At 43.8% G+C, this 144,179-nt stretch overlaps 1 long non-coding RNA gene across 1 annotated transcript; it reads left to right on the top strand.

Moving 5' to 3' along the window:
* Window positions 1-38,183: 38,183 nt before the first annotated feature.
* Window positions 38,184-129,557, top strand: LOC128323618 (uncharacterized). The gene is made up of 5 exons (XR_008306391.1): window positions 38,184-38,260; window positions 80,887-80,941; window positions 124,675-124,742; window positions 128,736-128,859; window positions 129,447-129,557. It is a non-coding gene; the product is annotated as an uncharacterized LOC128323618 (long non-coding RNA).
* Window positions 129,558-144,179: the final 14,622 nt, after the last annotated feature.

Genomic DNA, 144,179 nt, shown 5'->3' with positions numbered 1-144,179 from the left:
AACTGGCAACCTTCTGCTTGTTAGTCAAGCATTTCCCTGCTGCACCACTTAAGGTGGGCCCTCTTTATTGTAGATATGTTGAAATTGTTATGTGTAAACTTGGACTGATCTTAAATGTTTTGTATATTGTAATTGCTTTTCATATTGAAATTTTCTATATTTCTTGCATATGTTTGTATAAAGTTTTGTATATTGTAATTCTTTTTTTAAAATCTACAAGACTGGACTCTGGTGCTGAAGATAAACTTGGGAAAAGGTTGTGAGAATTAAAAGTGAATGTAAAATTTTAAAAGGATATTAAATTTTGGTAAACATTCATAGGATTACACTCCGCTGCTTAAGATAAGCTATGCAGGAGGTTGGTTGTCAGAATTAAATGTTTAGAATTCAAAAACATGTATCCTATTAAACATTGCTATTCGCTTAATACTAGCTTCAGTATTGCCCTCAGCTGCTGAGGAAGAGGTGTGGAGTTGAAAGACCAAAAGAAAGTGGGGGTGCATGGAGACTAATTTGTGAGCAAGTCACATGCAAACACACACTTCAGTATGCAGGTGCACACTGCAACAGGTCACACACAAACCTCCACTACAACACATCACACACACAAATATATTACAGCATGTAAATGCATATTGCAGCACATCAAACATATATATTACATGCAAGTATGTGCCACAGCACACAAGTTCATGACATAGCATGCAGCAGCACAGCATATGAAAATGTGCACTGTAGCAGAGCACATTCACATTCAGATATGAGCCACAGCACACAACACAACACATATGGTAACAAAAAAGAAAATGCACTGTTTGTTTAGTAGTGCTGGAAAACTTCGCCAAGTTCAGGCTCAGAGAAGAACTTTGGAAGTTCAAAAATCCCGGTTCAAACAAGAGGTGAGCTCTTCACCTCCCCCAAATTCTTCTCTATTCAGAGAAGTTTGCTCAGTCTCTCTTTCTCTTTCCCTTTGCTGACCAGATGCTGGAGCAGTGATTGGAGAAGTGGCAGTGGTGGCAACAGACTGAGGACGTTTCCACCCTACTCTTCTATGCTAAAGTAGCATGCCGGAATCAGCAGGGGTTCTGAGAGTTTTTTTCCTTCCTCTTCCCCCGCCTTTGCCATCCTGGCATGCTGCTCCTTAACAAATCAGGAATAAAGGGAAATTCACAAAGACTCTTGGGACTTGTAGTTTTTCAGTGACTGCATAACAGTAGTTTCCACCTCCTACAAGTTATCTGTTGCTGCATCTCATTTTACTTCAGGTAATATGCTCTTTGTGAGAAATGAAGCCCAATTATTGTTTCTGTTTAGTTCACCAGAAGGAGAGGAGAGGTGGTCTTGTGGTAGCAAGCATGACTTGTCCTCTTAGCTAAACAGGGTCTGCTCTGGTTGCATATGAATGGGAGACTTGATGTGTGAGCACTGTAAGGTATTCCCCTCAGGGGATGGAGCCACTCTGGAAAAAGCAGAAGTTTTCAAGTCTCCTCCCTGGCTTCTCCAAGATAGGTCTGAGAGAGATTCGTGCTTGCAATCTTGGAGAAGCTGCTGCCAGTCTGTGAACACAGTACTGAGCTAGATAGACTAAGTATATGGCAGCTGTCGTAAATCTGTCAGGCTAGCCAGATGAAGCGCAACGGGGACAGAAGCAGCACAGCAAAATTCAACGGGAATAAATTCTCCAAACCAGGTCCAGTCCGAGTCAGTTCAAAAATCCCACAGAGTCCAAAGCGAAATCCACAGGCAAGCTCAAAACAGTCCAGGGTCCAAACACGGTCACGACAATACAGGAAGACAGCCGATTAGCACACGAGAAACTGTTGTTGCTATCAGCAGGGAAGGCATGTTACAGTCGTCTTAAATAGGCTGAGCCTCCCCAATGCTGTTAATTAAGAGTTGTGGAGTCAGCACCTTTGCCTGTTGTTACACGCATGTGTCTTCTTAGCTCTTGCTGTCTCTTGCATCGGCGCCTCTCCACAGCTGAGACTGGTCGCGCCTCCTCCACAAGAGCTGTCTCACCCGGCTCTAACTCATCTTTGACTCCCTGTGCTTCAGACTCACTCTCCTTTGCCTCCTCTGGTCCTTGCCCACCCTCCTCTGCTGTCAGCTCTGTCTCTATCTCCAACTCCTCCTTGGAGTCTTCCAGCATGCCCATGACAACAGCTTCCTATGTTCCTATGAACTTAGGGCAGTCAATCCCTTTTCAAACACCTCCTTTTCCTTGTAACCTTGGGGACAGAAAACTACCATTAAAAAAACAACAACAACCAATTATATCGGTTGAGAAAAAGATTTTTTTTCTTTCAAAAAAATTTTTCTTTCAAAAATTACTCTTAAAATTGTTTTTGCATGAGATAGGAAAATTGTTTTTGCATGAGATAGGAAATCCTAGAAGAATGGATTTTGTTGATTTTGATAAAAATAAGCTCTCAAGGAATTAATTGGTCTGGTATTAATTATTTCAAAATCATGTGATGAGGGGGTAAGAATGGATGAACTGTTGATATTTGTTAGCACTGAGGTTGGAAAGAATAAGTGAATCTAACGAACCCCCCAAACCCCAGTCATTTATAATAGAATAATAAAACTGCAAGGTACTTGGAATTTATTTATTCCAGTCTTACTTTAAGATAGAATCCTCTCAGGTAGGATTAAGGAACACCCTAGAGCTACATTTGGATTTTGAAGATTATTCTTTCCCTTGATTTGGGTTGATATTAGTTCCCTATTGGAATTAGTAACTGAGCAAAGTGGCACCTTTTAATCTGATTTCTTTATGAGGCTGTTCTCATGTGCACCCCAACCCAGGATAGGGAAGGCCAACCTTGGTTAGGCTGTGTGTGAGACTTACTGGAATCAGGCCTGATCCCTGTGGGGCACTGCGCCCTAGCCCCACTTTGAAACCTGGCTCTTAGCCGAGGTTAAGGGCTCAAGCAAGCCCTTAACCTGGGCTTCAGGATTGTGTGTTCACTGGGGCTATGTTCTAGAGTGCCTGTCTCCTGGGGGAATCCCCCAATGCCACACAGTACAGATCATCTGGGAGCTCAGTCTGTGCTTCTAACAAGGTCAAGTCCTCATCTGGTGGGAAGGTGAGTTCAACAAGCCTTTCCCCCTGTCCACCCACTGCCCCACCTGCTCATGTGAACAACCTCTCTGATATTTAGCAGGGGGAGAGCAACTGTTCCTATTCAACTCAACATAGAAGGCATCCACACAATCAAAAATGGTGTTCTACCTGCGTTGGATAGTTGTGAGTGCTCCCAATTTTTGGCCACATAGAAGCAATGTAAGCGGAAAACCTGGGTAGAAGTGATTGTGCGGAAGCAAGGTAGGAGGAAAAGCTACCCTGGTTTCCTTCTATCTTGCTTCTACACAACTGAAAATTGGGAGCAGCCACAACTCCCAAATCTGGTTAGAACACAGTTTTTGATTGTGTGAATGACCTCAAAGTGTCTCTTCTAGTGGTTTTACTGGTGTTTTCCTTGCATTTCTTTTTAGATTATGATCTGGTTTGAGAGAGGGAAACATTTTATCTTGTATTTTTCCTTTTGCTATGTAAGCCATTTTGAACTTTTTGTTATAATGCAGCATATAAATAGTAGGCAGCAACCAGACTAGGTTAGTCACATCTATGTCCTATTGAAATTAATGGGACTTACATAGTCTCAATTGCTCATTTATTTTAGGGGTGGTTAGCCATGATTGACTAGTCTGGATGTTATTCATTATAAGTAACTGCCTTGATATGAGTTTTAAGAAAGTCAATATAGAAATTGAACTATAAATAAATAATCAATCAGCCAATCAATCAAAATTGGTTTCCATTTTAAGGAAACGACCATGCATCTAAAATTCATACACAACAGTGTTAGTTACCCATTCCTAGGTGGGAGGGTCTTTGAAAGGAGAGGATATAAATACTTGAAGGGTTATAGACAAGTATATCATTCTACCTGAAGCAACTACACAGAGTCATAGTACAGGTTAATGATCCAGATTGGAGTAAACCTTGTGTCCAAGGATGTCAGCAGAATAAGAAGTATTGGAATAAGAGCAGAATAAGAAGCATTCCGATCTACACTCGGAACACCTCAGAAACAACAGTACCCCATGGGTTAGCAACCCATGGGGGTGGTTGGCACCCTCTGTGCACTACACCACCACTCACTCTGGGCCACCTCAGCACCCCACAAGTGGCTTTAAGGTTTTTCTCCATACGGAAGAATGGAGGTTTCAGCAGCCCCATAACTGCACTTGGTGGGTGCTGGGGTGGCCCAGAGCGAAGGAGCCAACCACCCCGATGGGTTGCTAACCCATGGGGTACTGGGTTTTGTTGTTTCTGAGGTGTTCTGAGTGTAGATTCTCTGGTAGCATGTGAGATTTTCAATGACAAACCATGAATCCACTCTCATTTGCTAACCTTAAAAACACATAAACTTCAAAAACCACTTAAAAAATCAGCCCTTTGCCCAATTCCTTTCAAATAATTCTGGTAGCTTCCTTGCCCCCCCTTGGGCACTATGACCCACCACACTCTGCTCTAGGCCACCCCTTTCCCCACAACGTGAAGCTATACATTTGCTGCAATCCTCATTATTCCCTATGATGAATTCAAAAATACTTTTAAAATTCACCAATAATCAGAGGAGTATCTGATTGCCTTGGGGTTTTGTGGGTGCTAGGCACCCCTGGGTGCTAGGTACCCCTGGGTGCCTCCCACCCACCCCATTTTTGTGCCCCTAAGTACTCCACAATAAGGTATAATGGGCTCGATCAGGTCCCATTATGCCCTATGAGAAAAAGAATTAAAAATATTTCAAATAATCATAAAAAATTGTAGGAGTGTCTGATTGCTTCGGGGTTAGGGTGGTTGTTGGCACCCATGGGTGCTCCACAATAGGAAATAATATGCTGGTTTGCATCCCATTATATCCTATGAGAGAAAAATAAAAATGAATTTCAAAAATTCATAAAAAATCGTACGAGTGTCCAATTGCTTTGGGATTTGGGTGGTAGGTACCCATGGTTTCCAGCTACCACCACACCCACTTCTGGAGGTTCAAACCAATTCAAACAAGTTCAAATCGAACCACCCCCAGTTTGGTTTGAATTTGAACCTGCAGCTCAAACCTGATGGCTGGTTTGGTTCGAATTCAAAGTATCAAACCACCCCAGTTTGAATTCGACCCGGTTTGAATTCAAACTGGTTTGCACATCCCTAGCTCTGGGGAATTTTTTGATGCAGTGTACCCATATATATGTAAGTGTATAGTAATACTTCCAAATTGCTCTTTTATTAAATGTGAAATATGTTAGATATTAGAGGTGTTATGCGTTAATTTTTAAAAGGGATTTAAAGCAGTGGCCCTAAGCTAATTTTATTGTTTTAACAACGATTATAACAAGACACAGCTCTCATGCATCTCATAGGCTTTTTGAAGCCCACTAGTTGCCTAGTTATTCAATATTAGCATATTGCTAAGTACTTTGTTGCACAGTCAAAACATCATTTTCATTGGATTGGAAGTTTATGATAGACATTAATTTTGTCACTTCAGTCCAGAAGTGGGACTTTTGGGCCCCAAAGTTGTGCTATCAAGTCGGCATTGTTGTCATTCATATTGTGTCAGATTCTGAGCAGAAGTGCACCTAGGTAATTTTGGAGCCTGGACCTAAAGCCTTAGGAGCCCCACTCCCCCCCCCCATTAAGCATCACCATGCTCCACTGGGCAATCACACTACCCGGGACAGACTAACGAGGACTGGGGGGGCAGGTGCTGTGGAGGCCCTGGACTTGGGCCCCAAAGTCCAGGGCTAAAAGCACCTCTGATTCTGAGAGGAAATTAGACTATTGTGGAATTTTTTTTACAGATCCTGAAGTGTTGAGAGACAGCCTTCTCAATCTTCTTTGGGAAACTCTAGCTTCCTATAGACACAAAGGAAGCCGAGCATTGACATGTATTTGGTGTCAAGAGGGAAAACTCAGCCTCTCTTTTATTCAAACAGCCATCTCATGGCAGTACTGAACCAATGCAAAAGCTGCCAAGCAAAAGGTGATGGGTGCACCATGCACTTTCCTTGAGCTCTGTATATTTTTTATGAAGCCAGAGTTTCCAACACAGCAGAAGAAATTTTAAAATTAGAATCCCCTGAGAAACAGGAAAAGCACCCCAGAATGCATTCAAGTTCTATAGGAGCATAGGAAGATTACTGAGTCAGACCACTGGTGCATCTAATTCAGTATTATCTACACTGACTGTCAGTGGCTATCCAAGGTTCCAGGCAGGAGCCTTTCTCAGTCATACCTGCATATGCCAGGGATTGACCCTGGGAACTTCTCCATGCAAAGCAGATGTTCTACCACTGAGCCATGGCCCATCACCAAATCAATTATGAAGATTTGGCATAATTGCACCCTTTTGTTCTGCACTTTCTCTGAATAGCTGCCACCATAGCCACACTGTCCCCAAGTATGGTATCTGGAGTTCCTCCTTTCCTCTTTCAATTTTCCCTCTTTGGGACTTTGCAGCAGGCAAAACCCTATAAAAGGCCATGTTCCCTAGAAATGTGTGTATGTTTCCTGGGAGATGTCTTTGTGGAAGTCTTTTGTCATGGGAGTCTGCTGGCAAGAGCTTCTTGCTACTGCTCCAGCTCTTACCGAGCAGAGCACCCTGTTTTATAGTTGCTTCCCTCATAAAGGTAAAGTTGTGCTATCAAGTCGGCGTTGATTCCTGGCAACCACAGAGCCATGTGGTTTTATTTGGTAGAATACAGGAGTTGCCACCTTCCACACAATATGAGATGATGCCTTTCAGCATCTTCCTATATCGCTGCTGCCCAATATAGGTGTTTAAGAACATAAGAACAGCCCTGCTGGATCAGGCCCAAGGCCCCTCTAGTCCAGCATCCTGTTTCGTACAGTGGCCCACCAGATGCCGGTGGAAGCCAAAGGCAGGAAGCCACAGTTTCCCATTGTCTGGGAAGCATACCAGCAGGGATTCAAACCAGCAACCTCTTGCTTCCTAGGCAAGTTACTTCCCCACTGTGCCACATATAAATCTTCGGTAGATTTAACCAAAGGTTTATTCAACAACTCCATTTTCTCCTTCTCCTTTCCCCCCCTTTTCCTTTCTGATTCCTCCCCCATGCTCTCTACAGGATCCCCCCTGGGGAAAATGTCCAAAAAATTATATTAAAAAGATCACTGGATAGAATACAACATCCCGACCTTTTCCTTAACTGAATCACTGGGCTATTTTGTCTGTAATTTGGAACACTGGACTTCAGCAGCCAGAATTGCACATGTTGAAATTACTATCCTTGAACATTCCTTGCATGGACCTGTTGTGGGGAGGCCTGCTCTAGAACACATGAGACAATCTTGGAACCCAGAGTCTTTGACACATGGATCAGCAGATCTAGGACTAATATTAAAGCTGGTCTTGATTATCTCTCTTTTCTCTTTCTCCCTCCTTCCTCCACATTCCAGTGCCAACAATCCTCTAACCTATTACAGCATTCACTCCACCATAAGATTGGAACCATCCCCCCACCGCCCACAAAGTGAAATTCAAAAGAATTTCTCCAAGGTAAAGCATAAATTTGAAGAGCACTTTCAGAGTTCCTCCCAAGGGGAAACATAAGATTATTTTCTCCAGAAGTTTCTCCACAACACATGCTGCCTTTGCTGCAAATCAACATCTCTGACATTAGAGTCTCCTCTTTCTGGATGTTCTTTTAAAGAAAAATCATATCTGTCAAATCAGGCTTTTATTTGATAGTTTTAAAGTTTTACACTTTAGAGTATTTATCTATCTTTTAAATTGCTTTAATTTTGTTAATGTTTTAATTATTGTTGTGTTTTCAATTGTAAATTGTCCAGATATTTGTATAGGGGTGGTATGGAAATGTGCAAAATAAATAAATAGGCTTCATCTGGTCCCAGTGATGGCAGTACAAACTCAAATTTGACTGCCAGACAGGAAGTGGGGATGGGATGATACCAAAGCAAGAGCAGAGAGGGGAAACAAATGGCAGTGAACAGGAGTGGTATAGGTGAACATATAATTTATATTATCCACATAGATTTTGTGGATAAAATCTCTCGTATTTGGGCCGACTTGGATGTAGACCCCACAATTACTGCAGTATTGGAATCATAGGTGTCCAGCAACTCCTCTTATGTGTTCAGGCTGGACCATATAAGTTTGACTTGTGAGGATGTGGGCAAGCTGCTTGGAGCAGTGTGGCCTTCCACCTGTTCTCCTGAACCTTGCTTGACATGGCTTATACTATCTGGCAGGGAGGTTGTTTTAGAAGGCCTAGTAGAGATCATAAATGCTTCTCTGAGGGAGGGCAGGATGCCTCCTTACCTTAAGGAGGCAATTATTAGACCTCTTTGGAAGAAACCTGGATCCCTCCGAGTTAAGCAATGATAGGCCTGTCTCCAACCTTCTATGGCTGGGCAAGATAATTGAGAGGGGGATGGCCTCCCAACTCCAGGCAGTCTTGGATGATACTGACTATCTAGACCCATTTCAGACTGGCTTTTGGGTGGGCTATGGGGTGCAGACTGCCCTGGTTAGCCCAATGGATGATCTCCAATTGGGAATTGACAGAGGAAATGTGACCCTGTTGGTCCTTTCTGACCTCTCATTGGCTTTCAATACTATCAACCATAGTATCTTTCTGGAGCGTCTGAGGGGGTTGGAGGTGGGAGGCACTTCTTTGTAGTGGTTCTTCTCCTCAGGGACATAGCTATAATTGAGCAAAAGGGTTCAAAGAACATGGGCCCCCAGCTCCTGAGGGCCCTCCAGCTCCATCCCTCCCTATTTTCTCCATTGTCTCTCTCAATCTGAGGGGCCTCCAGAGAGAGGGATAAACACAGGCCCCCTCTTCCCTAGCTACGCCCCTGCTTCTCCTACCTCTAGGGCAGATTCCAGATGGTGTCCCTCAGGGACTGTTGTTCTTCAAAATCTGAACTTTGGTATGGTGTCCCTCAGAGCTCCATATTGTCTCCGATGTTGTTTAACATCTACATGAAACCGCTGGTAAAGATCATCAGGAGATTTGGTGCAAGGTGTTATCAATGCGCTGATGACACCCAAATCTTTTTCCTCATGTCAATATCATTAGGAGAAGGCATAACCTCCCTAAAAGCCTGCCTGGAGACGGTGATGGGCTGGATGAGGGATAACAAACTGAGACTGAATCCAGATAAAACAGAGGTACTTATTGTGCAGGGACAGAACTCAGGAGATGATTTTGATCTGCCTGTTCTGGATGGGGTCACACTTCCCCAGAAGGAACAGGTATGCAGACTGGGGGTGCTTCTGGACACAAACCTCTCCCTGATGTCCTAGGTTGAGGCAATGGCCAGAGGTGCTGATATGCCAGCTGTGTCTGCTTCTTGAGATAAATGATCTCCGGACAGTATTACATCTGCTGGTCACTTCCAGACTTGACTACTGCAATGCGCTCTATGTGGGGCTGCCTTTGTACATCGTCCAAAAACTGCAATTGGTCCATAATGCAGCAGCCAGGTTGGTATTGGTCAGGTTGGTAGGTGAGACTATATCACTCCTATCTTAAAATAGCTACACTAACTGCTGATAAATTTCTGGGCAAAATACAAGGTCTTGGTTATAACCTATAAAGCCTTAAACAGCTTGGGCCTTGGGTATTTAAGAGAAAGTCTTCTTCACTCTGAAGCACACCGCCCATTAAGATTATCAGGAGAAATCCGTCGGCAGTTGCCACTGGCTCAACTGGTGGCTACCCGGGGAAGGGCTTTGGAACATGCTCCTTGCTGAAATAAGAGGCTCCCCATCTCTTACATCTTTTAGAAAGGCAGTAAAGACACATTTGTTGACCCAGGCTTTTAATTAGATCCTGTTTTAATAGTTTGATGATTTTAAATAATTTTAACATTGTTCTAAATTTGAAATTGTTGTAATGTTTTAACCTTTTTAATTGTTTTTATTTTGTTGTAAACTGCCCAGAGACTTGAGTTTTGTAAACAAAAATCAAAATCAAAATAACAAAATAACCAAACATTAATTAAAGGGTTGAGGGGGGCAACAACAAGATATTCCCCAACCCAGAAACACTCCTTTCACCTTGAAAATCAAAATAGGTGAACTTTTGCCTTTGTATATTTTCCATAGTATAGAACACTACATTAAAGATTTCCAAAATGTCCATAGATTATGAAATTGTGGTTTGAAGGAATAATGCTTATTGGTTAGAAGAAAACATTGTCACACACAGCCTGGTTTATTCTCAGGCAATAGCAAGAAATTTGCAACTTAGACTCTCACGGTTATCTGAAGTAAAGTGACAGTAGAAATCCAAGAGCTATGTCCTGAATCTCTCTGATGTTGTCAATAACAATGGGTAGGCTACAGAAGGTGAAACAATTGTTTGTTTATTGAATTTATATACTGCCTAATATCGAGATCTCTAGGCAGTTTACAGAATTAAAACATAATATAAAACATTTACAATATATAACAAGATAGAAAACACATTAAAATTTAAAAAATTTATGCTGGGTCAGGAAGATGAAAATTTAAATCATTAAAAGAGTGAGTTGGTGTTATTATCCAGAGAGGTAGGAAGGAGCAAACTGAAGTTCAAAGGAGAAGATGAATCAAAGCAAGCTCTTTCAATATTCACCCCAAGAACAAATGACCGAGCTTTGACCCTGGTTTTTTAAAATGGCTATATATTTAATACACAATTCAAGCATATTAATATTTCTGTTGTAGTACTATCTTCCTTTGGACAACTCTGTCGTTTCTTCTTGGCTACCTCCTATACCTTGAACTCTCAGGACATTTTCCTGACGCCATCTATCTCTTTATTGAAATATCTTCTCAAAACCCACTTCTTCCATAGGGTCTTCTAGAAGTTCATCAGGGTGAGACTATGTCGTCTTTATGAGGGTTATATTAACATTGAAGATACAACAGAAACAAATAACAGCACTACCATATAATTCTAGGTTATCTTAGCTTGAAATATTTTATCCCAGAAATGAGAAGAGATCATTGGAGTAGTGAATCCTGGAAACATATACAAAACAAGAAACTAAGTTCAGGCATACCACTCTGTTCATGTGATTTGGCTTTCTGTTGAATTTTTCTCTGTTTACTTTGGATTCCTCTATGCAGTCATCAAAACTTTGCTAAGTAGAAGAGAGGGGAAATTAAGCTGCAGGTAGCAACAAAATGAGCCATCAAAATCATTTGCAGAAATCTGTGAAATACTAGACTTTCATTTTCAAGCTAGTGAACAAGATAATTGTGTAACAAATACAGTGCTTTCCTTTCAAAACTGAAATACTTCATATGGATCCATTAATGATACTTAATTTTTTTATTCTGTGTCCTGTCCACTTTCCTGCTGAGTCTGCCAACACTTTGGGTCTTACATGCATTACAATAAAACAAACATTCATATTTCCAATGTGAAGTTGCTCTTTAAGCAATGCATTATATTTCCAAAGGAAATACTAATACTAATGCTTGCTTTGAGAAGCAAGAGAGAAGGGTGGATGGCCAACTGAAATTATGGGTCTGGCTCAAAGCATGCTTCCACAATAACTGTAATAAGCAAGTTATAGACAAAGAGTTGTTAGTTAATTAAGAGTCAGCATCAGAATAGACTGTGCAATCTGGGCCTGTATGCGTTGGATTCTGCATGTGTCTGCTCTAATGACATATTCCTGTTCTTCTCTGGGGCAGATATACTGCAGTTCATTTTGTTGGGTTTTCTTTGCCTTCTTATTTGCTGCCAATTATAGGTAATAACCAACTTTGCTGGTTATTACTAATACTACTACAAATATTTATATGCCACTCTTTAACCAAAGCTCACCTATACCTATAAAGTCCTCAATGGCTTGGGTCCAGGGTAGTTAAGAGAGTGCCTTCTCTGTCATGAAACCAGCCACCTATTAAGATAATCTGGGGAGGTCAAGTTACAGTTGCCACCAGCTCATTTGGAGATGAATCAAGACCTTGCACAGATCTTGGGGCGCTTCTCACGATCAGCAAAAATCAGGCTAGCAGAGGCTAGCCCGATCTTTGGTGACCGTAAGAACCACCAGGCTTGCTGCCGAGCCCGGTGGTTCTTGAGCAGGGACCCGCTCAAGAACCCCTGCTAAAAAGCAGGTTTGCGGAGTGGGCGCTCCTGAAAACCTGCTTTTTGCAATCCTGAATAGCCACGCCGTGCCTTCGCGCTGTGCCTACTCACGAGTAGACCCCACCCTGGGGTCTCCCCAGTATGTCCTACGCGCTTGCACAGGGCATACTGGGGCTTGTGGGGCCACGCGGCCCCCATCCCCGCCGGTTCTGTCATGGAGCCGGCCATCTTGTGGGTGGCCGATCCGGCCGCCCAGGGCTCCCTGCCTGCTCGTGAGCGGGGAGAGCAGGCTTAGCCCGCTCTTCCCACTCACCAGGAAAACCCAGGTCTCACTGACTGTGAGACCTGGTCCGTTGTCTGTTGCTTGACTTCTGCTCCCCCCACACTCCAACCCCAACCCCAAGATCACTAGAGATGGTTTGTCAGTATAATCCTATAAGTCACCATCACAAGAGCTGTCCTTCCATAGTATTTTCTGTTTAACTGGGGCAGTCTCACAAATGTGAGAAATAAAAATAAACTATATAAGATTGCAATCCTATGCATATGTCCTAGGGAGTAAGTTCCAATGAAATTAGTTTCCTTCTTGGAAAAAAAAAAACATGCATAGGATTTGGCATCTATATCTATGTCTCAGGTCTCCCATTCCCCCAGGCACCCTTCCAAACCATAATGTTAAATAATCCTGTAACCCAAGAGGCCAATAGTGATAAGTCTTTTTGCCATAAGTAGTTTTCTTGAATGGAGATAAAGTGATAAAATGTTGGATTTAATTCCTGGCACATATTTTTGTATGAATAAAATATAACCCACTGCTACATTCCTTTTGATATTGCCTATAGGACGCATAATGTCAAATCTTTAATCAGAATGAAAGACTGGTCACTGATATCCAAAAGGCATATGGTATTAAAAATTCAACTTCTGCTACAGGAGAAGAGTGCAATGGGCAATTTACAGTTTGAACACGATGGTATACATTAAACACATCTTTAGGAAAGGCATTGTCCTGATAATTGGAAAGGCAGTTTAAGTGAGGCTAAAGCTCCATTTGATCTCTAATAACATTTTAGAAAGGTAAAATAAAATAAAAACCACTTAGGAAACATGTACAGTACATTTTTTACAACATGCAACACCATTGGCCATTAGGACTCACTGCCAAACATTAGGGATGTGCACAGAACCGGGCAGGGGAAATTCGAAGAGGGTGGGGGTCCTGACTTTAAGGGCAGGAAAGGGTGCACTTATCCCTCCCTCTCTTTTCCCCCCACTGGTGCTCCATTTTGAAAGGGGTGGCAGCATACTGCACTGTCACCCTATCTCCTCTTTGCCCAGAAGCACCCAGCACACATGCGCTCACTGGCCACATGAACATCCCTACCAAACGTGTATGGTTGGTGTCCAATAAAGAACTGAGGTTGTTCATATAATAGAGAAGGAGCAACTCAAATTCCTTGGAGCCACCTGAGGACCCCACTTTCAGGCCAAAGTTTGTGAAGTAAAATTTTGCTTGCCAGATTTGGTGGTCTGTAAACAGTGAGGAATGCAGTGGGGGAATGGACGGTCAGGAAAGAAGCAACTGTGTTTGCTACACATTTTACATCTCTTTTCATGTAAAATTTATTCCAGGGATCAGCCTCATGAATTTCCTATTCTTCCAGTTGTATAATCTGTTTGTGTGTCTGTAAGCTTATATAGTAAGCTTCCCTGTCCCCAAACTATATCAGTGACAGTTACTGATGGGAAAACTAACTAAATGATTGCTGCAGCTTAAGTGGTGAGTTCTAAAAGGTTCTACACCTAGGAACAGGGGCAAGAATTCACCACCGAAATTGTGAACATAACATTTAGACCCATGGGTATGCGCACACAGAGCAGTGTAAAGGTTTGGAAAAACAACCACCCCGCTCACTCACAAAAGGGCTTCTTTTTTTACATTCCAAAACCACTGGGCTTGCTCTGAATTTGTATTTCATTAATAGGAATATAAAGGGATATATGATGGAAAATCCTTGAGAGTATAAGGAGCTGTCAGCCCCCAGGGATATATGACAGAGAATGGGGCAAGTGGAAATGAGGGTGGATATGGATCACACAAACAATAGGTGTGGTTTTCAATTGAACTGGTCTGGCTTTCAGAAAGTGTTGCAGCAGACTTGCCAGTCCTGTGAATACTGATGCCAAGTATAGAAGTCATTGTGGATTAGCCTTTAGCACTTCACATCTGTATCTTTTTGGAGTGGTTGCAGCAATATCATGCCAGATCTAATCCACACATGGTGTCCAAAGTCACATAGCCCATTTAAGCTGTGGTGTTGAGCTCTTGGAAGTTGGCAGAGGTTGAATGTAGATTATGAAGGTCCCTAAGTGAAAAGGGGAGAAATGATCAAAGTTCTAAATACTTTTTAATGGGGGGGGGGATGCCTGCTAAATTCATATGTGAATTTCTAATTATGCTAAGCCTATGTGACTGTAATCCTTCATTTGATATCAGCATATCCTCTTTCCTAGCTCCCATTTCTAAAACGTGTGGTGATTTTGAACTTACCTTCCACTCTCTATTTTGGAACCCTCTAAGTGGTTTACATCGGCTTTCCAGTGGTTTCCTATCCAGGCTCTGATCAGATCCATACCCACTTAACTTCAATAAAGTAACAGGAACATCTCCCCAAAAGAGTCTGAGACATTTCAGCACCTGAAACAGAACATCTGAAAATTGTCCTGCCCCAAGAGAAAAAATATCTAACAATATTTTTAAAATATCTAACAACTAATCTGCTGCCTTTTAATCAGCTGTCAACATCTGTCTCATGCCATTCAAAGGTGGTAGAGTAACCTTAGGCTTACCCAGACTATTTCCAGAGAATATAAATTTATTTTACCATCATGTTTTCACCTAGGGACTAGTTCCTGAAGTTTACATACTGATTCATTTCTGTTGATTAAGTGCTGTTAAGTTGGTGTTGACTTTTAGCGACCACATAGATAGATTCTCTCCAGGATGATCTGTCTTCAGCTTGGCCTTTAAGGTCGACTCAGTGGTGCATTCATTGCTGTTGTGATAGAGTCAATCCACTTTGCTGCTGGTCATCCTTTTCTTCTCTTTCCTTCAACTTTCCCCAGCATTATGGACTTCTCAAGGGAGCTGGGTTTTCGCATTATGTGTCCGAAGTATGATAGTCTGAGTCTGGTCATTTGTGCCTCGAGTGAAAATTCTGGATTGATTTGTTCTATGATCCATTTGTCTTCCAGGCTGTCCATGGTATCCTCAAAAGTCTTCTTCAGCACCAAAGTTCCAAAGCATCACTACTTTTTCTATCTTGCTTCTTCAAAGTTCAGCTTTCGCATCCATTGAGTGTCACGAAAACCATTGTCCAAATGATTCTAATCAATGATTCTAATCATTGTAGGCCTTTCCAAGGCCTTCATTGCAACCCAGCAAGTGCTTGTCTGTGGCATATTTCTTGACTGCTGGATCCTTTACTGTTGACTGTCGATCCTAAAAGGCAGAAGCCATCCACCACTTCACTGTCTTCATTATCAGTTTTGAGGCTGGTTGCTGTACCCACTGTCATTAGTTTAGTCTTCTTTACCTTTAGTCATAGTCCCATTTTTTCACTGTGCTCCTTGACTTTCATTACTAGAGTTTGCAGATCATCTGCATTCTCAGCTATCAGTGTGGTGTCATCAGCGTAGCATCAGTAACTGATGTTTCTTCCTCCAGCTTTAAAACCACGCTCATCTTCTTCCAAACCAGCTTCTCTCAGTATATGTTCAGCATATAAGTTGAGTAAATAAGAAGAAAGTATACAGCCTTGTCTTACTCCTTTGCCAATCTGGAACGAATCTATTTCACCATGTTCTGTCTGGACTGTGGCTTCTTGTCCTGTGTATAGGTTTCTTATGAGAGCAATTAGATGTTCTTGGATGCCCTTTTTCCTAAGGATATTCCACAACTTCACATGGTCAACACAAGTGAAGGCTTTTCTTTAGTCAATAAAGCAAACATTGTCATTTAAAAAAATATTTCTATACAATTCATTTCTATATCATTTCTATACAATTTCTATACAATATCATTTCTATTCAATTTAGTTAATCAGTCATTCCAAACAGTGCAAGCTTGACCAGTGGACAGGGCCATCATTTTCACAACTTTGAAGTTTCAGTGTGGTTTCAGTATGAAAGTTCTTCCCCTGTATTATCTGGCTAGTTTTTCTCAACTATTCTTTAATACGTGTAATGAGAGAATGTGAAATGAACAAGAGCAAGATCTCTGGGCTTATTCTGTTCGGCCTTTTTTGGATTTTGAGAAGTGGCCGTGCTGGAGCCACAGCTTGCTGAGGCAGAAATATTGAGATAGTGCTTAAATTCTGCCTCTGGGGAGAGATCATTAGTCTCAAGATGAAAAAAAGACGGAGAAAGTCAGGTAATGCCACATAGTCAGTAATTAGTACAGCAGATTGCAATCCCTATCTTTTTTTATGGTATGCAATTAATTTTCTTCATTATATGGAAGGTGGAGCTATGGGAAATTGGCTTGACTTCATTACTCACTAAAGGGTTGAACACTGAACTGAACAACAGAAAATTTGAGTGCTTGTCAGTTCACAAATAATGAGGATATGGTACCCGCTGTTTGCTTTACTTTGCAACATGAAGGTCTGTCAAGGATTTTACTTTGCATTTCCAATGGGAATTCCTGCCATATGATGCAGAATGTGATTAACCAACTTGAAATAGTTTGGTAAACAAAAGTGGAGTTAAAGAATGAAAAAATGTGTATAGATAACACTTGCAGTCCTCAAGGCCCTTTCAGAAAAGAGCCCACGCACACACACATTCACGTGCAAATGCAGTCATGGGGGACTGGAGTTGCAGGGACCGGTAGTTTCCTTGCTGTTATCTCCAAATGCATGCAGTCCCATTGGTTGTGCAACCTGAGGTTGTGCTCTGGAGACTCCAATTTGAACCCTCAGTTTGTAGTGAGTTTTGCTGCTCGGGTCCATGGAGACTTTGTTCCGTCTGAATGCAGCACTGGAGGCTGCATTTGGCCAGAATGGAATTGAGGAAGGAAGCTCCTCCCTCTCTCCCTCCCTGACTGGCTGTGTGGGCTGTCCTTCAACCAAGAAGGAAATCCACACAGCCAGTTCCCTCTCTTCCCTGCAGTCTCATTGACTGCAGAGAGGACGCTCTCCCTGTCACCTGAATGCGGACAGGAGAGAGTGGGGGGTGGGGAGTGGAACTGTGGCTCCATTGGACCCATGGTTCTGCGTGACATATGAATGAGGCCATAGTGTGACCCACCCAAAGTTAAGCACTCTTGGAAATCTTACTGATTTCTAGGGCTGGCCCGTACATACAGGAAATCAATGTGTCTGCCTAGGGCGTTAAGTTTTGAGGAGCACTGCCACATCAAGTGAGAACCCTGCTTGCACAGCATGGCTCCTGACTGTCAGGTTCTGTTCTCACCCATGCAATGTGCTTCCTGCCCACCACTGGGCTCTACTCTCACCTGATAGCTGACACGGCACTGCGCATTGTCGGCAAAGCACCCTCCAAGTCCTGCCCGTGGTAAAATGCAGAGAAAGGAATAGGAAAGCATCGTAATCAATCCACTTCACCACATAGGTAGTGAGAAGCCCCCTAGCTTGTCATCCAGTATGGCACACTAATGCATTGCAGTCTTGGCTTACTGTGTCTCTGCACTTCCATCCTGCATTGCCATCAGAAATTCACTAAGCATAGGGTAGGGAGGGATGGGCTGAACCACTGGGCTGCAAGTGGGAGCTGGAGCTCCACACAGTGCTGGCCTGTCTAGTGTGGGGGGATGCTCTGCATACCTGCTTCACTTGCTCATTTGAATGGAAGAGAAGTGTCTAGATCGTAAACACATTTTTATGTGTGTGCACTCTAAGAACTTTTAAAGGCTGCAATTCTATGTACGTTTACTGGGAGCAAGCCTCATTCAACACAGTGTGGCTTACTTCTGAATATACCTGTATAGGAATGCATGGTTAGTGTTTGAGATCATTTTTCTCTGTTTTGAACAGAGGCGATGGTGGTGCTGGGGAGGCAGGGGGAGGTGCCTTTAAAAGGCATTACCGTTCATACCGCAGGCACCTGAAAGCCACCAGAAACAGCGGCACCCGCCCCGACATACTGTAAGGCTGCTGCCCCACTTATAGCACTCATCTGACTTCTGTGCATGTGTGGCCGCCGTTTGCATGGTTAGCATGGTGTTGTTAACCATGCAAATGGCTGCAGCACATGCACAGAAGCCCGGTGAGTGCTGCAGGTAAGGCAGCTGTCACACAGGATTCCAGGTGGACTGTTGCTGTTTCCAGCAGCTTTCAGGTGCCTGTGGTTTGAGTGGTAATGTCTTTTAAAGGTACCTCTCCCTGCTCCCCCACAGGACTGCCGTCACTGGCTGCCTCTGATATGGAATGGTGTGTGTGGGGGATGGACATAATTTGCCTAGGGTACCAAAAACCCTTGAGCCGGACCTGCTGGTTTCCATGGCAACAAGATATTTTCTCACTGAAATCAGTGGGACTTGAATCGTGCCTGCACCGTGAAGCTGCTTATCTTTCCTTCCCTCCAAGAGATGATAGTTAACGGTTTTATGGCTGCATGCAACTTCTCTGCCAGCAATCTGTTACAAGGTTTGCTCTGAAGTGTGGTGGTTACCAGCCTTCGGTGACTATGCTTTGGCTTAATGTAGGGAATTTAACTCAAATGAGTGCAAGTCTGCATACAGTGAATATATAATCTAAGGTATTGGGAAAGCTGACCTTGAATAAGATACACCAGTGTTAGGATGCTCAGAAGAGCACAGTGTGTACAGACATGTTCCTTAAAAGTGAAGTGACATTTTATTGAATATTTACAGCAAAGGCCATGGTTAGTACCTCAGCAAGGTTGCTGGTAATGGCCTTCCTCTAAGGGGTTCATGCTCTGAGAATGGCACTGGATGTTAATGGCACTCAGGTTAACGCTGAGGGATAAAGGATAGAGTTGTGGGCACTAGGAAATGGGGCAAAAAAAAAGAGAGACCTTTGGTTCCTTGGGGCTAATACATTAGAGTTGGAAGCATCCATCACCATCCAATCTGTGGATGGAGAAATACATAGACTAAAGGTGTTGACGATGGCCGAACTGTGCTCTCTTAGACCTTTCTCTTAAAACAAAAGGTTGAACAAGGGAGGTTCTGTAGGTGGAATGAAGACATAGATTTTCAGCATAATTCACTTGTCTATGGAAGGAAAGTACTATTTCCTTTGGTTCCTTGGCTTATTTGCTCATTAAGAAAGGGAAACTGCATTCCAATCTTGGTTCTTGAACACTTTGTCTATTCTGGCATTTTCTGTGTTTGCTCAGAGACAATGACTAGCAGAACAGTATTTCCTAGTCTCTTGCAATTGCGTTACTGACCTGCGGGAATCAGAAAAACCTTGCCAGAATGATCCATTTCCTTTCCTTAAATCAGAGGAACGGTAGAAGCTTCCTCATCAGTAGAAACAGTAATACAATCATTACAGTCAGCCAAGATCTAATCTGGGGTGTACTTGGGACAGGTGGGCATGGCAACATAATGGGAATTATAGTTCTGTGAGGGTGTGCATTTAAAAATTTCTAATAGAAAATTCTTTGCATCTCAACAAATTCTATCCTTTGGGAGAAGCCCTGACAGATAACACAATACAGAACTGCTCTAAAACTCTACTGATCTCGGTGGGCTTTGGAACATGTTATTTTAATTAAATGCTTACATTTTACAAAGCTGAGCAATATTAACAATGTTAGCTGACTCTAGGTTCCAGAAAAAAAGAAAGACAGTGCTGGGGCCACTGGTGGTGAGGTGGTGGGGAGTGGGGGGAGGGGGAGAAATTGTCAGATCTGTATCTTCCAAAAAGGGTTGGAACTGAATTCATCTGTTGGGAGTCAGACCTATGTACCACCTGTGCACACTATGGCTACAAAATCTAGCACAGAACTAAGTGCCCTTCAGCTCACTAATTTCAATGTATTTTAAATGCACTAGCTGCGATATGGACTGGCATAGGTGGAATGGGATTTTTAGGCCATCTAGTCCCCCCACCCCTTGATGCAGGAAATCCAGAACTTCTGCCTGAAGACTGTCAACAAGGGAAAGACCACCAGGTCTTTCCTGACCACCAGGGCTGGAGTCACCTAGGGCTGTGGGAGGCCCCACGTTCCTTTGACATTTCTTTGACCCACATCCTGTGTCTCAGTTTGAAGCCTACTCTTTAAATAAGAGGTGTAGGCCCAAGAGCATAGGAATAGAGCATAGTGGACAGGGATAGCAAACAGGACATTGGAGATTTGTGAGAAGTGTGCGGGGGAGCCTGGAACAAGCCCCGGTGATCACAAGCAGCCCGGTGAAGAAGAGAAGGTAAGTACAAATCCCTTCCTCATATAATTACTCTCCCTCATATTCATCAGAAAGGCTGTTTGGACAATTAAATAGCTGACCATTGCAGCTGAGACCTATCCTTCTAATACTATCTCTAAATACTGTAAACAGCCTACAAAACCAGTATGAAGCTAGAAAGTCAGCAGGGGAGGGGCACTTCCCAGTGTATTGCACAGAGTGCCACATGTATGACTATTTGCTTCATGGGCAGAAGTCATGGGTGTGTGCTCGGTGCAAGGAGCTCCTGGCTCTCAGCGAACATGTTTGTTCCCTTGAGACCAAGGTGGCGGATCTGGAGAAGCTCAGAGAGACAGAGAGGCATGTGGATGACACCTTCAGGGACGTGGTAGAGGCATCCCACTCCAGGGCACATAGCTCCTCTGCTGTCAGGGAGAATGAAGGTCTCTGGGAAGGAGGACATCGGTCTGAGGAAGAGGGAAATGCTCCTTTAGAAGGGACCCCTTCCGTGGAAGATGAGCCCATATACCCTCGCACAGGGGATACTCCTCTGGAGCCTGGGGGACTCCTTGTAGTGTGTGATTCGATCATTAGCGGTATAGAGAGATTTGTGACCTGCGTGTTGACCACACAGTGACTTGCCTGCCGTAGTCAGGGAGGTCCTGGAAGGCAAATTTAGGCTGATCGGTAGTGTATTTAAGTCCAGGACCACTAAGGTAGCATTCTCAGAAATGCTACCTGTTCCAAGCACAGGTACAATGTGACAGGCAGAGCTGAGGGGTTTCAATGCATGGATGCCAGGAGAAGGGGCTTAGATTTGTTAGGTACTGGGATACATTTTGGGGCAAGCAAGGCATGTGCAAAAGGGATGGGCTGCACTTGAACCAAGATGGAACCAGACTGCTGGCACTTAAAATTAAAAAGGTTGCAGAGTAGTGTTTAAAATGACACCTGGGGAATAGCCAAGAGGAGCTGGGCAGTATCCGGTTCAGCAAATGCCATCTTTTAAAGTGCGACGGTGCAAAGGATTCATATAAAACAGAAGGGGACAGAGCAGAACCACATAAAAAACACACAGAAGTCTGTACCAGCTGGTCAAAAGAAAGATATCATACACCAGGTGAGAGATTCAGCATATAGATGCTTATATGCCAATGCCAGAAGCCTCTGAGCCAAGATGGGTGAGCTGGAGTGCTTGGTTGCTAACACAGAAATAGATATAGTGGACATAACAGAAACATGATACAACAGTGAGAACCAGTGGGACACTGTTATCCCTGGATATATACTCTATAGAAAGGACAGGGAGGGGCGCCTTGGAGGGGTAGTAGCACTGTATGTTAAAGAAGGGATAGAATCTAACAAAGTAGAAAACCAAGGTGGACTGGAGTCCTCCACAGAAACCCTGTAGGTGACAATGCAAGGCCTGAAAGGAAATGTGCTACTGAGGACATGCTATTGCCCTCCTGATCAAAATGCTGACAGTGACTGGGTGTTGCAGCAGGAAATTAGGGAGGTGTTAAGGAGAGGCAGGGTTGTAATAATGGCTGACTTCATTACCCAAACATACAATGGGTAAATTAACAGTCAGGTAATGACAGAGAGGTCAAATTTCTAGATAAGCTGAGTGACTGTTCCTTAGAACAGTTGGTCTTTGAACCAACCAGAGTGAAAGAGACCTTGAATCCAGAGTGGCACCCAGGACCTGGTGCATGATGTCAGGGTCATCGACCCTTTAGGGAACAGTGACCACAGTGCCATCAAATTCAGCATAAATACAGGGAGAGAATCACCAAGGAAGTTTAACACAGACATTTTGAATTTCAGAAGAGGAAACCTCTCCAAAATGATGAATATGGTGAACAGAAAACTAAAAGGGAAATTCAGGAGAGTCACTTCGCTCCAGAATGCATGGAGTTTACTCGAAACCACAATATTAGAAACCCAGTTAGATTGCATACACAATAGGAGAAAAGGTACCTACCACTAAGTACAGGAGGATGCCAGCACAGATAGCAGGTAACGTCAAGGACGCCATAAAAGGGAAGAAGACTTCCTTCTGAAATTGGAAGGCCTGCCCAACTAAGGAGAACAGAAAGGAACACTGGCCAAAGAAATGAAAGGTGACAATAAGGGAGGCAAAAAGAGAGTTTGAAGAACATTTAGCCAAAAGCATCAAGGAGAATAACAAAAACTTCTCTAAATACATCAGAAGCATGAAACCTGCCAGGGAGGCGGTTGGACCATTAGACAACAAAAGAGTGAATGGGATTATTAAGGAGGATATGGAGGTTGCAGAGAAGCTAAATGAGTTCTTTGTGTCCGTCTTCACGGCAGAGGATACTGAGCATTTACCTGTTCCTGAACCAGGCTTTTCAGGGATGGAGGCTAAAGAACTGAGTCAGATAGAAGTGACAAGAGTTGATGTTCTAAACTGTCTGGAAAAATAAAAACTAGCAAATTGCCAGGGCCGGATGGCATCCATCCAAGACTCCTCAAAGAACTCAAATGTGAAATTGCAGATCTCCTTGCTAAAATATTAAACTTATCCCTGCAATCAGGCTCTGTACCGGAGGACTGGAAAGTAGCAAATGTAACACAGATTTTCAAAAAGGGATCCAGGGGTGATCCGGGAAATTACAGGCCAGTTAGCTTAACGCCTGTTCCATGCAAATTGATGGAAAACATCCTCAAGGATAAAATTGTAAAGCACATAAAAGAACAGGCCCTGCTGGGAGAGAATGCCGCTTCTCGCCTCCGTGTGAGGCGGGGGGCGGGGTTGTGCGCCCGGCGCGAAGAAGCAGGCACGGAAGCGCCATCTTGGCCCCCTCCATGTGACGAGGGACTGTCCAATCAGGAGGGGGCCGGGGAAACAGTGCAGCCCGGCAGCCATCACAGAAGCAGTCTCTCCTCTGCCGGGCACCCACCCACCGTCCCGGTACTCAGTGAGGGATAGCCGGTCGCCTACGGGGGCCAAGTAGGAATTTTTTGGGTCGTGCCAGATTGGCCGGGGCACGGCCTTTTTTCGCCTACTTCTCACTGAGGCTTAGGAGCTGGGCCACAGGTAGCCATCGTTACCTATGGTCCCCGGGTGGCAGGTAGGCATTGAGAATTGGTTGGTCACTTTGCAGGAGAGTGCGGGTGTTGGGTAGGTAGATTCAGGGATCGGTGTTTGGCTGGAGGGCCAGTTGGGTGAGGGGGGGTCAAGGAACAGCCTTTCAGGGCTTTGACGGCCCGTAAGGTTGGGAATGGCCCCCACTCGGGGGGTGGGCGCGACTCACCGGCTCAGAGCTTTGACGGCTTGGGTTGGGGGTGTGGCGGACCACCCCCCCCTCGGCGGGGTAGACCCCCGCGGTGAGAGGAGGCCAGGACTTGGAGCCTGGCCAAATCAGGACCCGGCCCTTCGCCCTGGTGTGGGGTGCTCTTCATTAGGAAGGGCCACCACACGAGAGTAGTACCCGCACTCTAGTGTATTGGGACCTCGTTGCAAGTGTCGTTACCTATGTACAATAATAAAAGTGGCCCTTATTTACTCCAACTAATGGTGTCCTGTCTTCATTGGGCGTCTGGGGGTGCAATCAGCAGGGCTTCTGCAAAGGTAAATCTTGCCTCACAAACCTTTGAGAGTGTCAACAAGTGTGTGGATCAAGGTGATCCAGTTGACATAGTATACCTGGACTTCCAAAAAGCTTTCGACAAAGTTTCTCATCAAACACTCCTGAGAAAACTTAGCAGTCATGGGATAAGGGGACAAGTACCTGTGTGGATTGCTAATTGGTTGAAAGACAGGAAACAGAGGGTAGGAATAAATGGAGAGTTTTCACAATGGAGGGAAGTAAGAAGTGGGGTCCCCCAGGGATCTGTATTGGGACCAGTGCTTTTTAATTTTTTCATAAATGAAATAGAAGTAAGGGTAAGCAGTGAGGTGTCCAGATTTGCAGATGATACCAAACTCTTTTGGGTAGTGAAATCCAAAAGAGAGAGGTGGGTCTCATGATCGGTAAGACCTGCAATAACAGGGTTAGCGGGGGGAGCGGGCTTAGCCCACTCTCCCCCAGACCATCATCCAGTCTGCCCTGGGCAGCTGGATCAGCCGCCTACACAACTGCCGTTCCATTACGGAGCTGGTGGGGGCTTGGGAGTTTGGGGGCAGTGTGGCCCCCAGAAGTTCCAGCATGCTCTGCTCGAGTGCACAGAACATGCTGGAGAGACCCCCGAGCTGTGAGGGCTAAGGGGAGGGCTTCACAAGCAGATACCCACTTGTAAACCACCGGGCTCATCTGTGAGCCCAGTGGCTTACACAACTAGCAAAAATCGAGCTAGGCAATCCTAGCCCGATTTTTGCTGCTCGTGAGAATAGCCTCAGATTGTGAGGAGCTCCAAAAGGATCTCTACAAACTGCCTGAGCAGGCGGCAAAGTAGCAAATGGGGTTAAATTTTGGCAAGTGTAAAGTGATGCACATTTAAATGAAAAAACCCCAACTTCAAGTATACACTGATGGGATCTGAGCTGTCGGTGACTGACCAGGAGAAGGATTTTGGGGTCGTGGTGGACAGCTCTTTAAAAGTGTCGACTCAATGTGCAGCAGCTGTGAAAAAGGCAAATTCCATGTTAGGGATCATTAGGAAGGGGATTGAAAATAAAACTGCTAATATTATAATGCCCTTATACAAAACTATGGTGTGGCCATACCTGGAGTATTGCATATAATTCTGGTCACCACATCTAAAAAAGGACATTGTAGAACTGGAAAAGGTGCAGAAGAGGGCAACCAAAATGATCAGGGGCCTTGAGCACCTTTCTTATGAGGCAAGGCTACAACACCTGGGGTTAGTTAGTTTAGAAAAAAATTGACTGTGGGTAGACATGATAGAGGTCTCTAAAATCATACATGATGTGGAGAAAGTGGATAGAGAGAAATTCTTCTCCCTCTCACATAACACTAGAACCAGGGGTCATCCCATGAAATTCATTGCCAGGAAATCTAGGACCAACAATGGGCCCCTGATGGCACAGTGGTAAAACTGCCGCCCTGTAACCAGAAGGTTACAAGTTCGATCCTGACCAGGGGGCTCAAGGTTGACTCAGCCTTCCATCCTTCCGAGGTCGGTAAAATGAGTACCCAGAATGTTGGGGGCAATATGCTAAATCATTGTAAACCGCTTAGAGAGCTCTGGCTATAGAGCAGTATATAAATGTAAGTGCTATTGCTATTGCTAACAAATGGAAGTACGTTTTCGTACAACACATAATCAAATTATGGAATTCACTGCCACAAGATGTGGTGACAGCCAACATCCTGGAAGGCTTTAAGAGGGGCTTGGATAACTTCATGGAGGAGAAGTCTATCATTGGCTACTAGCTGGAGGGCTATTGGCCACCTCCAACCTCAAGGCAGGATGCCTCTGAATACCAGTTGTAGGGGAGTAACAGCAGGAGGGAGGGCATGCCCTCAAATCCTGCCTGTGGCTTCCAGCGACATCTGGTGAGCCACTGTGTGAAACAGGATGCTGGACTAGATGGGCCGTGGGCCTGAGCCAGCAGGGCTGTTCTTTTGTTCTTATTATTAAGAAGTTGCTCCAAATATTCAGCTGAAATCTGTCTTTTGTAACTTAAGCCCATAGTAACCACATTCACACCTAACACAGAAACGTGGGTCCAGTGGACACAATGATATGCTCCCCACCACGTTATCTGTTTGAATTGGGACGTCATAGAGAACAATCTCTCTGATGTCATCGAGACTGCAGAGAGGAGGGGGAACTGGCTTTGTGGGCTTCCTTCTTGCATGGAGGAAAGCCCTCACAGCCAATCATGGCCAGAGTTGAGGGAAGAGCTTCCTCCCTCAACTCCAGTTGAAGGGGATGCAGCCTGCGGCTCCAAATTTAGATGCAATACAGGCTGCATCTAACCTTGGGTTGCAGCAAAACTTACTGCAACCCGAGGGTTCAGATTGGAGTTTAAAAAACAGAACCTTGGGTCGGTTGCCATGCAGAACCCAAGTTGCATGCATTCACACATAATAGTAGGGGGACAACCCCTGGCCCCTTCAACTCCAGTTCCACATTATGTGTGAATGCAACCCTGATCTTGTCCTCTGGGGCAGTAAAGAGTAAGTCTTTGCTCTCTTTGGTATAACAGCCCTTTAGGTATTTGAAAAACATTATCATGTCCTACCCTCCAGCCTTCTCCAGGAGATTTTACACACGGGGCTTATACCCTGAATCTCCTTCAGGAGAGTGTGTGTGCATTCACAAACCAGCCAACCTTACCCCAAACTCCCATCAAGATCCTTGGACCCACACCACACACAAATTGGGCTTTGTGATGCAAATTCTAACTTATCTCAATGTATGTCTGTGTTTTTAAAATGCTGTTTTTAAGCTACTTTTCCTGAAAACGCTGGAGCAAACAGGGAGAGGTGCTGATGTAAAATCATTAGCATGATAAGAGCATGCTCTCTTCATAAATGCAGATCAATCTCTGCAAGGAACTCTCCCCCCCACCCCCGCAGCCATCTTGCATTGGCTGGGAAGGAAAACACTGTCGTCTGCCATGTGTACTTGTTTCTAGAGTAAACCAAGAGCAGAGGGGAGGGACTGCTTACCTCAGTACCACAAGTGTACTTGGCGTTGGCTTCAATCCACATTTAACCAGAAGCCTGAAGCCAAGTGCAAATAACTCACAGGTGAAACAAACTCAGTTCCTTCAAGCTTTTCTTATATAGTGTGTTTTCCAAACCTCTGACCATCTTTGCTTTCCTTATTTGAATCTGTTCCAATATGTCTATATCCATCTTCGAGTGTGGTTTCCAGAGCTGGGCTTGTTACTCCAGAGAATATTCTGTTCAGAATACAGTGTAAGTACTTGGTAAGTATTGCTACCTGTAATGCTCTATTAAAGCAGCAAGAAACCGTGATAACGTCTTTTTGCAGCTGCATTACATTACTAACCCATGTTCAGCTTGTAATCAACTACAATCCTGAAATACCTTTCACATGTGCTACTGCCAAGCAAGGTATTCCCCATTCTACACCTGTAGTTTTTGTTTCTGGTTTTTGTTTTGTTTTGCCTAGTTAGAAAACTTGGCATTTTTCTCTTCTGAATTTCATTTTGTTGGTTTCAATAACACTTCTGTTTTATCAAGGTCATTTTGGATTTTATTCCTGTTCTTTGAGGTGTTAGCTATCTTTCTCAGTACTGACATCTGCAAATTTTGTGAAGATTTCTCCTACCCCATCTAAACCATTGATAAAACTGTTGAAGAGTACCACGCCTGGGAGACAACTCTATGATGCTCTATCCAAAACCTCCCTGCAGTTTGATGAATGGCCTTTTATAAGTGTGCTTTGGGTACAGTTTTACAATCAGTTGCCAATCCACCTGAAGGAATTATCATCTAGCCTAAAACATTAATTTAGGCTGCAATCCTCTAAGTAACCTGACCAAAACCACATGTGGGGCTGCAGCGGGGTGGGGTGGTGGGAGGGTATAAGATTAGCCTGGCTGGATTTGTTCTCTTCTGAAGATGTCAGAAATTGTTGCAGGGCCACTGGGGCTTGGACTTCTTGTCATCCTGCTTCCATTCTGCCGGTGGCCTAAATTCTTGTATGTACAGAAGCATAGGGGTAGCTCCTACATCTGCAGCAGTCTGGTGTATGAATAAAATTTTAGATGTCAACACTAGTGGAAGTTTTAATGCTCTAAATACATTTAATAGCAAGCTGTCTCGTGCCATTATGTTTCACAGTTTTCCTGTGTTTGGCTTTATGAAAAGGAATATAGAGAAATCTATACTCCAAACTCCAATGCATACTAGAAATATCCAGAGGCGCTCTTACCCCTGGACTTATGGGCCAAAGTCCAGGGCCTCAAAAGCCCCTGGGGGCTCCCAAATCCTCTTTAGTTTGTCCCAGGTGGTGTGGTTGCCCAGCTGAGCATGATGATGCTTAATTTGCAGGCGGGGGAGCCTCCAATTGCCTTTAGGTACAGGCTCCAAAATTACCTTGATGCACTTCTGGAAATATATTTCTCACACTGCTGGATATTCTATCCTCTGTTAATAAAGAGCATTAGACTGGCTGCTAACTTCAAAATTAGTTAAGATGAGCTGACCATTAAATAAAGCTCATCATTATGTGGAGAGAAAATGTCAGTGTGATTTTTCAAAGGTGTTCTTGTGTTTTTGTTTGCTTTCACAAGTGAAAGACATTATGGAAACTAATGATCATACCACAGTGACAGTGTTTGGCTCTGTGTATCAAGAAAATAATTATGAAGAGGGTCCTTATATCAAAAGTACATTAAGCTAAATTGGGCAAAAGTTGAAAGCTTCAAGAGATGAAGAAACAGAGGCACCAAGTTGGTTTTCTCCTGCTGGTTTCTAGGGACTCCTGGTTTCTTCACTTCACTTCAAATTAGACATGATATGGGAGCTCTATGCAGCTCCCACCTTATTTTTCATTCTCAAAAAGCAGTGCGGGACCCTGATTTGAACTGGAGCTATGGCACAGAGGAGGGGAGTTTATTGCAGTGCCTTTGAATATGAAATGCAATAAACTAAAATAATCTTCCTGAAACTGCAATTTTGAGTGGGGCTGCAGTGCAAGGGGAAAGTGTGGATCCCCTCAATGCCACAGCTATGAAAGCATTAAAAAAAAAAAGAGAGCATAGTCTACTCCATGTTAAACAATCTTAACTCCCATTGATTTCAGATGGAGAGAGTTAAAGACATACTTAAATCTTCCATTAAGATCAATGAGACTTAACATTACCATGGTGGAAGAAAGGTTGAAAAGTATAATCTTTATATATATTTCTCTAAGACATACCTGTGGCTAATCCCATGTGTGGCAGCTCTCATGAGAGTTCAGAGAGCTGCCGGATAGCCATGGGTGGGAGGGAAGAAAATGGTTGCAGTGGCTGTGTCAGCGTCTGGCTGCCTGTCTGGCCAGCGGGGGGGGGGGGGGCAGTGCCAAAAACAGCAACAGCGGTGGCAACAGGTGGAAGGAGGAGGTGGGGACAGACAGGCAACAGGGATGGATGGGTGATGGGTGGAAGAAGGAGGCAGCAATGGTTGGGCAGGGGAAAGGAGGAGGTGGCAACGGTTGGGCAGGGAAAAGGAGGAGGTGGCAACAGGAAGGTGGGGGAAAGAAGGAGGCAGCAACGGGTGGGCGGGAGAAGGAGGAGGCAACAACAGGCTGGCGGGCAAAGAAGGAGCCAGTGGGTGGGGGGGGGGAAAGGAGGCAGCAATGTGTGGGCAGGTGACACAATGGTGGCAGCAGGGAGGCCCGTGGTGACAGGCAACAAACCAGAGGCACAGATGCTCGATACCCAGCCCAGATAGTACATAAATAAAATTGTTAAAATGTGATTAACTTAGGAACATAGGAAACTGCCATATACTGAGTCAGACCATTGGTCCATTACACTCAATATTGTCTACACAGACGGGCAGCGTCTTCTCCAAGGTTTCAGGCAGGAATCTCTCTCAGCCCTATCTTGGAGATGCCAGGTAAGATTCCCAAAGCAGCTCTATCCCCCAAGGGGGAATATCTTACAGTGCTCACACTTCTAGTTTCCCTTTCATATGCAACCAGGGTGGACCTAAGGGGACAAGTCATACCTGCTACCACAAGACTAGCTCTCTTCCCACTAGCTGAATTTTTAGTCCAGGCACATTTTCTCATACAATCAAGGGCAAAATATCAGCATGTGTCTCTAGTATGCTATCAGTAATTAAAATTATGTTTGGAATGAACATTGTTTTGAAGTATTTTGGCTTTTTTGAAATAATAATCTTGAAATGATGAGATTGTTTTTAATGATCCAGGAAACAGGCTGATCTCTCTGGCCTACAGGAGGTTTGAATTGAAAAGCTGCCAAAGTGTCACCAATATTTATATTATGTTGAGTAGCAGATCACTTTGCAAACTGTGCCCATGTTGCTTGTAACTAGTAGCCTTGATTAGCCAGCAAAATGTACTACATGACTGTAGAATTGCTCAGTAAAGGTTGCTCAACGGCAGCCAAGCTAAGCAAGTTCTGTGTAAAAGTCTGATATCTAACTTTTTTCAAGCTCACTGTTAGTAAAAACCAAAAGAAAAATGTCATCATTCTTGTGTCATTGCAATGGCAGCTGTTTTTATTTGTGATACAGATGAACCTCTGTATTCGCGAGGGTTCCATTCTCTGCTATTAGCGCAGATAATGAAACTGCAAATACAGAGTCATTAAGGTTATGGCATTGCGAGTGTTAGGTTCCCGGTGCCTGAAAAACACACACCCAAATATGCCAAAATAAAGGACCCTACAAAGTTCCACAGGCCTTCAGCAATCCAGCGATGCCCGCCCCCCACACAAGGCCCAAAGTCCTAATTTTCAGTGAAAAATCACAGGGGGAAATGCCATATTTCATCAAAATGAGCCACAAAATGTCTCCTTGACACAAAAGGGCAGCCTGAAATAACCTCTAAGGTCATTTCCAGCCATCCCTGATCCATGGATATGTGAAATTAACCCCTTATTTGCTGTTGTTTACCTGCATATACTGAGGTTGGGTGTTAACCCCTGACCACAGATATGCAAATCCACATATGTTGCATCCACGGATATGGAGGTTCTCCTGTATTGTGGCGTGGCAAGGCCAAGGGGTGAAAGGTTTGATTTGCAGTGTGATTCTGCAGGTGGGAGTAACAAATATCTCTATTTGCTATTGCACTATTTTCACCTCAGTCTATACATTTTATTTCACCATACGTTACTGGTAGAGAATTGTAGTACAACTGTGATTTTTAAAAATCCTACATTAGGGCACCTTTTCCATAGCCTGCCCACCCACCTGCCAGAATATTCGGAAGGGAAATGGTGTAGAGGTAAGGGTCCATAACCTTTCCTTATGTGCTGCCACCTTGATTCAGATTGGGATACTGTTTCCCCGAAAGTAAGACCTACCCCGAAAGTAAGACCTAGCAGTAATTTCTGATGTACTGCTAATATGCCCTTGTGCATTTTGGGGGGCTAAAATTAATATAAGACACTGTCTTATTTTCGGGGAAACACGGTATGCTGGCTATTTCTTAAAAAGAACAAGTTTGGGAAAGATGATTTCATGTTGCATATCTTGTCTAGTTTGACAGTGGGTTGACATTTGCATTGGGCTGTCTACCCAAAACTCAGGATTGCTTCCGGATCAGCCACAGTTCATATGTGAAGTGCTGTCCCAATTTGCATCACTTAGTTATAATGAACCTCCTTTGCCATTCTGTTGCCTGTTCACCCAGTTTGGAGACATCCTTTTGGAGCTCTTGCAGTCCACTTTCACCATCTTGAATAATTTGATGTCATTCACAGATTTAGTCACTTCACTCCTCACCCCCAACTCCAGATCATTTATTAACAATTTAAACAGCCCAAGATCGTTGGGGCCCCATTCCTTCCTTCCTTCCATAATAACAACTGCCCATGTACTCATACTTCCTGTTTCCTGTTGTGTAATCTGTTACCAGTTCCAAAGAGGATCCTCTCTCTTTTCTCATGAGTGCTAAGTTACCTAGGAGTCACTGGTAAGATCAAGGCTTTTTGAAATTCCAAGTATATGATGCTTGGAATTTCACGAGCTTTCACGAAATTCCAAGTATATGATGCTTGAAATTCCAAGTATATGATGCTTGGAATTTCACGAGCACCCAAGCCCAGGCAGGGCCAGGCTGGGGGCACTGAGAGGGCAGTGGAATGTATGTGGAGAGGTCGCCGGGTTTTGAGCAGAATGGGTGCTTAAGGGTAGGAGTATTCACTGCTGCTGAGTGCCGTGGGGCATAGGGGTGCCCTGCGGGTGGGGCGCACTGGGAATATGCCCTGTTGCCCTGTGGGCCAGTCCAAACCTGAGCCCGGGCTTAGACAGCCAAGCGGCACTAAACCCAGCACCCAAGCCTTTTAACCTGGCTGCTGGGTTAACAAACACACCAGGTGGCTGCTGGGATCATGTGTCAGCAGCTTGCGTTGACATAGAGATGGGCACCTCTGTCCCCTGGGGAAGTCCACAGTGTACCGAGCATGATGCTTGGAGGGCAGGATAAAGAGCCCTAGCCTCTGTGGTTCCACGTTGCTCTGGGCAGCTTTGGTCATGTGGGCGTGCAGCTTGTGCACAGCAGGGGCTAATAGAGATTTTGTGGGGAAAGGTAGGTTGAACTCCCCCACCAACCCCAAAATGTAGACGGTCATGCGAATAGCCCCAGTATCTACCATATCATCCTTGTCTATATGTTCGTTGATACTCAAAGAATTCCAAAAGGTTGGTGAGGCAGGAGAAGCCATGCCTATTATTTCTCATCAAGTCTTGTTCATCTATATGCTTAATAATTGCATCATCCATAATAGCAATAGCAATAGCAATAGCACTTACATTTATATACCGCTTTATAGCCGGAGCTCTCTAAGCGGTTTACAATGATTTAGCATATTGCCCCCAACATTCTGGGTACTCATTTTACCGACCTCGGAAGGATGGAAGGCTGAATCAACCTTGAGCCCCTGGTCAGGATCGAACTTGTAACCTTCTGGTTACAGGGCGGCAGTTTTACCACTGCGCCACCATAATGTTTTCCATCAGTTTACTTGGAATAAAAAAGTAGATAGAACAGGGCTGAAGTTGGCTTAGAGCATACGCTCTGTTCTCGAGCATATTCTCAGTTCACACAGGTAACCATGAGGCAGCCTGCCCAGGGTCCGTGTGGACTGAGTGTCACCTTAAATATGCTCAGAGTGCTCTTCAGCATATAGGAGTTCTAGGATAGACAATATGGAAAGGGTCCTCTGATGGTAGAAAGTTTGAAGAGCACTGAACTCTTTGATAGGATGGTTATAAAGATAAATTACAAATTTTTGCTAAACATTTAAATTTAGACTTTCAATTTCTGTTCAGTGCTAATGGTAAGGCACAATTCTAATTATTTGTATGGCTTTTTCAAACTGTTCTTATTGTGAAACTTTATGGTTTGGTGTAGGGATTTACTTCTAATGCATTTAACTGAGCCATTTGATTGTAATGCTATATAACAGGGTTTCTTAACCTTGGGCCCCCAGATGTTGTTGGACTACAGCTCCCATCATCCCCAGATATGGCCTTTGTGGCTGAGGATGATGGGAGTTGTAGTCCAACAACATCTGGTGGCCCAAGGTTAAGAAACCCTGATATATAATATAATAGCTCTTGGATAATTGAAAAGTGCTACAGAAATGAGATGAAGTAGTACATTGCTAGTGGATAACAGCTGATTCTTTTTCACAAGACTAGATCAGTAGCCTTTATGCAGTGAGCCAATCAGTGACTGCTCCTCCAAGCTTGAAGAATGCTTTTAGGGGTGGCAGTGACAAACCATCATGATTTCCAGGCTAAGAGCCGAGAGGGCCGGTGACATTCTACCAAAGCAGAAATAATGCCTATAGTTTTCAACAATTTGTCAGATTCATACCATTAATGAAACTGTACCTGCAACATCTTGGTGACCTCTGCTATAACAATGTTCTGTGTTTTTTATTTGCCAATACATCTATCTGCAAAAAAAATTTCATTTTTAAATATTAGTGCTGATATATGGATCAATCTGTGCGTCTTCGGGGCTCCTATACTAAACAAAGATGTTCTTTTCTCCTCTCCCCCCACCCAATTGTATGGCTGATAGCATCAGATGAACCTTATGCCAGTGGCAAAGATCAAAATGTGTCTTGATTAAGAAAAAATAAATAACAAGAAATCTCTATAGGCTGCTTCAAATGCAGTTCACAGGCCCTGGAGGTCAAAATTGATTTTTGTAGTACCTGAATTGCTAGCTGGGAGATTAACACATAAGTCCAATAAGATGATTAAATCTTTACATGGGAAGAAGAATCCAAATATTGCAAACTTTAGATGAAATGGTAGGATGTTCTTCATGGAGAATTATTTAAGGGCAATGCTTTTATCACACGGGGGGAGAAATGTGATTGGGAAGTGTAAATCCAGCTCAAGTTGATTGGATTCATGTTTCTGTTTTGAATGACTGCATACTGTAGAATCCAAGGCGAAGAGCTGTGGTATGCAAGGACAAGGCAGTAGAGTGGAGTCAGGAATATTAACAGTTTAATGAAATAGATATTATGTACAGAGAGGCAAGTGCAAACTTCTTTTCAGTGCTCTTGCTGCCTCTACTTCAGGATTGGGATACAAGTAACAAAACCTCCATTCAAAAGTGGGCTTGGATCAAGGAATAGATTAACCAAAAACACCATACATACCATCTCCCCCCTCCCCCACTGCCTTTTGTATCTAAGTAACACTTGTATGGTGCCAATTTTATTTAAATTCCTGTTTTTAACATGATATTTTTAAATTAGTTTTGATAAACTTGTTGGTGGAGTTCGATGGAGCTGAGACTCTACTTACCACTGCCCCTTGTGGCGACGTGCTGCATTACTGCAGCTTTCGTGTCTCCAGGCCCTAGGCTGGCCCTGCCCTGTAAGACCCATTATTGACTTTCCTGCAGACAGAAGGGTATAAGGAGATTCTTGTTTGAAGCGGATGCTGTGTCAGTTTCAAGGTCTCCTCGCCACTGGTGCATTTGTTTTTGCTCTTTCTGCCCTGCTTGACCTCTGGCATGTTTCTGACCTTCGGCTTCTGGTTTGTTTCTGACACCTGGCTGTCTGCTTGACCTCTGGCATGTTTCTGGCTTTTGGCTACCAGTTTTGATCCCCGAGTCCTGAATGGCTGCCTGACTTCTAGCCCTGTGTCATTAAGTGGTCATTACCTATGGTTCAGCCCTGACACATTTTAGCACATGGCAATTAGGAAGAGGGGCAGTTCCTCATAATATGATAATATGGAGCATACGTATATAGAGAGAACAATAGAGTCTGTCACAGAAAAGTAGAATCTGTGGTTTGGTTTTCAATGGGTGAACCAACCTAATTGAAAGGCTATCACAATGGGGTGGGGATCAAGTGCCACTGAAAGAGATTATATTGATGTGATGTGGTGTCTTATTCATTCATTCATTCATTCATTCATTCATTCATTCAATGTATATACCACCCCACCCAAGTGGCTCTGGGCAATGCACAATAAAAATAAAACCCACAAATCCATCCTTTTAAAAACAATCATTACAGAACAATTTTAAAAATAGCATAAAACCTGTTTACAAACAATCATTACAGAACAATTTAAAAACAGCATGCTGTGGTGTACAAAAGTAACCTATACATTTGTATTTCTTCGAGATGCAAACTGAGAGTAGGAAAACTTCCATTTAAATTATGAAAAAGGCCAATATGCTGAGTGCCTGTCTTCAGACTGGAGTTCTCTGCTTTTTTAGGATCAGCTGACTAGGTTTATTCATTGTCCTGGTGTCCCATATCTTTTTGGTTCATTGTTGTTTGGAAGGTTGTGGTGGGGGTGGGGGTGTCAGTCTGTTCTAACTGTAATATTGTTTTAAGAGATTTTCTTGACAATAGTTTGCCACCAAATTTCAAAACTGCTATGTAGTGAGACATTTCCTCCATAGATGGAAATATATGTCCACCACTATAGGTGCTTATCTGTCCACTCCACACCCCAACATTAATTTGGTCATAAGTTTTCTGGAATAATATACCATCCAATAAGGACTTTGTATTGTGTAGGGATGTGTGAATCGATTCGGGTACAAATTGATTTGCACCTGAATCTAGCTGATTCAGGTGATTTGGAGTTAAAACAAATCACCCCTGTGGTCCATTGGCTAGATTCAAGTCCAAATAAAATCACGCCAGATATGATTTGAATTGATTCTGGATTTGGATTAATCCTATTAATTCCCCCAGATCCCCAGTTTTCTTTCTTTTTTTTTAAGCTGAGCTCTAGCCCTTGTAGAAGTGGAGTTATGAAGCAAAATGTGTGGTCACTATTTTTCAAGTGTTTGGATTTTTTGGTGTATAATAACCTTTCCTCAGTGAATCCCTATGAGGATTCATTATGCACCTTCATTTCTTCTATTTATTTTGGCTGTCTTTGGACAGTGCCAACTGTCAACTGCCATGTGCCAACACACACCCCTCCCACCGCAAGGCAGTGGGGTACTACTCAGTTTATGTTCTAGGAATTTTTTCAAGTGTTTAGACTCTTTGATGTCTAATAACCAGTCCACATAATGAATCCCAATGAGGATTCATTACACACAAAAGTGTCTAAACACCTCAAAAATTCCTAAAACATAAACTGAGTACCCAGTGGCTTGCTGGTTGGAGGGAGGGTAGTTGGCACATGGAATACCACTTATTCCCCTCCCCAACCCACAAAGCAGTGGGGTCAAAATGAACAGAAGAAATGACGGTGTGTAATGAAGACACCAAAGAATCTAAACACTTCAAAAATTCCTAAAAAAAATAAATAAACTTAGTAGCCCAGTGTGTGTGGGTGTGTGTATGGCAGGATGTAGTTGACACATGGCAGTTGACAGTTGGCACTGTCCAATGACAGTCAAAATGAACAGAAGAAATGAATGTGTATAATGGATCCTCCAAGGGATTCATTATGAGGAAAGGTTATTAGACACCAAAGAATCTAAACATTTCAATATTCCTAAAAAATAAACTGAGTACCCCACTGCCTTGCAGGTGGGGGTGGGTGGGCGTATTTGGTACATGGCAGTTGGCACCGTCCAATGACAGTCAAAATGAACAGAAGCAATGAATTCTCATAGGGATTCATTATGAGGAAATGTTATTATATACCAAAGAATCCAAACACTTGAAAAATAGTGACAGCACATTTTGCTCCATAACTCCACTTCTACAAGGGCTAGACTTTACATTTTTTGTTTGTTTTAAAAATAAAGCTGGGGATCCATGTTAGGGTTAAGTTTTACCTTTAAAAAAAATCTGCATAAGAAAGGGGTTTATGCAGGTCTACAAATTTGTACATTTTTGTTTCCCTCCAATATGCAAATCTTGAGGTTTATTATGTGCAGTAACTTGCAGGTGATGCCGCACGGAAATCAGCGGAGACAGTACAGGTTATAGGAGGGGTGCGGGGTTTAGCCATCATTTCCAGGCATGAAACATAGTGAAGAAATACTTCCCTGTAGACCTATGGCCAGAGTCTCCATTTTTGTTTATATGGCTTTAAAATTCCATTTCACTGAAGACTGGCAACTACATAGATGCCTGACCATAGGGCGATGGTATTCCTGTGAGATATAAGGATTCATTGATGCCAGTGGGGGAGCACTTAGTTTACCTTTGTTCATTCTGCTACTTTGAGAACCAGTAATGGGTGAACTATTGCCCAGAACTGAGGACATTTATTATAGAATCCTTTCAGTGAGAAATATCCTGCTTGAGTCACTGAGGTGGCAGACAGGCAAATAAGCCAGATTCATGTGTAAAAAGTTACATGTTTCCCCTTAAATAAGGGGAAATGAGATATTCAAATTAGTTCTTAGGTCTCTTTCAAGACAAGGGATCAGGGTTTGTGGTCAGACTGTGTTGTGCAACATTCCTTTGTTCCTCAAGGGTTACAGCTGTCCAGATTTGGGTTTAGATTCTCAAATTCTTTTTTCTTCTTCCCCTTCCTCTTCCCCTCCCCCTCCCGCTCCCCCTCCTCCTTCTCCTCCTGCAACTTCAGGATGATTGGCTCCTGATTCAGCATCACCCAGGTCAGGAAGTAAGAAAGAGTGCCTTTGGTTTTTGGACTTTAAAAGGTATCTTTATTTGCCTCTAAACTTTTTTCTTTTTTGTTGTGTAAACTTTTCTACTATAGCATTGTACTGTGCTGGGTTTTATACTGTGTTCATTGTACTTGTGCAGCATTTTGGCTAACACGTTACATGAAGGCTCTTGGACTTGGGGAGTTTCCTTTTGACTCCAAGGAATATCCAGCTTATGTGACTGAGCATCTCCTTCCTTGTTTTGGGGATCGAGGGAGGGCACAGGTGGCCTCCCTGAAAGTTTCTGCTGCCTGGAAATGGTTGCTAGTGGCAACAGAAACTCAAGGGGGAGTACTGAGGGGCTGTGAAGACTTTAACAAAGAGGCACCTCTAGTTTTCCACAATCATAACATTAATTTCTGGATGGCTTTAAAAATGTGTTGTGTTCTGTCTCTCTGTAAACTTCATGTAAACAACTTAAGGAGTAACTGTCAACAGCTTATTGTTCATTGCCAATCCGTTGACATTTAGAGAAGGGTACATCCATCTCCTCAAGGGTCAAACATGTGATTGAGGTATAAATTTGGATTCTGTGGCATTTTTCAATTGGTTAGCCTCTCTGGGAGATTTTTCTGAAAACAGTGGGATATAAATATAGTAACTCATGAAAATTAAGGTATTCTCCTTTGTTTCTTCTGCTGGTACTGTCTCTGATATAGTATCTGAGGTACTATCTCTGCTGGTACACCCATGCTGGTACACCCATGCACAGTCTTTCTTCATATTCATCCATTTTTGTGTGTGAAACCTTTCTTCTACCATCTAATCCTTAACAATACTTAAAGATCTGTAACTGTACAGTATTTGCTTATATCCTGTTGGCTACTCTTGACTCTCCCTCTGTGGTCATTGAATGGGGCTTTCGTTACTTGTATTCCAATCCTGGAGAAGAGGCGGGGCTTACAAACAGCCAGCAGCAAGAGCACTGAAAACCAGTCTGAACTTGCCTCTCTGTCCACAATATATTTCATTAAACTTGAACATTAATATTCCTGATTCCACTCCACTCCCTTGTCCTTGCATACTACAACTCTTTCCCTTGGATTCTACAGTCATCGCCACTGTTAATATTTCAGATATTCTAGACTATGAACTGAGAGTGGGGACTCTCTCTTGCTTATTTTACTTTCTAGTGTCATGTACATTGATTGTGCTATGTTAATAGCTCAAGATGATAATTAATACTAGAAATCCCGTTATCTGAAATTATAGTGTTCTGAATTCATCATGCATCTCCAATGTCAGGATAGCTCTGTTTTATTCTGATAAGCCATTTATCCAACACTTTGAACGCTTGAGTGTCCTCCAGTCTTATTTGATTAAATATGGTTGTTATATTTTAATTTGAAACAAGCTTTGCAAGAAATTCAGTACAACGTGGGAATTGTGCATATTTGTCAAGATGTCTGTTGCTTACATTTCTTTCGTTTTGGGCGCTGGTAAATCTCTAGGAAAAGGGCATTCTATAAATGAAGGAAAGCTACCAAGAATGCCTTTTTGTATGTTTATGTAGGGTTGAGTTTCTATCTATCTATGACCTGACCCCACCCCCAAAATCCTTGTGCATCTAGCTGTTGATTTCGCATGGGCCTGACTTGACTCAGTGCCCTGACTGGTACAAGGGCACTGAGCCAAATCAGGCCCATGAAAACTCATTGCGAGATTGGAGTGAGTTTGGGAAAGTGACACCAACATCCTGGGGCAGTGTGGGTATTCAGAATGGCACTCAGCAGGAAGCAGCTATGTACTGCCTCCTGGAGGCAGCGTACAAGTACTATGGCAAAAAGAGATACTTGTATTGTGGAAAATGGAGTCCCAACCGCACAAGAAGCAGCAAACAAAGTAAGACTGTTTTTCTGCTAAACAAAACAAATGTGCAACAATTAGTGTGGATCCCCTGTTGTCCCTTTCATTTCCTAACCCATTTGTTTTGCAATGAATGGAACCAAAACTAAATTCAGTTTGGGTTGCATTCATTCTAAAAACAAATGCCCACATCTAGCAAATGATACATGGCCCTGGCACAGGCTACACTAGCCAGTGAATACTATGCATATAGTAGCTGAGGAAGTGGACAGAGATATTTTTTTTCCTCCCTCTCTCACAACACTAGAATCTGGGGTCATCCCATGAAACTGAAGGCTGGGAAATTTAGGACTGACAAAAGAAAGTACTTTTTCACACAGCACATAATTAACCAATGGAATTCTCTGCCATGGGATGTGGTGATGGCCACTAGCTTAGATGGTTTTGAAAGGGGCTTAGACAAATTCATGGAGGACAGGTCTATCAATGGCTACTAGTCTGTGGCTATAGGCCACTTCCAGCCTCAGAGGCAGGCAGAGGCGTATCTAGGGAAAATAGCGCCTAGGGCAAGCACTGAAATTGCGCCCCCTGTCCAAGCATTTGACACCCATCTTTCAGATAACTTTACCATAATATCAGCTGAAAAATACAAGTTAAGCTCGTTAATCTTTTAATCTTTCAAAAACTATTTAGCAGTGGACTTAGACCAAAAAATGCTGGAAAACTACAAATTTCAGTATGTGGGGGCTTATGAAATACCCAAATACTATGTGGAGATGTACTTGGAAAACTAAACAGAAGTGCCTGGCTAATTCTCTACTATGCATTGTAGCATCACCATTACATACGTTTTAAAAATCAATGGAGAATTTGACTTTTCCCAGATACTCTGTAAATAATTAAAGGATATGCAGAGTAAACTGTGTTACTGCTTGGAATATATTCTAGTCTTTCAGAAAGACAGTTAAAATGAGATAAAAGAGAGCAAGAAACTCCCAGTGGGCCTTAATATTAAGGGTTTCACACTGATTCATAGACAAACTCACCATTAATAGCCATATTAGCAAAACATCACATTTAACTCACTTATCACAAGAAGCAAAGTAAGAGCAAATGAATACATTCCTAGCTCTTAAGCGTCAACTCAGTATTCACAAGCCCTGATTCTCTGTACATAGTGCCAATCTGAATATGTGTACAGTGTCTTATATTATATTATTATTATTATTATTATTACCTGTAGCCCCTTTGGGGGGCTTCCTAAAGGCTGGGGGGGGGTTGCAAAGATTCCCCCTCACCCCGCTGGCCTCTAGGGCCTCACAGGGACCATTTGAGCATGTGCAGTGGCCGTTTTTAAAAATAATCTTTTTTTTTTAAAGGCCACTGAAAACAAAATGGCCACCTTGCATGCTCAAATGGCCTCTGCAAAGCCTGGCATGACCTAGAGCCTCACAGAGGCCATTTGAGCATGCACAGTGGCCATTTTGTTTTTTGGCAGCCATTTTAAAAAAATTAATTTTACAAAATGGGGCCCCCCTTCAAGTGGCGCCCGGGGCACGTGCCCTGCCTGCCCTACCCCTAGATACACCCCATGGAGGCAGGATGCCTCTCAATACCAGTTGTAGGGGATCAATAGCAAGAGAGAGAGCATGCTCTCATCTCTTGCATGTGGGCTCCTCAGAAGCTAGGGGTGTGTACAGAACTGGTTCCATGCGCACCTGGGAGGTGGGGTGTGTGTGTGCTTTAAGATGCAGGGAGGGTGCCCTTACCTCCCCTGCCACACTTCCCCCAGGCGCTGTTTCAAAAACCGCTGGCACAGGGCAACTGTATACTCTCTTGCCACCCCAGTCAGCATAAAACTGGAAGTGGCATGTGTGTGTGCATGTGATGCATGCCCACCATTTCTGGTTTTACCTTAACCGGGGCAGCAAGAGGGTATACAGCTGCTCCACACCAGTGGTTTTTGAAGCAGCACCTGAGGGGGGAACATAGCGGCGGGGGGGGGGGGGCGGTAAGAGCACCTTCCCTGCGCCTTAAAGCGACCCACCCCCCACATTCGTGCTGGTTCAAACGTGGGGTTTCTGAACCAGTTCATGCACAACCCTATCAGAGACATCTGGTGGGCTTCTGTGTGAAACAAGATGCTGGACTAGAAGGCATTGAGCCTGATCCAGCAGGGCTGTTTTTATGTTTCAAGTTTTTAATAAACTTGAAGCCGGCTGTGAAAACACTGCATTAATAAGCAATTTTAGCCCATTTGAAATGGGCCTTTCTTTGGATGGTGGAGGGGGGCAAATTGTTTTAGATCCAGTGTCCTGGAAAACAGCTGGATGCAGGTGAATGTTAAATGAAACTCTGCATTTAAAACAGGGAGAGGTTTCAAGTGCTTCCCGGAAAAGAGAAATGAATATTGAAAAGCAAAGAACTATTTGTTTTTTTTAATACAAAGAATTTTTCATGTAGACTAGGCCTCCCCTCTTTGATTTTTAATTTGCTTGACTGGCTGGGTGCATTTAAAACCCCTCTGTTGTTTGCGGTGTCTAAATGAAGTACAATGAGCTTGGACACTTGCATTGTGGGAAATGTTTATTCATTATTAGGGTATTAACTTTTAAAGTGCAGGGAGAAAAGGTTCAATGGCTGAAGAATTTAATCCTGCCTACGGTAAGCCTCTGAAAACCGGAAGGAATTGACCTTTGCAAACTAGAGCTTGTGTCCGCCTGCATTCCAAAGCCTTTGCAACACTGCAGCTTCCAACAGTATTAATAGAACCGAACCAGAAAGGATGGTGTTGCTGGAATGTCGAGTGCAGATAGTGGCAAGACTTCCCTTTTGTCTTCTTGCTTTGCCCATGCAGAACAGATACGAATGTTGTACTCGACACATGAGGGGACAAGCACTTATCTGGTGCCATTTGCCTCTGCTGCCTGCATTACTTTTTGTCAGATAGCGGACGCAATTGCATTTCAAGAAACACTCGGTGCTCCCATTAATGTGATTTTTATTACCAGCTTCTGCTTGCTTAAGGGCTGCATCATCAATCAATTTCTCTGGATTTTATTCAGCCTCAGCCCCTGTTGCTGAATCATTCTACCCGCTGAAGATGCAGTTCCTCCCCTTGTCTTTCTAATGCAAGGAAGATAGTGGGAGAAGTCAACTCCAATCTCAAGGAAACATGCGGAGGGTAGATTATTCATGTGATGACTGGAGGACGTGTGAAACTGGGGTTCTCTGCTATTATTCACGCAGCCGAACTGGTGTGCTGCGAATGGAAATGGATTCCAGCAGAGTTTAGCATATGCTGCAATAATTACAAGTCTGCTCCTGCATATTTCAGACTCTCTGGTGATCCGAACAACCACTTTCTCCCCATGTCACTCAAACATAAGATCATTGTGTTGTGTTTTTTAGACAATTAATCAGCAGAGTGGGGGAGGGAATGATAGCTAGCTCATGTCAAGCTTATCAGGTGAGGGCTAGAACTTTAAACTGAACCTGTGCATTGGCTCAAGTATCAAAACTGTATTCTTAACTATTGAAAGGAGTGTGTGGAGTGTCTCTTTCTGCTTCATCCCATTGTTTTCACTCTTTTTCCTCCCTAGCCGAGATATTATACTGGCTCATTTGAACTCCACATATATTCCCCATTTTTCTTCTTTCCTCTCCCTACTTATCCCCATGGTTTGTTCTTCCTTGTCATCTCCCCATGGCACTGCCTCTCATTCCTGGTGCATATTGATGCTCCTCTGACGCAGGGATATCATGTATGTGAACAACTGTGGAATAATGGGGCAATTGCATGTAACAGAGGAAAGGAATGTGTTCTTTGTGCACACTCTCCAACATCACACAGGTGATGTTGCCCCTGCCATCTGAAGTGAGGTAGGTAGTGATTGGGAAGTGGTGTCAGGCCTTGCCCTGGCCTTGAGCCAGGCTGCTTCTGGGTAGGGCAGAGGGATCCAATTGCAGAGCAGGCAGATGAAGGACAAAGGGGATAGAGGCAACAGAAGTAGTCAAGCCAGAGACGGAATGCATCGTAGGAACCAGACTGGTTAAAAATACCAAATGAGGCAAGCTAAAGTGAGGCTGGATTGGGCAAGGCAGGGAATCTATGCTATTACTCCAGGTGAGTGATGATGGCATGTGCACAAAGTGAGGTCTGTGTTCATGTTTGGTGCCAGACCGGTTTGGGTGAAAGCCGAACAGGTTTGGCACTCCGAGGCACCACGGGGCGGGGGAGTGGCGGGTGGCACCTTTAAAGGGGAGTACAGCAGGTCCTTACCTGCTCTCTGCCACTCCTTGCAGCTTCCTGCTGTGGTGGCACTCCCCACAACAGCCAGTGTGTGGTGGCAGCACCGCGCCCACACACACGGCCTCCGCGCAGGCTAAAAATAATACAATCCATCTTGTAAAATATGGATGCCAGTGCTATCAAGCAGGTAATTTTAAAGTCACACATTGGCCTATCAAAGAGTGGACAAATAAGTAACGAATGATTTATAAACTGCCTTCAAAACATTTCCTGGCTTTGATGTATAAGATTGGTCACTTCCATGTAAAACATTTGGTGAAAAAGGATTTAATTCTATTGATTTTAGGGATCCACTGGTGCTGTTTCACAACCTGAAAGGTAGGGGTGTGTAGAACTGGTTGGAATCGAACCACGTTGGATTTGAGCAGGCCCGGTTTGACCAGTTCGAGCTCAAATGAGACCTCCCCCACAAAAAAACAGGTAACTCGGCTGGCTGCTGGCCCGCAGTGCAGTGGGGGCTGTTGCCACCAGGGAGCTGCTGCCACCACACCTGGTAAGGTGCCCTCTCACCCATCCTCCAACCCCTTTTATGTAGGGAATCCCCCTTTGCTTACAAGCAAGGCCCTCAAACTGGGCCAAAGTGGTTTGACCCGGTTCAATAGCATGAAGCGCACCACCAGCTGGTTCTAACAAACTGGTGCATTCAAATTCAAACCGACCTACCACTTGCGGTTCTGTGCACACCCCTATTGAAAGGCAGCCTGTCAGTGTAGCATGATGAAGTTGCTGAGCAGCAACTTAAAACCACTTCGGGACAGTTGTGCAGCATTACTTCTAGTGGGAAGTAGCTGCTGCCCCGGGAAAAGAATATTAGACCAGGAAAAGAATATTCTCCAATTCGAATTAATTCAAGGGGGATGAGAATATTTCAGAATGAGAGTATTTCATACAGGAATAATTTGAATTTGCATATCTGTCCTTAGATGGCTCCTTGGAGGAATTTTAACACAGTATTCAGATCTCCAGAATACTTAAGAGAGCATATGTTGGGGGCAGGGGCAATCAACAGAGACTTTTTTAAAAGCTGCATAAGTGGCTGATAGAGTCTATTTCATGAGCAAAATAACATTTTGGGAGGAGCAGAGAAGAAAATCTGGACTTCCTGAGTCTAGTGGCCTAAACTGAGGACTTCCTTAATTTGCAATTCCAGGTTGTTCCAAGCACCTATAATGTTTGATTCCTTAGGAGTTTCTGTTTTGATGCTGTGGAAAGAGATTATTAGAACAATCTGATCTCTCAACTTGTTTGAAGGATATACTTTGATAGTATACAAATAAAGGTTTATACATTATAATGGCTAATCCAAGCTCTCTACTTTAATTGGTCCATTTTTTCATTTTTTAAACTTATTTTATATTTTATATTCCGCTCTTCCTCCAAGGAGCCCAGAGCAGTGTACTACATACTTTTCTCCTCACAACAACCCTGTGAAGTAGGTTAGGCTGAGAGAGAAGTGATTGGCCCAGAGTCACCCAGCTAGTGTCATGGCTGAATGGTGATTTGAACTCAGGTCTCCCTGGTCCTAGTCCAGCACTCTAACCACTATACCACAGTGGCTCAAATGTAAAGGTTAGTTTGGAGCTTATTTCTTATTCTTATTTCTTATTCCAGAAAACTCTGTTTCTGGAAATGATAGTGTAACAACTATCCGGTGAATATTAGAAGAATATCTCAGAACTCAGCAGAAAATTCTCAGAATTATCCACCTCACATTCTTCCCCTGAGAATCTTTGGATAATATTTTAAGGCACATTCTGTTGATTGTGGCTGGGGGTGATGGTAGTTCAACAACAGCTGGAGAGCCAAAGGTTGCCTATTCCTGGTTTAGGGCATTAAACATCACCACCAGCAGCTTTAATAGTGCCCAGTTTCTAACTTGTAACCAGGTGCAGCCACACGAGAGCAGGTGTAGTGTATTCTGAGGTCCTCATTCCAGAGAAGATTGTTGCAGCTGGATTCTGGGATATTGGTGAAGTGCAAAACCTTTGAGTGGGGTTTCCAAAAATTACTTGAAGTGCTCTTCTAATAATGTAAGTTTATAACTCACCAAGCCACAGAAAGTCCATTACTTATGTGCTGTGGCTTATCTGGTGCTAAGACTCGCTAGTTTTGCAGGTGGGCCTGCAAATCCAGGAGAATTCTTAAGCCTCTGATGAGCTACCATATATGGCTGCTGGATTATGTATGGTCTGCTGGGCTACAAGTTTTGCAGGCCTGACTTTATGGTTGACACTTTCCCTGCCTAGTGATGTCTCATTCTCTGATAAAATGGTTCCAAATGAAATCTAAAGACAGTGAAGAATTAAGAAAGGCTTTGCTGTCATATTTTGGCAAGACCCACATTTCACCAAACACAGAAATGGGAAATGACACTTCATAAAGGCTTGAAATTAATTCATATTTATTGGTGTGAGTTTTCCCCCTTTCTTCCAGGGAAGAACTTTTAAAAGATTTTTCTTCTTTGGAAACTTACAAAGGCAGAGGCAAGAGACATGACAGTCTATTTAAAAAGCTCTCTTATTTCCTTATTTTCTTTCTGTCTTTTTTATTTTCTTATCAAAGATGTTCAAAGGCTATTCAAGAATCTAGACTTCTGGATGCTTATCCAAAGTGAATATCTAGCCCCTTTGAGAGTAGCTCATGAATACAGTAGTTAGCTTGCTGTCAAACCATTCAGTTGAGGGTTTTTTTTTGTAAACCCAATGTAGTATAACTCTATTATGAAGAGAACAAAAGATTATGGCATGTGCAGTGTTGATTGCTGCCATAGAAGTGGTGGACTTGTGAAAGTAGTGAGTTCTGCAGTCTTAACGCTGAAGTTATAGCTTTGTGTGATTGGAAAAGGAGGTAAATGAATAACAGAAGCATAAATGGTTTTTGGTTGAAACTATAATGCAGGTAGTTTCAAAAGTTGAAATGGTGTATGGAGGATCAGTTCATGAGTCATAATAACATGGGCCCTGTTCAAAGGAACTGTGTTCCTTTGTAATCTTATCCTAGAGGCCTGATGACTGCTTGACCATAAAGATGTCAGACCTAAATCAGGTTTGTATATCTCTCCCCTTAAACTACTACTTATGACCAGGGCTCAGGAAGATCGGTTGTTTTAATAAATACAGTACTGTACAGTTCACAGCTTACTTTTTCTAAATGGAAAGATGAGCAAGACTAGATGAGAGGAAGGTACATCCAGAACTGGAGAGACTTAGTAAATTGAGATTTCTTCTGGAAATTGCCATCTGAATATGTACCTTTAAGTTATTTGGTGTAGTTCAAAGCTTTGCATATGTCCAGAGATGACAGCACTGCAAAATACAGTGCCACATATAACACATTGAGTTGGATCCTAGCATTTTGCACTGCAGAGCTCTGTGGCCAGTAGCTCCTTCCATTAATGGGATAAGAGTAGGGATGTGCAAATTGATTCAGGTTCAAATCGATTTGTACCTGAGTCTAGCTGATTTGGGTGATTTGGAAACAAAACAAATCACTCCTGTGGTCCATTGGCTAGATTTGGGTACAAATCGAATCACTCCTGATTTGATTGAAATCGATTTGAGATTAAGATCCTCCTATTAATTTCCCCAAATTCCCAGCTTTCATTTTTTTTAAAAAAAAGCTAAGCTCTAGCCCTTGCCGAAGTGGAGTAATAGACTAATTTTTCATTATTTTTCAAGTCTTTGGATTCTTTGGTGTATAATAACTTTCCCTCAACGAATCCCTATGAAGATTGATTCTACACCTTCATTTGTTCTATTCATTTTGACTGTCTTTTTGACAGTGCCAACTGTCAACTGCCATGTGCCAACTACACCCAACTCCCACCCATAAGGCAGTGGGATACTACTCAGTTTATGTACTAGGATTTTTTTCTCCAAGTGTTTAGGCTCTTTGGTGTCTAATAACCTTTCCTCATAATGAATCCCTATGAGGATTCATTACACACCAAAGAGTATAAACACCTAAAAAATTCCTAAAATATAAACTGAGTACCCAGTGGCTTGTAGGATAGTTGGCACATGGGATGCCACTAATTCCCCACCCCTTCCTGCAAAGCAGTGGGGTCAAAACGAAAAGAAGAAATGAAGGTGTGTAATGAAGACACCAATGAATCTAAACACTTCAGAAATACCTAAATAATAAACTGAGTACCCCAGTGTGTGTGTGTGTGGGGGGGGGGGTGTAGTTGACACATGGCAGTTGACAGTTGGCACTGTCCAATGATAGTCAAAATGAACAGAAGAAATGAAGGTGTATAATGAATCCTCCAAGGGATTCATTATGAGGAAAAGTTATTAGACACTGAAGAATCTAAACTTTTCAATATTCCTAAATATTAAAATGAGTACCCCACTGCCTTGCAGGTGTGTGTGTGTTGGCGGGGGGCGGCGGAAGTGGGGGTGTAGTTGGAACATGGCAGTTGGCAGTTTCCACCGTCCAGTGACAGTCAAAATGGACAGAAGAAATGAAAGGGTGCAATGAATCCTCATAGGGATTCATTATGAGGAAATATTATTAGACACCAAAGAATCCAAACACTGGAAAAATACTGACTGCACATTTTGCTCCATAACTCCACTTGTATAAGGGCTAGAGCTTAGCTTTTTTTTTTTTTTGGTAATGAAAGCTGGGGATCTGTTTTAGGGTTAGGATATGGCAACTTTGAATCCCCATTGTTTCCTATGGTGGAAATGTTCAAAATAAGTAAAAACGTTAAAAATGCATTAAAAATTAACCAAGTGTCACACTGCTGGGGCATCCATGGGGACATACCCACCACCAAATTTTGTGCCCCTAGGACCTTGTTAAATGGTCCGAATTGGTCCAAATCCAAATTGAATCAAAGCAAATACAAATAGAATCTGGAGTTATTTGGAGTGGGTAGATTTGGAGTGGTAGATTTGGATACAAAACAAATCAGAGGTGATTTGTTTTGGGCACAATTCGAATCAAAAAACCAGTTTGTGCACATCCCTAAATAGGAGTAGCCTTATATAAGGAGAGCAATTCCTGTGAATGGAAGGAGCTTTTGGCCATGGAACTAGAATGGAAGGCCAGGATTCAGCACATGAACAGAATGTCTTCTCCTATTTCTTAGAATTATTCAGGTTTCACAATGAGAGATTTTGTCATTTCTAAAAAAATAAACTGAGGTTTCCACAAAATATTCAAAACTCATTTAACTTAGATTTAGCCTCTTCACATGAGCATCTAAACCTTGCTTAGAGGCAGATAACCCAGGGTTGCAAGCTCATGTGAACCTGGGCAAATCCTCCAAGCCCTGGTAGTCCAAATCTGAGCAACTCTGCTTCCATCCCTCAATCTTAATCCAGGTTAGTGCAGAGTAGGAGCTCCGGTACTTCAGTCATCGATCATGTATCCACTTTTCTCAGGTTTTGCAGGTCCCAGAAGCCAGTTGCCATATTTGTCACAGAGCACTGAGGCTACAGCGGCTGGGATCCATGAATGTGCTGCTCTGCACAGGACACTCTATGATTGCTTGCTCAGAATGGCATGAATAGGACTTGCCTTGCTTCTTTCTCCCATAATAATGATAATGATAATGATAATAATCATCTTTGTTAGCCACCCCATAACAAATTACCCTCTGGGCGGCTTATAACCCAACATTAAAACATGAGATTAAAACACACATTAAATCATAACAGGCCAAAAAAAGGTGGGAAAGAAAATATGAATTACAATACAAAACAATTTTTAAAACATTTTTTTAAAGAAATAAGTTACAAAAAGTTACATCCAAAAACTTAACATTTAAAAGGCCTGAGTGAGTAAGCCAGTTGAACCTCACTGGGGAGACTATTCCATAAACAGGGTGCAACCACCTCATTTGGCAGGGACACCCGGAGGAGGTCCTCCAAAGAAGATCTTAAAGACCGGGTTGGGACATATGGGGCAAGGCACTCTCCCAGGTAACCTGGTCCCAAATCATTTATGGCTTTAAAGGTTAAAACCAACACTTTGAATTGGGCCTGGGAACCCTTGTGACCAATCAGAGGGAAGCTGATGATGCCAGGAGGCTTCCCTTCTCCTGGCAGTGTGGAGCACACTGGGGAAGCTTCCCAGTCCTATTTATAGGTTCCTGGCTGCATCAATGGAGAACATGGCTGTTCTGCCCATTTGGGATCAGGGCTTGCAGAGCTGACCAGAGGCTCTGCTAATCTAAACTCTTCCCAGCCCCAAACCACTCCTCCTGATCATGTGTAAGAGCCCACTGCTTATTGATGGGCCAGATTGGACAATATATCTTCTAGCCCATCCTCATCATGTGGAGAAGGAGCATGTACATGGACCCAGTGAACATGCAGCAGGGCAACATTTCTAACTTCCCTAATCTGAGTGCAGGCAACTCCTCCCCATGAGATTAAAGATAGCTATTTTCCTACTGCTAGACAAATCAACCAGGCTTGGTGGTTTCTAGTAGTCATCTAACCTGTGGCCTCCTACTTAACACACGATGTTCTGTCAAGAGAGGTTTGCCCATGCTGCCACTCCAAGCCCTAAAGCTCTGAGGGGGTAAGTCGAGGAACTCCCCAGGAGGGGTTTCATTACCAGCTCCCCGAGATGCAAAACTCTGAGGGGCTATTCCTCTTTCATCATAAAGAGGCCTCTGGTTGAACACCAATAAGGCTTCCTACACGGGGCAGGGCTATAATTGTGTTCATGGAACATGAATCATTCACCACCAAGGGCCACCACCTGGGCTGTCTCTCCCCCACCCTGGTCCTCCACTCTTTGCCTCCTAAAACGGATGCTTTTATAGTGTGCAGTGGCTGGGGAAAACTTAGGATCCTGGAGCTTTATGAGCTGCCATGGTAACAGAGAATCAACAAGTGGCAAGCTGAAATGAGCCCAGGTGAGTCTTCATGGAGGCAGTGGCTACGGAGCCACGACGGGGATAAAGGAGGCTGGTGATGCGGCTGTGGCAGCAGCCATCTTTAGAACACAGGCTGCCACCATGTCACTACATCACTGCTTCCTACATACCGCAGCCTTCACTTAGCTGCCAGTGTGACCAGTTTGACCTGCCAGTGTGACCCAGGCTCACCACCCCTAATTTAGAAGCCCAAACAATAATTTCATCTGAGGAACAGGTGAAAAAATCCACCAAAAGCCAATCGGGTGAAAACAAAAAATTCCTACTCGGCCTCTAAGTGGTGACCTGCAATCCCTCACTGGTAGGGTGGACTGGTGGCTGCCATGCTGAAGCAATAGCTGAGGCTAGAGAGGTGGGGCCAGCTTAATAAGGAAGCTGCCATGCCAGCCTCCCATTGGGCATGCAAACACACATGCACCCATGGCATGCCAGCAACAACCATGCATGCACCCTGGGCATGCCAGCAAACATGAATGGCCTTCCTCCAGGCCAGGCACAACCCCACCCCATTCACAGATCATGCTTAACTCACTGGGGGAAAGCAAGATTTAATGAAGATCTGGCTTCTGTGAAGCAATTTGCTGCTTTGTGGTAGCTTCAGCGTCAACATTTAAAATTGCTGCCTTCCCTTTCTTGGTATTGCACAGAAGAAAAGGAAGCCCCGTCATGACCTTGCATTCTTTCCCTGTTGAATTACTGGAGGCAAAGGCCGCACCCTAAAGTTAGAGTTATTTCCCCCAGTAATGCATCAGGAAAAGGATGCTATGGCATTGTTTTCTTACTTGGTATATTCTAAGTCACTATCAGGAAAGGGAAAGCAGTGATTTGAAATGTTGTGGCTGACTGTAGAAGTTGGTTTGTCATTTAAAAAAATACCTCACCAGACACATCCGGGTGCCTTGAGCTGATACCAATTATCAACTTGATAATATCCAAACCATCCTCTGCATCATGTGCATAATACAATAATAGTCTGGATCATTATCAAGATCAGGCCATGCACAGCTCTACAGAAGAAGCAATATCTTCTTATGGCATAATCTTATAACATTCTGACATCATCTTATGACAGCCTGAATAGAATCCTATAACTCTGCGGAAATTTATCTTAGATTTGCAAATCTTAACTTTGACATTTTAAGAAAAATAGATACACATGAGAGTTTATCCTTCATTAAGATTGAAACAATTACCATATTTACCTGAATCGAAGATGCTTCTGAATTTAGGATGACCCCCTTAAAAAGTAGAGATTAAATACAGGTTATACTTACATTTACTCAAAAGGAACAGTATTACTCCCAGTTTCTAATATCAAAAAACCTGGGGAAAAACCCAGTCTTGGATTCACTGAATATGGTTAAAAAAAAAATAAAAAATCAGTTAATCAAGAGATTATTATGCTGAGTTGTAGCTATTAACATTTAAACAACAATATTTTAACAACTTAAAATATATTTTAACAAATACCGGGCCATGAAAAAGGCTGTGATGAAAAACCTACCACTACCAGGAAACTGCAGTGGGGTTTGGGTGGGGGGGAGCCAAGTGGATAGGATACTAAAATAGAAATGGGAGAGATGAAATAGTGAAAGATTGGACAATATTTTAAGACCTCATATCCATACCTTCTGCTTGTGAAACTGACATATTGCCCTTTACATCAATTGAAGGATGTGAATTTACTGTACATCCTTTGTGAATCTGGATACACATGCCTATGTGGTGTCTGACAGGAGAGTATTAAATATACCCATATCTCCATAGCTGTTCCACTGGGTATTTTACTGCATCTGCACAAACTCAAGGAAGAAATCATGTTGATTCATGCAATAACTATGAATATCAAAGAAAACAATCTTGCTGTGTGCTATTTCATGGCCTCTGGTTGTCCAAAGAGAGAAATAAAACTACTGCAGCATCATATATTTGGATAATATCTATTGAATTTAGCCAATTCAAATGGTGAAACCTCTTTAGATCAGGGATGGCCGGTGTCTATGTTCTTAGAGGTCCAATCTGTTTTTCAGAAGACAGCCAAGGGGAGTATTTGATCCCTCAATGGATCTCTCTGTAAGTTTGAAGGGTGGGACATGAAGAAATGGACTGAGAAAATCCTGTGAAGTTTCTCCATGGGAGGAGCCCTGGAAACCTTGACATTCAGAGAAACTTTTCAATTTGGAGAAAGGTCTTCACATTCAGCACATGAACTCATGGTGTGGTGGCCTTGAGGGAACTGGGGTATGAACATCCTACCTGAATGATCTTATTGATAGGTCAACTGACAGTGGTTTCTTACTCCTCCACAATGGGTGGGAGATATCAATACAATAAAAGAGATTAGGCCTTTGTGTGTTCAAAAAATTCGGATTCAGATTTGACACAATCCAACTTCAACAATATTGGATTCAGATTCTATAGGATCTGGTGATGTCTGACATTGGAACAGATTCAGAATTTGAATCCAAATTCTGACTTAAATTTGAATTTTTCCACATAGTGGTCAATGTGGAAATAAAAAAAAATCAGCTAAAATCACCAGGTGGCTCTAGAGCCTTTGATCTCATTGCACTTATGGAGAAGGGGGTGAGGGCCTCTGACAGTGAATTTCAAGAAAATCGGTCCAATCTCTGAATTAGGGTGAATTTTTGAAATGATTGTAAACATGGCTAAAAATGGTGGCATCCGGATTGTTTTGAGCCAGAACTTTACAAAAACCTCTGAAACTGAAGACCCTCCATGGACCATCATCCCACCAGCATGTGGAAGAATCGGGTCTTTGCCTTCATGAAAAAGGGTAACAGGATATCCCTTTTCTGACCCCTTTTATTTTTCCAGAATGGATGGGTATACAGTTATGAAATCTGACACACATGAAGTCTGCTTTGGCAGGACTCTTTAATTTTTCCCCCAAAGCCATGGCCATCTTCAATCCCCTGATATTTGGTGAATTATTGAAAATAAATTTAAAATGGCTAAATATGGTTTAAAATGGTTAGATATGGAAATCTGGCATGCAACAAGCCAGAACTTTACAAAACATTCTGGATCTGAAGCCCCTCCTTGGACCATAATTCTACCCCCATGTTGAGGGGAAAGGATATTCATTTGATTTTATATTATTCTTTTTCTTCCCCATTGCAGTAAATGCAGACCTTTTAAAGTGGATTAAAAGGATTTGACACCTTTAATAGCTAGAAAGGAAAGTGAGAAATTCTTTCTAACCACAAAAGTATATTTGAAGTATTTTCGCTTTTACTGACTATGTGCTTCTAGAATGGGGAAGACAACAATTAATATAAAATCAATGTCCTTGTTCCTCCACAAGGGAGTGGAATGTTGGTCCAAGGAGGGGCTTCAGATCCAGAATGTTATGTAAAGTTCTGGATTGAAACAATCTAGTTTTTGCCCTTTTTCTATTTTTAATTCTTTTTTCAAAAATTTCCCCAAAATCAGAGGAGTTACCAATAGCCTTGAAAAGAACAACACAGAGTCCTGCAGATTTCATGTGTGCCAAATCTCATAGCTGTATGTCTACTCATTCAGGAGATATAAAAGGTGGAGCAAACAGGGCATGCTGTAATCCCTTTTTATGATGGCAAAGGTGCCACATGGGAGTGGAATGATATTCTAAGGAGGGCCTTCAGATCCAGAACGCTTTGTGATGTACAGGCTTGTTCTGAACCAGATTTCACTATTTTTAGCCATTTTAAGTCCCCCGCCCCCTCAAAAACAAACACTCCCCACACACACTTAAAAGCACTGCATTTTTAAACTTTTTGCATTTTTCTCAAGCTTCCCCACCTGCACCCCCATTCCAAAACACACACATGAAAAATATACTAAAACATGACTTTAGCCACTTTGTTGATCCCCGGGTGGCAATCCTGCCAAAACACATTGTAGACATCATTTTGCGAATTCTGAAATGCCGAAGTATTTCCCAAACTAATTTCAGTGTTTTGGAATGTATTCTGACTTTACTGATCCAATTTGGCAGGGGGGATCAGATTTGGATTTTACAGATTTTGCACAATTTTGGGTAGATTCTGAATGTTTGAATCTGAATTTGCATAGGTCTAAAAGTGGTTCACTGCTTGAACATTGACTTTGAGATTCACTGCTTGTTTTCCATTAATATTGACACTGTGTGCTATTTTTTTTAAACACACCTGGATTACAATTTGGTAGGGCCACTGTGGTCCAAACAGAATTGCTTTGAAAGCTGTACTCATATATAGGCTGCAGGTATGACCATTGCTGATTCTTGAAACTAATTCACTTTCTCTCTCTAGTAGGGAAGGGGACAGACATTACAAAGTTCTTCTGAGCTTTTCAGTGGTTTACATATCTGGCAGAAACAAATGAAGGTACTGAAGGGTGATCATACCAAAGTTTGACCTGTGGAAAAGATACTGAACTGAACAAGACCCTTGAACCACACAGTGTCCTGAGACTCATGTGAACAAGGCTCAATGCCCTGAGCTTCATGTCAGTAATTACAGACAAAAGCTCACAAGAAGGGCAATACCGCCCCCCAACTGCAGCAACTGGTATTCAAAGATATACCACCTCTAAGTCTGAAAGCTCCAAATAGCCATAATGACAGCAAGATAATTAGTTACACCTTTTAAGGTAGCCGAATGTTGAATTCCCTCAGAGGGGCTGATGGAAGCGGACTCTGAACCTTGTCTTATTTTGCATCCTTCTCTAAATCCTGCCCCTATTCTTAGCAGCATGCCTTGTCGATTTCAGCTGATCTTACCACCAAAAGGCTGAAAGGGGGCATTGCAAGCCAAATCTCTTAAAATCAGTGGCACTCTAAACTCCTGTACAAATGGCTTTTGGATTCAGGATGAGTCTGCAAGCATAGCTCTACATTAATTGGGGGAGAGGGCGGGAAACAAGCTTTCATTATGACAGAGATAATTTCCTTTAAAATACACACACGGAGGCCTGGTCAGCCAAGAGGGAGGAGAGCCAGGAGAGAATTCTCTCCCAGCCAAGCCTCCCTTCCTCTCCAGTGACCAGGCTCTGTGTGTGCAGAGCATGGAGGGGAAGAGCATGGAGGGGAAGAGTCCAGAGACCAGCCATGTGCACACTCAGAATCCTGCTCGGCCAAGAGGGAGGCATGCACAGCCAAAAGAGAATTCTCTCTTGACTATGCCGGCCTCCCTCTCGGCTGACTGGGCTCCACATGCACATGGCCCTTTCTCCTGGGATCTGCACTCTTCCCCCACTTGCAGAGTGTGGCAGGGAAGAGCCCAGAGCCCAGAGGGCCCCGTGCACTGGAAAGAGTGCTGGGGAAACCAGAGAAAGTGAGTGTAGAGGTGGGAGAGATAGAAGGAGAGAGCATGAAGTAGGAAAGGATCTGAGTCAGCCGCCCGCAGCACTGGCTATGGAGTGCTGCCATGGGGTGAAGGAGGCAAGAGCCAGGGTGTAGAGGAACAGCTGCCCTTAGAGGAACAGCTGGGGGCCCTATTGCTTTCAAGGTAGGCAGCTACAGGGCCCTCTTTCAAGGGGAAGAGAGCACACAGGCTATGGGGAAGCTTGGGGGTGGCTGAATCTACTTACATGCTTTCTTGCTCACTCACTCTCTCAGCCATCTGGCCACACAGACACAGAGTTGACAAAACAAGGTGCTGTTCATTCTTGTTGGGAATTCTCTCTGGTAGGAGAAACCCTTTTTCATTATAGCAGAGTGCACAGAGGCACAACATAGTAGAATTTGGTTAGGCATGCGTGTATGCTGAGAGTAAAGAAACTTGGAGCCAGTTCATAGTTTCAAATCAATATGAGTGATATTTATTAGAGAACTCCATTCTGGATAGGAAAGTGAAGAGTTAGGATCTCTAATCTATCTAGCTAGCTGGATGTAGATGGATTCTGTATCTCTGCACACATGGTGCAGGGAGAGGAGCTTGCATGTTGCAAGGTAGAAGGAAGGGAAGAGAAGGGAGAGAGGAAGGAAGTGGCTGGAAGGAAGGAAGTCCCTGAGATTAGCTATCTACGTATCAAAGGGATAGAGCAGTAGAGAAGGGATGACCAATGTCTTGACCCTCTAGCCCTCAGACTCACTAGTCTGCCCTCCTATGTCATTGAGACAAGAGATAGTGCATAGTCCTTCACTTCCAACAGTTCTTCCACTCAATCAAAATGGCACTGTTCATTGACCACAAACTTCCAATTTAAAAATTAGGTGCCTACCTCCACGGGCCTGGTGACTGGCCAGTATACACGTCAATCATTCTATTGCTTATTCCAGGGTTTCTTAACCTTGGGCCTCCAGATGTTGTTGGACTACAACCCCCATCATCCTCAGCCACAAAGGCCATGTCTGGGGATGATGGGAGTTGTAGTCCAACAACATCTGGGGGCCCAAGGTTAAGAGACCTTGGCTTATTCTATTCATTTGGAGCCCACTTAGCAAAAGCATTTCTCATTGGATTTGAAGGAGTTTGCTATTTATTGATATGCAAATTAGGTTGCTGTGAGTGGTGGAGGCTGCTGCTCCTGGAGCATCTAAGATCAGAGCACAGGCAGTCCATGGAGCACAGAGAGGGAGAGAGGCAGAGAGACAGGCAGGGACAGGACAGGACAGAAGGGCTGGGTATTGTTTTTTTAAATTCAAAATGGTACCTGTGTATGCCTGAAATGGCAAGGAGGCGGTGCCCACTCAGCCCTTAGAGAGGAATCACCACTAGGAGGCAGCAGTGTAAGCCTTTCTGGGGTCAGTTTCAGTTGCCTAGCTAACTCCCCACCCACCAGTGTAAGTAACAAATTACCCCCCTGTATTTAGGTAATTATTTATTATTATTTATTCAGTTTTTATACCGCCCTTCCGAAATGGCTCAGGGCAGTTTACAATTAAAACAGAAACCATTAAAACCAATAACAATTAAATCAGAAATATAAATATGAACACCAATTAACAATTAAAATATCATAAAAAAACAATTAGACAATCACAACAAGTAAAACCCTGAAAACTAGGTTACAGCATTAAAACAATTAATACTAATTAAAAACCCTGGAAGGCCCCAAGCAGATAGGTTTTAAGGGCTCTCTTGAAGGTCAACAAAGAAATAAGACTGCGGATTTCTGCTGAGAGTGCATTCCACAGCCCAGGAGCAGCTACAGAGAAGGCCTGCCTCTCTGTAATTGTTAGATTACAGGGCTATTTTCCCCACACATTACTCTGAACATGTGTACAGGTCACTGTACATATATGTGTACTTATATTTTGTTACATTCAATGAATAATGATACATTTAATTGAGAAGTGATAATGTGGCCTTAACTCCTTGGTTGTATGGTACAGATTGTGCGTACTTCTATGCATGCATTCAACATATTGTGCAAATAACTGTACACATGCAGTTGTGTACTGTATACTGATTCTACATGTGTAATGTGTGGGTAACCCTTATGCCTTTGTAGCTTCTGACTCATCCAGCTGGATGCAGCCCACCAACCACAAATAGTGGCTCAGTTAACCTCCCTGCAAAAACAGAATCTGATATGGCATAATATCTGACTGATGGGCTGTGTTTATCTTGGTATGTCATAAGTTGTACATATTGATCTGGAACTTGATGTTTTCATAGTCCATTCTTCCCTAGGGCAGATCTATTCAGCAGTGTGGTTGTGGCATTCATCTCATAGTAGGAAATGGAGGGACATTCTGTACCAGCCAAACCATGGTGCCCCTACTACTACTGGTCCGGAATGTTGGAGAGCCTGATGTTATAAGCAATGTGGCAGAAAGAGCTATATACAGTAGCTGGCAAAAGGATACAATTGCAGTGACAAGAGGCATGTAATGAATCCAGAGTGGGGGCCGGAACATAGGAACATAGGAAGCTGCCATTGCCATATACTGAGTCAGACCATTGGTCTGTCTAGCTCAGTATTGTCTTCACAGACTGGCAGCGGCTTCTCCAAGGGTGCAGGCAGGAATCTCTCTCAGCTCTATCTTGGAGAAGCCAGGGAGGCTGGGGGAAAGCCAGTACTGAATAAGCATGTAAGAGCAGTTGAAAGCAATCATGCACTGGCCATGTGGGTGCGTGGCAGAGCCTGGGAGTAGCAAGGATCATGTGGAGTAAGGTAGGTAGTGTCCCACCTTCCCCCAGCCCTGGCATGAATGGTCGCGTGAATTGAATTACTTGGTTGCTGAGGGTGGAGGAGCTGGGCTTCTAGGCTTTTGCAATGGTTCCCCTTTGCACTGTTTCTGGAAGGCTGTACAGTGGCCATGATTTGCATAAAACGGGGGAGTCAGAGTTTAGGACATGGATTTCATCAAGACCCTTTCTACCTTTCCCCTGCCATTTTAGAGAGCCAGCGTGGTGCAGTGGTTGGAGTGCTGGACTAGGACCAGGGAGACCCGAGTTCAAATCCCCATTCAGCCATGATAGTTGCTGGGTGATTCTGGGCCAGTCACTTCTCTCTCAGCCTAACCTACTTCACAGGGATGTTGTGAGGAGAAACTTGATTATGTAGTACACTGCTCTGGGCTCCTTGGAGGAAGAGCGGGATATAAAATGAAAAAATAATAAAATAAATAATAATAAATTTTATAGCACTTGGTCAGAACCATGAAAGGGAGCTTCAAGGCTCTAGGAACAGTTTATGAAAACAGCTATGACAAGGGTTTATTTAATATCAGCCAGAAGGCAGGACAGGTAAGGGAATATTGCATAGTGGGGAAAGCAACATTTTAATTTCACTGTTTTAAAGGTGACTCTGTCTGAAAATACAATGCCTGTGGAGGCTGGCTGAACATTTCAATCTGCGCATTCACGATTAGACTAGTAGCTTGCGACATTATGTATCTGCAGGAGGCGAGCTGAGCCTGGTGCAGCTCTGGTGCTACTTGTATACATATAAAGTGTACTGTGACAAATCATGGCACCCCAAGGGTGTCCGCACACCTCAGTGCCTAATTCACTGAATTTATGCTGCAAATGAGATGGGACATAGTTGCCTTTTATTATGCTAGGAAAGATGTTTTTGGGTTATTTTGGCATGCATTTTGGTCCTCAGAAAGCTCAGCTGGTGCAAGTGCACTGAAAGACACACAGCTTGTGCCCGTGTGGGGAGCTTTCAGAATTGGACTGTCTGTGTGGCTGAAGGAAGCAGATTTTAAATAATATATGCTGGATCCTTAATGGTATCCTTGAGTGCATTGCTCTCAAACAATACTTGAACTGTAAAAACTGATGTGTGAAATGAAACAAGTACACATTTCTTTGAAGTAAAGACTGAAGCTGAAGCCTCCTGTTCAAGCTATGCTTATCCTGCCCCATACGTTCCTGATTCTTGTATTATGGATGTCAAACTGGCTCAGGAGGATTGATAGGCAATATGCAAGCTTTTATCTGCTGAGAATTTCATATATTTTGTGTTTATGTTTTTGCATTACCTTCTGTGCAATATTTTTAAAGAGCTGACAAGCACAGGTCTTATGCCTATATGGCCTAGGTGGAGAGCAGAGCTCCAGGTATTATTATGGTACGGCTATAGTTTTGAGATTTGCCAGTTTACTCTTCCTGTACCTCTTTGTAGAGGTAAAAAATGATGGCAACTGACAGGCCTGAGAATTGATAGTAAGAAAAACAGAAGCTGAACAGAAGTCTGTTTTATATCTGAAGATATGCCCTTTCCTCTTCCAACAGATAATGCGCAATAATTTATTTATGTACTCTTTTCTTCTTCCCCTCAAATGTTTACAGATCAGGAATAGGTAGGAATATCGAAGAATTACTATAGTGAGTAAAGTACTGGGTATTTTTAAACTGACTCGTTCTTAAATTCTGTAATGGAATGCACATGAATGTAAATGTAAGCACTGAGTCATTTTCATATAATCTGTAAATGAAAAGGCCAACAGAGTGCCTTGCAACAATTAGATTTAAAATAAACACTCAATGATTCCAGTTAAAACCACTAAAATATTATCGAAATTTCAGTGTGTGTGTGTGTGTGTGTGTGTGTGTGTGTATAATAATAATAATTATTATCCTGGTTGTGCCTTAGAATGTGCGGCCCGGCGCCCAGCTGATTGGCTGAGGCACACCCAGGAGGCAAGTGGCGGCCTGGCCATGGAGGCAAGTGGCGGTGGGCCCAGCAGACAAGCGGCAGTGGCGGGCCCGGCCCAGCTGTGAATATAAGTGGTGGCAGCGGGCTTGGCCTGGCCATGGAGGTGAGGCAGCGGTGCGCCCGACCACAGAAGCCAGGCGGTGGTGGGCCTGGCCGCAGAGTTGGTCGGGGGAGGGTAGAGGAGGGAGGACAAGAGAGATGGAGGGAGGGCGGGAGGGCGAGCAAGAGAATGGGGTGGGAGGGAGGGGAGAACAGCCGGCCCCGAAGAGTGCACAGATGCTCTGTGCGAGTCGGCTAGTTATATTAGATACATAATAGAGAGTCAGTGTTATTTCTCATAAACCAACGTGAAAAAGAAGGTCTTCTAAATGCCATATGAGACCTTATTTTAGCATTTCTAGGGAAGGAGTTTGAAAGAGCAAGAGGAGCAGATGTACTTCATTCTATATTATTTTGCTGAAGTGCTTCATTTTCTATTTTTGTTCTTCTGTGTCCATGCAAACATTAAAGAGGTTTAGCTCTGATTAGTGTGAGGAACTGTCTTTCAACATCCCTAGCTATTCTCTCACTCTCTCACTCACCTCCTTCATTACTGGAGACAGTTTTGTTCTATAAAAAGAAGATAATTTGTACAAGTGCAGCCTGTATTTTACTTAAGAAAAGCCCTGCTGGAGTGAACCAAGTCAATCTTGCATAGCATCCTATTTCCAGCAGTGCCCACCAGATGCATATAGGAAGCTCCAATGATGTCAGCATCCCTTCCATTTTGTTTGTATCTAGCATCTGCTATTCTGAAATACACTAAAGCGTGGCTGTCCTGTTATGCCATTTGTAGTAAATAGCTGCTGATAGACACAGCCTCATGAATTTGTCTAATCCCCCTTTTAAAGATGTGCAAACTGTCGTATTTTGTGTTTTATAAATTAGTTATACTTTGTTCCATTTTGTAATTGAGCAAAATTATGGAATTTTAAACTAAAGATATCCTGCCAAGTTTCCCCTCTATAGTTACGAATTCATCTGTTTTACAATATTAGCTTCTGTGCATTTTGCACAATCATGGCTGATTTTTCCAAAGCAGGTTCACCCAATTCTATCTATCTATCTATCTATCTATCTATCTATCTATCTATCTATCTATCTATCTATCATACAAATTACTTGACCGTGCTCTGTTTTACAATGTCTGCTTCTCCCAATCCATGATTGCTAACAGGTTTATGGTCTTTAAAAAGGAAACAAACTCAACAGGCTACTACATTTTCAAAATGGACTGCAGTTATCTTTGTTCCATTTAGAAATGGAAGATTTGCAATGGCCGATGTCAGTTGCTTAAAAAAATTAAGTGATCCCTATCTGAATTCAATGCTGCAATTTAGTTTCTGTAGACCTAAAGTGCATGAGCTGTCTATGAATGACAGCCAAACAATTAAACTGAATTTTATTCTTGAATAGAATTCTATTCAGAGAAGTAGAAAGAAATGAGAGAGAAGAGGAGACTCTTATGTTTTAAACATAAAGGATTTTCTTTATTGAGGAAAGTGATTCATAGGAGTCTTTGTGGAATATACAGGAGAACCTCAATATTCACAGGGGTTCGATTCCCCACTGCAACTGAGGATATGGAAATTGCAGATATTGAGTCACTGGGGCTATGGATTCAGGTGGGGTTAGGTTCCTTGTCATTGGGAAAATCATCCAAATTCGGCTACATTTCAGGGGAAAATGTGTGATCCTCTTGAGTTCAGCTGTGTCCCTGAATTGCCAAAAATCGTGGGTTTAAAAATATATATATTTTTAAAAATTGAACCATTCTGAGGCTCCTGGCCATCCCCAACCTGCAGATACACAGAATTAATCCCTTATTTTCCTATTTCCCCTAGCATATATTGAAGTCTGAGAACACTCCTTCGAGGATTAGGGTGCTGCTGCTGAATGCCAGGTCAGTTAACGCAAAAACATCTCTCATCCACGATCTGATTGTGGATGAGCGTGCTGACCTGGTATGTGTGACGGAGACCTGGTTGGATGCGCTGGGCGGGGTCGGTCTCTCTCAGCTTTGTCCTCCAGGTTTCCAGATCGTGCAGCAGCCCCGCCTCGAGGGTCGGGGAGAAGGTGTTGCAGTCATCTTTCGAGAGACCCTCCCCGTTTCCAGGTGCCCGGTCAGGCAATCTCAGAATTTCGAGTGTTTGTCCTTGAGGGTGGGCCTCCGAGACAGGCTGGGGATTCTGTTGGTGTACCGACCACCCTGCTGCACTTCAGTCTCCCTACCTGAGCTGGCGGGGGTGGTCTCAGAGGTGGCCTTGGGTTCCCCCAGGCTTATTGTTTTGGGGGATTTCAATGTCCATGCTGAGGCCCCCCTAGTGGGTGCGGCTCAGGATTTCATGGCCTCCATGGCAACCATGGGCCTGTCTCAATTGGTATCGGGCCCTACCCACGTGGCGGGACACACTCTGGATCTGGTTTTTGCCGACCGGGAAATAAATGATCTGGAGGTGGGGGAATTTGAGATCACTCCCTTGTCATGGACAGATCATCACCTGGTGGGGTTTAGTTTGACTGCTCCGTCTACCCTCTGCAGGGGTGGTGGGCCGATTAAGATGGTCCGCCCCCGGAGGCTTATGGATCCGCTTGGATTTCAGACAGCCCTCGGGGAGTTTCCAGTGTCCAGAGCTGGTGACCCTGTCGACGCCTTGGTTGATCTCTGGAATGGAGAGATGGCCCGGGCTGTTGACACGGTTGCCCCCAAGCGCCCTCTCCGGCTTGGTGTTGACACGGTTGCCCCCAAGCGCCCTCTCCGGCTTGGTGGAGCCCGTTCTGCTCCTTGGTTTTCCTCGGAGCTTAGGGCGATGAAGCAACTCGGACGACGGCTGGAGCGACGCTGGAGGAAGAGTCGTCACGAATCTGATCGAACACGGGCTAGAACCCATTTTAGGGACTACGCCGTGGCGGTGGGGGCGGCGAAGAAACTTTTTTCTCCGCCTCCATTGCGTCTGCACAGTGCAGGCAAACAGAGCTGTTTCGTGTGGTGAAAACATTGCTCCACACATCCCCGCGGATAATGGGGAAGGAGCCATCTACAGCTCTTTGTGATCGGTTTGCCTGTCGCTTTGCAGATAAAGTCGCTTGCATCCGTGCTAACCTGGACTCCAGAGTTTTGGCAGTTCCGGCAGACGTGCCTTTGGTACCATCTGGTCCCGTTGTGTTGGATTCTTTTCGGTTGGTGCGGCCTGAGGATGTGGACAAGATCCTGGGCACTGTGCGGGCGACTTCGTGCGCTCTTGACCCTTGCCCTTCATGGCTAATAAAAGCTGCCAGGGAGGGGACAGGCAGATGGCTGGAGGTGATCGTTAATGCGTCATTAAGGGAGGGCAGGATGCCATCGTGCCTTAAGGAGGCGGTGGTAAGACCTCTATTAAAAAAGCCCTCCCTTGATCCCTCCAGCCTGGACAACTATAGACCTGTGTCTAACCTTCCCTTTTTGGGCAAGGTGATAGAGCGTGTGGTGGCATCCCAGCTGCAGAGGGTCTTGGATGATACGGATTATCTGGACCCTTTTCAATCTGGCTTCGGCCCCAGGTATGGGACTGAGACTGCCTTGGTCGCTCTAGTGGATGACCTACGCCGGGAGCTAGACAGGGGGAGTGCGTCCCTGTTGGTTCTGCTGGACCTCTCGGCGGCGTTCGATACCATCGACCATGGTATCCTTCTGGGCCGCCTCTCGAGTATGGGAATCGGAGGCACTGCGTTGCAGTGGTTCCGGTCCTTTCTTGAGGGGAGGGTCCAGAAGGTGGTGCTGGGGGACTACTGCTCGGCCCCGTGGCCATTGGCCTGTGGGGTCCCGCAGGGTTCGGTCTTGTCCCCCATGCTGTTTAACATCTACATGAAGCCGCTGGGAGAGGTCATCCGGGGATTTGGACTGAGTTGTCAGCAATATGCGGATGACACTCAGCTCTATCTCTCCTTGTCATCTGATCCTAGGGGGGCGGTGGATGTCCTGAACCGGGGGCTGGAGGCCGTGATGGGTTGGATGTGGGCTAACAACCTGAAATTGAATCCGGATAAGACGGAGGTACTGTTGGTCAGTAGGAGAGCCAATCGGGATGAGGAGATTTTACCGGTTCTGGATGGGGTTGCACTCCCCTTGAAGGAGCAAGTACGCAGCTTGGGGGTACTACTGGACCCGGCTCTGCTTTTGGAAGCTCAGGTGGAGGCGGTGGCCAGGGGTGCCTTTGCACGGCTTCGGCTGGTGCGCCAGCTGCGTCCCTTTCTCGAGAAGGCAGATCTGGCCACGGTTACCCACGCCTTAGTCACGTCACGGCTGGATTACTGTAACGCGCTCTACGTGGGCTGCCCTTGAAGAATATCCGGAAACTGCAGCTAGTGCAAAACGCGGCAGCGAGGGTTTTATCCAGAGCTGCCCGTTGGGAACATATCCCCCCCATTTTGAAAGAGCTGCACTGGCTGCCGGTTCGTTTCCGGGTCCAATTCAAGGTGCTGGTTTTGACCTTTAAAGCCCTAAACGGTTTGGGCCCGGGGTATTTGAGGGACCGCCTGCTCCCAAGGGTTGCTGCCCGCTTGACTAGGACATCTGAGGGGGCCCTGCTCCGGGTGCCGACAATGAGAGAGGCCCGGCTGTCGTGCACTCGGGACAGGGCCTTCTCTGTTGCTGCCCCCAGACTCTGGAATGCTCTCCCAGTGGCCATTCGTTCCTCGGACTCCCTCATGGCTTTTAGAAAGCTTGTAAAGACTTGGCTTTTTACCCAGGCTTTTACATAATCATTTTTACTGCTGCTTCTGGGTGTTTTTATTTGTTGTATTGTTTTATGCCTGTTTTTACATGTTTTTATACTTTTAGCATGTTGGTTTTTATTGTGTTTTTATTGTATGTTTTTAACTTTTGTAAACCGCCTTGGGGCTATATTTTAACGAAAGGTGGTATAAAAATGCAAAAATAAATAAATAAATAAATAAAAATTACCTGACTGCAGATACGTGAATCCTCAGATGTAGAGTCCACGGATATCGAGGTTCTCCTGTACACTAGACTTGAGGAAAATATGTCTCAAATTTTCTCTCAAAATTCTTAAGGGGGGGATATGGGGGGATTTTGAAGAATTTCTACTGAACTTTTGAATATTCTTCACATCTACTAAATATTCACTACTTACTGAATATTTGCTCGTATAGCCAGAGTTGTTGTGTTGAAGAAATAAGCAGTTCAGACCACTGTACTCCTTGACAGCTGCAGTCTTAGTTCTGACCACTTCTTATTACTCTTAGTTTTAAAATATCACAAAGTGAATAGATTTCTTATTATCACTCCATTCTTCTTTGTTGTTGTCCAGTCTATGCAAAGAACAGATGAGGAGTAAAACTATTGAAAGACTATGCCTCTTTAGGCTACAGCTGGGTCCAGTTTTTTCAAAGCATCTTCAGAATGGCCAAGATCTAGCATTCTAGAAGGGCATTCCCCAATTCAACATAGGAACATAGGAAGCTGCCTATACTGAGTCAGACCATTGGTCTATCTAGCTCAGTATTGTCTTTACAGACTGGCAGTGGCTTCTCCAAGGTTGCTGGCAGGAATCTCTCTCAGCCCTATCTTGGAGGTGCCAGGAAAGGAACTTGGCACCTTCTGCTCTTTCCAGAGCGGCTCCATCCCCTTAGCGGAATATCTTACAGTGCTCACATGTGGTCTCCCATTCATATGCAACCAGGGCGTGATCAACAGTACCCTTCTCACACTAGCATCATCACCTCCATTTCAGGGCATGGCCCCTACTGGCATAAAAATTAAATCTATCAGCAACCTTTCCCCCATGCTTTCTCAAGTTAAATGATGACTACAGCATTATAAGAAAGAACCATGCAATTTGAATTATCAGTTAAGTTCACAATTAGGATAGGAAAAACTTGAATGTGGATTAAATGTTTTCTAATGCTCAGCTCAGTGATTAATAGACCTCCCCGCACTATTGCATTCCTTCACCAAAGATGTTTGTCATTATTCATCCACCAAAGATGTTTGTCATTATTTTGAAGAGGTTGATTCTTTTTGCTTTGGTCCCCCCCCCCCCCAGATCTGCTGCTTTAACTCTAAACACATTCTGACCATCAATACTGACAAGAGTAACGGTTCTGATTGCCTTATTTTAATTGTAAAGACTGCATCCATTGACAAAGAGTGCATCTCAAAGTACTTCACCTATATGGATTCAAGTTCTACTCTTTTAAGAAAGAATATAACGTTTATTATGAAAACCAAGTGATTGGAAGTGCTCATCCTGTCTTTCTACACAACTCTGATATTTTTACTTTAATGGTTCAGCAATTATGTCACTATCACACCACGAGTTTCTTCATCCACAGTCCACATTAATACATTGCCAAAAGGAATGAGGGAACTCATAACCATGGTACTACTTTCTAGGGCTCTGCATGATGGTCATGATTAGAATCATTACTGACCCATGCTAATGAAACTGCCTCGAGGGTGATTGGCCTGCACCCCCTAGTTCAGGCTAATGTGGGGAATTTAGCTCAATAGGGGAGACAGTTTCAATCAGTCTAGATTTGTGCAAGTGTATGAACTTAAGAAAATCGGCTTGAGAGAGGTTTGAATTAAATCAAAAAGGAGTTTATTAAAAATAAAATCAGACTAAATTTCTATGTGGCCCCAGTTTAAAGGCACTACAATTATGCTAAGAAAAAGACTATCGTAAAGCATATTTAGCTTAAAGTTCCAAATTATGTGTAAACCCAGGTGGGCTAGAGAGATACTTTAAGATAGAGGGGCAAGATTTCAGAAATAAGAGAAAGGGATAGGTTCAGCCCTGAAGAAGCCGGGCAAGAGGCTGTATCACCTGTCCTGGAGAGGAACACCAAGGTGGTCTGCTGGGGTCCATAATGAGAGGCACAGGGGAACACTGAGATGTTTAGCAGTGGGAGTCCCAGGTACATGGGGAAGCACACTGGGTCATGGGATTAGGGATACTTGTATCCCAAAATGTGCCTTGAGAGCACTTGTCTTTTGTCCTGCTCTGCTGAACAAGGGAGCCAAGACATCCTTTTGGGGGGGACTGCATTGTTTCTTAGTCCTTCCTGGGTAGGAATCTGTGTGAATCGCCTATGACATTCAAGGCTGATTGTGAGGACAATTGGAGTGTGCAGGTGTGTTTAAAGAATATCCTGTGCTGAGAAGGGATTCCCAATAATTCTATCAAGATTTTCGATGGGCACCTCTTCAAATTTACATTACTGACTCATCCCTATTGTAATGGAGGCTGTAGTTGCACTTGTCTTATCTGTCCTTTTTCCCTGGCCTGATGGCCTTCCTCTTTGCGAGAGGAAGAGAGGAGTTTAGATTTCATTCCAAGGCTGAACTGATCTTAGATGCCAGACACTTGCAGTAGCTAGTCCTGGGAATCTGCTTAGCTGGGCATGCCTCACAGAGTGTGTGAAGCTAATCCCCTTTCCAATTTGTGGGGCTTGTAGTCAAATCTAGGTGCTACTGGTCCACTGCCAACTAAGCGACTTGTCCCCATGTATAATAGGCTGGCTCCCCCAGGCTAAGGGAGCTCACATTGCGGTGCAGCTCCTGAGCATAGTAAAAGTATAATAGGCTTGTGCCCGAAACGTTTTGGAGGCCATTATGGAGGCCTCCGAAACGTTTCGGCTCCGGGGGCCATTTCGGTGCTTCGGCACCGGCGGGGGTAGTCCTTTAAGGGCGGGGGAGGGTGCACTCACCCCTCCCATCGCATATCCCCCGCTGGCGCTCCGTCACTTTCAAGCCCCTCGGGGCGGCAGCGTTCCTCCCTGCCGCCCCATTTTCGTCATTGGCCGGAAGTGGCCGGAAGAAGTAACGGGTGCGGGTGTTCCCCGTTGTGGGTGTTCCCGTGCCCGTCTGCCATGCGGGTGCGTGCGCGTGATGGGCGCACGCGCGGTTACTTCTTCCGGCCAATGACAAAAACGGGGCAGCAGGGAGGAACGCTGCCACCCCGAGGGGCTTGAAAGTGACGGAGCACCGGCGGGGGATATGAGGCGGGAGGGGTGAGTGCACCCTCCCCCGCCCTTAAAGGACTACCCCCGCCGGTGCCAAAAGAACTTAATGCACATCCCTAAAGTATAATCTCCAAGCCTGGAGATGCAGTTGCAGCCAGGGAGGTTTCTGGGAGTGGGCAGAAAAAGCTTGGCTGGTAACACACAATCCTGCTAATGATCAGATTATGCACTTACTATCGGTAGGGGTGTGCACAAAACCAGTATGCCTGGTTCAGTTCGAGTCCAAACTGGACTTGGACTGGACTGGATTGGACATGTTCGGTTTTGTGCACTCCCGAACACCCCCAAACAACCCAGTTTGTGGGTTCTACCTTAAATTTTTAAAGGTAGAACCCCCGAACTGGCCGGGGATGAAGTCAAGCCGAACAAGGTTAGGTTCAGTTCAAGCCTGGCTCAACGCTGAACCCTTGAACCTGGCATGTTCAACATCGTGCTGGATTGAATTTGAACCTGTTTGCAAACCCTTAAATATTGGGACACCTTGGGTCACATCAGGCCAATACTTGTTATCAGCTCAATGGGTAGGAATGGGTAACCTTACCTTTTTTTTTTTTTTTTTTTTACAGATCCAGATCTTTCCAGAAAAATTGGCTGCCCAGAGGGCAATCCTGATGAGAGAGTTTCAAATTAGCAGTGTTTCAAATTGTTGTCATTTCCTCCACTGTCTTGGTCTAAAATGCACCAGGGCAGGAAGCAACAACATGATGTTGCATGTCCTTTTCCTGCTTCACTTCTTCAGGAAAAATTGCCTCACCCTATAGTTACAGGGATAGCCATTTTTCCCCAGGACACATCATCATGTTATTACTTCTGGTGCATTCTAGGACCAGATGATGGAGGGAGGGGCAGCAATTTGAAATACTGCGTGTCACTTCCCTTCTTGTAGTTGATGTCTTTTGGAACAGCCAGATCTGCAAGAAAGGTGAAGCCCCCCCCCACCGATAATATTTGATGCAATGATGATATGACGCAGCATTTCATCAAATTAATTATTAATAATATGAGGGACATTTTTCATTTGAATTATTTCCTGCCAAAAATTCCTCAATAGAGATTACCGTATTTTATGGACTATAAGACTCACTTTTTTCCTATCAAATCAGATCTTATTATTGTTCCAAATTTGATGCACAGTTCTACTAATTTCCATGGTAAGTGTAAGGTGCTCTGTTGGCAATCATTTCCAGAGCTGACATTACAGAGTGAACAGCTTCTTGTCCTGGGTGATTTCCCCCCCCCCCATAAATCATCAATCATATCTATTGTTGATAGTCTAGAGGAAAATATACATGTTAAATAATATTCAGCAATCTTGAGAGCAATTGTATAAATCCATTTTGTCTTTCCCTTATAATTTTGTGATGATTTCATTCTGATGTGTTGTGCTTTGTTCTAGATAGTTGGAACTAAGTGGACAGAGTTCACTGTTGAAGGAACTACTATTATGTAGCTCAATTGTTTGGTTGTCACTATTCTGTTGAAAAGATTGATAGTGTACAAGAAGCCATGAAATATTATTGTATCAAATGCAGTATGAAAAACAAAATGGAAAAGAATGGCATCCATAACAATCATCCAAGTATGGCACAAAAATATTAGATGGTCTGATTATGATGTTCAGTCAACAAGACCAAGAAACCTTGAAGCACTTTAGAGCTAATACATGCAGGGGTCACTTAGTGGTAGTGTGGTGTTCCTTCCCATGAGGGAAAGTGAGCCAAGATTTCTGAATTGTGACAGTGAAATGAGAATTGCATGTTGAGAGGCAGGCCAGAGTCAGAATCCAGTGAAGGCAGATAGCTAGATAGTCGCAGTGATGAGATGAGGGGAACTGAGGAAGGTCCAACAATAGGTGTGCAAACAGGCAAATGAGTAGATCTGTAAATCGCAACCATTTATGATTTGCTGCACAGACAAGGAATTCGCAGGAAGGTGAATCTGATATGGGAGTGGGAACTGAAAAGTCATAATAAAGAGGATGATGATCAAGGAAAATAGATGGTCATTCTTCTTGAGCCTAGGGGATCTCTGCACCAGTATTCTCTGTAACAGGGATTTGCAAACATTGTTGACTACAACTCCCATAACCCCTAACCAAAGGCAATTGTAGCTGTGGATACTGGGAGTTGTAGTTAACAACATCTGGATGTTCCTGTTACAGGGAATACTACTCTGGACCCATCCTGGCAGCAGTGACTCCAGGGACAGAGTTTATTAGGACAACATGCACCAGAACGAAACTATCACAGACTTACAGGCTGGGCTCAAGCCCTCCTCTCACCCAGCATCTGAGGTGGTGCAGTGAGCTTCCGCCCTCACCTCAGCTGATTCCCCTTTGTGTACCCAGGCTGTGCAGAGTACACCACACAGTCTTTCCTGCCTCATCAGTCATACCTGCCTCCCAAGTCCTTCTGATTTTGCCTCATCTTCAGCTCTTCTTACCATGCTTAGTGGAAGTGGTGGCAGTGGCAACCATTGCTCCTACTTCTTGTCTTATCTGCTGCCTTTCAAAAGGCAGAGTTTGGAATGCAGCAGTTGCAAGGCCCTATCCACCCCCAGCACAGTACCTCCAGTGGCTTTGCTGGTGTCTATCTTATGGTTTATTTTTAGACTGTGAGCCCTTTGGGGACAGGGATCCATCTTAATTACTTACTTGTTTGTTTGTTTTTTGTTTATTATTTCTCTATGTAAACCACTTTGGAAACTTTTGTTGAAAAGTGGTATATAAATTGTTGTTGTTGTTAAGACACTTTCTGCCATTCCCCACCCTCTGTATTTTGAAAAGACAATGACAGGAGGAGATAAAGGTAAGGGAAATAAGAAGGAATAGGGGAAAGGTGGTCGTGGTGGCACCTGGCATGGGCCTCCATTGCCACCAGCAAGTGAGGTGTGTTAGGCTGCAAAATGATGGCAACGCCAGTTCACATTCACCACTCCACTGCCTGAGACAATCAACTCATCTCAGCTCACTTCATTAGCAGGCTGGCCCTTCAAAATTACAAAGAAGGGATGGCATAGATTTATACAATTGACCTCAAAAACAGTATTATTTAAACATTTAAGTTCAAAAGTTCATCTTTCCCTCAGGAGCTCGCGGTCAAACAGCCAGCCCCTGCCCCCAACCCCCACCAGCAATACACATCGCATCCATCTTTTCTAACTTCTTACATACACATCACTCATAATTAGAGTTGTTAACTTAATTTTGACTAAGATGAAAATTTATCATTAATATGGAAACTCTTACTTTCGTGGAATGCAAATTTAGTGTGGACCCATATAAATTTTGGTAAACTCAGACATTTTAGGGGAGATTCAGCACATCCCTACCTGAGACCTATTAAAAAAACCCATTAAAGCAGATTGTTGTTCAAGCTGTGCTGGGGATCAGCTGCCTCTCACCAGCCCTGGATGTCTTGTTAGGGGTCCAGGCATGTCCATATGAACTACTTTATTTAACTATTTCTTAAATTGATCAGGAGCTCTGCAAAAGGAAGGGTGCCTTGTTTACTCTTCAGTCCCCTTTTTGCAGATGATCATTACTAATCCTTGGAAGCACTAAGTGGATAATCCGGTCAGAAAGGTTGAAACAGATGATCTTCAGATCTCTTTTGTCCTAGTCCATTAGATGAAAAATTAGGGGATCTTGCAAAGAACTTTCTTCAGCTTTTACTTTTAGAATTCTTTAATATTCTAAAGTATTACTTAGCATCATTACGAAGTCCATTGACATTTGGGGATCTCTGCTGACTTCATTTGATATTAGAAAGCATCTTAGAAGAAAATATTGTTCACCTATGAAAGAGAATGAAAGACCACACAAATGCATATGAAATCCCATCATTCTTGTGGTAATAGGTTACATCATGCAATACAATGTTGTCAGTGTCAAAAATAAATGGACGATGTTTACTCATAGTCAATTTTTCATTCATGGGAGCTAACCAGAAGTGACAAATATTTCTAGATTTGGGGATAGAAAGGTTCCATAATTGAATACAGAAGTGGTTCTTGTTAATAGAGCACCATTTTTGTGCCTGAAACTTTACAAGGAATTTGAAGACTGTTCCAAGAGGTTCACAGTTTAAAATCAACACAAGGGAGACAAGAGGGGGAAGTGTACGGAAGTAGAAGTAGAAACAGGGATAAACAAAGTTGGTGCAGAAATTTATTTATTTATCATATTTTTATACTGCCTGATATGTATATCTCTAGGTGGTGTACAAAATTTAAAATATTTAAAAGTCACAAAATAAAATACATGACAATAAAAACAATAGAATACAATTACTAAAAGAAGCTTTTTAAAATTATAAAAATTATAAAAATTAATTCTAATTAAAAGCCTGAGAGAACAGGAGGGTCTTGAGGTTCTTCCTGAAAACAAACAGAGAAGGAGATGCACTTATTTCAGCCGGAAGCTTATTTCAAAGCCCTGGGGCAGCCACAGAAAAAGCCTGGTCCTGGGTCGCCACCAAACAAGCCAGTGGCAACTGTAACCGGACCTCTCCAGAAGATCGTAACAGGCAGCAGGGATTATGAAAAAAAGAGGTGCTCTCTCAAATAGCCTGGACCCAAGACATTAAGGTCTTTATAGGTAATAACCAGCACTTTGTATTTCACCCATAAACATATTGGAAGCCATTGCAGTTCTTTTAGAACCGGTGTTATGTGGTCCCTTCGTGTTGTCCCAGAGACAATCTGGCTGCCGCATTCTGTACCAATTGTAGTTTTTCTATAAAGGCAGCCCCACATAGAGCACATTACAGTAATCACGCCTGGAGGTTACCAGCATATGTACCACTGTTTTAAGGTCATTCACCTTTAGAAATGGACATAGCTGACGTATCAACTGAAGCTGATAAAAAGCACTCCTGGCCTCTGCCTCCACCTGAGAAACCAGGGAGAGCTTTGTGTTTAGGAGCACTCCCAAGCTTTGTACCTGATCTTTCAGGGGGAGTGTAACCCCATCCAGAACAGGCAGATCTAAACCATCTCTTTGGTCCTGTCCCCCTCTCCCCAGTCAGTACCTCCATCTTATTTGGATTCAACTTCAGTTTGTTATCCCTCATCCAGCCCATCACTGTCTCAGGCAGGTATTTAGGAAAGATATGCCATTTCCTGATGAGGTCGGCATGGAAAAGTAAATCTGGGTGACATCAGCATATTGGTAACACCCAGCACCAAACCTCCTGATGATCTCTCCCAGTGGTTCTATGTAGATGTTAAAAAGTATTGGAGACAGTATGGAGCCTTGTGGCATACCTCCAACAGTCTCCAAGCAACACCATCTGGAATCTGCCAGAGACGTAGGAGCGGTACCACTGTAAGACAGTGTTACCCAATCCCACCTTCCACAGGCAGTCCAGAAGGATATCAAAAGCTGTAGAGAGATCCAAAAGGATCAGAGTCACACTCCCTCTGTCGATAGACAGTTGAAGATCAACCAAGGCAGTCCTGACCCCATAGCCCACATGAAAGCCAGTTTGAAATTGGTCTAGATAATCTGTATCATCCAAAACTGCCTGGAGCTGAGAGGACACCACCTGCTCCACCACCTTGCCCAACCATGGAAGATTAGAAACAGTTCTGTAATTAGCTAACTCTGAGGGATCCAGCATAGCTTTCTTCCAGAGTGGTCTAATAATAGTCTCCTTAAGACAAGGAGGCATCCTGCCCTCCTCCAGAGAGGCATTAATAATATTAACCAGACCCTCTCTGATAATATGATTATCCGATGCAATAAGCCAAGTTGGGCAAGGGTCAAGAGAACAGGTTGTAGGGCACACAGTCCGAAGCAGTTTGTCCACTTCCTCAGAAGTCACAAACTGAAAGTGATCCAATCTAATCCTATAAGAGGAGTTGCTGGACACCTCCACAGTAGACTCTGCAGTAACTGTGGAATCCAGCTCGGCCCAAATCTGAGAGATTTTATCCGCAAAAAAGTCATTAAAGACATCACAGTGAGTGACTGATGGTTCCAAGTTTAAATTTAAGGGGGAGGGGGTATATATTAGCCCCTGTACAACTCTAGACAACTCAGCTGGACATGAATTTGTAGAAGCAATGAAGGCAGAAAAGAACTGCTTTTTTGCCGCCTGTACTGCCAGAGCATAGGCCTTCAAATGTGCTCTGTGTTGTGCCCGATCAGACTCATACTGTCTTCCTCCACTTGTGCTCTAATCATCTACCTCACCACTTCAGCTCCCATAACTCATCCAAATACCATGGGGCTGTCTTTAAAGCAAGTTGGAGAGGATGCTTAGGAGCTATTGTGTCTACTGCTCTAGTAAGTTAATTATTCCATCTTTGTACCAGAGCATCAACAGAATCGTTAGCAGAGCCAACCCTAAACCCCTCTAAGGCTTCTTGGAATCCTATTGGATATAATAACCTCCTCAGGTGGACCAATCTAATAGGTCCTTCACCCCTGCAGAGCTGGGTCATGGCTATAAGTTCTAGCTTAACCAGATGCTGATCTGTCCATGACAATGGGGAGATGACAGGAGTCCCCACCCACATAACACCTCCATGATTGAAGCAAAAGACCAAATCGAGTAGGCGACCAGCATCATGTGTCAGACCAGAGACCAATTGGGATAGGCCCACAGTTGTCATGTTGCTATGAACTCTAGAGCCGCTCCTGACAACCTGCTCCCAAAATGAACATTAAAGTCCCCCAACAACAACAACCTGTGAGACTCCAATGCCAACTCAGCAACCAGGTCTGTCAGCTCAGTTAGGGACTCCACTGGGCAGCAGGGTGATTGGTAGACCAGCAGAAATCCCAATCTATCCCTGGCCCCTAGGTTTAGGTACACACATTCAGTTTAGGCCAAATCCCTGGCAGGGATCCTGGTAAGGGTGATGGTATTCTTATAGACCACTGCCACCCCACCTCCCTGACCACATCCTCTCACCTACTCTACCATGGAGTAACCCTCTGGGAGAAGCTGGGATCAAACTGGACTACTGGCTTCTCTCGACCAGGTCTCCATAATACATACCAGGTCAGCTCCTTCATCCATAATCAAGTCATGGACTACCTCAGATTTATTTTGAACCAACCTGGCATTGTAGAGTAATAAGGTGAGGTTCTGTGGGTGGGTGGCATTGCTCTCTAGAATCAAAGAGGTAGTAGGCCTGCTGGAAGTTGAAACAGCAATTAGATTTCTGAATTCCCTTCCCCTATAACGGCCCACTGTCCTACCAATGCCATATCTTCATTGATTCCCCACCACCACTGGTATAGCTGCCCCAGGGTCATTCCCCATCTCCCCATCTCTGTTTATCCCAAAACAGATACCTGTACCAGGCCTAACTAAATACTAGGTAACAATAAAGTGAGCAAGAGCCTTCCTTCCAGCCGTTCAAGTTAATCTCAGCCCCAGCCCCAGCCCCAGCCTCCAAAGGCCAGCCCCCTTTGGCCGCCCACTTTGAGGGCTGCCTGCAGGTGGCCTGCATCAGCAGCTGCACCTCTGGCTGCATCCCACTCTAAAAAAGGCCAAGATATCAGAAGCCCAATGGGTGTGTCTCACACCCACACCAATCAGGCAGTCTGGCCAGATAAAGTATATATATAAACACAATTAGAGTGAGCTCAGCCCCCGATAGCAAACAGGCTGCAAAGAAGACAACAAGAGCACAGAAAAAGCCTTGGCCAGACCCTTCTCCCACCCAGAGGAGAGTGATGCATAGGAGCCAGAGAAGAACTCCTTACCCCACAGCCGTCTTCCAGTCACCTTTCAGAAATTAACCATTTGCTGGACTTTTGGTCCTAAAGATTATGTATATACCTTGAATAGAATGATGAAGGGGCAGATTGCAGGGACATATGGTGGTTTCTTGACTTTATTGCAGTACAGAAGAACCTAGTATTTGTGGGGGTTCTGTTCTTCACTATCTTGGATATGGAAACCATGAATACTGAGTAACTGAAGCAATATAAATCTGGGGGTTAGGTTCCTGGAGATCAGAAAAATGTCTGGAAAATGGGTAAAATGGCCCTAGAAATGGGGTGGTGATGACCTACTTTGATCCATGGGTCCCCAGCAGTCCAGGAATGCCCTCAAAATCAGCCGCAAATTGCATGTTTTTGGCGTATGTTTTTTTAAATGAGCCATATAATGGCTCCTGATCTCTCCCAAACACAAAATGGTAGCCTAAAATTACTTCTGAGGTCATTTATGGCCACTCTGACCTGTGGATATGCAGGTTTAACCCTTCCCCCCATTCTTTTCATATATACCGAGGTTGGGTGTCCATTACCCAACTGTGGATACACAAAACCACAGGTGATGGTCCCACAATTAATGAGATTCTCCTGTATAAGAGAATGATTAGTGAGTGGTGCCATTTCATTTGGGAGCAGGAGTGGGACCATATTTACCCACTTGGTGTATACAACCAGTACGCAGTTTGCAGATATGGGCACTCATTATGGCTAATGTGAATTTTCTGGGTGTGAATCGGGGAGGGATTGCTCTTCTTTGCTCTACCTAAATAGATTGCTAATTCATTTCCCTTTAAGTTTTATCAAGCTGATATTTTATTATTTATAATTACTAATATATGTGTGTAATATAACAGAGTTTCCTCTACATTTGCACCCATTGACCCTGATTGGCACCGGCAACTGCCATATCTCCAAGTCCTCGTCTCCTTATTTCAAAATCCATAATATCTTCTACTAAGATTCAGTGCCAGAAAATGGAAGGAGAGATTCACAAGGACAGTGTAACTTATTTCTTTTGGCTTGCTTAGTGCTATAGGTGGTAACCAAGAAAAAGCGGGATGTTATTTGCAGTGGCAGCAGCTTCTCCTGTAAGTTACCTGGTAGCTGTAAACTCCTTCTTTTGCTTTGGATCCTGGTGACTGCCATTGTGCTAAGTGCAGAGGTTTGATTCCATAACTCTAATCCAGAACTTAATAGAATGCCCTCCTCCATTCCTGCAGTATATGTATTCATCTGAATCCAAGACTAGTTTTTTCCTAAGTTATTTCATGTTAGAAATCAGGGGGTCATCTTAAATTGAGTCCTTTTCCTTTGGGGTAGGGTATAACCTGTATTTAACCTCTTGTTTTTAAGGGGCTCATCATAAATTCAGAATCATCTTGTATTTGGGTAAATAGGGTAGTTGGTTCTGTATTGCTTTGATTTTATCTACCTTTCATGGTCTGCCTCATTTATTAATTGTTTCTGCATTTTATCTTCTGAGCTTATAATACATTTCAACAGGATATAAATGTGAGGTTTTCCCAGACAATCCCCAAAAATGTACACTTGTGTTAAAACGAAATGCATCACCTGTTTCCAATACAATCAGTGCAGAATAGAAGATGGATTGTCTGTGGCAGCTTTGGGAATCAAAAGAGCATAGAGGAAGGCAGGAAAGTAGCAGTCAAAGAGAAGCAACAAAAGTAGGGGGACATGAGTTTAACGAAGGGGCATAGAAAAGAGGTCTGGGAGATTAGATGAGATGTTTATTCATTCTTTATGCTTCTACTACCACCTTATGGCTTGGATCTAAAGAATCCCTTCTGTCTGTTAAAGTGATTCCTACTGACTCCACCCCTACCAGCTGCAGGTCTTGTATTGGAAGGTCCCCCGGGAGCACCTTTTGGAGGGGTACAAAGGATAACAGTGGGAAAGGGAGGAAGCAAGAAAGGCCTGCTGTACATGCAGAATACTGCTGGTTATTGAGAGCCGCTATTTTTGTTTCGAGTTATTTATGATAAATCCATGTCAGTTTCATAACAGCTGCCTTTCATATGAGGACAATTGCACTAGGATTCTCATAACAAGATCTATAGTGTGTTAAATCCAGAAAGATACTAGTTTTTAAATTGCAGCATGGATACTTCAGGTCGCACATGTTGGCCAGGTGCAGGAAAGCTGCTCACCATCCTGATCATGGTATAGGATCAGACCTGCTCTCTTTCCTGTATTCAGTGTAATTAAGTATTTGTGCACTTGCCCTTTTGCTCAAGACCACTAGCACTTCCTTAAGTTCCCTGCAGCAATACAGGCTGATCAGAAATGCTGCACAATATATGGGCTAATTCTTTTCCTCAGAAGTAGTCTTATAATCAGGCACTTCCTTTAAGTGAGATGGCACTAAGCCCTCCCATAAGGAGGCTTTGCAGCAGTCAGGAAGGACAAGCTTTGAGTATGACCTAAGGCTTCCAAGTTTCCTGTCCACACCCTCAGGCTGCATCAACTGAAAAGTATCCTAAGAAAAAAGATGGAGAATGGCTTTAATCCTGCTGCTGTGATAATCTTTCCTCTGGCACTTGGTTCTTTGGTTACAGTGTTATCTCTGGCTGAAAAGGTTTTGCATATATTTTCAAATACTACAAAAATGAATAAAGTGTTTTTTACCCAAAGTGATAGTGGTGTTAGTTTACAGAGTGTTAGCAATGATATCTCTATTGTATCACCTTCAACACTGGCTTAAAAAAATAACAACCCTCTAAATTTATTCAGTGCTGTAAAGCCACAGGAAACCCAAGCCATAGGTTCCTTGGCCATCTGTGATCATAATGACAAAACATCACTAAATTCTGCACATGAGATTCTATGAAACCTGTTATATATATATTTAATTCTTTGCTAAATAAAGTACCAATGTATGTGCTCTTAAGTTAATAGAGCAGGTTGTTTCTCTCTAATCTAACAACTAAACCATTTATTGTTGGGGGGAAATATCAAGTAAGATACAGAAATTCTTTCTGACAATCTCATTATCATGGATTACACTTTTACAAAGGGCAATTGTTATTTAAAATCCACATTTTAAATCTGTGGGCATTGAATTGCTCTCTCAATTGCCTAATGTTTTGAGACATCATTTAATAAAGAGGCTGATCTACAACCCTTTTACTCCAGAGCAAGTCTATTAAAGTTAATGGAACTGCTGTAGAGTAATGGGCTGTAAATTGTGGCCAAAATCTTCTTGCAAGTGAAAGGGGGAGTCATTTTGTGAAAAAGTCCAATCATTTTGACTGTAAACACCAGATACATTTTCACAGTGTAGCAGTTAACAAAGAGACAGGTGCTAACTTTGGAGCACCAGAAACCATGTTTTGAACAGAACTCTTTATCTCATTTTAGTCTCTAGTAAAGAATGTTAGAATGATGAATGATTTCCAGTTCCCACACATGCCTCCTTTGCAGCATTAACAAAGTTTTACCCTGTTCCAAACTTCTATGTCATGCGGATTGTACTTCTCACACTGGAAAATCCTATTATTTGAGAATTTGCTGCCAGTAATAAGTTTCTTCTGTATCTCATTTCCCTTTTAACACCATACTACTGTTTTTAATGGTATGACATAAATCAAGCCTGTACAACTTATGACCCACTAAGCCAAATGCAAGTCTTCGCCATGTATTTTAGGCTGGCAGGTACTTGACAATTCCTCTTTTTCTTTTCGTTCCAGGCAGGCAGAAAACTCAGAAGGATTATTGAGTCCCTGGTGGGCTGTATTTGCTTTGGTGAGTCTTAAGTTGTGCAGACAAAATGATGATTATCACTAGGGCTGCAAGATTTAATCAGCAGATTAATCAGCTAAAGTTTAGCTGATTAACCAATGATAAACCTCCAGTGCTCATCAGTGGAGTTGGACACACCTATTTTTGAGACAGTTTGATTCTCTGTTACTACAAGATGGAATGTGGGGTCTGGGGGAGAAAACTTTCCTTCCCTGTAAATTTTGCATTAGATTTTGTATTTTAAGCCAAAATTTGGATTTTTAAAAACCTTTCTAATAAGAGCACAACATACAGAAGACAAATGTGCCATTAAATGAGAAGGGGACTTTGAGTCTGGAGGCATTATGCTGTCATGAAAATTGATAAAGGAAAGTCACTGAGGAAGATGTTTAGTCGAAATGTGTCTGACTGGACAAGATTTTAAAAGGATTTCAACTCACTTGGAAATAAAGCACTGACTTGGTAAGAATCGAACAGGACTTCAGCTCACTTGGAAGTACAATATTACTACATATTGTATGTCTGAGGACTTTTATAATACTTAATCGGTGTGTGTGTGTGTATGAGGGGGGGATCCTTTAAAAATGAGGATTTTTAATGTTTTATAACTTTTAAAAAAATGATCTTGAGTTTTAAACCATCTTATTCCGAATACATAATTTTTATCATGAAAATATCCACTTATATTATTTTTTTAGTTATATTCTATAACCTAGGATTATATGAGTTTTTCCTGATCTTTTGTATTGTTAGAATTCCCTATGTTGCCAGTTTTAACTTAATAATTGTGGTTAGATAAGTCAATTAAAATTTTTGATCAACTAAAAAGCTTTCTCATTTATCAGTGAGCATTTTTTAAAAAATACTATTTTTAATCTAAATACTTACAAATGACAGGTACCATCTTAGAAGAGGTAATCACCTTTGACGTTGAGAGGCTATCTCTTCTAAGAGAATGTTTGCCATCACATGTAAATGGGAGAGATAATGATTTTTGGACTTTTTTAAGGATTCCCCTTCACTTTTTCTGAGCCAAAGATTAGATGCAAAACAACAGAGAGGATCAACACAAAGACTTGAGTTGGAAAAATCTTCTCCTCAGTACTTTCTCTAGAGCCAGAATATCAAGAGATCTCCCCCTTTGGAATAGCCTCCTCTGTAGCTCTGTACAGGTGAGGCAGATGTCCTATGAGCTTTGGCACCAGAAAAACAGAGTAGGTATATCTCTGACTGTCTTGAAAAGAACATTGTTTGCATTTTTGTGTCCAAACGTTAGCTGTGTTTTTGTGTCCATCTAACCAGACCTCCTTTAGCATTTTCTGGAACCCTCAACCCATTTGCAGTTATTATTGTTAATAATTTTTGTTGTTGCTAGAATTGCTCTCATCAATTTAAAAAAGTTGCGTTTTCTGAAAATTCAATAGGCACAGACACAGGAGAGAGGCAATATGATGATGACATCATGTCAATGCCTCGTAAAATGTGTGTGAACAAAGAATGACAATTTCCAAATGAACACTAATCTGGAAGCACACATTCTATGGTACATCAAAAGGACCTGAATAGCACACAGCTGTAAAAAAAATAAAAAATAAAATTTCACATACAGCTGGCCAGGCTTTAATTTAAATCTGGTCTGGACATTTTTCAACTTAGTGGAATAATAAATACTAAGGATGCAAGAAAGGGCATCAGTAAAATGTCAAATGCATCCTGCTAAGTTTGCACGCTAGAAGAATGCTTTCTAGTTACAGCATAGCTAGACCAATTATTGGAAGAGGAATGCATACCCTGCCAAAGAGTATAAATCGAGATACAGATGTCCATATCTTGTGGGAGGAAAACTGCACAAAGTGGGATTTCTATGCGTGAGCTGGAAGTAAAGTCCAGGATCTGGGGCTATGAGCACGCAACCCTGATCCATTTGTCTTAAAGCTATTTTTACTCCTCGCCTGAACTATACAGGCATTGATGTGCCTGTAGAATTATACTGCCAATAATCTGGGAATGGGGGAGTGGAGATTTGAATTCACTTGGTATAAAAATATGTTAAATAAATAAATAAATAATATTTAATGGTGCAGGACTGACCAGAAACTCTGAGAAATACAGCTTAGGGCTTGGTAATGCTAGTTTAAAAAAAAAGTTTACCTTCTTTGTTCGCTGTTCCCATAGTAACACATCAATATTGTATGTCCTGTGTGTGGAAAATATAGTGCATGGAAAGTGTGTGGAAAGCATCGTGCAAGTATAGTGCAATCTATTTGATGCATCCAACTGAGGTATTCCAGATCCATCTTGAGAGTTACAGAAGTTCCATTCTTTATGCAGCAAATATGTTTGTTCTGTATTTACTGGTGTTAAAACCAATGTTTCTTGCATTAAACACTAAATATGTGGCTGAACTCTCTGGGGACTCTGGACCAATAAAACTGGATAACTGCATTCTTTTAGAGAACCAATATTGTAATCTAAAAAGCCAGAGAACTTCAGATTCTAGGGATGTGCACGAACCAGGTTGGAGGCCCTTTTCTGGATTTCTGAACCAGTTCCACGGGGGGATTACCTTTAAGCAGGATGGAGGGTGCTCATGACACCCCCAACACATTTTCCCCACTGGCACTGTGCCAAAAATCATGTGTGCATGCTCAACAGCCACTTCTGGTCTGAAGCTGACCAGGATGGCAAGAGGGTATGCTGCCACCCCGCGCTGGTGATTTTTGGCACAGCGCCGGTGGGGGAAATGTGGTGGGGGTGGGAGGGGCTAAGAGCACCCTCCCTCCTGCTTAAAGGTAACGCCCCTCCCCCACCACTGAACCAGCCATGTGCCGGTTTGTACACATCCCTATCAGATTCTGCTAGGCTACATCTGTTATTTGCCAGATTTTGCCAGGACGCACTAAAGTAAAGTTATGTTTGGAAACATAGCTCTTCTATATTTGTTTGATCAGAAAGAGATGTAATATGTCTCTTAATTACATTTGCCTGATGTAGAGGGAAATGTTGGGGATTATTTATGCAATAACCCTTGCACCTTTTTTGCTTTAGCCAGAGGCATTGTTTGTTCAATTATTTTGATAATAAAATCCAGTCCAGCAGAAAGGCTCTCTGCATGTGCACAGAGGCATTGGGCCTTTAAATTTCTTTTTTTAATAGCACAAAATGAGGGAGGCAACTTGGAGCTTTCTTTCAGCCTTTACAGTTCTGCTGACACAGAGCAGCAACTCCACAATTAAAACTTGCCAAAAGTTGAAAGTCTGGGCCAGTCATAGATGTGGGGTGAATTTGGGGCTGTCCAGAGATGGGCAAAATACTTCTTAAAAGTATTTTAGCTACCGAATACCTGAGCACATGTATTATAAATACAAAATATGTGATAAACAAGCAATAAAAATGCAAGATCGTATTTTAAAATACATCTTAAAATACAAAATACAACGCCTGAAAAAAGGAAACAAAATGTTCGTTACTTATCCAAATTTGTTTCCATTTCTTTGAAGCAATACAAGTTTTTAAAAGATTAAATCACTCAAGTTGTGCCTTCTGGGCTGGGAATCATCCCAGCAAAGGAAAATAACTGCTCTAAAGGACCACTTGATATTAGACTTGTATGAAATATTTAAAAATAGCCATCTAATAATGGGATACCCATCCAACATACTAATCTGCTTGAATTTGTCTTTCAAAAACTTGGAGTATTTCCAGCTTTTTAAACACTCAAGCAGATAAATAATTCCAAAATAACATAATACTTTGTTTCTTTTTGCTATGTGTCTCCATTCTCATCACCCTCCTGAAGACTTTTTTTGGGGGTGGGGGCAAAATATCCACAACGTATGTCAATAGAAATCAAAATACAACAGGATGTATCCAATATTAATCCTGCATAGAGTAGACCCCTTGAAATAATTGAAAGTCATGACAAAAGCTGCAATCCTATAGCTTTGGCATAGTCAAATGAGCCAGAAGTTGTATTTATGGTGGATCAATCGGTCAAATCATATGGAGAGGAGAAAAATTCCTTTTACCCCAATTAATCCATTCCCCACTTTCCTTTCTCTCTATGCCATTCTTGGAGCACTAAGAGCAATGGGGTGGGGTATTTTAGAGGAGTGACTCAGGATTCCCCTAAACCCAAGCTATTATTCAGAAAGAAAGCTTTTTTAAAAAAGCTTCTAGTTTATATACAAAGCAAAAGGATTTGGCAAGTGTAAAGTGATGCACATTGCGACAAAAAACCCGAACTTCAAGTATACGTTGATGGGATATGAGCTGTTGGTGACTGATCAAAAGAGAGATCTTGGGGTCATTGTGGTGGAGAGCTCGTGGAAAGTGTTGACTCAATGTGCAGCAGCTGTGAAAAAGGCCAATTCCATGCTAGAGATCATTAGGAAGGGGGTTGAAAATAAAACTGCTAATATTATAATGCCCTTATACAAAACTATGGTGCAGCCACACCTGGAGTACTGTGTACAATTCTGGTCACCACATCTAAAAAAAGGACATTGTAGAACTGGAAAAGGTGCAGAAGAGGGCAACCAAGATGAACAGGGGCCTAGAGCACCTTCCTTATGAGGCAAGGCTACAACACCTGGGGCTTTTTAGTTTAGAAAAAAGATGACTGCGAGGAGACATGATAGAGGTCTATAAAATCATCCATGGAGTGGAGAAAGTGGATAGAGAGAAATTCTTCTCCCTCTCACATAACACTAGAACCAGGGGTCATCCCATGAAATTGATTGCCAGGAAATCTAGGACAAGCAAATGGAAGTACTTTTTCACACAATGCATAATCAACTTATGGAATTTTCTGCCACAAGATGTGGTGACAGCCAACAACCTGGATGGATTTAAGAGAAGTTTGGATAACTTCATGGAGGAGAGGTCTATCATCGGCTACTAGTCAGAGGGCTATAGGTCACCTCCAGCCTCAAAGGCTACCTCATGCAATAAAAAGCTCCTGAAGCAAGAAAGCAAAGCAATGATTGGCTGGGATGTATTTTGGTTTTGGCAATGTATTTTTAAAATACAAATACCTGAGCAAATGTATTTTAGATACAAAAAACATCTCTGGAAAGTATTTTAGATACGAAATACAAAAGTATTAAAAATATGTATTTTAAATACTTGTATTTTAGATACTGCCCATCTCTGGGGCTTTTACATTGTACTTTTTAAAATTTTGTCTCTGAAATGAACAATGAGGCTGCATTTCCAATTGAACTAAAGGGAGTTGATGCCTCTTTTGCTTTGAAGCCCCCCCACCCCCACCCCCCAGTGGAGAAGCTTCAGTTTTGGTATACTAAAAGTTATAAATAGGACAGGGATTCTCAAACGTGGGTCCTTATATGTTCTTGGACTTCAACTCCCATCATTCCCAGCCCCACTGGCCAAAGGCCATTGATGGGAGTTGAAGTCCAAGAACATATGAGGACCCAGGTTTGAGAATCCCTGAAATAGGGGTTTGACTTTGCCAGATCTTGCCCATGACTTTCCAGATTCATCTCTAGGCTCTTCCCATGCTTTGAGATCTGTCTTTGTCCACTTGTTCTAGCTTCATTTCCTGGCCAGGTTTTTTTAAGATAAAAAGTCAAGCTTAGACGTCCACTATGGTAAATTTATAACCCCTGAACAGTCACTGATTGCTTGCCTTTAGTAAAGACTGATTTCTAGCAAGTGGGAATTCCACTCTTCCCTCCTCCCCACTTTACCAGATCTCCTATGCTGGAGTCCTACCTCACTTGAAATAAACACAGTCTATCAGTAATGCATGGTTTGGTACTGATAGGAAATACTGTTAATGCTGAGAGAGGAAAAACAGTAATTCTCATCCATCATTTTAGCACACTTCACTGTGGACCAAGCAGAGATAAGGGATTCTTGTCACACTACAATTTCCAGCTTCTGAAATCTCTTCCGTTTCATTTTTGAGTGCCATGAATGTTTGTAAAGGAATGTATGACTGAAATCTCTGTGAAGTCACCTCTGTGATGTAGCTGTACAGACTTTATTCTGTTGTCCCACAAATGTGAGAAAATGTTGATTTAAAAGAATACAACAATGTCAATTTTAAAAGTTAATTTCCTCAGGATTTTTTTTTCTGTTGTGTTCAAGAGGAGACCTTTCGCCCTTCAATTATTTCTGAGTCATTTTAACTGTAAATCAGAGTCACTGCAAAATACCCCACTCTGTAATGTGGAGCATTCCTCGTATGTGAAGATGGTTGGTAATAAAACTGCACACCAGCTGTGCTGTGCTTAGTATCTTCACTAATGCACCGTTTTATGTTTCCATGTGATACGTTAAATTAAAAAAAATTGGCTTCAAGGGCATCATGCTTTTCTTGTCGAATGTAATTTCTTAAAGAAGTTGTACTCCTTATTTAGTGTGAAGAATCCTGCAGGGTGAGACAAGCTCACCCCTACCAACATACTGATTGTAGCCAAGAGAAGATGGGTGGCCGAAGAACTTGCCAATTGGACTGGAAAAGAAATGGGGAGGCTTCCAAGGAATTGGAGATGAAAAGGCACAGAGGGCGTCTACAATCTGGTGTAGCTTGCAAGAACTGAGTCCTGGCCTGCTTCCTTATGGGATCACAAAGTCCTGCAAGAGCTAGTGATCAGGTTCAGAAGTAACTGACAACAGGTGGCATTAGAGGGGTGAAGTGGCCTCTATCTAGTTAGAGCCTATATAAGAGCTTGTTGTGACATAGGAAGCCTGAGGTTTTCAGGATGCTAGCAATAGTGGATGTCCTCATTATGATGAAATTTATTTGAGTGAACTCTACAAGGTCCTTTTTTAATTGGAAATAGATATAGAAAGATTTCAGCACAACTAAACTAGGAATTCTTCAAAAAGAAGATGTTGTATAACTGCTTCCCTTGTAGACATGAAGCAACCTTATACTGGTTCAATGAAAACTTTATTCAGAAGCAATTCCATTTTCTCCTCCTTTCACTCCCTTTTCTTTCTGACTGCACCCCCCACACGCTCTACAGGATTTCCACTGGGACAAACCTCCAAACAACAAAACACAAAAGATTACTAGATAAAATACAACAAAGGATTCAGGGGGAAACTACCATAGTCAATGTGCATATCTTCTCTCTCTTTCTATCTCTGGCTACCTGCTGGGGATTGTATTTGTCTTCCTAGAATGTGATTTTTTTTAAAAAAAAAACAAAACTGTGTTTGTCAGAGTAACTTTGGTCCTTCTGGTTTGATAAACTATGCTAACCACAGTTGTGAAAACTGCAGGTAGACCTATTATAATTTTTTGAAAGAGAAAAGGCACAATCTATTCCTGCACAAATGCAGTATTTGGAAGTATTGTTACACCACCTATTTGGATCCATGTCCCTGAAATTTTTATACATCTAGTTCATGCCTATAACTGGCAACCAGTTCAGGTTTTCTGAAGATATCTTATGTTGAAAGTGGAGGCTAGGGGTACCCTTTCCCTACTGAAACAAACACTTCTAGCTGGGGAAGCCAACAATTCTCCATCCAGTAAACTGAACCCAGATTGACTAGCAACAGAACAGCAAATATGAATAACTTCAGATGAGGTCTAGACAGTGCAGTATCACCCAGGAGGGCAAACCAAGACCTTTTCAAAATAAAGACATTTTATTGAAAAAGCACAATGCAATAACTTGTGTATTGGTTGCACTGGTGAGACTGAAGGAAGGAGAAGTGAAGAACTAACGTAGCCAAGCTCCTTATTGGAAAAAATGAAAATGAGAAGGTAGCGAGGAGTGGTAGAAAAAGAGTGAGTGGTTTATTCCTCTCCTAGAGGCTGTTCACATGATGGGATGAAATCAGGCTAGTGAAGGCCAGCCCAATTTCATCCCATCGTGTGAACCACCAGGCTTGGCTGCGAGCCCGGTGGTTCCTAAGCGAGTAACCCACCTAACTACCCCTGCCTACCCTAACTACCCCGGAGTGAGCACTCCGCAAACCTGGTTTTAAAAATCTAGAGTAGCTGCTGCGCAGCTCCACACTGTGGCTACTCATGAGGAGACCTGGGAGGGGAGGCAAAAAGCCGCCTCCTGGCTCTGGGGGTCTCGCCAGCATGCCCTGCGCACTCGCACAGGGCATGCTGGAGCTTCCAGGGGCCAATCGGCCCCCGCTCCCCCCAGCCCCTGCTGGCTCCGTCACTGAGCCAGCAATCATGTGGGTGACCGATCTGGCCACCCATGGCTCCTGTCCTGCTCGTGTGCGGGGAGAGCAGGCTTAGCTCGCTCTTCCCACTTAGCTCCCCAAACCGATCGTGAGACCCGGCTCCTAGTCTGCTGAGATTGACATGAAAAGGTGACAGATACCAGAGAATGCTGCTATTGTACCAGCTATGCTGGTTTCCAAAGTGTTTCCAGGCATGATTCAACATGCTGGTTTTGAACTTTAAAGCACTATATTGCTCAGGGCAAAATAACTGAAGGGCTGCCTTCTCATATTCAAATCTGCTCAACTTCCAAGATATTTTAGAGAGGCTCTCTTGCATGCCCAATTACCTTCTGAAGCTCAGTTGGTAGGGACACATGAGCAAATATTCTCAATGATAGTCCCCTCTCCCTCGAACTCCCTACCACCTGATCTTCAGGTGGTACCCTCCTCGGTAACTTTCAAATGGGACCTGAAAACACATTTATTTTGTCAGACCTTCAGAAAGGATTGAGGAAATGTTTCTTCTATCTGTTAATTATACTGGGTTATATCTTTCTCTGTGTTTATGATATGTTGTAATTATGTGTGCCACAAACCAATTCCAAGGAGCTGGTTTGAGTGCAAAGGCATGTACTCAGTTGTGGGAATACCAGGGCAGCACTGGACAGAGTGTCTATTCCATGCCTGGAATAACCTGGATTCTAAGTCTAGTTATAGGAGTTTGATATCAAACTAAACAAGAGATAGCAAAAGGGCACATGGTCTCCTTTTTTCTAGACAAGAAGTAGGTATGATAACTTGCAGGAGTCAGAAGAGAAGTGATTCAGCACTTTTTGTTAGAAACACAAAAGGCAGCAGGACTCTAGGTATGCCATTTTAACCAGTAGCTAGAAATTGTTCTGATTGCATTAGAATAGGGTGTGGTTGGTTGGTTGGTTGGTTGGTCTGCCTTTTAGAACCAAGAGATCCAACAAGGATTCCAGAGCCCTAGCTGGTAATTTGGACTCATAAAAAATCCAAGAACACTGGGCATGGTTCCTTTCATCCCAAATATCAAAGCACAAGACCCCTGTCATATGATTCTTGTTTGTCCAAAATGGAGGCCAATCCTCAAAGTACAAATGCAGCAGTTTTATTACACAGCATTTTTGATGGAGGCTAGATTCCAAGGTGGGGGGCATGTTTTGGCATAAGGATTGGCAAAGGTCTTTTTCTTCCTCCCCTCGATATGTACCACAGCATGTTGGGCCATTAACTGCAACAAAAAGCCTGTGTTTGACCTCACACCCAACTTTGCCTCCCTCTCACCTGGGTGAAAGCGACATGGGTTGTTCAAAGAAAGCTAATAGATGGCATTTGTTTATTTGTGGTGTATGCTATTATCTCATATAGCAGGTAAATGTGGCATTAGTAGAGATGCCAGCAAAATTTACAGGGCTTGAGATGAGAAATGAGCTTTGTGCAATTGTCACTTCAGAGGAGAAAAGTTTTGCAATTATCTGGGAGGGGTCAGTGGTAGAGAAGATGCTGTCAATGCAGAAGTTTCCATGTTCAGTTCTTTGCATCTCCAGATTGGACTGGGAAAGATGCATCAGAAACCCTGGAGAGCTGTTCCTCATCAGAACAATCAATGCTTAGCTAGGTGGACTAAGGGTGTGACTCGGTAGAAAACAAGTATTGGCTCAAAAATCTGAGCTGCAGAAGATCTCTCAACCCTGATTTCCCAATCTGCTGCCTTTCTGTTTCAGCACAATGGTGGCCATCTGGACAGAGGCGTAACTAGGGAAAACGGCGCCCAGGGCAAGCACTGAAATTGCGCCCCCCCCGCCACGGCCCCCCCAACATACATCTGACTGTCACGTAATCTGCTCTTCCACCAGTGCCTGCCTATGCTCACATTCTGCCTGGTACAGAAAGTGATCCTCTATAAACACAAACTCAGCTATCTGGCCTCAAGCCACACCCCTGTGATTAGGGCTATTACAAAATATCTGTGTATTCAGGAGGCCATGCAATTTTGAAGGTACACCATAAATTCAAATATTAATTTATCTGAAAGTTATGCTTGTTAATCTGTTAATCTGTTTGAGCAACAATTAGAAGCCACTGTTGCTAAAAGAGATTTGAATGTGTTTTTATTTTAACTTTTTATATTATTCATTAGATAGCACTCTACGTGTAGGTATTTCTTCATAGTAGTCACTTAGTGCTTCCTCCATTTGTATGCCTTTCACTAAGTGACAGTGTAATGAGAAAAGCTACAGTAAGTGAAAGTAGGAGGCAGGTGTAGGAGTAGTATTGGGAGTCATTGTAAGTTCTTCTTGGAGAAGGCGCTGCCAGTCTGTGAAGACAATAGTGAGCTAGATAGACCAATGGTCTGACTCAGTATATGGCAGCTTCCTATGTTCCTATGTTCTTTTTAAGTAGCCAGATATCTGGATGACAGCAGTATTCCATTAAATTTCATGGCAATTACTGTCTTTAATAAACACAGTGTTGGTAGCACTAAATCGCCACTCACTGCCATACAATCACTGCAAAGTGTAACCCTGTACTCTTTATGAATACTTCAGCCTGTGTTTAAAGCAACAAAATCACTTTCTGGGAAAATGCATCTAGCAGCAATCAGTACACATCATATTAAAACCAAGATATACTGAGCAGCACCTTCATGATTTTTAGTGACACATTTTGGGTTATAGTGGATAGACTGCAAGTTTGTATGTGCATTAACTTGTGCCAGTTATGGCTAAAAAACAATCTTAAAGCCCCACAATAACTAAACCACAAAGAGACATTTGTTAATACAGGTCACATACCACTTTGTTTCCATATGTAGTTGCTTGAATATATCAATGACAAGGACACTGATATAGTAAAATAATATGAAGCCTTATAGTAAAATGATATATTTAGCTCTTATTAACTATAGTTAATGGTGGGCTATGAACTGAAGCCCTCATAAACACTGCCACCCCCCCCCCCTTTACTCCACAGTCTTACCACACTCAGCTAAGCCAGTGGAATAAACATCTATCTTCTGCCCACAGAAAGCAAGACAAGTGTTATTTTTTTAATGCTTTCCAAGCATTTAAGTTCCAGAACATGCAAGCCAGTAAAGTTTGGAGTGCTCCCTCTAGATTTATTCGAGTTTCTAAGTGCTTTTACAAATCACTGGCTGAGCTTATTTTAACCATTGCTCATGAGGTCTTAGCCCCGGTGCCTGTTTTTCACGGCAAAGCTCAGCCAAGAACAAATGAAATTAAACAGAATGCCTTGGAGCATACACAGAGTGCATTTGATCTGGAACTCAAAAATGTGTAATGCTCCCTTCCTTCTGTCCTTTATGAAGCTTCTGAAAACGTATCTATTTTGCCAGGCTTTTTATTTTTAGTGTGGGGGTGGGTGGGTTGTGTTGGGTTTTTTTGTTTGTTTATGGCTGCTCCAACAAATGCAAACACGGTTCTGCAGCAGGCAGGCTCCCTGCTTCTGCCCCCTTTCCCGCCTTTTCACAGAAGATTTGGGAATCTAAACAGCGGGGAGCGGGTAGGTTGCTCCCTCCGCCAGCCCCTGTGCAGAATACATAGGGGCGCCGCCAGGGCTCCCTTACTTACTGCTCCTGGACTGGGCTTTGCCTCCGAGCGAGCAGCTTCTCTCTCCTGCCTCCAGCTGGAGGACTCTCAGCGTTCCCGCCGCCTTGTCTTGTCTCCCGACGCGCCCAGGCAACCCTCACTTCCGGCTCCCATGCGACTTCCCCCCACATACAGAGTGGCTGCATTCTGCCACTCTGTATGCGGGGGGAAAGTCGCATGGAAGCCGGAAGTGATGTAACCCTCACTTCCGGCTCCCATGCGACTTTCCCCCACATACAGAGTGGCTGTATTCTGCCACTCTGTATGCAGGGGGAAGTCGCATGGAAGCCGGAAGTGAGGGTTGCCTGGGCGCCGCGGCGCGTTTCTTGCATTAAATGTTTTTTTTTTTTAATTGGGATCGGCAGGGGTCATGGCAGCGCCCCCCACGTGACCAGCAAAGATGGCGCCGGGGGCACGTGCCCCCCCTGCCCCCCCTATAGTTACGCCTTTGCATCTGGATCATCATCAGCAGATTTGCTGCTGCTGGAAGAGGAAAGGAGGGCAAGCCACTCTCTTATGGAGGGAGGCTGTGTGTTGGGGAATGTAGTTGCACCTCAGGAGAGACTGAATCCCCCTTCTTTCCTCTTCCAGCAGCAGGAGGAAGGCCACTGCTGACTTGGTCAGATGGGCCTCAGTTTTGCTGAAAGGGAAGAGGCTTGGGGGCAGAGGGAGTGGATTTGTGGGGTGAATTGAGAATTGGCTCAGAAATGAGCAATTTTCCTTATTTTTTATTTTTAAAATCCAGTTTGACTTATTTCCAAAAACAATCTGTTGTGAAGCAGGGCCAGCTCACCCATCTCTGATATTTATCAGCAGTTCACAGCCAGTTAGCTGTCTTCCCTTTGAAAAATACTGATGATTGTTGGCTAAATTATTCTCTACTGGAGCTTCTCATAACAGCAGTCAATTAGGCTGTTGATGCCTGTTATCATGTTGTTTTTCTTAACAGGTGTTGCCAATGAGTTAAATGGAAGTCAGACTAAATACATGAAAATTCAGACCCTAGGGAAAGGGAGGAAAAAAGAAATAATTATTTGAAAAATCAAATAAACTCTGCTGCAGATGAAAAGACAACCTCAAAATCTGGAGTTAATTTAATGATGAGGAACAATCTCCTGCTGTCCCCTAGCTAAGTGCTCTGTTAGACGCATAAGATTAAAACAACATGATACATAATAGTTCACGGCCTTAAACCAACATCAAAATAAACAGATAAAAAGACTTGTGGCAATTAGAAGACAAGACCAGAAGAAAAATGAGAGGCATTAGTAAATGACTGCCCATTTCTCAAAAGTCTCCAGTCCTTCACAAAACCAAGTCAATGGAAAGGTGAAAAACATTCTTGAAGAATAGGGTAGCCATTTTTATGAAAATTCTAAATAGAAACTCTTTCTCAAGATGTGCCATTGAAATATGAGAAATCCTATACTGATGGTATAGGTGACTATAAGTCGATAGGATCTTGTTTTATAGCTCCTTCCCTAATACACACAAGGAAATCTTATGTAGAATTAACTAAAGGTTTCTTCAGCAACAACTCCATGTTCTCCTTCTCCTTTCCCTCCGTTTTCTTTCTGTCTCCTCCCCCCATATTCTCTACAGAATCTCCCCTGAGACAAATGTCCAAACAAAAAACTTCAAAAGATTACTGGATAGAATACAACTGATCTCTTTCTCAATATTTAGAAGTTCCTGTAATCTGTGATGGTTATACAACATTATTAATTTAGTGATGCTGTTTGAAGGATCCATCACTGAGAGGTGGAGCACATGGTTTGCAGGCATAAATTCCTAGGTTAATTCCCATAACACCTGCACTAAAAGGGTCTCGGACTCACCAGGACAATTGCCAGAGACCTTGGAAATCCATTACCAATCCAAATAATACTGGGCTAGAATGACCAGTGGTCACAACTCTGTCTAAAGCAGCTTCGTGTTTTCATAACTACTTGATGCTACATTTCATTTCAACTTTTTGTTCTGATGTGTGTGTTTGACATGTTTTCCTTTCATATTATAGTTACTGTGGCCATGTACATAGGAAGAAATCTTCAAATTGGGAATAGCAAGACCAAATATCCAACCATTTTCTGTTTCCTAGAGTAGGGGCACCAAACTATGTTAACCTAGTATTTCTGAACAGCAAAGGCTAATGTCAGAAATATTACCCCTAGAATACTATACAAGCCCCCCACCACACACACCATTTTCCCCATAGTGCACAGAGCATGTTGAAAAGCATCCTTTTGGCACTAGTTTGTGCCATGAATGTATGTTTAAAGTAGTGATGAGTGAACCCCTGCCTCAGTCTTCACTCAAAATAATTTAGGGCAACTGGATTATAGGGGTGTGCTGAACTGGTTCACGATCAAAGTGATCCTTCACAAACCGGGCTAGTTCAACTGTTAATAGTGTTACTAGAACTCAGAGGCGTATCTAGGGAAAATAGCGCCTAGGGCAAGCACGGAAATTGCGCCCCCTGTCCAAAAATCTGACAGCCATCTTTAAGATAACTTTGCCATAATATCAGCTGAAAAATACAAGTTAAGCTCATTAATCTTTTAATATTTCAAAAACTATTTAGCAGTGGACATAGCCAGACCAAAAAATGCTGGAAAACTACAAATTTCAGTATGCTGGGGCTCATGAAATACCCAAATACTACGTGGAGGTGTACTTGGAAAACTAAACAGAAGTGCCTGGCTAATTCTCTACTATGCATTGTAGCATTACTATTACATATGTGTTAAAAATAAATGGAGAATTTGACTTTCCCCAGATACTAGGGCCTTGCAGAGGCCATTTGAGCATGCGTGGTGGCCATTTTGTTTTCGGTGGCTATTTAATTTTTTTTTCCATTTTAAAAAATGGTGCCCCCCTTCAAGTGGCGCCCAGGGCATGTGCCTGCCTGCTCTACCCTAGATACGCCCCTGATAGAACTATACAGGAGTGCTGGCTAAACATTCTGGTGGTACTTTTAGACTAGTGTGGGGAATCAGCATGATGATATGGAACAGTTCATTACAGTATCTATTTGTGCAAAGTTTTGGTCTGGAAATAATGAGAAGGCAGTAGTGCAATACAATCAGATTTATTCAAGGATATAAGGGGTACAGGAAGAGAGTAAGGTAATTACGGAAAGCAATACAATTCTAACTACCCGTAATAACAATAATCTCACATAGAGGGATTTTTGCTTAAGGTCCGAATTGTCAATGAGTCAGCTTAAGGCTTTACTTGAGAGAGGACCCAGATGTAGACTTAAAGAGGAGAGAGAAGAGAGGGAGGAGATTTAAAGGGATAGATTATTAGTATTACCAGTACTGATCCATTGGTGCTTTGGGTACACTTGCAAGTTGGAGTACGCAGGTAGACTTCCTCACAGGGACAAAGTAGAAAGGCATGAAAGAGAAGAAGCAAGTAGCACAGTGTGACCATTTGTCAGCTGAAGAACCAGTGTGGTATATGTCTGTGTAAGTGGGGGAGTGGGGTCCTGGGGCCTGGGGTAGGTTCTGAGAGTTCTCTGGGTGTCCTGAGTATTCCAAACTTGTGCTTGGATCTGAGATACAAATAGGCAAATTCATGCCCTGGGGCAATGCACAAGTCAAGCGCCCTGACTGCAGGGGCTGAAACACGTGTGTAACAACAAAGAAGGTCATGTTTTAATGAACCAATCAAGTGGCTGTGATCTTTAAGGAATAAAAGATGGAACTGCTGGACAACAGGTGTGCGTGGAGTACTGAATGGGTAAACCCAAAAGCCTTATCTCAGACCAGTACTTATCTTCCTGGGAGAGAGAGGGGGTTTCTTTTCTGTTAAGGATGCTACCTCTCGTTCCTTACAAGCTCATTAATGTTATCATAGAAGACTGGGTGTGTGCCATGCTTATCTGAGTAGCTGTAGGAGCAATTAGGGAGGCTAATCCCATTGACAAGGAAGGGAAGGTCTTGTGAAGGTCTCTTTGATGCAGGTCTGCTTGCTAGCTTCCTCCTTTATACAAGAGAGGCCATTGTGGATTCCCTGCAGTCATTTGTTATTATGACCTTGGGCAGTGTTCTCCCATGTTTGCTTGTGCTAAGCGACCAAATTGCATCGTTTGCCAAATATTGGCATGTGTTCCCTGTAGGAGGGATTCCCCTCTTAGATGTTGTTGACTACAGCTCCAGCATTCCCAGCGGCAACAACATCTGGGAATCCCTCTTATAGGGAACATTGGTGCAGAGTTCACGATCCCGTGAGCTTCGGTATCAAAGATGGCGCTTGCTAGCTTGCAACTCCAAATCACATAGAGGGGTGCTGTTTGCAGCCCCAAATCAAGCTGTTTCAGCAACACTAGTCCTTGCAAAAGTGGTCTGATCTGCGATCGAACTGGACCAAGCATGGTTTGCTCATGGAGTGGTTCGCTGGTTCAAGCAGCAGTAAACGGGAATCCATGAGGATTCCCCTTTTGTTTCTGAAGTTATAAAAGGTTTTGTAAAGGGCGGCAGGGGAGCAGTGAGTGAGAGGTACCTTTAAAAGTCAAATAGAAGGCACTTACTTGCAGGTCTGCAGTTCTCTCTCCCAATCCTTGCAGCAGCAGCGGCCAGAATATCTGGCCTCCACACATACGAGGAGGCCAGATATTGCAGCCACTGCCACCGTAAGGATTGGGGGAGCGCTGCAAGCCTTGCAAACCAGCACTTGCAAACTCTAGATCTCTTCCTGGCTGTCAGCTCTGTCCAGCCACTGTCCCCCGACCCCCATCAAACGTCCTCCGAGAATGATGCTACATTATGATGTAGCATCATTCCAGGGGCATTCCAAGAACAAAAATGGCAGGCAGATAGAGCCAGTCACCAGGAAGTGACTGTCAGTCACTTTTAGCACTTCAAAGGAGCAGCATAAAATGTAAAAAAGGAAAGGGAAAGGCGGAAAACCAACCCCTGCTGTTGCTGCCACCAATTTCTTACCCACCTCTGAAATTCAGTTTTTCCTGTTTTCTGCACCCCACACCCAAATCCTTGAATGCCATTAAAATTGTCTCTAGAATAGTTTTTCAATCAGCTCTTCCACAATCAATCAGATTAAATGGAATATAGTTAAATGGGGTTGTGGACAGTGAGGGCAAAAGAAAGGAAGAAAAATGGCACTGAGCACTAATAGCAGCTCTGGGGACAAGGTAGCATTGGAACAGCATCAGTGTTTGCTGAAGTGGGTATTTCCATTCCTGAAATCATTCATGATTGAAGGAATTTGAACCCAGATCCTTTTGGTCTCAGTCCAACACTGCCCTACAGAATGATATTTAATCTTTTATCCACTCTTTCCTGATGCTTCATAACTGTTCACTTGTACGACTGCGATTCATTTCAGTGGATCTCCTTTGAGGAAGTTCCTAGCAGTTTGTTCTCCCTAGGATTTGATGAGCTGAAGCTTCAGAAGTAAAATATCCATTGCATCTTCTTCAGTATTTTGAGCTCCTACTTCCCCTTAATCTCCTCGTGTTCTATATTTGTCCAGTTTTAAAGCCAGGCTTTTTCAGTTGAACTGCATTCTTGTGCATAGTAATTAAAGCAGGCAGTATGTTGAATGAAATATCCACACACACATATTTTGTTTTCTTTTACAGTTCAGGAAAAGATGGCTATTTACCCTTATCATTAAGGAAGCTGTGTGGCTTTGGGATTTGAATGTGGTAATTAACTATAAACTAGAAAGTGATTTTGGTGGGCAGAGCATCTAATAAAAGAGGTTAATTAGCTGGCTGAATGGCAACAATACCATGATATAGGGGCACTAAACAAGCTGCAAGCAATTAAGGGGGCTATACATATATCAGAATTCTTAAATTCATGACCAGTAGAAACTGCTTTATATGATTATTATGCCTCCACTTTTAAAAAATACACCCAGACCACAATGATTTTTTTTTAAATTGCGTATGCACTGCATCTTATTTCATGAAATTGATTTAGTAATTAATTATCATAGGATATGTGGCATTAATGCATACTTTTCCCAATGGGATTCTTCTAATTGGAAAACTCTGGAAGGCTACCATTTGGCAATTTGTTATATAAAACCTTTTATAAGAAGGCATGGCTAATATTATCTCTGCTCTTTCCCCCTCCTCTTTATAACAACTATATTAATACCAAATCCAAACTGGTTCAGGTAATGCCTCTTCTTGGATCAACATAGTATTAGTAAGGTGTCAATTCTAAATTTTCAATTTTTTTCAGACTACAATCATTCAATCACTACATTTTAATTCAAACCGCCCCACAGAAGTTACTGTGTGATACAACAACAACAACAACAACATCACCACAACAGAGTCCAATACAGCATTCTCCTGAAGGGCAGAACTACTGCTAGTACTATATTTATATACTTCTTTTGAACAAAAAGTTTTCAAAGTGGTCTACAGGGAAAGAAAACAATGAGAAAATGGTTGCCTGTCCCCAAAAGGCTAACAATCAAAAAGAAACATAAGGTAAACACCAGCAACAATTACTGGGAAGATGCTGTGCTAGGGTTGAATAGGGCCAATTGCTCTCTGTTGCACTGTTGAATATAAAGACAATTACCACTTTGAAAGGTGCCTCCTTGCCCAGTTAGCAGGCACTCACTACACACTGGGCTGTCCCTCAGAGGGAGGGAGGGAGGGAGCTCTGTGTGAAATGATCCCTATCTAACTCATGCCCTGAGGTACAAGAGAATTGTACTGTGCATTTCTCTCTTACCACTCTATATCATTGAGTGAATTTGTTGAGACAGGGGAATTCTCATCGTAGTGGAATCAGGACATATATTATTATTATTGTTGTTATTGTTATTAATAATAATATTTATATCCCGCTCTTCCTCCAAGGAGCCCAGAGCGGTGTACTACATACTTGAGTTTCTCTTTCACAACAACCCTGTGAAGTAGGTTAGGCTGAGAGAGAAGTGACTGGCCCAGAGTCACCCAGCTAGTTTCATGGCTGAATGGGGATTTGAATTCGGGTCTCCCCGGTCCTAGTCCAGCACTCTAACCACAACATCACGCTGGCTCTCTGGCAGCTTTTAAAAAGTCTTTAAAAACCACATTTCTTCACCCAGGCTTTTAATTAATGTTGTTTTAATGGTTTTAATGCTGTTTTAAAATATTATTTTAAAAATTTTAAATTGTTGTAATGTGTCTGTTTCCCCCCCCCCGCCACAATTTTTGTCTTAATGAATGTTTTACTTTGTTTTTATTCTGCTGTAAACCGCCCAGAGATGTAAGTTTTGGGTGGTATAAAAATGTTTTAATAAATAAAAATAATAAATAAAATGTCATGTCTAGCCCTATCAAATAATTTAGATTGGATTCTGATCCCAGTGTAATATACAGACACTCCAAGCTGGGTCAAATGACACCAACCCAGCATGTGAAGAAAGGGGTTGCAGTGATAGCACACCCATTGGGACATCTGCCACTGCCACAGACATCCTGGCACCCTCCCCGCACATTCCTTGGTTGCATGTGAGGGCTGTTCATCCAAATGGCCCATAAACAGATGCTGCAAATGAGTATTTGTTGTAGCATATGTGGGTTGCATTTTATCCTGTCTCTTTTCTTTTTAAAATTTGTTTGATTCTCCTTTACAAAATAATTTCAGACTCAGCGTTTTCTTCATATATGCAGCGATACAGACCATCGTATTTCTGCTGGTAGGATTCCACTGCGACATTGTTGCTATTTTTTCTTTCTCCAGCTCACTGTAGAATTCATGAGTGTCTTCGTTATATACATCAAAGCAGCACTGCATATACATAATGTATGTACAGTGAGGACGATATAAAGATATTCAGCCAGCTCATGTTTGCGGGGTGGGGGAGTAGTTTGGCCTACTTCTGTAGGGTTTCGGTATTTAATTGGGTGCAAACGTGATAGGAAAGCTGGAAAGGCAGGAGATTGGAGTTATTTCAAAACAGCTTTGTAACTCCTTTAGAATCTCATCGTTAGTGCATGTAACAATAACACTTCTTGACTTGCTAAATGCCTTTTTCAAGCAAAAATGGACACTTTATGAGAGAGAGAAAATGAGGGGTGCAGATAGAGGGAAAGCTTGAGGTCCACAAATATTTCTGGGGGAACAGAAAGGGCATTTGTGGGGGGAGAAAAATACATTTCAAGGGAGTTGAGGAAAATGAAGTAGGAATCTCTCAGATGCATTGGGGGGATCTGCACCAGTACCCCTTTCACAAGAGCAGAAGAACAGCCATGCTGGATCAGGCACAGCATCCTGTTTCACACAGTGGCTCACCAGATGCTGCTGGAAACTTACAGGCAGGAGTTGAGGGCATGCCCTCCCTCCTGCTGTTATTCCCCTGCAACTGGTAAGTTGGAGTAAATTCAGAGTAAGTTAGAGTTGAGCTACTCAGCTAGCAGTGTCATGTCAAAGTTCAGTTTCTGGACCATATCTTCAGACTGCAGGTGGGGAATTGAGTGTTTGAATAGTTTCCTATATGAAAAAGTCCCTGAAAATACAGAACTAGCAGGGAAAGCTAGCCCAAAATATTCTTCCTGTGATATACCAGCTTTCTTGCACAGGGTGGATTTTTTTTTTTAAATGTAAGGGGTCAGAGAGTCTTTAAACATGTGACCCATTCCTACCCTGCAGTATGTAATGGTAGAACAAAACAGAAGTTTCACTACATGGTTTCTCTGATCATGTGCAACTCAGTCTTCAAAGGGGAGAGAAAAATGCCCATGGAAAGAGGTTAGAGGGCTTGATCTTGAACTGATCAAAGGTTCCTTAACAGTGCAACAGTGATGTACAGGCTGGTGTGAATGAGTCCCAATTCTGAATTGAAATCAAGAAAATTAATATGCACAATTAGTATGCACAATTAGTATGTACAATTAATATGCACAATTAGTATGTAAAAATTAATATGCACAATTAGGTAGAGAAGCCCATTGATTTTAGTGGTATTTATTTAGCCTGCATTATGGTATGGTAGCAATATTGCTACCTATGGTAGCAATATTGCTTACATGGTGAAGGAGAAGGTGGGCACCCTTCCCCTCCACCATGTACCTCAATCCACTACAGTTGCATGATATGATCCCTCTCTCTTTTTTTTTTTTTTTTTTTTTTGAAGTGGGGAAGATCATATGAATTTGGACATTGTATTTACAGGCCTCTGTGTGGATCACCCATATTGGACTTTTGGTGAAAGGGAAGAGTGGGGTTTACTTCTCCATCATGTAAGTGAGATTGACAACCTAGGTTAGGAATTTAGGAAGCTGCCATATACTGAGTCAGACCATTGGTCTATCTAGCTCAGTATTGTCTTCACAGACTGGCAGCAGCTTCTCCAAGGTTGCAGGCAGAAATCTCTCTCAGCCCTATCGTGTGGAAACCAGGGAGGGAACTTGAAACCTTGAACTAGGGCTTAAACATGCTTAACCTTCTCAAATGTACCTCAAATGTACCGCAAATGGTATTTTAAATAATATTTCAGATTTCTTGTTGTTTGCCTTCATAGCTTCTGTGTTACAGTGTACTGGGTGCCACACATTTTCTGCAATCTGTAAACACCTGTCAACATGTAATCAATAAAGATTGCATGGATTTGTTATGCTGATGCAGTGGTAAACTGAATGTTATTGATTCTTTGGCTTTGAACAAAAGTAATTTTTATGATGTTGTGCAAACCTAAACTCAGAAAATAGCTGCTGGGTTTTGGAGATCTCTTGTCAAATGCAAAACAAGTCTAGGAAACAGTACCTCTCATTGTTTGTGTGTGTGTGTGTGTGTGTGTGTGTGTGTGTGTTTTAAATCACCTTGGAAAGTACATATTTTTGTTTAAACCTTTGGCTGTCATCTATTCCACTTCTCAAAATAGTGGCAATAAATGCTGGACCTTAAGACTTCTTGTTGTTGTTGCAAGAATAATCAATAGCTGAGTTCTGTGAATTGTTTTGCCACATTCCATATAGCACTTCAGTTGGCACACAATGCTGTAATTCCATAGCTGTAGAAACCACATGGTGTCATGTGGCTTGTATATAATTTTGCTACTCTTTCAAAGGAGGGGAGGATATTTCAGCTGTGCACATGTAATCTTGGTTCATGCTTTTTGGACTCTAATTCCCTCCCCTAGATATTTAACTTTCCGCAAGGGCAACTTTTAAAGGTAGTTTTGATGTTGCTGCTCTGAAATCTTAACATGTGAAACATCATAACCTAGGAAAGACCAGATATTCCCAGTTCCATTCCAGTATCATCCTGTGGGTTCACTTGGGCCCTGCATTTCCCCCTGCCATTGTTCTGATTTTAAATCGATCATTTCTAAATTAATTTCAATGCTGGTGCATATGCAGTTTGCTGCAGCTCTCCCCCCTTCCCCCCGCCCCCTGTAGGACTCACCTCCTCTACTTTACCATTGCACATGAGTGATTCTGCATGTTGATGACATATAGCATGTACGATCTCACAGGCACATCAGGTTCCCTTTTCATGCTGTGCTTTATCATGCACACTGGTATAACAGAAATAAATAAGAATGGAAAGACCTAAAAGCTGATAAGGAGAATGTTATAAGCAGAGAATGAAGCTATATGGGGTTTAATTATAGACTAGTGTTTTTAAGCCCGTTAAAATAACGGGCGCTAGTAGGGATATGATCTGCTGCTGCCGTTTCTTTCTTTTGCGGGTCCAGTCCAGTCTTGCCGCCGTGGTTTTTTTTCTTTTTCCCTTGGCTGGGCCGGTCCCGCCCCCATTGTCTCTCCTCATCCCCTGACCTGGCTGGTCCTGCCGGCGTCGTTTCTCTTCTTCCCGGGGTTCCAGCTGTGCTTTCCCAAGCCCTACATGGAGAAGCTGCCAGGGAGGGAACCTGGGGCTTTCTGCATGCAAAGCAGATGGGCTCCAGGCTCTGCCATGGCCCCACTCTTGCAGGCCAAATGCTCCAGCCCAGCCCAGGCCCCCAGCTTTTTCTGCACCTTTTCCAGCACCCTTTTGGAAACAGAGCAACCAGGAGCACCGGCAGCCTTTCAAACCCCATAAAGGCATCGAGATACCAGTGGGGGAAGAGGGGACAGGGCTGAAAAGTCCACGGTGGTGCCTTGGCCTTTATCCTCACAATAATTAGCAGGATGGGGCCGTAGCTCACTGGAAGAGCCCCTAATTTGGAAGAGGGCTTGAGCCACCCTAACCCACCACGTTTACACCCCTGAGTACATGTATTGCTATTCAGTATTATTCTATGTTTAATCATATGCAGACCCACCGAGGCGAGGCTCCTCCCCTGACAAATCAAGCTTCCACCTGCTGAGCGCCACTCCTGGTCCCTCCGACTGACCACTGCCTGCTCTGACTGGCAGCGGCTCTCCAGCGTTCCAGATGCGGGGTTTCTTTCTCAACCCAGCCTGCAGCGGCTGCCAGGGACAGAGCCTGCTGGGGCCTCAGGCACAGAGCCCCAGGCTTCGTTCCTGTGGGCTGGCAGGGCACCTCACCCAACCCCGGGCTGCGGCAGCCGCGGGAGGCTTCTGCTGCCCGTCTGGACTTGCACTCACTGGGCAGCGTCACTGCAGCGCAGGCGGCCATCTCTGCGGGGGCTCCTCCTCCTCTGCTGCCCCCGCCCCTCCCGCAGTCCTTCAGCAGAAGGGCCCTCCAGCAGAAGGGCTGGGCCAGGCGCAGCCGGGTGTTTTGGCGGGCGGGGGGTTTTGTGCTTAGTGCAAAATTATGATTTGGTTTTTTTGTGTTCATGACTACTTAATTTTTAATTTCTTTTGGGCTGGTTGTTCCTCGGCTGGTCGTATCCTTTTTCCGTTTCCTCCCGCTGCTGCCTCTGTCCTCCCCGGTCCCCGCTTCTGCTCCTGTGGCCGTTTCTCCCTCAGCTGACCGCCTCTGCCCTCCCCGGTCCCCGCTTCTGCTCCTCCTTCTGTCATCCCTGGTCCCCACTTCTGCTCCTGCAGCCATTTCTCCCTCAGCTGGCCGCCTCTGCCCTCTCCGATCCCAGCTTCTCCCTCCCCATAGTTCGTTCTTGGCCCGCTGCTCCCTCAACATGGCCGCCATGTCTCTGCGGCCATATCTTTCTCGGACGTTCTGGGCATGCGCTCCGCGCATGCCCAGAACGGCCGAGAAAGACACGGGCAGGGACACGGGATCACACTCAAGCTCTTTATTATAGAGGATACTTTCATTCAGTGTATCCAGCCCCCATCAGATATACACATTAGCCTGATTCAGACATTATTCTGTACAAGTGTACAGATGTCTGTACACTCATATACATGTTTGTGTGAATGACTGTGCCTGTGTTCATTTTAAAAGTAAACTTGTATACTGACTTTTCAAATGCATGATACAGATAGGAAGTGTACTTCTGTACCTGTGTTCGACTGCACATGTGAATGACTGTACCCATGTACAGATCTGAACCTGGGTAAACTGTATACTCATTGTTCAAGTGTTGAACATAACATGTGAATGGACCTACTGTGTTCAGCCAATGTTGATTCCCCATCCATCTTAAATTTAAAAACAACAACAATAACATTTATAAAAGGAAAAGGATGTGTCAACATGGTAAATTCCATCTGTATATTAAGGATGTGCGCAACCTGACCGGTGGTCTGACAGTTCGGTCCAGGGGTTTGTGGGTTCGTGATCGAACCGAACCACCCCCCTGGTTCTATCGGACCGGAACTGGACAGCTGGGTCCGGTCCGGACCAGTCCGCAAATTTTTATTTATTTTTATTTTTTAAAATTAAAGAAGTACTCATAGCCCCTTTGGGGGCTTGCTGTAGCCACAGAGGGGTGTGTGTGTCTGCGCAGGTTCCCTCTCCACCCCGCCGGCCTTTCTCATCACCGCCATGGTCGGTAACTAAAGCCTTTTTGTACCCCATGCTAACTTGGCAAAGAGGCATCTTTTAATGTGGTGATTCTCTTTATTTAGCAGGGGGAGAGTAACTGGCCCTATCCACCCCCAGCACAGTACTTCCAGTGACTGTTGCTGGTGTCTATCTTATGTTTCTTTTAGATTGTGAGCCCTTTGGGGACAGAGATCCATCCATCATATTTATTTATTATTTCTCTGTGTAAACCTCCCTGAGCCATTTTTGGAAGGGTGGTATAGAAATTGAATTAATAATAATAATAATAATTATAATTATTATTATTATTATTATTATTATTATTATTATTATTTATTGGCCCTTTGGGGCCTCCGTACAAGTGAGCGGCTGCCATTTTGGCATGCGCAAATGCCCTCTGCGAGGCCCGCGGCTACAGAAAGCCCCCTGAAGGGGCTACAGGTACTTCTTTAACATTTAAAAATTGAAAAAAAGAATTTGCGGACTGGTCCGGACTGGACTGGAATGGGGGGGGTGGAGGTTCGATGGGGGCCGGACCAAACTGGCCCGGTTCTGTTCGAGGCCAGTCCGGTTCCAGTTTGAGGCCCCGAACCGGGCCAGACACCGTTCCGTGCACACCCCTACTATATATTTAATTCTCTAAAGCATACCCGTGGCTACTCCTATGTGTAGCAGCTCCTGCAAGAGTTTGGAGAGCTGCCAGATAGCCACGGGATGGGTGGGGGGAAGAAAATGTTGGCTGTGGCAGTGGCCGGCCAGCCAGCCAGCCAGCCAGCAAGTGGTGGTGGGAGCGGGGCGGAGAAGAAGCGGGCTGGCTGGCCAGCCAGCCAGAAAGGGGGGGGGGAGAAGAAGCAGATGGGGGGAGAGAAGAAGTGGGCCGGCTGGCCAGCCAGAAAGTGGTAGGGGGAGGCAGGCGGAGAAGAAATGGGCTGGCCAACCAGAAAGCGGTGCGTGGGGAGGAGAAGAAGTAGTCCGGCTGCCCAGAAAGCGGTAGAGGGAGTGAGAGGGGGCAAGAAGAAGCGGGCCGGCCGGCCAGAAAGTGGCGACAGGGAGAAGAAGCAGGGAAGAAAGAAAAAGGCAGCAGCGGTTGCTGGAGTCATAGATGCTTGTGCCTGGCCCAGCTAGTTCTATATGATATTGTCAAGTGACTGTCTTCTGTTTGTTTCATTGATCGCTGTTGGTGAAGCATGATGTGTTGAACATTCTTTAATGGGACCAAATGGCTACAGATTACATAAGGGGTAATACACCTGTAAGGTGGAGTCTGATACCAGTGTTCTGCCTGTGGGTATGTGGCAGAAAAAGGAGGTATTAGCAGTTTGATTAGGACAGAGCATTAAGTTATTTTCAAATAGCCTTGTGTTTTGTGAATGTGTGAAGAGGGAGAAGAATTGAGGCAGCTAGCCCCACCTTCCAGTGCTAATGTACCCACTGGCCATTCCTCTGGGTGACTGTGTGGCTGTCCTTTGTCTTCAGGGGCCCCTCTGTGTGTATATTTTATTTATTTATTTATTTTTGCATTTTTATACCACCTTTCGTTAAAAGATAGCCCCAAGGCGGTTTACAAAAGTTAAAAATATACAATAAAAACACAATAAAAACATCATGCTAAAAGTATAAAAAAATATAAAAACAGGCATAAAACAATACAACAAATAAAAACACCCAGAAGCAGCAGTAAAAACGATTATGTAAAAGCCTGGGTAAAAAGCCAAGTCTTTACAAGCTTTCTAAAAGCCGTGATGGAGTCCGAGGAACGAATGTCCACTGGGAGAGCATTCCAGAGTCTGGGGGCAGCAACAGAGAAGGCCCTGTCACGAGTGCACAACAGCCAGGCCTCTCTCATTGTTGGCACCCGGAGCAGGGCCCCCTCAGATGTCCTCGTCAAGCGGGCAGCAACCCTTGGGAGCAGGCGGTCCCTCAAATACCCCGGGCCCAAACCGTTTAGGGCTTTAAAGGTCAAAACCAGCACCTTGAATTGGACCCGGAAACGAACCAGCAGCCAGTGCAGCACTTTCAAAATGGGGGTGATATGTTCCCAACGGGCAGCTCCGGATAAAACCCACGCTGCCGCGTTTTGCACTAGCTGCAGTTTCCAGATATTCTTCAAGGGCAGCCCCGCGTAGAGCGCGTTACAGTAATCCAGCCGTGACATGACTAAGGCGTGGGTAACCGTGGCCAGATCTGCCTTCTCGAGAAAGGGACGCAGCTGGCGCACCAGCCGAAGCCGTGCAAAAGCACCCCTGGCCACCGCCTCCACCTGAGCTTCCAAAAGCAGAGCCGGGTCCAGTAGTACCCCCAAGCTGTGTACTTGCTCCTTCAAGGGGAGTGCAACCCCATCCAGAACTGGTAAAATCTCCTCATCCCGATTGGCTCTCCTACTGACCAACAGTACCTCCGTCTTATCCGGATTCAATTTCAGTTTGTTAGCCCACATCCAACCCATCACGGCCTCCAGCCCCCGGTTCAGGTCATCCACCGCCTCCCTAGGATCAGATGACAAGGAGAGATAGAGCTGAGTGTCATCCGCATTTTGCTGACAACTCAGTCCAAATCCCCGGATGACCTCTCCCAGCAGCTTCATGTAGATGTTAAACAGCATGGGGGACAAGACCGAACCCTGCGGGACCCCACAGGCCAACGGCCACGGGGCCGAGCAGTAGTCCCCCAGCACCACCTTCTGGACCCTCCCCTCAAGAAAGGACCGGAACCACTGCAACGCAGTGCCTCCGATTCCCATACTCGAGAGGCGGCCCAGAAGGATACCATGGTCGATGGTATCGAACGCCGCCGAGAGGTCCAGCAGAACCAACAGGGACGCACTCCCCCGTCTAGTTCCCGGCGTAGGTCATCCACTAGAGCGACCAAGGCAGTCTCAGTCCCATACCCGGGGCGGAAGCCAAATTGAAAAGGGTCCAAATAATCCGTATCATCCAAGACCCTCTGCAGCTGGAACGCCACCACACGCTCTATCACCTTGCCCAAAAAGGGAAGGTTAGACAGAGGTCTATAGTTGTCCAGGTTGGAGGGATCAAGGGAGGGCTTTTTTAATAGAGGTCTTACCACCGCCTCCTTAAGGCACGATGGCATCCTGCCCTCCCTTAATGAAGCATTAACTATCAGTATGCATGATATCAGTATGCATGAGGGCTTCTTCCTGTGATTTAGAATCCTTATTGACTGGGGTTCCCTAGCTCTGCTCATGGAAGGTATCTCTATCCATTATCTAAAGATTATTTCCTCCCACTGCAGTCCCCCAAAAGCATATCCCATGCTACAATGGGTCCCTCAACCTTCAGGAGCAGCTTTGAGCTGTAATGGGGAGGAGGGCAGGAAAGATCCCATTTGCAAGCCTTGTTGAAGTTTATGCGGTTTTGAAAGCAAAGTAGAGCTGGATTTCTCTTCAAAGAAATTCAGAGAGTATGCCAGGGTTTCTCCCATAAATATTCAAAGGATTTTCTCAGATGATTCCTCCACATCCCTAAATGCAATCTGATGGAAACATGAGGCTGGAGTAACCGTGAACTTCCCTTAAGCTGTGGAATTCTTCTTCCATGCAGCATCTAAAATGTTTGCTGCTCTAGATTTCTGAGTTTGGTGTCCTGCAGAACTACAGGTGGCCTTCGTTATTTATGTGGGTTCCATTCTGGCCAAAATGGTGGATAATGAAGCGTTGTTAATGGGAATTGGGGGCTAGGTTCTAGAGCCTAGGAAAATGACTGAAAAATCACTGAAAAGACAGGGTCAAAGCAGAGCTAAGAATGGAGCACAGAACTAAGGATGGAGCACATGGCCACTTCAGCTCTCCCACTCTCCAGTTCCTCCTGTGGTGCCCCCTCCCCAGTTTTACAGTAATGCAGAATCATGATGTTTCATCACCCCAGTGTTGAAGTCCAGCACTTAGCAGCACAACCCCCTTGGCCTGATTGGTTGATCAGTTGGCCAAAGAGGCAGCACATAGTGAAATCAAATTCAAGTAAACACACAGAGGAGTGTGTGAGAATCAAGGAGTGAGAGGAGAATCAATTTTCAATGGATAATTAAAATCAGTTTTTAATTTTTAATTTAAATTGGATTTGAATTGTAATTTAAATAATGCAGTACTGCAATTATCAAAATTAATTTTTTTAAAAAAATTCATCAAAATTAAGATTGAATTGATAAAGTGACAATCAGCATCTTATGAGGGCAGCGTGATGATGCAAGAGGCTCCATAAAACGGCTCTAAGAAGCTCCACAGGAATGGCTCAATAAAGGCTCCCAGAGGCTCCACAGAAATGGGGAAAAAACACCCAAAACTCCAAAGCAATGGCTTCTCCCAAAATTCCCCTAAGGATACAAAATGCTGCCAGATGCTACCCAAAATGGTTTTCAGAAGCACACAACACACTAAACATGCAGACTAATGCACTCCACTATCCTCCTCCAAACTCCTCTCACAACCTATGAGCACGTGCAGCAAGAGCTTGACCATGTAAAGGCAGAATTGTACTGCTGAAAACCGCAGATATGCAAAGCCACGTACCATGGATAAGGAGGTTGGGTATATATTGCTCAGCTGCAGATATGTGGAACCACGAGTGCCAAAACCGTGGAAAACGAGGGCCTCCTGTATTTCCATACAATTATTACAATCTCTGAATTAAACCCATTTTCTCTATAGAAGATTGTGCTTTTCATTTTTTTTGGTAAATTTAGCACAAAACAGATAGCTCATTTGAACATGTCCTGGGAGAAGCAGAAATGTTGTCAATGCAGCAAGAAAAAGTGACTTTCACCTATACAGCACTTGCAGACTAATTTAAAATAATGAGCTCTCTTATAAATGCCAACACATTTATTTCTTTAATGTAGGATGGATGTGTATCATGGCAACTCCTATACAGCACATTCTCCTTTGGGTTCATTCTACAGCAGAGAGGGAAGATGGATTCTTTTTGCTGCTTTAAATATATGGCATTCCAGAGGAGTCAGAGCTCAGTGGCAGGGTACATGTTTTGCGTATGTTAAATCCTTGACATCCTCCCTTGCTAAAAACTTTCTATTAGCAGGACGGCAGAAGATCCTGGAGATCTGTTCACAGTATTGTGCTAGATGACCTGGTTATTTTGTGTTGTGGCAGAAGGCCAAGGATTCTTTTGAAAGGCAAATTGCTGGTCTAAATCATCAAGTTTCTCAATGGCCAGAAGATCTTTCATAATGGGAGTTGGTTGGCAGATATACAGAGATGGCTGTGAATGTGGATAAGTACCAGAGCCTGGAAGAGGTGCCCCCCCCCTCCAAACCAAAGGGAGAGGCTTTGTAAGGTTTATACAGTATGTGTATGTGGATGGATGGATGAGAGAGAGAGAGAGAGAGAGAGAGAGAATTGGAGACTAGAAGAGAGAGTTGAAGTAAATTGGGGTATGGGGTCTCCCTCTTGGAATCTGGTGTGAGACAACAGATCTGTTGCTCCTAAGAGCACACATGTGGTTTGCCTTCACCTGATGCTCTACTTGTGTGTTTGTAATTTTTTTTTAACAAATACCAAAAAATCACAAAAACAAAATAAGTCTCCAGAGATCTCACATTAAAGGTGCTGCCCCAGAATGTCTTGCTGCTTGGGGAACTGGGAGCAACTAATAGTATGCAATTCCATAAGATGGCTCTTTATGTAACAGGTCATCCTCTTGTATTGCAATTATGAGAAAGCATTTGGGCAAAAATCATTGGAGATTATATGTGACATATACATAGTCACTAGGTATGAGTGGTGCCACTAGGTTATGCTCAAAGAAGTTTTGGGGAGAGAGCAGAATGATTCAGTTCTAGTCTTCAGAACTACAGAGGTGACTGTGGAATCTGGAGTGAATATACAAAATTTACCCCGGGCAGATAGAAAGTGGTACAAGTATGTACAATTGCCAGTTTCAGGATCTGAACTTTTCTTGCTCTTTTGAACACTGTCTATTATAAGCAGAAGCTTGAATGCTTATAGTTAGTAGGAGAAACTATCAAGATGTGTATAGTGTACTCAGAAGCCCAATTCAGATCTTAAAAAACAAAATATCCCCATTTGGAAGTTGTAAACATGAGTGCTGCTTTTGTTTTTAATGCTGAAAGAAGACAGGAAGTGATGCCCAAGGCTGCCTATAACTGAAGTGGCAGCCATCATGGCCACAGCATATCCATTTCACAGAAATGCCACTGTAATAATGAGCAGCCAACATGGGGTGAGTGACAGCAGCAGAAAGGACTTACTACCCACTTTTGGTCTGCACCCATAAGCTCTGCTTTTGTTTGTAATGTCTGAATGAAACTAAATACAGATCTCTACACAGATACAATTATTTATGGGCAATGTTGAACATAGGTCCAGCAATACTATTGGTAACTAAGGATGTGCACGAAACGGGAGACAGCTGGTTTGGTGCGGGGTGGTTACCTTTAAGGATCGGAGGGGTGCTTTTACACCCACCCACCCCCTGCTGGGTTTCCCCTGCCGGTGTTGTCTTTAAAATCGCTGGCATGGGTCAGCAGTGTACCTGCTTGCCGCACTGGTCAGTGTTGGACTGGAAGCGCCCAATGCGCGCGTCAGGCACTTCCAGTTTTACACTGACCAGAGCAGCAAGCAGGTACGCTGCCACCCCACGCCAGCAATTTTAAAGACAGCGACAGTGTGGAAAACACAGCGAGGGGTAAAAGCACCCTCCCTGATCCTTAAAGGTACCCCCCTGCACTGAACCTGCCAAACTGCCAGACCTTCGAACCAGTTCAGTGGTCAGCAAAGGGACCACCGAACTAGTTCATGCACATCTCTATCTGTATCATCCATTTGAGGGTCCTGTACATACTTTTAAGATGGACTTAGGTATGGTCATTTACACAAAAACATGTACGAGTAAACAGATCTCTATACTCATAAAACATAGGGTCTGAATAAAGCTATAGAAATAAGAACAAGTTGCATATGAATCGGGAAAGGAAAGAAAGCTCATACAGCATACCATCAAAAGTTCAGTTTCTGTGGTAATATAAACAGTTGAGGCTTTGCAGTTCTTCTAACAAGCACACTGCATAACGCAGAGTTAAGTACCCTGGGAGATATTAGTCACTGAGCCCTACTACTTGTGCAATTGGATTGTTATGCAAAAGAAGGGGAGCCCATGGTGATATCTATCTGCAAGCCACACATTGTATGAGAGAGGAGAAAGGTAGGGAGGGCTTGAGTGACTGTTGGAATCCTGTAGCTTGGGACATGAAATTCTTGCATTGCCAGAAATAACTGGGTTGCTGAACAGGAGAATTGATAAGGGCTCTGAAAGTTTCACTAACAGTGAATTTATTTTACATCTCCCCATGGCCTGCAGCTTGCTCAAAATGACAGAAAACCAAATACTTTTCATTGATAGTCATTCTGACCTACTTAAATATTTTCATGATGAGAGAAAGTTTCTATCTAGTGAGCATGTAAACGTTCTGTAAATATTCACAGAGATGGAAGGCTAATTATTGAGTCATGCAAGATAATAATAATAATAATAATAATAATAATAATAATAATAATAAATAAATAATTTTAAAAACGCTATTTCTAGCTGTGATATACTCTGCTACCTTGACTAGATATAGCGATCTGGTAGATTATGTTAAAATAATAGGTTGCTAATTCTAGGAATTTTCTTAGACTTGGAGATAATATGCCCCCAAATATCCTCTGAAATATCTCAGGGGGAGAATATGAGGGGGTGGGATACTGAGGAATGTTTATGGATTTTTTGAATATTCGCCAAAATTCTCATGATAGGTTTTTTTCTTCAACACAGAAGCTGACTTTTCAGAAATGACCCCCCCACACACATTCCACCACCGCCACCCCTGCCCCATCCAGCATGATCCTCATTCAGGAAATGAATATAATATAAAGGAAAATATAAAGGAAAAACAAGAGCCAGCATGGTGTAGTGGTTAGAGTGCTGGACTAGGACCAGGGAGACCTGAGTTCAAATCCCCATTCAGCCATGAAAACTAGCTGGGTGACTCTGGGCCAGTCACTTCTCTCTCAGCCTAACCTACTTCACAGGGTTGTTGTGAGAGAGAAACTTAAGTATGTAGTACTGTATGTAGAAACTCAAGTATGTACTCTGGGCTCCTTGGAGGAAGAGCGGGATATAAATGTAATAATAATAATAATAATAATAATAATAATAATAATAATAATAATAGTAAAGAAGCAGATGAAACAGTGGACCACCTAATCAGCTGTTGTAAGAAGATCGCACAGACTGACTACAAACAAAGGAATGACAAGGTAGCAGGGATGATACACTGGAACATCTGCAAAAAATACAAGCTACCTGTAGCCAAAGATTGGTGGGACCATCAAATTGAAAAAGTTGAAGAAAATGAAGATGTAAAAATATTATGGGACTTCCGACTACAAACAGACAAACATCTGCCACACAATACCTCAGATATAACTGTAGTCGAGAAGAAAGAAAAACAAGTCAAAATAATCGACATAGCAATACCAGGGGATAGCAGAATAGAAGAAAAAGAAATAGAAAAAATCACAAAATACAAAGATCTACAAATTGAAATGGAAAGGCTGTGGCAGAAAAAGACCCAAATAATCCAAGTGGTAATTGGCGCCCTGGGTGCAGTTCCAAAAGACCTTGAAGAGCACCTCAGCACCATAGGGGCCACAGAAATCACCATCAGCCAATTACAAAAAGCATCTTTACTGGGAACAGCCTATATTCTGCGACGACATCTATAACAATTGACAATAAAATTCTGGCATCCCAGGTCCTTGGGAAGGACTCGATGTCTGGATAAAACAAACCAGTTAATAACACCTGTCTGACTGTGTAAACAAGAAATAATAAAATAAATAACTAATGGTCAGTCACCACTGAGGGACAAAAACCACTGAGACTTCTTGGATTGTTGCTTGCTTTCTATAAAGGGACAAGAGAATCATTCCAGTAGTGGCTGATTGAATCTATTTAATTTTTAAACCAAGTTTATGAAGAGGTTTATGACTTTGCACCTGCTCAGGGACTGTGGACATGCTTAGATTCAGACAAAGTGGAGCGAGATCTTACACTCAGCACATGGGCCAGGGCGAAAAGTATGCATAATCCAATAACCGGCCTCACTGAATGAAGGGAGAGACCGAAGAGGGGTTGATGGTGTTAATACCTGTTAATTATTCTTCCCTTTGGTTTGCAAAATAGCTTTCAGCTGCTCAAGTGCCATTATAATTGCAAATTTACATTTTCTGTCTCTAGCCTATAAAATCGAAGAAAAGTTTGTCAAGACAATGAGGGTCTTTATTTCTCTAATATTGAAAAAATGTTATTTTGTTCATAAATTTGCTTATAAACTTAAATAGGTTCTATCAGCCACTTGTGAAGTCTTAATTCATCCCGCCGCACCAAGTATGCTCTTTAAGGTATTCCAGTTTCCTCAGATAACTCTAACCCTTTACAACCATTGGGGGATCCCTAGCAGCTTAAACTGGGTTGAAAAGAGTGGAGGGGGTGGGTGGGCAGGAGGCCACCTTAGGTGCCATGGCGGGGATGGGCTAGCGGCAGCTCCCCTATGCCCTCCTGGTGCTCTCTCCTATCAGTGGGGACTCGGTTCAGGTCCCTGCATGTGCGGAGGACATTTGTGTGACCTCCATGCATGTGCAGAGGTCACACAAATGGCCTCCACGCATGATAGTGATAGTGACTTCAGGCTGGAACCAAAGTGCTCCAGTGGTTGTATGGAAGCATTCCATTTCCCCTTCTTGGTAGGCAACACCTCTAAGGAGTAGAAACCTAGAGCAGCAACCATTGTGTATCATTGTAAGAGTTTCACCATTCTTACAAAGTGCCTTTATTTCACACTGCAATCTTCTGTCTGTATCATTTATTAAATTAGTAGCAGCAGATATTATAGTCATTGCAGACATGAAATACATGTTGTGAATGCCTCCTTGTTCTTGGATCTAGGCTAAATTTGTGGCCCCAACACCCACAGAGCCTATGGGTAAACACCATTTTACAGATCCTGCAAGCTCTTCCTTCTTGCTCCTATTTCTGTTCCTGTCCAAGTGCTGTAGTTGGATTGCCTCATGACACCCTGCATCTAGGTTTCCCCCCCTAAGTAGTAAGGGGAAATATATATATATTCACTATATATGTGAAGCTCATCACTATATATGAGAAACTCAGCATTTTGGAGGCAGGGAGTGTTCTAGTGTGCATTGCTTGCATCAGAGCCAGCATGGTGTAGTGTTTAGAGTACTGGACTAGGACCGGGGAGACCCGAGTTCAAATCCCCATTCAGCCATTATACTTGCTGGGTGACTCTGGGCCAGTCACTTCTCTCTCAGCCTAACCTACTTCACAGGGTTGTTGTGAGGAGAAACTTAAGTATGTGGTACTCTGCTCTGGGCTCTTTGGAGGAAGAGCGGGATATAAAATGTAAAATAATAATAATAATATAGATACCTACATTGCACTGAGGTGTAAGATGGACTGAGCAGATCAGTATTCTGACTACTGCTGCCCTCTCCCCAGACTTCCGACTATAAACAGACAAACATCTGCCACACAATACACCAGATATAACTGTAGCCAAGAAGAAAGAAAAACTAGTTAAAATAATCGACATAGCAATACCAGGGGATAGCAGAATAGAAGAAAAAGAAATAGAAAAAAATCACAAAATACAAAGATCTACAAATTGAAATTGAAAGGCTGTGGCAGAAGAAGATCAAAATAATCCCAGTGGTAATTGGCGCCCTAGGTGCAATTCCAGAAGACCTTGAAAAGCACCTCAACACCATAGGGGCCACAGAAATCACCATCAGCCAATTACAAAAAGCAACTTTACTGGGAACTGCCTATATTCTGCGATGATATCTATAATAATAACAGCAACAACATTGATAATAAAATTCAGCCATCCCAGGTCCTTGGGAAGGACTCGATGTCTGGATAAAACAAACCAGTCAATAACACCTGTCTGACTGTGAAAACAACAACAACAATAATATAGATACTTATGTTGCACTGAGGTGTAAGATGGACTGTGAGCAGATCAGTATTCTGACTACTGCTGTCCTCTCCCCAGACAATATAGGGTGGAAACAACTGACTGGAGTTTCCACTTTTGCTAACAATTGCCTGCATCACCTTGGGGAAGACCACGGTTCTTTGGTGCCATTGCTAAGTTTCTGTACTTACTCCCAGCACAAGTTCTTAATTAGTTCACAAATTCAAAGAATACGCTAGTATCTAGTATCTAAGTAGTATGGAAATGGTATGAGCTATATTTTTTCCAAGGCTTTTCTCACAGCTTTTCTCCTGTGGGAAATAATTAAGGCAAAAGCTTAATAATTGTTCAATGTTGTTCTCATAACAGCTCAAATGGTTGACCTGAAGTTCCAGGAAATGTGAACACTGTAATGATCTTTATAGTTGTTTATATTGAAAATGTAAAGCTTAATGCTAGCAATTCTGTGAGAAGGCTTTTTGCTAATGTAAGTTAGAGGGGGACCATTATCTGTTAGACAATCTGTTAATAGGCCAGTTATGGCAACTCAAAAAGCACCCATCAACCAAAAATGAGCATTATCTTCTAGATGTGGACTACAGAGAAATCATATCCTCTCTATGTTTTAGTGGTTTGACACAGACAAGTAAGGGCAGCTTCACATATTAAAGAATAACCCTGTACATGAAACAAATTAAGGATGTAGCTTTTTCCTATCATGTTAACATGAGCTGCATAAAGCAAAAATCGGAAGCAAATTTGGGGTTTTCAGGTGAAACAGTCATAGGAATTCTCATGAAACTGAAAGGATTTCAATAAGATTAAATAAATTCCTCACATTTCTATGTGTCACATTGTGAGGCATGATCAGTAGGCTGGTTCTGTATACACTACAGCAACATGTCAGGGACAATGAAACACAATTCATATGAGACTAGCTTTGTGGAAATATCTGCACTACAACCTAGATCAGGATTTGCATTCATGCTAATGGAGAGCTGGTTCTGTACATGTCTGTTCCCTGAAGCGAATGGGGAAGCAGTCCTTTAGGATGCAAGTCTTGAGTCTCTACACATGTTTTGAAGGGATGTGCTGAAACATCTTATTCTGCTGTGCAAAGCAGTGATGCCATTAGGGGAAAGGGTGTTTATTTTTATAAACTCTTCATATGTTCCAAAGCCCCTAAGGCAGAAAGGGGTTGACCAAAAATAAAATAAAATCAGTTTCCTATCCTTGCAGTGAAGACCTCCTCGTATCAGCCGAGAACTACAGGAAAGCAGCAGGCTCTGCACGCATTCCAGAAAATACTCTGGATAGGATCCCAGTGGGAAGTGAATGTACATATATTGTACAGTGCCTAGGTTTTTCTTTCCTGAGGTGCTTCTTAATTAGTATTATTTATAAATCCTATCCTGAAGTACCCATGCACAAATTCCATTGATTTCAATAGGATTTACAGGCAAGAAGTCCTCAGCAGTCATTTGAAAGATTTGTGGCTTTGGTAAGTAAGTTATAAACAGAAAAAACCATACCTGCTGTGTGAAAATTTACTTTAGAACTAATCTGCTATTTATTGTTACAGTAGCAGTCCTAAACTAAGCTCCTATTCTTGGGCAAATACATCTTTTTCAGGGAATTCAGCTGTTTCTTTATTATCAACTCTGAAGGTTTGTTTTCATGGGCTCCTGTACAGTCAGATAACCCCCAAATGGTTTTAAATTAACACCCTGCTGTGTCTGCATAGAAGCATGTATATAGTCCTGAAAGAAAACCAGTCATATCACACAATAGACGAGAAGGGGTGGTGGTGGAATCAGTTATTCATTTCCCCCCACTCAGTAGCTGCTGACTTTGGCAGAAATGCACTTTCAGGGTATTTGCAGTCCTCATTGTTTGTTTTCCATTTACACTAGTAAATGTTACTGTCATGATAAATTTTCTGCAAAGTAAGTTTCACAAAAAGTCTCTGGAATAATTGTGTGGATTTCTCTGCTCCCTGCATAATATCTTGTGCCCACTGTAGGAAAAGGAAAAGGAACAATAGAAAGCAAACATGTAGGGATGGGATGGAATTGGGCCACAGTTTTATGAATACCCCAAATTTCTTGAGATTAGGAAGCAGGGAGTCGAGATGGTGGTAGCTACCCAGCAGACAACACTGAGCTAGATGTACCAATGGTCTGACTCAGTGGCTGCCTGCACACATAATGCCAAACTGCAGGTTGACAAAGCATAGTTTAAATCCTGAAACCAGGAATTGTCCCAGAGACAATCTTCCAACCCAGGCTGGACAACTTCCAGTTTAAGGGCAGAGGAGCCCTTCCCTTTCTGCTGAGGTCACATTCCAGCACACTCTGCAGTGCTCATGTCGCCACACAGCTGGCAAGGCATTGGCACATCAGCAGGGCGGCTACCATTGGCCACCATCTTCAAGGAAGCATGCCCAGCACAATCATTTCTCTTCAACATGGACTGGCCACCCTTGCCAGGGAAAAAGCATTTAAACCCTTTTCCTCACAATACTTGTACCACCACAATACTTGTACCGCTGTGTTCAAAAGAGCTCCAAAGGCAAAACAGTCTCGCACAAGCACAATCATTGGGCCAACGGGTTCAAAGAACCTGGGCCGCAGATCAATCAGGGGCCGTGTCTCGCAGCCCTGACACGCCCCCTGCGTTTGACATCAGATGCGGGGAGGCTAGTTTAGCTCCCGAGCGGGGACCGTGTGGCCCCTTCGGGAGCTAAACAAAGGCTGGTGCTGCGTTCGCAGTGCCAGTGCAGCCCCTTCAGGCGTTAAAAGGCTGGTTAAAAGGCTTTTGCAGCACAGCCCAGGAGTGGCTCTTCCCTGCAAAAGGCAGGGAAGAGCCGCTCCTGGGTTGCACTGAGAAAGCAGCACCAGCCTTTATTTAACTGCCGAAGGGGCCACGCAGCCCCTTCGGCAGTTAAAGAGCAACTCTCCCGGCCCCGTCCTGGGCCGAATGGAACCTCAAGGCTCCGTTTAGCCAGACCACACCCCCGTGTCTGACGTCAGACGTGGGGGCATGGCTAGCCCCAGCGTCTGACGTCAGACGCGGGGGCGGAGTCAGCGGGGATGCTGCGGCAGCTGCACACAGCTGCCGGCGGTCACGCTCCACCGTTGATCGAACTAACAAACAAATGATAAATTAGGGTACCAGGAGAGCTGACCATGGATAGGATACACCCATGTTAGAGTGCTCAGAAGGGCACAACAGGTATAAACACATTCTTACAAGCAAAGCTGAGTTTTATTAAAGAATAGAGATTTACAAATGCAAGGCAGTGGTTAGCACCGTAGCAGATTTGCTGGCAGTGAATAGCAAGGAATAGGAGGGTGGGCGGGAGAGAGAGAGAGAAATTGGAAATAGAAAAAGAGGTCTATAACTATCTCCCAAGCAAGAGTGACTTTGATTGCGCAGAATCTCCGAGCAGCTCAGTTCTCGGCTTGCAAGGAATTAAGTGTCCCCAAAATAGTGACTTCAGCTCAGAGGTTCGCTTGGGGATCTCTAGGACTCATCCACAAAAGGCGTTTTCTCTCTGGGCTTTCAGTGGGGTGGGTGGTCAGGCAATTTCATTTCTTGGGAACAGCATGGCACATCTGAATGGGAGTAAGTGGGCAAGGCTAACTGAATGCTGAAGGCTGAATGAACTCTAAACTGCAGTCTACCACAAAGGCTGGACAGAGGGGTTTTAATATTGTTTGGTGGCTCAGCTGAGCACTTTCCAGCTTCTAAAATTCTGATCTCAGTGTTGATGAAATCCAGTAGCCAGGTTTATTGATTTTTTTGTGTTTGTGTGGAGGACTCCGAAAATGGATATCCCCATGAGTGTTCTCTTAGGCATTCCTCTTAAAAACAAAAGACTGAATTGGTGTCCTCCCAAAGGAAACAATCTGGAGGGGGAATGAAGACACTGATTTTCAGCATGCCTCACTTGATTGAATCTATAGGAGGCGGGATGCCCTTGGTTCATCGGCTTATTTATTTATTTATTTATTTGAAATATTTATACCCCGCCCCTTCAGTACACTACTGCTCGGGGTGGCTCACAAAAATACAATAGATACAGTGTAAAATAAAAGTAATTAAATTAACCAAATTAAGTAAACAAGTTAAAAGTAAGTCAGGCTACAACCACAATCAGAATTAAGTTTCAAATTATAAGTTATTTTAAAAGCTAAAAATTGAGAATTATAAAAACTGAAGAACCTACCAGATATAACCAAAGATGGAGCATTAAAAAACCTCTTTAAAAAGATGTATTTTTAATTTGTGGTTTTTTTAAACACTGAGGGAGGTAGCATGGCAAAGCTCTTCAGGGAGTGCATTCCAAAGCCAAGGGGCCACAACGAAAAAGGTCTGTCTCTAGTCCCCACCAACCAGATCTCTGTTAGTGGCAGGGCCATGAGCAAGGCCTGAGATCGTGAGCAGAGGGCCCTGGCAGGTTCATATGGGTCAATGCAGTCCAACAGGTACCCCGGCACCAAGCTGTGTAGAGCTTTAAAGGTCAAGACCAGTACTTTGAGTCTAGCCCAGAAATGGACTGGTAACCAATGAAGCTTCCGCAGGATGGTTGTGACACTTGTGAAGCAACTTGTACCTACAAGCATCCTTGCAGCAGCATTCTGGACCAGCTGAAGCTTCCAAATCATCTTCAAGGGCAGCCCCATGTAGGGTGCATTGCAGTAGTCCAACCTGGATGTTACCAAAGCACGAGTGACTGAGGTCCAACTTCTCCAAGTAGGGTTGCAGCTGGCGTACCAGCTGTAGCTGGTAAAATGCACTTTTGCACACCATCGCTACTTTTGTCTCCAAGGACAGCATCATGTCCAGAAGCACCCCCAAGCTGCGGACTTTGTATTTCAGAGGCAGTGTGACCCCATCCAAGACCAGATTTATCTCATTACTCAAATGATCAGTTCTACCAACCCAGAGCACTTCCATCTTATCCGGACTAAGTGTCAGCTTGTTCTACCAACCTGAGTGTCCACTCATTCGGAGGGGGAAACTACATTCCAATCTCAGTGCACCAAAGCGTTATCTTTTCTAATATTCTCTGTGCACACTCAGAAGTTGTGGCTATCAGAGTGCTATCTCTTAGTTCCTTTTTGATTGCACTAATGACCTGGGGGCACTCAAGAAAAACCTGGTCAGAATGACTCTTTCCCTTTCCTTGACTCAGAGGAATGGATTTCCTCTGATTCTTGTCTGGGGGTATATTGGGGTGGAATGGAATAGGCAGGCATGGCAACCAATTACCGAAAACCATACTATACCTGAGGCTGCCATTAAAGACCATTTGGAAACTTCCAGTGTAAAGGACTGCCACACTGATTCTCATGGACACATGGCTTTAAAACCATAACCCTCTTCTAATATAAGTTGTCCTCCTGAAGTGCGTGCACACTGGTTTAAGTATTTGCACAACAGCGCTCTTGTGCAAGACTGCCAATGTTTCCTTAAATGTCCACAGCAGTGCAGGCATGGCAGAAACATCGGCAGAAACATCAGCATAAGCATGCATACCTTATCAGCCATCGTCACTGCTACCCATAAACTAAAATTGTGCTTGTTGCAGCAATGGCAGTATGGGGAATGAGACCAGAGACGTGAGAGTAAAGAAGGAAAATGGTTCTGAGAAATAGCAGCAGATCGGGGAAGAAAAATGGGCTAGCTCTGAAGCAACATGAATGTTAATTGAGGTGATTTTTAAGATATAATTTGAGTGACTAGATTACTTTTGAAGTGCATATTTTAATTGGAAAATATTGGCTCAGCCCTACTATCAGGTTTTTTTAAACCAACTTAATAAGTTTGTGCATTATGGCGCTGTACAATTAAAAATGAAGCACCCTACTGCCATCGCTTCTCTGTCTGACAGTCATTTTAATTAATTTATTGTTTTGTACATGAGTCTTACTTGGTAGAAAAGAGACTGGTAAGGACTGGGGTCCCTCAGGTTCAAATCCATTCTCAGTGATAAGTACATAAGAAAGCTCTGCTGGATCAAGCCAAAGGCCCATCTATTCTGGCAACTGACAGAACAGATGCAATGGACAACCAGATACATCAGGAAAGCCTAGAAGCGGGGGAAATAGTGCAGTCTTGAGGCGTGTTTTTTTCCTCCAGCTTTTAAGATTCCTCCAGCTTTTAACAGCCATCTGTAATTAAAAACCTCTCTCTCTCTCTCTCTCTCTCTCACACACACACACACACACTCTCTCTCTCTCTCTCTCTCTCTCACACACACACACACTCGTACTCTCTTATTTGTGTGGGCTATATATAAACACCACCGGCACCAGTCAAAAAATCAACAACAAACAGCAAGTGCCGCCTTTGTAAAGAAGCAGATGAAACAGTGAGCCACCTAATCAGCTGTTGTAAGAAGATCGCACAGACTGACTACAAACAAAGGCATGACAAGGTAGCAGGGATGATACACTGGAACATCTGCAAAAAATACAAGCTACCTGTAGCCAAAAATTGGTGGGACCGTAAAATTGAAAAAGTTGTAGAAAATGAAGATGCAAAAATATTATGGGACTTCCGACTACAAACAGACAAACATCTGCCACACAATACACCAGATATAACTGTAGTTGAGAATAAAGAAAAACAAGTTAAAATATTCAATAGCAGAATAGAAGAAAAAGAAATAGAAAAAATTACCAAATACAAAGATCTACAAATTGAAATTGAAAGGCTGTAACAGAAAAAAGACCAAAGTAATCCCAGTGGTCATTGGCACCCTAGGTGCAATTCCAAAAGACCTTGAAGAGCACCATGGGGCCACAGAAATCACCATCAGCCAGTTATAAAGAGCAGCTTTACTGGGAACAGCCTATATTCTGCGACAATATCTGTAATAACAGCAACAACATTGATAATAAAATTCAGCCATCCCAGGTCCTTGGGAAGGACTCGCTGTCTGGATAAAACAAACCAGTCAATAACATCTGTCTGACTGTGTAAACAAGAAATAATAATATTGAAAACATTGTAGAAAATGAAGATGCAAAAATATCATGGGACTTCCGACTACAAACAGACAAACATCTGCCACACAATACACCAGATATAACTATATTCAAGAAGAAAGAAAAACAAAATAATCTACATAGCAATACCAGGGGATAGCAGAATAGAAGAAAAAGAAATAGAAAAAAATCACAAAATACAAAGATCTACAAATTGAAATTGAAGGGCTGTGGCAGAAGAAGACCAAAATAATCCCAGTAGTAATTGGCGCCCTAGGTGCAATTCCAAAACACCTTGAAGAGCACCTCAACACCACAGGGGCCACAGAAATCACCATCAGCCAATTACAAACTTTACTGGGAACAGCCTATATTCTGTGACGATATCTATAATTATAACAGCAACAATACTGATTGATAATAAAATTCAGCCATCCCAGGTCCTTGGGAAGGACTTGATGTCTGGATAAATCAAACCAGTCAATAACACCGGTCTGTGTAAACAATAATAATAATAACAACAAACAATTTCTGACTTAGTAATTCACAAATAAAAACAGAATGCCATAATTCCTTCTGTTTCAGAAAGCCCTGTGAAAAATCATATTTGATGAAAATATCAGCAGATTGCAAACGTGCATCTGGAAAGTGGTGCATGTTAGTGATTCAGTGCATGCCTCCCAAAAGCAAATGCTTATGAAATTTCTCTTTGTTAATGCAAAAAGAAATCCATTTTTGCTCCTACTCTTTGTAAGCTATCAATTTCCATGTGATTTTAATCTGAAATGATGAAAGGGCAGGCTGGTTTGAAAACACGGGCTTCCTTTAGAGCTTGTTTAGATCTAGAGTCTGGCGAGATTATAATCCACAGCTCTCTGCTCATTTATTTTTCCTGCAGACTATTTTAATATGTAACAGTCTCTTTGCCATTGTTTGTAAGCATGTCTCCAAGTTAGTAATGACACTGTATATACCAGAGGGGGAAAGACTGAGCAGGAGTTACAAGTGATGGCATTTTATTTTAAAGATGGAGAGTAGATTTATAGAAATAATAGGTTCCCACTCTCTCTTTTTTACAGCAATTTCTTGCAAGATCCTGCCAGTTCCATTTTGATACATCCTTATGAGCCATTTTGCTTATAAAGAGGTTAGCATTTTCTGACTTTCTGTTTACTGTCTTGTCTGTAATTAGAAGCTCTTTTAAGGGCATCAAGCAAAGAAACCATTAGGTCACATTTTAAAACATTAGTACCTCCTTTCCCTAACTACTGTGTTTCTGGATAGTTTGCATTTTTGAAGCTGACTGAATATACATATATATATGAGGAAAATTGCTTCAGTCAGCAGCCCTCATGTGCTTTCCATATGTTCAATAGAAAGAATTTTGCCAGTGTTTACAAATGAGCACATTTAAATGCCAATCAATTACTAAGAGTCATTCTAGGAAAAAGACTGTTATTTATTTATTTATTGTTAAAAATGTATATAGGGGACAGTGTTTCTGATAATTAAAAGTGGTTATAATAACAATGTTACAATTAAAAAACCAACAATATAACACTAATATAACATACACAACATAAAATGTAGGGTTGTGCAAAGCATTGCCACTCACAGAGCCCCCCATAGGGGCCACTAGGGCCAGGCTCAGCTCTCAGTTACAAATGTCAGGTTCCTTGATGGAAGTAAGGCAGGTTACGCCAAGACTGTTGGCATTTGGGTGCCATGGCCAAGCTTGGCATATGGGAACCTAGACAGCAAGTCAAAGCTCAAGTAGAGTGAGGATGCGCCTTTGGGGCTGCGGGTGCTCACACAAACCTCAGGTGCCACAATAGTGTCTGAACACAGTCTATTTACCATTTCTAAACAATACAAAACCCCAAATTTGGCTTCCTTCTTTTTGTTGCAACTTTGTGATAAATCTGCCTTGGCTGAAGCTCACGTTGGGATAGGGTTCTCCCAGCCCCACCCAACTTGCTCAGATTGCTTAAACATTTTATTTATTTTACACTAAGTTAGCCTAAGTTAAGCCATATCAAAACCCAGATGTGCCCCTAGGTAATTTTATAGCCTGGACGTAAAGACCTTTTGCCCACCCCCACCCCCCAAGATAAGCTGCAATGCACTCTTTCTTACACCAGAACATGCTCAGGGGAAGCTGGAAACCTTATTTTAAAGGAGAAATTATGAATACTTCCCACTGACCTGGAGATATCACATCTGGTATGGGCATATCTCCCTCCCTCCCTCTCTCGTGGGCCCAGGCTGGCTAAAGATTGAGCCGGGCTGACAAAATGTCCGGCTTGGGGCTGGGGTGATCACACCATTGGCCCGTGCTGGATGGGCAAGCACATGACTCTGAGGGTTGCTGCGGCCCACTCATGGCCTGCCCATCCACCAATCTCCTGTTGTGCACAGCAGTCAGGGGTGGGCTGACGGTGAAGCAAGCCTGCTTGTGGCCAGCCCATGGCTGCCTGCTTCCACGGTGTCAGTGGCTAAGGCTCTGGGCCCAGCCCAGGCCTCAAGCAGGCAAGCTGCTTCCCCACACCTGCGCAATGCAACTCGCGAATGTCATGAGCATGTGTCATCATGTTCTCACAAGTCATACTGTGCAGGCACAGGGAAGCAGCTCACCTGCTCCAGGCCCTGGCCAGGCCCAGCTCAGACCCAGTACTTTAGTCTCTGAAGAAGCAGGTGACCACAGGCTGGCTGCAGGCAGTCCTGCTCTGCCCTCAGTCCCCTTCATGTATGACAGGAGATCAGTGGACAAGCAGGCCACGGGCTGGCTACAGCCACCCTCATAGTTCTGCACTCGGCCTCCCAGCACAGGCCGGCAACACAGCCACCCCAGCCCCCAGGGGGAAATTTGTGGGGAGGCCCCAGCATGGAGGACCTGATTTCCACCTGGAAGTCTGGTCCAAAGGGCATCACTGTCAAAACCATTAGAGATACTCTGAATCCCACCCCCTGTTTGCTTTGAATTGACTATAGTCAGTGTAGACAACACTGAGCTAGCTGGACGAATGCTCTGATTTGGTATAGTAAGGCTTCCTATGTTTCATTTTGGAACAAATGCATCATGAGGCAAATGGAAACCCATTTGGTGCAGTTTCCATTTATTCAAAAAAGAAAATGGACACCCATATACTGTCCTGCAAGTCTTAGGAAATCTATTTAGGTTGTGATTCAACAAACCATATGCTTTGGTGAATGATAGCCTTACAGGACTGTTGATTGCAGGGTATTTTTCAGAGAAGGGGCATCAGCTGTGGCACTCACTCCCACCTTTCTGTTAACCTTCAGGGCATGTTTCAAATCTGATTTATTTCCCAGGCTTTTTCTGTGGAAGAAATATATTAAAAAGTGGAGTGTTCCATTTTTCATGGATTTTGGTGGTGACATGGATGGTTTGACTTCCTTGTGGCTCCTATATGGCCATGGCAATGTACATCAAACATTGGATAAATATATAAAATTATGTATGAATTACAATGAGGAGTGTTGAGAATCATTACCCTAAACAAAACGCTTCATATTTAGGAATCTCAGAGTGAAGAAGAGCTACCCTTGTATTGACTTTAAAGACAAGTAGCTTGATTAGGACCTGACTAGAAAGTCAGCCCTCTTCAGTCATACAGTACTGAGGGTCCTTTCTCCTATAGAGAAAGTGAGATAGCATCCAGGAATGCATGCAGTGCCCTTAGCTACAGCCAATGTATTTCCAGATGTGTTATGCTTTTCTACATGTTATGAATGAATCCAGTATCTTGGGTATGTTTGGACTAGAATGACAATCAACCTTTTGGCTATGACAAACAAATTTAAGGGTTTGTCTTTAGCAAAACATCAAAGGGATGTTGAGGGAAGCTTAGAGAATATTTTCAGGAGTAGTGCCACACTCTTCTTAATCCAGTCACATTTGGGCAAGCAGAGGTGGCCAAAAGCAGACTGTGCAAAAGAGCAATGGTTCTGCAAAGAAGTCCGCTCTCCACCTATTCATGCTTCTAGGATTTGACTCTGGAATCAGAACACCACCAAATACTCTTTCCAGATCCTTAGTTACAGGCTAGTCCAGTGGTTCCCAACCTGGGTTCCTCCTGATCTTGCCGAACTCCCAGCATCCCCAGCCACAATAAATTGTGCAATAAATTGTAGCTGGGGATGTTGTAGTTTAGCAACATCTAGAGGAACCCAGGTTCGGAACCAGTGAGCTCGTCTAACTTGCCTGACAGGCCATTGCCAGCTTTCTCTCTCTTAATCTCCCCAGCACCTTCCCAGGGAAAGAGAAGTCTTCTCAAAACAAGGGGCCCTCTTTGTGCTCAGTTTATATCCCACAGTTTAAATCACTGAGAGTTTCACTTCACTACTGTCTAACTCTCCACTCCCAACACAGCATATCAGCCAAGCATTGTGGCCTGCAAGGTCTTTCAGTAACCCACTTATTATGACTGTCTCAGACAGGCAGCAAAACCAGGATGTCCCAGTAGACTTCCACACAAAGCTGGTGGTTCTGGCGTGAGTTTCATCAAAGTTCAAATACAGCCGATCTCCTCCTCAAGTTGCTTGGCTTTCAGGTGGAATGGGAATGGACTTGTTTCTATGGCCTGTGTCACAATATGTGGTTGCTGTCATTGACATTCATGATGCAACAGATCAGATTCCCCACTTACAACCATTTAGATTATTTATCACTGATTCTTGGCAGTACAGCATGAGAAATGTGAGCTACAGTCTTGAGGGATGATGTCAAACAGCTTGAGTAAATGGCTGCTGCATAGCATATAGAGCAAATCCTTCCTGCAGATGGCAAAGGAAAGAATAATAAGATGCTCTAGGGCATACATTTTAAAAAATTAAAACAAAATATAAAGAGTTAAACAAGAAGATACAGGAAGATACAACAGTACAATGCTGTATATGCCCCAGTAATACAATTGGTGCTTCTCTGGCTAATTCCGCAAAAGCATATCCTGGTGCATCCTGAGTCTCAGAGGGCCTGGAGAGAATTTTGCTAAGGTTGAAGCACTTGGTTCTATACTCAACACGCTTGCTGTTATCCTCACTTTTCTGCCCTACACAGTAAACAGCAGCTGTTCGAAGCTGCAAACTTTCTCTTTCACTCTCCCCTTTCTCTTCACAGTGCCTGCAAAACTGGAAGGAGCATTCTCCATCTGCTCTAATCCCTCTTCCTCTGCACCAGTGGGTTGGCTCTAGAACTCAGTGACAATTAACAGAAGCATTAGCTTCATGAAGTAAAATGCAAGGTTAGTCTTTCATGCTAATAAGAAGTTGTAATAGGCCATGCCTTGCTGCACAGCTGCCAAGGAAGGGGCCAGGACTTTAAAAGGATGAGGTCCCTGGGCAAGTGTCACACACAGCATGTGAGCATCCAGAGGCTGCAAAATTTTGAGGTCAGAGCCTCTCCCTCAAACTCATCATATACTGAATTCTGAAGAGAGACAAACGTAGAGCAACTTGTTAAGCAAGGTGATTGCGTGTGCACCTGTCTTTTTGAGACATGAATATAGGCTACTAGTCAAGCTGTGCTATAAGGACTGTCAGAAGTTAGGCCTCTTCATCTTCCAAGTTCCTACCTTTAGTACTGGATATCCTGTTTGGAGCCTGGGGCTATTTAGGCTACTCCCCATATGTGAGCAAAGGTCAAAATCTGGTTTGAAAAACACCTATGAACATATGAAATGTCCATACACTGAATAAGAAAACTGACCCATCTAGTCCAGTGTTGTCTACTCTGACTAGCACCAGGTCTTTATCATCTAGATGGGTATATTATTTATTTATTGACTGACTGATAAATTTATATACCACCTTTCATTAAAAAAATCCCTAGGTGGTTTACAAACATTTAAAACAATATAAGAGATGTGGGAGGCCGCAGCTGCTGGAAACTCCTTCCTGCCCCTCAGCCACAGGAGCACCCGAGGCCATCGAAGCTTTCAACAGTGGTAAGTCCACCTTTTAAAAGAACAAAATTTAATGTTGCTGACATCCACAAACCGGTTCAAATTTGAACCGAGCCGGGCCCCTCGTTCAGGAGCTGGGCCCCTCATGCCAAAACCGAACATACACAGTCCAGTTCAAGTCTGGTTTGTATTCGAAATTGGTTCTGTGCACATCCCTACTACCTATCCCTACATATTCCCCTTTACCAGTACAGGGGCAGAGGAGCTATACTGGTAAAGGGAAATCAGAGAGGGACAGGGGGGCTGTCCTAAGTATAGAGGAGGCAGGAGGGGAGTAAATCTGTGGTCACAAGTACAAGCTGCAGGGGCAGGGGCAGTGGCAGCTCTCCTCCCCATCCCCACCGGCCTTCCCCTGAGTAGCCCAGGCTGATGGTGGCCCGGTCCAGACCTCTGTGGATGCATGGGGGCCAATTTAGTGACTTTTGTGCATGTGCGGAGGCCATTTGTGTGACCACACAGTTTGTGTGGTTATGCAAATGGTTTCTATACATTCACAGAGGTCCCTAAAATGACGCACAAAAACTCAAACCAGGCCAGAGAAGGCCCAAACTGGGCAGCTGCTGACTCAGGCTAATCAGGGGGCTGGCCAGTGGGAGGATGGGGGATGGCCCCTTCCCCCTCACCCCCCACAGCTGCCACCACTGTGGCTTGTACTTGTGAGTACAGATTTACTCCTCTCCTGGTCCCTCTATACTTAGGACAGCCCCCCTGCCCCTGTACTGGTAAAGGAGGATCCTGTCTGGTTTCCCCTTTACCCGTATAGCTCTGAACCAATTTGGTTCAAACTGGACCCAGTTCACTTCAAACTTGGACTGGTCAAGGCTGGTCTGGTTCAACCACAAACCCTCCAAGCAGAGCTGGTTCAACACTGAGCCCAGCTCGTACCAAGACAGACTGCACACCCCTTCTTTCAATGAAGATTTCAGAGCAGACCAGAGCAGTGAGTGAAGCACAAGTTAGTCTCAAGGCCAGACACGGAGCTCATCTCACAGCAATCACGAAGACAATATTAAACAGAGAGAGAGCTGAGCTGCCGCTGTCCATTTCTTACCACAACAATATCTCACAAACAAACCCACACACAACTCAAAGAAGGCAGGCAGGCACCCAATTTCTGCCTTTGTCATTCTGAAATCCAGCAAAACCAGATAGTTATAGCAGCAGCAGCACAGCATATTATACTCAGTGCTGAGAAAAGAAAATCACAAAATCAAATCTTCCTACCTCCTGTCCTGTTCTGATGTGTCCTCTTCAAGAGAGGCACAGTATAAGGACTTTCTCTATCTCCCAGTCCCTTTGAATACATTTTAAAATTCTTTCCTTTTGTATTCCGTATTCCCTATTCCCTCCTCCCTCCCCCAGCCAATGGCACAACAACACTTGATTTGTATGATAACAAGCCAACCAATAAGCAAGGAGACTGCAAGCCAATCAGAAGCCAGTGCCAGAAAACCAATCAGCAAGGGGAAAGCAGCCCTCCAAAATGGCACTCGAAACATTACAATCGAAATGGGGGTTGTTCTGCTCTGAGCTCAAAACAGGCCCTTTATTTGAAGGGTATTCTGTTTCAAGCTCTAGTCACTCAATACAGCCCATTTCTAGCTACAGATACCTATGATAGTGGACATAATTTTGTCACCTGATTCCAATTGTCAGAGCCAAACTCTGACAATTTGAGATCCCACCCCCACCCCGCCGTACCTTTAAGAGGTCATAGAAAGGAGAATTTTGTCTGCTGTGTTTTTTGGACTGAAAATGCTGCAGTAACTGGTGAGGCTGTGGATAGATGGAATTTCCCCTTCTACACAACTCATCCTCTCTAATAAAACGCTTGGTGTCCGTCCGTGGACGGGCACCAAGCGTGTGTTCGTGCCTCCCTGCCCTGTTCTGCGCCTGCGCGAAGCGCAGGCGCAGAACAGGGCAAGGGAGACATGAGGGCCGGCACCCGGTGGCCATCTTGGGCGGCCAGAAGCGGCCGCCCCGAAGAAGCCGGGAATGTGGGGAAGGAGGAGACTGGCCGAGGCGGCGGCGAAGCCGCCGCCTCGGCCAGAGGACGCAGCGCGGCCAAGGCGGCGGTGGAGCCGCGCCGCCGAAGCCGGGCGGGGGGAGGAGGTGACGGGGTAAGCCGGCCGAGGTGGCGGCAGAGCCGCCGCCGAGGCCTGGCACCGCCGCCGCAGCCAGGCGGCTGCGAGTCCTTGGGGCCCTTGCCCGTCCGGGGAGACCGGCCGGGAATGTGAGGCGGGGGCGGACCGGACCGGCAGCGCCTCCCCCAGAGTCTGCCCGGCCACCACCACCGCCACCGCCCACTCTCCCGCCCTCCCAGCTGCCCACATACTCCTTCCCCGCTCCCCCCCGCAAATGATTAAGGGCCAAAACGGCCCAGAAGAATGCCTCCGCGGCCGCCGCCATGGCCGCCAACCGCCCTCCCAGCTGGCCGAGACCTCCTTACCCGAAGCAGCCCGCGACAGTCGGGCGAACTAAAAGCTGTTTTTGCGAAGAAGAGAGGAGCTCCCGAACAGAGCTCCTCTCTGTGCTAAGTCTCTCCCCGAAGTGGTGCTTTGGGCGCAAAGGACACCTATTGCGTCCTTTGCGTCCATAGCAGCAGTTTGGGCATTGGCTTAGCACAGAGAGGAGCTCTGTTCCGGAGCTCCTCTCTCCTTCGCAAAAAATGGATTTTTGATCGCCCGACTGTCGCGGGCTGCTTTGGGTAAGGAAGTCTCGGCCAGCTGGGAGGGCGTGGGGGGGGAGGCCAGAGGAAGTGGGGCGGGGGGGGGAACTCTCCCCTACTAGCGCCCGTTATCACAACGGGCCTGAAACACTAGTTAAAATATAACTTCCTCAAGGTCTGTATCTGGCAACCTTCTATCTGACACCATAGCATTTGATTAACATAAGCAGGTTCAAAACTGTACCAGTAATATTCCTACTAATCTGGTAGACTTTACAAAACATGTTTAGGGTAAGAACCACACTAAACTTCCTAAATGTCATTGATTTCGATGTGCAGGGATAAAATCCTAGTGGTCTATTTCCCTTTTAACCTTTTAAAAATCTATCTTCTCTCAGCATAATTTCTATAGATAATTATATTGAAATATATATTAAAGGACGAATAATTGGACTTGAAAGCATCTTTATTCTGATTGCTAGCTAGAGAGCAAAGATAACTTCAATGCCCAGCTAAATTTTTTTTTTAAAGTTTCACAGTTTTAATTAGACCTCTTTGGGAAGCAGTAATTATTACCCTTTTCAGGACAAGAGGAAAAGAAGGGAGGCAAAGAGTTCTTTCATATTGTCATCACTAACCTTGATCTGTCCTAGAGATTAGATAAAAATTTTTAAAATGTTCCATACAATATTCATTTAATTCCTAATTGGCAGTCTTTACTAATATAAAAGTGTTTGCTAGTTTTAATCGTTTCACAATTGTAATTCTTGTTGGCAAGAGGCTTTTTGCACATGTCAGTAGCTAGCATACGGAGGAATATTACTCAAAACTTTTTCACTGAAATTAAAAGGATATGTTAAAAAAATTCCCAACTTGTCCTATTAATTTCAGTAGGAATACTGTGATTAATCTTCCTTACATTAATGCTTCCTATCTTCTGAAGGTTATAGTGGTCTCCTCTATAAGAATTTATCTTCTTCTAGAGCTGGAAATAAACTTTCTCCAAAGTGAAATTTGACAGTGAATTTCAGGGTTCCTCCCAGGAGCAGCTGGAATTCAAAGAGGTAATTGAAAGTTTCCCCCAATAAGAAACAATGGATAATTTTCTCAGATGATTTCTCTGCATCTCTATAACTCTGCAAGTTTACAGAATGAAATCAATGCGGCTATTCCCACAATAAGAAAGTGGCTAAGGGAGCCCAGCCCGCTTTGGGGAGGTTGTGTGCTTCAATGGGAGCAAAGTACCCCTCCCCTTAAACTAAGTTAGTGGAATGAGCACTCCACTAACCCCATTTTGGTGATTGTGAGTCACCACCGTGCAGCTCTGCGCCACAGCGACTCACATGGAGACCCCTGACTGGGAGGCTCCAACAAGCCTCCCAGCCTCGGGGTCTCCCCAGAATGCCCCACACACTCGTGCAGGGCATCCTGTAACTTCCGGGGGCTGGGCAGCCCCCCATCCCCACAGCCCCGACTGGCTCTGTGATGGAGCTGGTAGTTGTTTGGGCAGCCAATCTGCTCATCTGCAGGGAGAGCAGGCCAAGCCCGCTCTCCCCACAGAACCTTCTAAGGCTCTCCACACTGCTCGTGTGCAGAGCCTCAATGTCTGAAATTGGGACAAAATTCCTCTACACACCTTTAAATAGAATGCATTTGCAAAGACTAATTTTTGCAAGAAGTGAAGGTACAGCAATGCTGGGTGATATGAAAAAGAGACTTGAGCACAATAAGAAATGTAACACAAAAAATGGGCACTAATGATTTAAGCCAAACATTTTTGACAAAAGATATTATTCAAAATACTGGCCCTCTTGGAAAGACTGATTATTGTATCAAAAACTGAACATCACAACATTGGTTGCCACACTAACATTAAAAACATGCATTTTGGACTTGGACAGGTGTGCCTTATAGGGAAAACCATACAAAGAAATAACTGTTCTATAAATGCCTGTATGCAGTTGCCCCGACTCCTAAGCCTAACATATACTGTTTGACTTGTTTAATTGCTCCTAATTTCATGAGTTTCTAGATGAGAGAAAAGTAATTTAATATCCGAGTTGAGCCAGAATGCTTATCTGATAAATGCTGAATTATTTGCAAGTTTGCAGCAATGGAAGTTCCATGAAAGATGCGACTACTTTTCAATTAGCAGCTGTCTCTGAAAACCTAATTTCACAGTTTCACAATTTAGATTCTCATTTCTAATGCAGTTATCTTTTTTTTTAAAGGAGCTTCTCAGAGTAGTAAATTGCATTTCAAGTTCTAAAACTACTATATAAAATCCATTCGGAGAGATAAGGCCTGTAAGAAAGGCATTATGCATTGAATGGTGTATGGGAAGGAAGGGCCTAACAAAATTATTTCAGTATTACAGCTATAGGAGATGGATACTTTTAAGAGAAGAGTGAAACTGGTTGATTGATTTGCAGATGAATAATGCACTTACTTTCTTTAAATGGTCCAAGCAATCTAATTCTTATCGCTTCTTATCTGCTTGTACTATTACAAGCAGTAAAAGGGAGAAGGGTTGACCTGTTCATATGGTGGAAGACACCCAGCTTTTGCAAATCAGTTATGTAGTCAAACCTTTGGAAAATCTTTTGTTATGAGAAATAGGGTGGACCATCAGCCAGAACATTGTTGGGGCAAGTGAAAGTGGATTGTATCAGGCAGCCAGTGTTAGGGTCTGAAAAGCTATTAAATTCTGGAGTCTGTCAGGCTTCCCTACAACTTGCCAAGATCCTGCCATGGACAAACAATAGCATGCTTGCTCCCCCTCCAGTTCAGTCTCTGACCCACAAGATTCAACCTCATTTCTCCCTTTACTCACTATATTCAATACGAGTACTGACTTTGTCTGTGACCCTCCAAATTCTTCTAGGCTCCATCCACAACCCACCTGCATCCATTTCTAGCAGGCCAGTTTCTCTCCCCTTGGACCTCCTTGGTCAAAGGAGGCAGGATAGATTACATCAAAAGAACCCTATGGGGCACTGCAAGATTTGAACTCTAGCTAAGAGAGAACAAAATTGAGCATAACAGTTGGTTGATTTTGAAACTGTTCCTCAATTACTGTTGGCAATCCATAATTGTTTGTTTTGTTTGTGACTGTAGCTCTATTTACAACTTATCAAGTGCAGTGGAGCTCACCAATACAATGCTGAAAATAGATTGGAAGCCCCACCCCAGTGCTCTCACTCATCTGCTCAGGATTATGGCACATTTATGTGAAGGAGGAAATGCTGTAACTGTGATGGTTGGCACTTCCGTGAGTTGCAGCTTCAGGCAATCCAGGCTGCCGCTCACAGAAACACCAGCCATCACAGTTATGGTGCTTCCCCCTTCCCACAAACAATGCCATAACAATGACAGAGTCATTGTCACACCGAGTGTGTCACACCAAGCTCTGTGTTGATCCATAGTGTTTTCATAGCAAAGAATGGAAATAAATTTTAATTTTATTTTTAAGTTGACAACACAGTTGAAGGCATGACTCCATAAGTCAATGGTTCTCAGCATTGAAGGTATTTTGTAGCATAAATATTCACAAATCTCTACCAGCAAAATGCAGATTCCGTGACTGGAATAATGTGTTTTGTCATAATGCCCCTTCACCACACACAGTTGGCCTTGTGAGGCAGTGGGTGGCATCACATGGTTACTGAAAAGTAAGTAGGAGGGAAATAAAAGTTCCTGGTGAGCACATGCTCCTGGTGGGCATGTCATCTAAAGCTGCCCATGTCCAGTTCCCATGCCACATTACCAAGATTCTGCCAACTTTGTCAAACCAACTTCAAACCTTAGCGAAAGATGTCAGTAGAGGCTGCATTCACGTGTAACACAAAACAGCGGGTCCAATGGACTGGGGGTTCCATTCCCCACCCGCCCCCCACTCCCCCACCCCCTGCTCTCCTGTATGCATTTGGATGAAACAGAGAGCAGGCACAGCCAATCACAGCCAGAGGGAGGGAGGAGCTTTCTCCCTCAACTCTAGTGGTCTGTCATACTCCCAGACTACTGATACTACTACGAATATTTATAAACCGCTTTTCAACAAAAGTTCCCATAGCGGGTTACATAGTGAAATGAAAATACATAAATAAAGATGGATCCTTGTCCCCAAAGGGCTCACAATCTAAAAAGAAACATAAGGCAGACACCAGCAGCAGCCACTGGAGGGATGCTGTGCTGGGGTTGGATAGGGCCAGTTGCTCGCCCCCAGCTCAATAAAGAAAATCACCACTTTTAAAAGGTGCCCCTTTGCTCAGTTAGCAGGGACTAAAACCCTGGTTGTGAGCAGCGCAACTCATTACAAACTGAGGGTTCATACTGGAGTGTGGAGCACAACCTAGGGTTGCTTGGCAAATGGGACCAGAGTTGCACACATCTGAACATAACAGCTTGGAAACATCTGGCCCCTGCTACTCCGGTTCCATGTTACATGCAAATGCGGCCAGTATCTTGGGAGAAGCAGGGTGGGAACCAGACTTGGTCAGCTTCAGAGAACATGTCCACTGGGAGTGTGCTCTCACTAGGAACCTCTAGTTCCCTCCTGCTTATTCCTACTTACTTTCAGGTGGTCATGTGAAGCCACCCAGCGTGTACAAGTCAGTGGGAAAGCTAGCCATGATTGTACTACAAAAAGAAAGGAAAGGAGCTACATATAATGAGGACCTTTTTCATGCATTTTGTGAGTTTCCAGTTTGCCAACAGTTGGGTTATATTTTTCATATTTGAAGAGGTTGAAAACGTAAAGATAATTATATTATGGGCATTATATATCAGGATGCTTATAATATCAGCATCAACTGCAGCTTGACATTCTCAATCATCATGAATTTAATATGCAAAAAGCACAGATATTTGCGATGAATGTTCTACTTGTAATGAGTTGCTGATGGAGCTCCCTGGGCTGAATAAATTGCATGCCCCTCTTCTCATTAATTGATACAGTCAAAGTAGAATCCAACCAAAAGTGATAGGGTGAGGTGCAGGGGTTGGGAGGATGCTGGCAGCAGAATGCTAGAAATAATATTGCCTTATCCGCAGCACTGGAACAACCTTTGTGTCTATCTTCTGAAATGCTCACTGGAGCAAAGGCAGAATGAAACGTGTCCATTTGGCTGATTTCAATCATCTATTTTATACATTCTGCCAAAGTGTAGGAATCCATTCTGTGCTTTTGCCTGGTGGGAGCACAGAGACTGCAAATGCACTTTCCAGTTAATGTGCTGCCATGATATACTGCTTAAGTATAGTGAGGGACAGGTTTTATTGTACAGACTTTCAGTATGATGAAGTGAAGATTGAGCAGCACATCACCTGGCCCCATAGACAGGGCAATAAAGACAGTGCAGCGCTGTAGCTCACACATAAGAATAATAATAAAAAACTATTGATTTTCTAATTTAAACAAGCATTTATGCTTATGAATGTCACAGTATCATAGCCTTGTAGAGGTTGTATTTTTTTAAAAAAAGATTGTACATTATTCACACTAGAATCTGCTCCATAATGCAGAGGCAAAGTGAACTTGATTCTCCCTTCCTTGTCATGCTGCTGTGAACTTGAATCTAGTCTGAATAATCACTTGTTCAGTACTAAACTGGTGAAAAGATGTACATACTGCTCCAGTTTGAGCCTTAGCTATTAACCCTCAGAGTCATGCAGGTCTGCAGAAGTTACTAGCCATAAACAGTAGCCACCCGACCATGCATACCTGTGACACATGGATGACCTTCTTCTTTCCCTTTCCTACTTGTTCCTTCTTGCTTAACTCATATCTCTCAAATTTATCCAATGAACCAGTCTGCCTGGTAAATTGGTCCCATAACCACATATGGTTGTCTAAAAGGAGGAAAAAAAGAAGGAACTTCCTTTCAATTTACAAATGTTTCTCTCCTTGGTCACCTGCAGATATACTTTACTCACCATAGCTGATTAAATTAGCCTTTTTGGAAGATGTAGCTCATACAGAAGTCTGTGGCTTGTCTTTTAATGAGCATGGGAATAGAAGACTTGGCACTGGCAGGTCAACAAGCCATTACAGGGGAAGGGAGATCAGAAATGTAATAGCTGTTTCCCCTTCCAACTGTCCCGTCAGCTCTCAGGCCTCAGTGAGTAGTTCCAACTGCTCACAAAACCTGACCTTGCTCCTTCGTAATGCCAGGTTGGTTCAAAATAAGACCCAAATCATCCATGATTTGATCATGGATGAGGGAGCCAACCTGGCTTGTATAACTGAGACCTGGTTAGGGGCAGCTAAAGGCCCATTATGGGCTCAGATTCTCCCTGCTAGGTACTCTGTGGTGGAGCAGGTTAAGGGAAGGGGGCGGTGTGTGTGTGGATTGGCTGTGATCCATCAGAAAAACATCTCCCTTACCAGAATCCCTGTGAGACAATTGGACCATATTGAGTGTGTGTATCTTGGCCTACGGACTCTAGATAGATTGAGGATTCTATAGGGGTACCATGCACCTGTTGCCCAATGGAGTCCCTAACTGAGCTGATAGAGTTGGTCGCAAAGCTGGTGTTGGAGTGGCCCAGGCTTTTGGTGTTGGGTGACTTCAATGTTCACTTCAGGGCTGGCTTGTCTGGTGCAGCTTGGGAGTTCATCGTGGCCATGACAACGATGGCCTATCCCAATTGATCACGGGGCCAACACACATTGCTGGTAACACTCTCTATTTGGTCTTTTGCTCAGATCGAGGTGATGTTCCATGCAGAGGCGTAACTAGGGAAAATAGCGCCTAGGGCAAGCACTGAAATTGCGCCCCTGTCCAAACAGGAATGATAGGACTTGTAGTCAACAATATTTGGAAATTCTTGTTAAAAGGAACACTGTACCATCTAGACATGGTTGTTGATCAAAACCTGAAAACATGAGCCATCTCTGTAAAAGACCTAGAACAACAGTCAGGAGTTATGCGAGGATTCCTAGTGTCATTTTCTCTTTCTCATCTCATTCTTTTAAAAAAAACATGACTTTGTCCTAGAGGATCACCCGCCCAAATAGCTGCTAGCAAAATAGGGGAAGAAGAAGGTGGTGGTGGTGGTGGTGGTGGGGTGGGGGTGGGGTTTAAATGATTCCTGCCAGCCTTTGTCTTATGATGACTGTTGGCTCATGATGGGGTATATGTGCATTCACCACACCAGTGCTCACTTTGACATCAAGAGGTAGGAGGATACATTAGTTTGCCACACTAGACAGGAACATTGGCTTACCGTGAAGGTTCTTTTTCCCTGAAGTAGGAGAGCCTCAGTACGGGTAGTGCACTGCGCATGCCCGAGACAGAACTGGACCATGTGACTTGATTGTGGGCGGTACCGCCTCCTAGTCCCAGTTCCAGGACTGTAGAGCGATGGATAGACAAGGTCCATGGAGGAAGAGCTCAGTGTGTGCGAGTCTAGAAGACATAAATCTATAGAAATGGAAACAAGGAGACTAGAGCAAGAATTAGGTAAGTCGGACAGTAGAAGGCCCAGAAAAATTAGCCCTCTAAAAATCCCTGAGAACCGGCTATATACCACAAGGGATACCCTCCCAGCGACAATGAGACGGTTCTGGAAACCTGCAGATACATCCGGGTGGGCCTGAGGCTCTCCTACTTCAGGGAAAAAGAACCTTCACGGTAAGCCAATGTTCCTTTTTCCCCTGAGTAGGAGAGCCTCAGTACGGGACATGCCCAAGCTGATGGATAATGCCCCCGGGTGGGAAGGATGAATTCAAACGACTTGCTGCAGAACCGTGCGGCCAAATGCCGCCTGGTGTTCAGAGAAGCTTGAGATTTTATAATGACGGATGAAAGGCGTTACTGACGACCATGTGGCGGCCCTACAGATTTCAGCTAAAGGAATGTGAGCTGCGAAGGCTGCCGATGTAGCTACGCTTCTAGTGGAATGGGCTGTGACTCTGCCCGGTGGAGGGAGGTGAAGAGCTTCGTACGCGAGCAGGATACAGGCTCTGATCCAGCCAGCTAACGTGGCTTTGGTTACCTTCTTCCCGAGGAAGGGAGGATAAAAGGAGACGAAGAGTGAATCAGTCTTGCGAATCTCCCTGGTCCGTCTTAGGTACATACGAAGCGCCCTGCGGACATCCAGATTGTGCCACAATCGTTCGGTGGGGTGCGTTGGGTCCGGACAGAAGGAGGGAAGGACGATCACCTGGGCTCTGTGAAAGGTAGAATTGATCTTGGGAAGGAAGGTTGGATCCAGATGTAAAGTAACTGAGTCTGATTGAAAAATGCAAAATTCCTTCTTTGCCGATAGAGCGCTTAGTTCTGAGATCCTGCGGGCCGACGTGATGGCAACCAGAAAAAGAGTCTTATAGGTCAGAACTTTCAAGGGAATAGAGTCGAGTGGTTCAAAGGGCGGTTTTGTAAGGGCATTGAGGACCCGGTTGAGGTTCCAAGACGGAAATTGTTTGATGGACACCGGGGCAATATTGTTTGCCCCTTTCAAAAACCTTGAAATGTGTGGATGGAGAGAATGGTGACCAGATGAGAAGGATGAAATGTCCAGGACCGAGGCCAGGGCGGAAGCCTGCCGCCTCAGAGTCCTGGGGTGTAGTTTAAGGTCCAGGCCCCGCTGTAGAAAGGCCAGGACTTCCGGTACCCCTGCCTCCAAGGGGTTCGAGCCCTGCTGCTGTGACCATCGTAAGAATGCCTTCCAGGTGGTTTGGTATATCCTCTGCGTAGAAGTTCTTCTAGAGGCTAAAATGGTGTCCTGTACTGATTTTGAATATCCCTTGGCCTCGAGCCTGTGGCGCTCAACCTCCAGGCGGACAGCTGGAGCCACTGAGGGTCGGGATGGTAGGAGGGCCCCTGGCGAAGTAAGTCGGGGCGAACCGGGAGCCGCCACGGAGGGCAAGTGGAGAGTTCGAGGAGGTCTGAGAACCATGGCCTGCGGGGCCAGAAAGGCGCCACCAGGATCAGCTCTGCCTTTTCGAGAAGAAGTTTTTGAATGACCTTCCTTAGTATGGCCGTGGGAGGGAAGGCGTATAGGAGCTCCTTTGGCCATGGAGAGTTGAGGGCGTCCGTGGCTTCCGCCCGGGGATAGTGAAAACGTCCCATGAAGCGAGGGAGTTGATGGTTTGCTGGCGATGCGAATAGGTCCATCTGTGGTTGCCCCAGAATTCTGCAGATTTGTTGGAATACTTCCGGGTGGAGCGCCCACTCGCCTGGATCCAAGGTCTTCCGGCTGAGCCAATCTGCTAGCTGATTGTCCGTGCCCTTGACGTGTTCTGCGCTTATGGATCGAATGTTTCCCTCTGCCCATTGGAACAGCAAATCGGCTTCCTTCATCAGGGATCGAGATCTGGTGCCCCCCTGATGGTTGACATGTGCTTTGACCGTCACATTGTCCGTCCTGAGGAGAACGTGTTGTCCTGCCAGGATGTGATGGAAGTGGAGTAAGGCTAGACGTGCCGCACGGAGTTCCAGCCAATTGATGGGATGCCTGGCTTCCGTCGCCAACCATGAGCCCTGAGATATCTGACCGAGGCAGTGGGCACCCCAGCCCGATAGGCTGGCATCGGTCGTGAGAATTACCCGGCGAGGTTCCATCAGAGGCTTCCCTGCAGATAGTGCTGCCGATAGCCACCAATGGAGAGACAGTTTCACCTTCTGTGAGACGGCAATCTGTTTGTGAGTAACGGCCATGATGGCCTCCTGGTGCGGGAGGAGAGCCCATTGGAGTGGCCGGGAGTGCCACCTGGCCCACGGGACACATTCGATGCAGGCCACCATCGACCCCAAGGCCTGGGCTAGAACCATGACGTCTTCGTGTCGCTTGCGGAGCAGGGGTTGGAGTTGCCGGGTAATCTTTTCCCTGCGTTCGTTGGGAAGGAAGATCTTTCCTTGAGCCGTGTCGAATAGCGCCCCCAGATGGACTAGACGACGGGACGGAATCAGGGAACTCTTCTCTTTGTTTATCACAAAACCGTGATCCTGTAGAGCCTGCACTGTGGTGTGTATGTCCTTGACCGCTTGGTTGTAGGAGTGCGCTCTGACGAGCAAATCGTCCAGAAATGGGTGTATATGCACACCTTGTAGGCGAAGGTGGGAAATGAGTGATGCCATCAGTTTTGTGAACACCCTTGGCGCTGACGAGAGGCCGAAGGGTAGTGCACGGTATTGATAGTGTTTGGTGTTGTACGCAAAGCGGAGGTGACGATGATCTGACCTTCTGATAGGAACGTGGAGATATGCCTCCGAGAGGTCGATGGACGCCAGAAAGTCCCCTGGGCGGACAGCCTCCTTGATAGTACGGAGTGATTCCATCCGGAACCTCTTTTTTGCGACGTGGCGGTTGAAACCCTTGAGGTCGAGCACGGCTCTCCACGACCCGTCTTTCTTCGGCACCAGAAAAAGGATGGAGTATGTGCCTTGAAATTTTTCTGATGATGGAACCGGCTCTATTGCTTTGATTTGGAGGAGATGATGTATTGCTTGAAGCATCCGCCGATGTTTGCTCGGATCGGCTGACCTGGGAGTAGGTATAAAACGGGATATTGGGGAAGAAGATAGGTCTATAGCGTAACCCTGTTCTACCACATCTAAAACCCATAAGTCTGAGGCTGTGGAAAACCATGTGGTGCAGAATTCCGCCAGCCTGCCTCCCACCGGGATGGCGTCATTGTTTGCGTTGAGAGTAAGGTGCATTGTATCCCTTAGGGGGGGCACCTCTAGAATTGCCCCGATATCTGGAACGCCAGTGTGGTCGGTAAGAGCCTCTGAAGTTTTGTGGGCGGTACTCCCTGGATTGGTAGCTTTGAGTGGGAGGTTGTCTGTAGGGACGAAAGGAAGCCCGAGGGTTCCGAGAATAAGGCCTGTTCCCTCTCCGGGAATAAGGCATGGCTTTTTTCTTGTCATGTGTCTCGACTAAGACGGGATCCAGGGCCGGACCGAAAAGAGATGCCCCTGAGAAGGGGGCCGAGGTAAGGGCCAATTTGGATTTAGAGTCAGCGGTCCAAGGCTTAAGCCAAAGTATGCGGCGCGCAGCGGAGGCGGCCGCTAGGGCCCTGGATGAGTGTTGTAAACCGTCTAAGCTGGAGTCTGCAGTAATAGCAGCCGCTTTAGCCATTTTGTTTATTCCCTGGCGTAATTTAGGTAGTTCTGGTGGGACTAACTTCACCAGTTCTTTTGCCCACAAAACCGACGCCCTAGAAAAAATAGAGTTAGTCGTAGCCATTTTGATAGCCGAGGCTGAAGCGTCATGTACCTTTTTAAGTAGTGTGTCGCAGCGTCTGTCCTCTTGGGATCTGAGCTGTTCTTGGCCTTCAGCATGGACCAATGCTCCGGACACCAGCTGTGCGACCGGCGGATCTACCTTAGGTGTGGCAAGCATGCTAGTTATCTCTGCAGGTAAGACATAATGTTTTTTAGGTAGATTTCCGACAGGCTTGGTCGATGCTGGCCGTTGCCACTCTGAGCACATCACTTTCTGAAAAAGAGGTGGAAAAGGAACTACTGGGTTCGCTGGTTCCAGAGAAGGGAAAACTTGTAAGTCTAGCGTAGAGGTTGGCTGGGTCGTGGTCGCAGGATCCGTAATGTCATTAATGGTGCGCTTGGCTTTGGATAAAAGCACCTCGAAATCTGTTGATGAAAAGAGCCTGATAGAGTTAGAAATGGGCGGAGCAACCTCTTCCTCAGAGAGCTCTCCTTCTTCTCTGTCTGAGTCTATGGGTCTGTCGGGGTCCGTAGGTACCGGTGGTTCAGAGTTGCTCTCAGATGAGGGGGAAGATTGATAGGGTCTGGTTTGAGCAGTAATGGGAACCTGTGTATTAATTGGACCCTGAGCAATAATGGGAACTTGCGAAGTAATGGGGACCTGTGTGGTAACGGGAACCTGTGTATTGGGTAACGGAGAGAAGGAAGAAGGAGCGGGCTTTTTTGCCTTTTTGCTCTTCTGGGGAGATGGAGGAGAGGAG

This window comes from Hemicordylus capensis, chromosome 4 (genome assembly GCF_027244095.1).
Source record: "Hemicordylus capensis ecotype Gifberg chromosome 4, rHemCap1.1.pri, whole genome shotgun sequence".
NCBI lineage: Eukaryota > Metazoa > Chordata > Lepidosauria > Squamata > Cordylidae > Hemicordylus > Hemicordylus capensis.
This window is presented reverse-complemented; position numbering and strand designations above follow the sequence as displayed.